At 39.5% G+C, this 141,373-nt stretch overlaps 1 protein-coding gene across 1 annotated transcript; it reads left to right on the forward strand.

The window, feature by feature from the left end:
- The first annotated feature begins 46,857 nt into the window (after positions 1 to 46,857).
- Positions 46,858 to 121,602, forward strand: LOC130912977 (transducin-like enhancer protein 1). The gene is made up of 21 exons (XM_057831190.1): positions 46,858 to 47,326; positions 47,458 to 47,780; positions 50,092 to 50,192; positions 62,299 to 62,362; positions 68,603 to 68,647; positions 78,926 to 78,988; positions 79,083 to 79,187; positions 87,452 to 87,668; positions 88,737 to 88,753; positions 99,688 to 99,801; positions 99,958 to 100,011; positions 100,204 to 100,353; positions 100,436 to 100,574; positions 103,627 to 103,829; positions 106,870 to 106,946; positions 107,063 to 107,312; positions 110,753 to 111,000; positions 115,895 to 116,042; positions 116,162 to 116,312; positions 119,050 to 119,126; positions 119,347 to 121,602. The coding sequence occupies exons 2-21, from the start codon at positions 47,757 to 47,759 to the stop codon at positions 119,452 to 119,454; spliced, it is 2,355 nt and encodes a 784-aa protein (XP_057687173.1). The 5' UTR covers positions 46,858 to 47,326; positions 47,458 to 47,756; the 3' UTR covers positions 119,455 to 121,602.
- The last annotated feature ends 19,771 nt before the right edge of the window (positions 121,603 to 141,373 follow it).

The following is a 141,373-nucleotide window of genomic DNA, read 5'->3' on the forward strand; positions in this document are numbered from 1 at the left end:
ACATAAAAGAAGCTGCTCTCCGAGTTTAGCCTAGGCTAACATTCGTCTTTGTAAGTTTTAGTTAGTTTGTATATTGAATTTGAAAGGAAAATGTGTGTTTTGTTTTTGGCGAACTTTTTAATGGAGCTACTGCTATCCTGTTGAACCTAATCACACGTGGAAAAATACAATTGTACAGCGTTTTAAATGTATTTATTTGTATATTTCACCATGATTTGAGAGCTCAATAAATTGAAGAAAAGTACGCCTTGTGTTTGGAGGATTTGTTTTTCGGTTTGCTGGCTGTTTAGTGACACTCACGGCAACAAACGGGAAGGGGTGAGCGGTGCCGCACCAAGCCACTTCGGCTGCATTTTGGCACATGAAAAATAGCGAATACCGTACTAAGGTATGACGGAAAATTTTAGTGGTTTTGAAACCGTGACGTTTTCACACCACGGTAAACCGTGAAACCGGTAACCGGCACATGTCTACTGCGAACCTACGTTCATTGTTTATGCTTTTAAAATATCTCTACAGAGGCAACGCCTGTGTGTATCATCTTTTCTGTTGTTGTTGTGTGTTTTCCACCCACGATCGTACAGCCAGTTGTGTGGTTGTTTGAACGATGTGCTAATGCTAGCGAACGCATGCCGTTTATGTCAATCCTGTCATACACCTAATTATCATTTATTTACGTTGATGCGAACCTGTTTGGTAACTAGCAAAAAAATTGATTCAGCTAATTATACGGACGTCCAACATCGTCATTTGGGAGGTCCTGGTGAGAACAGTATATTTGCATTTTGTTGTTCATGCACTGTACACTGTACATTTATTCAGCATGTTGTTCTCTATTGTATTTATATATTAAATTGCCTTTCAAGATGACATATCTGTTCTATGTGTTGGATTTTATCCCCCAAAAATGCGACTTATACTCCGGTGCAACTTATATGTTTTTTTCCTCTTCGTTCGTTTATGGCTGGTGCGACTTATACTCAGGTGCGACTTGTAGTCCGGAAAATACGGTACTTCCTTTTGATTTTAGGGTATTTTAGGGGTCACTTCCTGTTGATTTTGAGTTACAGAACACCCAAATGAATAGGAAGTGACTCAAACTCAACAGGAAATTACCTATAAATGCCCTAACGTGAACCTCGAGTGACCTGTAAATGCCCTGAAAATCGGGCAGAATGACTGTAAATGCGCTGGTTTTGAATAAACGAAAGTTCCCAGTCTAAATGGATTGGGCGTCGAGCACCGTTAATGCAGCCTTAGAGACAAAGACAGACAGGACCCAGATAGCAACGAATGTTCATTCGCTGCCACCCTCCCAGTTCAAACGGATTGGACGTCTACTAGTGATCAGTGTTGGGCACGTTACTTTAAAAAAGTAATTAGTTATAGTTACTCACTACTTCTTCCATAAAGTAACTGAGTTAGTAACTGAATTACTCTATAGTAAAAGTAACTCGTTACCAGGGAAAGCAACTATTTCCGTTACTTTGAAAAGAAGTTGTATGTCAAACAATTTGAAATTTTCTGAGCAGTATTCGAGTCAGTTGAATAGAGAAAAACAGACAGGTAGTTGTGTTATAGAACCTTGTAATATTTATTGCACCTCACCAGCAACAGATTTATCCTACACTTGAAGTGCAACAAAAATAAACAGTAAACAATATAATAAAATAACAATCAGGAGTAAACAATATAAAGTGAGTTTAATAAATTAAATCTAACTCACAACCTGAGACAACTGGTCAAGTAGACATAGCCTACTGTACTTCAAGTATTTTGTTAACAAAGGTCAATAGTAAAACAATATAAAGTGAGTTTCACTCGGTAGCATGAATCACAATCTGGTCAGACAACTGCTCAAGTAGACATATGCTATACAGTGGGGAGAACAAGTATTTCATACACTGCCAATGGGTTTTCCCATTGGCACTGTATCACATACTTGTTCTCCCCACTGTATATTTCCTCTGAATGCTCTGCCATCATATCCCTCTGCATCTGTTTTGCGTGTGTGTCTTTGCCGCACGCGCCGTTCCGGTTTGTGTGTGGAAACACTGGCTCTGATTGGCTTACCATGACACATGACTCTAACCCTCAGCTAATCACAATCACTTCCATCGCATCTATCCAGGGGGTGCATTCAGGTAATGTCGATTCGCGTTTGGGCCACATTTTGGCTAGGACATTTTTGTCTTTATTATTCAATCAAAAAAATAAGTTGCTTCAAAAAAATATTTTGAAAAAGAAAAATCACTTCAATCACAAAAAGAAAAATTTCAATCATGGAAAAAGTTTTTGAATGCGAAAAAAGATTTGAGATTGAAAAATTTGCATTCGAACACTTAATCTTAATTAATTTTTCTTTGATTGAAGCAATCCTTTTTCTGTTTGGGCCATATTATGAGTAGGACATTTGTGTCTAAATCATTTAATCCCCCCAAAAAGTTGCTTCAATCAAAAAAAAAAAAAAAATAAGGAAAAAAAAATGCAATCAAAGAAAAAAAATATTTGAAAAATAAAAATGCCCTCCCCTAATTTTTTGGGGTGTGAAAATTATATGCAAAGCAAATGACTGTCTAAGTTGCTAGTCACATATATTTTTTATAATAAAAATATATATTATATATATTTATTTAATATAAATATATTTTCATTTTTTCATGTCATTTTTGTTGCAGTTTTATTGCTTTACAACTTTTATACATATATATATATATATACATATATAGGTAAGTCAATTACATGCAATGACACTTTTTGGCCACCAAAATCCGCATATGGTAACAAGAGGTTCCCACTCCTAGCATACATATTGAAAATTGTAAGCATGATGGAAATAATACAAATCAGAAATTTTAAGAAAAATAACTACTAAACATGAATGCAAAAAAAATATATTGGGGTACTGATGATCATGTACAGTAAATGCTCAGAGGACCTGATTAAAGAGATCTATTGGTTCCCCCTGGTGCACACACATACCCCAACGCCCCATTGGCGCGCATACACACACAAACTGCAAAAATCATGAATTAGTGCATCAACTAGACAAGAAGCGAGATAATAAAAAGCACCGAGAACAAAGAGAATTCGTTTAAAACGGCCTTGTCATACTTTAAAATGCAGAAGCTACAGATGAGCAGTGACTTTTCTCACGACTTTCCCAACATAAAAGACGCTGCGAGTGCGCTTGAGAGCCGCCGCCATTTTACTTTCTGTTTCATCCTTGCCTAAATCGAGAAGAGGAGGCGCTTCAAAGAGAATAGAGTGATGGATGGAGCGAAAATACAGAGTTACAAGGCGAATGTCATCTATATTGACTCCAACATATATGGGATTTTGGACTTCTTGCATTGTAGTCTAGACGAAAATACTTAATAGTTTTAATCGTATTTTAGTCATTTCAAAATGTTTTCATCTTCGTCTAATTTTAGTCGACGAAACCTCTTACAAATGCTGTCTAGTTTTATTCCGCAGTTACTCAAAATGTTGTCTGTAAAATTCAAGTTCAAGGTTTTAGTCCAAAAAACCCAAAAAACCTAACCCTTTCCAACAATTTCGAATGAACATAAACAGTCGAGCACATATTGAAGCGTCCACAAGGACAGCGCCAACTTTGTGATGATCATACACACTCAGCAGGAAAAGCAGTACATTATTCAATTAAACCAACCTAGAAGCCCAGAAACTTTATTTAAAGAAAAAAAGTCCAGCGTTTAACATCTTCTAGACCAGGGGTGTCCAAACTTTTTGCAAAGAGGGCCAGATTTGGTGTAGTAAAAATGTGTGTGTGTGTGTGTGGGGGGGGGGGGGCTGACGTCCTTTATGTAGACAATATATTTAAGCAAATTTAGTAAGCCATTCTGTGTGTCACATTTGCTTTAATATTTAAAAAAAAATTTAATTTAAAAAATCTCGCAACTAGCCTCTGTGGCGTTCTCTTTCGACTCTCAAACTCTCGCGAAATACTGCTGCTGTGAAATTATGCGAGCTTCAGGTTGCTTCAATTTCTCGCTGCTTATCTTCCCTATAATCTTGTCGCACATGTCAGCGTCTCATGTTTGGTAATATCGCCTCACATCGAACTCTTTAAAAACAGCGACTGTCTCCTTGCAAATGAGACACACACAGTTGCGTATTTTAGTGAACAAGTAGTCCAATTTTCACCTATCCTTGAAGTGTCGACCGTCGCAGTCAACTTTTTTTGATTGTCACCATTTTAGAAAATTGAAAGTAAAGGGTCATACGGGGTAATGTTGCTTAGAGTGCTGCTGCCTTTTAGTGGGTAAATGAGGAGCAGCATTTGGTGTGTAAGCTCCTTCATATGCTGGTAACAGTACTGCTGACCAATTTATTAAGTTTGTGTGCGGGCCAGACGTTATTGATTTTATGACAGAGGCTCGGATGAAATTTGACCACGGGGTGCATTTGGCCCCCGGGCCGGACTTTGGACATGTCTGCTCTAGACTTACTGACCAGAAAAGCCTAAGTTGCTCTACTTTAAACTGGCCAGTGTTTTAAGAGGACGCTAGCCATTCTGAAGCTAATGCTAACGTGAATGCTAATGCTACGCTAACGTTAGGATTACATTTAGCGTCTGACGATCACTCAGCAATAGGGTTGGGAATCGTTTGTAATTTAACGATTCCAGTTCCGATTCCGGTTCCATGTTTCAATTCCGGTTCCGAACGATTCTCGATTCCGATTCTTATAAGAGGCATGGTCAAAAAAATGTATAGGTTAAGAATTTATTAGTTTATTGTCTTAACTTCTCGTTTTTTTTTTTTTTTTTTTAAGTATATGAATTTAAAATTTATTATTATTTTATTATTTAATATTTTTATTATTATTATTATTTATTATTAATACAATTAATATGAAATTTATGAATTATATGAACTTCTCACAGGGCTATTTTTAAATGGTATATAAATATCGGTCTTTGAACTTGAATGTGATTGACACTTTCACAAAGATGTTTGTTACCGTAATACCGTAAGCATTAATAAAAATTCCTCTGTTGATTAATATTTGATATACAGTGGGGCAAATAAGTATTTAGTCAACCACTAATTGTGCAAGTTCTCCCACTTGAAAATATTAGAGAAGCCTGTAATTGTCAACATGGTTAAGCCTCAACCATGAGAGGCAGAATGTGGGGAAAAAAACCCCAGAAAATCATATTGTTTGATTTTTAAAGAATTTATTTGCAAATCATGGTGGAAAATAAGTAGGTCAATACCAAAAGTTCATCTCAATTCTTTGTACTGTACCCTTTGTTGGCAATAACGGAGGCCAAACGTTTTCTGTAACTCTTCACGAGCAGAAATATTTTCATTCACTGCCAGACCTTCCAGTTCAAATTGTTTTAAGTATGTCACTGTCAATGACAGCCAATGAGTTTTAAAGGGAACCTCAGGCTTAAAGACTTGCAGGCTCTAATAAGCCACAATTGTTCTCTTTTACTAAAATATGTTATTAGAAACACATAAAATATTACCATTGATTTAAAAATCTATAATATTTAGTACATGTATTGACCTACAGAGGGCACCATGTTTTATGCATGCAATGGACGCTCGGGGTGATGACGTAGTTTGTCACTCAGTACAGTAGACGAATACTACTGGTCTTCTGCAATTCCTTCTACGCGGCGAGACGTCCAACACATGCGCACATTGGTTAAAGGCGGCGAGTACTTACTATTTGTCTTTTTATTGAGTCTTTTATTACCTTTTTAGCGCCTCTAAATACTTTTTGCATGTGTTTCCCTCTCATACTTTTAAGCATTGTGTTTTCTTGTGGTTGCTTTAAAGCATATTGTTGATTTGTTGACCACATTCGTCACATAGCATATTTAAACCACCCTTATTTGATATTACCCGTATTGGCCCGAATATAAGACAGTGTTTTTTACATTGAAATAAGACTGAAAAAGGGGGTCGTCTTTTATTCGCAGTCTAGACATTAAAACCCATTCACGACGCTAGATGGCGCCAGATATCATTGAAGCGATGTTCTGTCATGACAGATCTCAGCTACTCTCCCCATTCACGACGCTAGATGGCGCCAGATATCATTAAAGCGATGTTCTGTCATGACAGATCTCAGCTCAGGGGTGCACATAATTTTTTTGCCCAGGTTCTCAGAGGAGGACCTGGAGATGTGACTTGGTTCTCATTGAGCTTGAGAGCCGACCCGCCTGATGCGATAAATTTATGACAAGCTTTACTTAGAGCCAATTAACTTCAATTAATTATATTAACAATTAATGCTTGATTAACATCAACTGGCACAACAAAATTGCCATTACTTTGAAGTGAAATGTAAAGAAATAAGAAGCACCAATTCAAAATAAAGGGCATTATGCGGCTCCCACATTAACTCCAAGCCTTTTTAAAAGTGGGATATCCTCCTCATAAGACCTCATTGAACGTGCATGTTTAGCTTTGTAAAATGCGAGCAAAAACACGTTTGTCAGTGCATGTCGCTGTTCATTACCTTTATTCCGCCACTTGTCCATAGGGCGAGTGGGGTCCTGTTTGACATCGATAGTTTGCTTAATTGCCACATGCTCTCTGTTTTTTTCGTGCTTTTCAAAGTTTGGATGGCTGAAATTCTTTGACCCTACATAAAATGCGCTGCTCTTATCGGCGACATTGGGATTCTCACGGCACCTTTTGTACCGCATTTCCGTGCGAGCATCATTTGCTTCTAGCCATGGTACCTCCTGTAGGCACTTTTCAGCAAAAGTCCTTTTTTTCGGTAGCTCCGGTGACGTCTCTGTCGTCTGTCTGTCTTTTGACGGGGGTGGGGGAACACGGAAGTAATTTAGTGATGGCCAAATGAAGCCTCATGAAGCAATGAAGCTTTGCAGCCAATTGGGTTGCACATGTAGCAAAGCTTCATGGTGCTTCATTTACCCTATGGCGCCATCAAATGGTCTAGAAGCCCAAGAGGTCAACATTGTTAAGAATTCAATGGCTATTTGCTTAAGACAAAGATATGAATGTGCTCGTGTTAGTAATTTAGTATGTGAACAAAATACAACAAGTGCTAAGGGTAATTTGTTATTCATTTTTATTTAGAAATAATAGCTTTCCCACAGTGGCTGGCTTTAAACTAGGGCTGTCAAACGATTAAAATTTTTAATCGAGTTAATTACAGCTTAAAAATTAATTAATCGTAATTAATCGCAATTAATCGCAATTCAAACCATCTATAAAATATGCCATATTTTTCTGTAAATTATATATATTCTGTAAAATAAATTGTTGGAATGGAAAGATAAGACACAAGATGGATATATACAGTGGGGAGAACAAGTATTTGATACACTACCAATGGGAAAATCCATTGGCAGTGTATCAAATACTTGTTCTCCCCACTGTACATTCAACATACGGTACATAAGGACTGTAGTGGGCATTCCACTCTACTGTCATTTAAATCTGTCTATGCTGTCCTCACTCCGAAGCGTCTACTTTTTCCAAAGCTAGACAGCTAGTGAAAGACGCCTTAATAATCAGACTTCTTCCTTTTTCATCTGATTTATTAATAAAATAGCCTCAAACCATTGTCCTCTTTAGACCGTCATAAAACTACAAAAAAAAAGTACACAAGCATTGCATTAGCAACAACGTTAGCTTAGCATGCTATACAGGTTCACTAAACATAAACAAAAAGCGTCTCATACAAAAAATAGAACATTTCGCTTACTAACATAATATGTACATTCTTTACAACAACCATACTTACGGAGAAATCTTGTCCAAGGATCATATAAGCACAACATTACAACGTAGGCTTCAGCCCGAGACGTCGTGCAGCCATATGAACTGGCAAGAAAAAAAAACATGTCCCAAAGCGACCACAAGAGTTCGCTGTTGTGCTGCAGCACAAAAAGCCTTGCTGTAAAATTTACCAAACGGCAGAATACTGTCTGAGCGGGACATGTGCGTTAATTGCGTCAAATATTTTAACGTGATTAATTTAAAAAATTAATTACCGCGCGTTAACGCAATAATTTTGACAGCCCTACTTTAAACAGTTTCTTTTTTTTGGGAAAATATTTCACCAGCTTTAGAAAATATTCTTTCACAAGGCACAGATGAAGCTGGGGTGCAGAGAAATGTGAGTGACAGTTTATATAAATTTGGGTAGGTATTCTTTTGTGCCTCCCAGTACACTAATGGATTGTTCATTCTGTTGATGTTTGGTTGAGATCGGTACACACACACACTCACATTTATATTAAAGTAGTTTTTCTCCCTTACCTTATTGAAAGCAATCAAATCAAAATGTTCCCATACAGGGGAGGATCGCTCTTTTCGCGCAGGTTCCATCGCAAGCAAAGGACAAGGCTCGAAAAAAGATTGCACTGGTTGCACTGTTGCGCACAGATGTAACAAGTACAGGAGCCCGAAATCCACAAAATGTGAGATAACAGGCGATCGCCATTGCGTTTTGCAACCAATTTATACCGTAGTCTGTCCTGTTTTTGCAATGTGCGCCAAACGTTGGATCACTTCCGAAGCACTCACGAGACTCACCGGCCGCCGGCGAGGCTTCCCACGTCATCATTTCCGGGTTTTGCCAAAATGAAGCGCGCCTCGCTACAAGCTTCGTGGAAACCTCCCTCACATTACTCGACACAAGCTTCGGAACCTCGGCTCATTTCGTCCCATCACTAAAGTAATTACTCAGTGTGGCCTGCCTCTTCAAAATTTTGAGAAGTTATTTTCTCGTGTCCGCCGCAAATACAGTGGTCAGCCATCGGTACGCAAAAGCGTATGGAAGCCGTTGAGGGCCAGCGCATTTGTCTACGTCCAGTACGCATGCACTTATGTGCACCCCTGTCTCAGCTACTCTCAAGTTTAACCAGTTTGCATTATTTTATTGCAATGTTTTTCCTTATTCAGATTTGTTTCAAGACTACGGTTACAGTTAGACGTCACTTTGATGGTTAATGCAGTTATTGCAATTTTGTTGTTTTATCACAAGCGATTGGTTTATTTAGATTTCAAAAACCAAAAGCCATTCATTTACGAATGTGATTGCACTTTACATGTTTAAATGTTCAGATATTAAGATTTGAATGAGGCAAAATAACATGCTTTTTCTCTCAAATGTATTTTTATAATCATTTGTTTCAGATGTACTGTAATTATTTTCTGTATAAAAATTAATTTGGTGTTCAAAAAGTCTTTTTTCAAACTTGAGTCTTGAAAAAGAGGGGGTCGTCTTATAATCAGGGCCGTCTTATATTCGGGCCAATACGGTACTATGTTTAAGTATTTTCTTAAGGATCTTTAGTATGTTCTGTCTGTATGCCTCTAAACAAAACAAGCTGAAAGTGCACAGTAGTACTTTGGGTGTCAAATTCACCTCTTGTACAACGTTTCGCCGGTGTAGCACATTTTGGCAGAGCAACGTTTTTGTCCTTTGTACTCTCGTCTCATCCCGTCTTTCCTGTTCATTTTGCTTTTGCTTCTCGTTTTGTGAAATATCAACAGTGCTGTCATGCTCATTAATGTTCCTCTCGGGTTAAGATTGAAAGGGTTGAACAGATTACATGTTTATGCCGCTAGAGTCATACTCTGGAAGCCCAGCAGCGTAACCACGTGACGATTACCGCCCTCTGACGTCAACAACAATGGCAACCTACTCGTTAAACTCATTGTACAAATTGTATAAACACCAAAACATCAAGAGGGGTTTTAAGTTTTAACATCAAATTATTTTATCTCATAATAATGTTTCTCTTTCAAGAACTACAAGTGTTTCTATCTTTGGATTCCTTTAAAGTGCATTTGGTGTTGAAAAAGGTCACCACAGAAGAAAACAAACGATGAGGAAAAAGTGTGATGATAACCATGAAAGACAAATCGGAACCCACTAATTATCTCCATGAGTATGTTTTGCCTGCCAGTGTGTGCTGTGGCATGCTGCGAGCTGCTTTGAATATTTCGCTGACGTAGTTAGCACCAATTACTTTGTTTGTAAAAGCACAATTGCTGTTCTGTTCCATTTGTGTTGTAAAATGACAAGGGGTGCGGTCTAGTTCAAAACAATCTTATCTGTGCACATGGCGTATGAGTTCCATCTGTGGACATGATGTCTTCATTATGATGTCTTTGCATGCAATTAAAGAGATTTATTGGGTTTGGTGTATTGGTGATATGACACAGGCCTCATCCTTCTCCACACGCACACAATTCAGTCAATGCCATCATGAATTGTTTAGTTTTTTTGTCTTTCTTTTTTTTAATCTGCACGCATCTGTTGTCAATGAATATCTTCAATGGTAACTGCATGTGTGAGAATGTAGAAAGCCGATGTTTTCTGGAGTGTTCTGAATATGCCGGTTACTTAGGCCTTCAGACACAGGGGTCGACAATATACAATATCACTGGGTTATGACAGACCAGACTTACACGATTTCAACTTTATGACGCCTGAGCAGAGGTTGCGCTAGACATTTTCGTTGTCTGTTATTTTGACTGACAGGGTCATAAAAATCCGGTCATAATCTATTTTTACCCGTCACTTAAATTTTTAAAATGATAATGACGACATATTCAATAGTATTTAGTTTTCATTCATTTTTCATTAATATTGTAACGCTTGCTTGGCGGCGAAAAATTAGACACGGAAGTCGTATTTTTCTCCCTCTTTTTACCCTGCTTACCGCCTACAACTCCGCCCCCAAAGAAAAAGAGGCAACTATATAGATCCCAATCACCAACGTCACACAATGATCTTAATTGTGGTTGTCAGCCCAAAATCTTCTAAATATATATTAAATGCATCTTACCAGATATAAAATGACTACTACATAGTCTGTGGTGATCGTTTGGTGCCCAGATTTCTTGTCGAATTACAGCAGTCCATCTTGCTCTCCTCTTCGGGTCTCTCAGAATACGGTAGAACTTCAAGTCTCTCCGTCTGTCTTCTCTGTTACTGCAACCAACCGCCACACACGCCTGCACCATTTTGATTATTAATGTTAACGAGCAGAAAAACACGCCGTAATAGGAGGCATGTACGTAGCGGTAATGTGTAAACACGACGAGCTGACGGACAATATGGCGGCTCCAGTCAGGGGGGCGGAGTTGTGACGTCATGTGATTGGGGTCTATACACAGGCGGCAATCTAGTCCACCAAATATGATGACGCGCTGGCACACCGGGTGCACCAATAAGAACCTCGCGTTGATGTGTCAATCACGGTGCTGCTGTAGGTTCACTATCCTCTTCCCCTCACTATCCACTTGCTCTCGCTATATAATTGGCCGAAGAGTCGAAATGCTCTCCCGTGATTGGCCGAAGAGTCGAAATGCTCTCCCGTGAAATGCCTGTTTAAAAATGTTCCCTTTGTTACTTCTTGCGTTCGCTTAAAAGTGCTCATTTAAAAAGGAAAATCGATGGATGATACTACACACAGAACATATTGTTAACAAATGCTAAAGTTGTATATTCATATAGCGAGAATAAGGAACGTCACTGACAAGCGCAGGCCCCCGCGAGTGGATAGTGAGGGGAATAGGATAGTGCGCCTACACCGCCGCCAGACCCCGGTGACGCTGCAATATTCTGACAGAATAGCCAACGACGTCATGCATTAAGAGAGACAATAGCTAATTAATATGCTCACTCGCCACCCTGTGGTCTGGGGTGTGAATTGCAACCTGTCAAAATGACGGATGGACTTCAGTTTTTTCCGTCACCGTTTAAAAAAAACGGTCAACGACGGAAAATATTCGGTTAACGCGACCCCTGCGCCTGAGTGTCATTTTTGTTTTTTTTTTATGTTGACTTTTGTTTTGTAACACATGCTTTTATTTTGGCGCAAGAAGCGTAGAACAGGAAGCAAACGCATGTAGAGTCGCGCCTGTGAAATTTTTTTTATTCATGCTTATAAAACACATAACTGCTGTGATACTATAGTCATTTGTTAGACTGTATTCATCCATGTTTGTGTGCTGTATTTCTTTGAACATAATACAAAAGGGTTCCTGTGGACTTTCTTATCTAATTTTCACTCCCTTTGGTGCCAGCCACGGCCAGGTTCTCAAGGTTGTAAGTCACAATGTTTTTCTGTGGAAAACCACCAGAGTTGATACTTAAGTTTCACTTTAGTTTTCATAGGTATAGTTTCACAGTAAGCATCCTTGGGTAACGCCCTTTCAACGGTAAGAGTGTGACAATATCTTGATACAGCGATATATCGCGATATTTTGCAACCGGATTTGTTATCGATATGCTCCCGCCAAGTACCGATACTTTTTTTTGACATATTGGCCATACAATGGAGTATGAATGCTGTAAACTGCTCTGTTTGTTGAGCAATTCCTTGGCGACCCACTAGGGGCGCTCATGAGTGGCGGTGAAGGTAAAGTGCGCAAAAGTCATCTAGAGAAGAAGAGACGAAGCTCCAAGTGGGTTGAAAAAAATAAAAAAGCTCCGTGAGAACGGTGGAGGACAAAGTGAGAAAATATTGCTACAAATCACACATGTGGACACTAGAGATGTCCCGATCCGATATTTGGATCGGATCGGACACCGATATGGGCAAAAAAATGCGCATCGGTATCGGATCGTAACACTGGAAAAATTCCGATCCAGACTTCCGATCCATTTTTTTTAATAACCCAATTTCCAGCGCACCAATTTACATAATCCATTCCAGTTTTTGCTTCGGTTTCCCTAAAATCCGGTCCGCATTTTACGGCACACCTTCAACACACTACATTTACATTACCGTCTCCCAATTTACCGAGAGACTTTATCGGTATAAATGTCAGCTGTGTGGGATCATTTCACCTTAAAGGACGACAAAGCCAAAGAGGCAGAGAGCAACATATGCCACAATAAAGTCAAGCGTAGTGGTAAAGCTGTAAGAAGTTTTAATGCAACCAACCTAATCAAGCATTTAGCGAAATACCACCACAAACAATATGAGGAGTATGTTAAGAAAACCGAAGACAAAAACAAAGGTCCTAGGCAACTAACACTGGCAGAAACTTTTGCTATGCGTGACAAACTGGCACTCGACAGTCCCAAAGCCCAGGGAATAACAAGAGTCATTGCTGAAGAATCCATTCTGGATGACGAGCCATTATCTCACGTGAGTAAAGACGCACCATCCAACACGCGATTCGGCCACTGAAGATTCGAAAACGATTCACAAACATCCAAATTCTGATTATTGAAATATGTCAAGTAAAGCGGAACTAATACACAGCGCGGTCTTCGGGACGCAATGCGAAACTGATCGCATTGCGTCCCGAAAGTAAACATGTCCTAGACCCGGGTAATGCCAATGCTTAACTCACGGCTTTAGCTCAACTCATGCCGCTGGATAAAAAACACAAGAATACCTGACTTCTGCTGACAGCCGCAATAAACTACGTCAGCGTCGTTTTACTGGAGATAATAGATATCATATGTATATAGAACCAGATGCTACACAACAGACTCAACTGCGCTAGCAACATTGAAGTATTGAAAACCAGATGCGTTAGTAAACAGCCGCCATCTTAAAGCAGAAGACTTCCCTAGTAGGCTGTTGTGAACCTTCCAAGCGAACCTAATTAACTTTTTATCTAAAATACTCCTAAATCGGCAAAATCTTGACTTGAATCTATCTTCAAAACAGTTTTAAAACTTTCACATGTCGAAAGTAGACAGAAGGGAAGTTATGGAATAACGGGAGCAATTTTAACAACTTTAACAGTTGATTCACAAAATTAAATGAATTCAATGTAGTTTAAAACTGATACAGAATGGGGACTTGAGTATTTTATTTACTGTTTTAAAATGTTAACTTGATACTGAAATAGTCGTTTATTTAAACCTGAGAGGCTTTTTATACAATTTTTGTAACCAATGCACGAAACATTAAAAGCATCTAATAGCTTGGTGGGTTTGTGGGATTTTCCACTGAGGTTGTTGATGTGTTTTGCTTTTTTAAGACAGTTTACAATATCATTTGCACGTTTTACTGACTGACTATGCCATTTCTGTTTGTTATTTATAATGTTTTGTGTTTGTCACTGAATAAACAGGTCAGTTTCTTTTTACCAACCGTTGTGTGTTATTCAAACTCACCTAATTCAGCTGGCTAGTTGTTATCAAGGGTACTAAAACCTTTTTCAACATGAGTCTGACAACTAAGTAAGGAGGCTAAATGACTTTAAACTTTAACGCATGCTCAAATAGGTCGGTATCGGCCAGTATCGGTATCGGATCGGAAGTGCAAAACAACATCGGTATCGGATCGGAAGTGCAAAAACCTGGATTGGGACATCCCTAGTGGACACACTTTAGATTTTACACCAACAAGAAAGTTCTTCACTGCTTCGCTTTCATCACTTGAGGGAAGAAAGTTTTGCAATGTAATTGACTTTAATTTACATGTATTATTTTGATGACATTTGGTGTTGAATGATTTAAAATAAACTAGGACCCTAAACTCGATGAAAAGGAATATCGAACAAGCCTCCATGAATTTACTGATTTATTTGAGTACCACTTTCCATCTCGTTTACTACACAAACTGTTATCACTACCATTTTGATACAATAAGCTATAAAAATGGTTTGAATAGCTTCCAAGATATATAAGGTGATGTGCATGATAATTATTGTAGCCTACGTATTAAAAATAGGTAATTATTGCATTTCTAATTTCTATACATTCAATTCATATTTTTTTTTAATTTACTCAATACTTCCAACACACACACAAAAATCAGGATTTCAACTCAAAAGCTATTAAGTAGCTAATATTTTTTGTTTTATTTTGTTGTTTTTAAGATGAGGAAGAATGCGACTGACCGAGTGTGACATCTCAAATGCTGAAGCAGATTAGGGAAGTGCTCAAACCATTGCTTTTGGCAACAAAGGTCATACTGTATACGAAGAAAAGACCTACCAATTTTATCATTGCCTTTTGTTGAGTTAATTATCGAGGGTTGATTGAATATTTGCTTGATTGATTGAATATTTGCTTGTGCTCATATATACCTAATACATACATAATACATATTGCCATATTTTTTCTTATTTGATACAACCAGTAAATGATTATTGCTTGCTATACTAGGTATAATGTTTAAGTGTTACAAAGTGTTAAAAAGGGTCGAGGTGACAACTGCGTTGTTTCATGGCCGCAACATTGCGTAACTAGACCTTCTAGGACATCTTCAGCATCTTACGTCTGGACTTTCGTCTAGACTTTCGAGGACAATCTTCCATTCGAGGACATTTTCCATGGCCGCAGCGTTGCATAACTGAAGTGTCTGGGTCATTCTGACCACTTTACCTAAGTGCCCTTGCTTACACACATGTATTTAGTTAGTTCCACCTACATGCTCACACATAGCCAACCAAAATCACATGGGTGTCTCCAGCTTGCTTTCCCGCTCCCTTTAGGGCGGCACCCTTCTGTGTTAGGACAAACCCCTAATAAAAGAAAGAGCAAGGAGGTTTTTTTAGATCAATTTTGGTGACTATACAGCGTAATCTAGCATTTCTCTGTCTAGTCCCTCCTTGCTCTCCTTGGCCCAGAAAACTGAGTGTCTTCTCTCCTTATTTTTGGGTAATTTTACAAATGTCTACCTAAGGGTCTATTTTTGAACTTGACACCTTTCTCCAAGCTCAATTGCTGACAGACACCTACAGCTCTGTTAATTATTTTCTAAAAGATTTAAAACTTTAAAGAAATTAAGGGTGCCATTCATCATGATCTCTCCAAGAAATATCAGTACTTGTGGTGTGTTTCCCCTATACTCTATGTGCAGGTACACAATTTGCAGTAGATGTATAGTTTACAGCAATGTTGCACAAAAATTGTGTCACTGTTTAATAAATGACTTAAACAGTATTTTTTTCCTATTTTGAAATATCTTTTTTTCCCCCCGTTTCAACAGTTGTATCGGAGAATATCATGTATCAAATTTCTGACCAGTATATCGATAATGGCTGTATCGTGATATCGTGATTTAATCGTTATCGTGAGTCTTGTATCGCGAATTGTATCGTATCGTGAGGTGCCCTGAGTTTCCCACTCCTATTCAACAGTATAAATGTCCAGCCTCTATTGTACTTCTTTGTACTCTTTCGTGTTCACGGCTCCTTGCCGGATCACGCCATTGTATCCTTGATATATCGTTTTTATATAAAGTCTTCGAAGCAGGCAATCTTTGGTTGGTCTGATTAATTTCTCTAATTGGGCTATCGAGGTCACACTTGTCTTGGAGTTCAAACTTGAGCTTCCCTGATAGCGCCCACCCCACACATGGACACACAGAGCAGCGGAATGACAGGGGTGACAGCCTGCGCGCACATTTGTTGCTTGTGAAGCATCCAGAGGCGACGGCTGTATATAACCTTCTGTACTCATGAAAATCTCTCACCTTTCGGCGAAATTCGCCGTTTTGAAGTCAAAAAGGATGACCTACGTGAATCGTGTAGATCCGAGGAGAAACTTTTTAAGAGGGAGGGGGGGTCAGGTGTAGCCATGTTCCGGTTACCTTCACGGTTTACCATGCTATGAAAACGTCGCGGTTACAAAACCACGAAAATTTTCCGTCATACAGTAGTACGTAATCGTTATTTTTCATGTGTCAAAAATGCAGCCAGAAGTGGCTTGGCGCGGCAGCGCTCAATCCTCGGTTCAAGCTCAGTTGTTGTTGAAGGTTTTGAAAGCTTAGGTTTAAAGAAATTCTAAATATCCATCTTGCCTCCTCAGCTGTAGTTTTGGCTAAGTAAAGCAAACGGCTGTCTCTAAGGTGCTATAGTCACATGATCTGTTTGAAAAATAATTTGGACCCATTATTAAATACTTTGAATGATTCTTGTTCATTTCATTCATTTTTGTCGTTTGTTTTATTGCTCTAAAACTTTTATAAACAACATTTTAATGGCCATATTCAATGGTCTTTATTTTAAAGGGGAAGTTCAGAATTTTTTACATTAGGCTTAATCTTTGAGTTAGCCAGGGTTTAATTACTCGTTGGAGTTGATTTGAACAAATTCTGTGCAGTTTGCATGTTATTTGTTAGTTTCAGGGCTCCGGAGTGGCTAAGCTAGCTCGAGTCAATGGTGGTTGAAATCAACTCCTTCAACTAATTAAACCCCCGCTAACTTGAATAATAAGCCTTATGTGAAAAATTTAAATGTTCAAATTCGCCTCATGTAAGACGTTTTGCCGACGGAGGACATTTTGGCAGAACGCCGGAACATATTTCCTCCACACCCTACTCACCTTTTTAACCCCTGACCCATTTTCATGCCTGTGTACTGTTTATTGTGCGTTTTCAATTGTGGTCGAATACTTGGGGCGAGTTTATGTGATTTTGATGATGTGCGGACGCTAACTGATACATGCTAATCGTTTGTTATTGCTGTATCAGCAGCTACTTGTAAACACAAATTTAAAGTGCCTACGGCAGGATAAAAAGTCTTAAATGGCATTATTATGTGAATTAGAATCATATTTTAAGACAATTCGACTATATACAACAATTCGGCAAAGAGCAGAGTACAAGAAATTAGTCTTTTAATCTGCCGTTTAGCCACGCCTACCATTATAGGGCTGTAGCGTCCCCAACAGGAGGATAATGTCGGCATAGTCATTGTTTCATCTGATTTAGATTACATCCCATTGAGGGGGACTTATTCAGAACGAGGAAAATGCGATGAAGAGAGCTGCAAAATGTCATTGTTTCAGTCTCTCAACTCCAATATTTTTACAGGATATTTTTTTTATCGAAGTATATTTTTCCCCCAATTGCTAAATGAATTGTATGGTCATGACAAATAGCAGTCTTGTGCTAAATGGAATATGAAATATTAAAAATGCATTAATTCAGTACGGCATGGCAAAATTACTCCATAATGATCAAAACTGTCCACTTCTTGCAACTCCCAAACTATATTTTATGCCACCGGAGTTAGTCCGGCTTTTGTCATTTCCCTGCCCCGGCATAAACAAACCGTGCAGTGTATATCTTCCACTGTTGCTGTTTGTTTCCTTTCTGAGTGATAGCTTCAATGCAACATGGTTTCCAGATTAATTGGACCAACATGCACAACTCACTTGATCTTATTTATTCCAAGTAAAACAGACAATACAAGGGGGAAATATGTCATATCAATAGAAATAGATCAAGTATGAAAAGCGGCCAGCAGCCTCCATCTGGACTCAATGGTGTGTGCAGCGGTTCTGCTCCGCATGTTGCCTTTGATACCCTCACAGCTGGACCCGATCAAAGTCAGGTTTTGTGGTTTGTGTGCGTGTGTGTGTGAGTGATTAGATGTGTTAGGCCCATCGACTGTAAAAAAGAAGGTTAGGCCCCTTTTTATGTGTGTACTTGAGCTCAACACTGTGTCACTTCCTAGTAGGCTTCTTGCAAACCAACACGCACACATACACACGTTTCCCATTTAGCTTTTTAATTTCCCTCCTTCTCCACTCTTCCTCTTGGCTGTTTAAACAGCCGGCAAGCTGCCTCTAAAAGCCCTGATCTGTTTACACGATAGGCTGTCGGTGCGAGGCTGTTTAATACACACTCATAAATTATACAAGAACTCTCAGCATGCTGGGATTGAATGAGCAACCCCGCCGCAGCTATGACCCGCGCCAGAAAATCGGTTTCGCGTAACTGCGAGATTGTACGGACCTTAGACTACAGCCTGTTTTGTGATTGGTGTAAAATAATTTAAAAATAGATAAATAACTTTTTTAAATTCATTTCTCATTCAAATGGTTTATATGCAGTGTTGTTAATCTTACTTTAAACAAGTAATTAATTACAGTTACAAATTACTTCTCCCAAAAAGTAATTGCGTTAGTAACTCAGTTACCTGAATGTAAGAGTAATTAGTTACTTGGCAAAGAAACTGGTGATAATTTTCATGGGTTTTTTTTCTCAAAAAAAGCCAAAAAAACAACAACAACAACAAAAAAAACAAAAAAAAAAAGCAAGCCACACAATGTGAAGTTTAAAGGGTTTTTGTGACAATTGGCACTAGCCCAATTCTTGACCCTAAACCAGTGTTTCTCAATTATTTTCTGTTATGCCCCCCCCAGGAAGACATAAACGTTCCGCGCCCCCCCTAACTCTCTGCCGCCATTGTAAATATACTGTAGTATCATTTGTATATAAAACATTCCTCTGCATAACATTGTGTTCTTTTTAATATTAAAGAAAAAGGTAATATAGATTAACTTACAATTAGTTAAAAAAAAATTTTTAAAACTCATCTGTAAAAATACACTCGATTTTTTTCACCGTTTAATACTGAAAAATGCAATTTTAAAAAGTCAATAAATAATAATAAATTCAAATTGATTAGCAACATTAACTCACGAGGACAATATGCCAAACAATTAGACCGAAAAAACAAAAATTAATAGAACAAAAACGGCAGTGTCATTGGACAGAGGGACAGTTTATTTTTGCTGCTGGCAGTATCAGCTCCTTTCCTATGTTGTGGAGTTATTTTGCACTGAGCAACTTGGTATGCCACCTTATATGATTAAATGACAGTGCTCGCTAGTTTACTGATGTAACACTGACAAAGCGGGAGGATTGTTGGCACGTTTTTGCTGAAAAAAATAACTCCTGCTGTCCGCTGAGAACATTTTTAGACAAAGTAAATAGACTGGTCTTTCCTCGTCTCCCACTGTACTAAAAGTCAAAGCCAAAAGCCAAATGCTGCGTACGCTTCGTCATATTTCCTTGTCTTAGCTTTTCATATCTCCTGTGCTCTTGTTTGGTTAAAAAATATTGCGCACACGCTGAAAATGAGAGTGGCACTGCCACCCACTGAGTGGATTTGCAATTACACTTCATTCTAGTGCGGCAAAAAAGTATGTTCCCCAAGGTCACATGCGCAACCCCCAGCATTGTTCTGCGCCCCCTGGGGGGGGCCCGCCCCACTATTTGAGAAGTACTGCCCTAAACTAAACTAGACACGGGTATTGCGGATATTGTGATAACTAGATAGTAACCTTTGCTATATGTGGAAGTCATTTAATGTTGTGAATCAAACATTAAAGTTATTAAAATTGCTCCCGTTATTGCATTAGTTCCCTTCTGTTTATTTTCGACATGTGTAACTTTTAAAACTGTTTCATCATTTAAAGATAGATTTAAGTTAAGTTTTGCCGATTTAGGAGCATTTTAGATAAAAAGTTACTTAGGTTCGCTCGGAAGGTTCTCTACAACAGAGCCTTCCTGAAAAGTCTACTGCTTTAAGATGGCGGCTGTTTACTAACGCATCTAGTTTTTTATTATACATGTTGCTAATGCCGCCGTGTCTATCATTGGCATGTAGTTCTGTATATATGTGATATCTACCGAAGCATCATGTGGGCGTAGTTTGTAGGCTATCGGCTACAGTCAGGTATTATTGGACCCACCTAGCATAGTAGCATCGCGTTTGCAACGTTGTCACACTCTCTTGCCTTCTCCCCACTCCTGCTCTGCTTTCTCATCTCCGTGAGTCCGTCTTTCTCAGACTTTTCTCGCGTCAGTCAACATACATAGTAACGCATAGTAACGCACGCCTTTCCCGCCTCAGTAACGGTAACGGCGTTGCCAAGATGAGAAAAGTCATTTATTAGATTACTCACTACTGAAGAGAATAACGCCGTTATTAACAATACTGTTTATATATATGTGAATGCAGTAACACGTTTTTCAAAGCACCACATTTCTTTTTAAAATTCCGCACCTAAAAGTAATTCTAAACATAATTTTATGGTAAAAATGTATTAGAAAGTTTTATATATATATTAGGGCTGTCAAAATTATCGCGTTAACGGGCGTTAATTAATTTTTTAAATTAATCACGTTAAAATATTTGACGCAATTAACGCAGATCCCCCGCTCAGAGAGATTTAAATGACAGTACACAGTGAAACGCTCACTTGTTGTGTTTTATGGAGTTTTGCTGCCCTCTGCTGGCGCGTGATTTTATAGGCTTCAGCATCCATGAGCATTGTGTAAGTAATTATTGACTAGTAATTAGGATCCGCTACAACACAGCCTTCTAGAGAAGTCTCCTGCTTTAAGATGGCGACTGGTTACCAACGCCGGCAAGTCTGTCATTTCGCACAGGGCCGGCCCAGCCTGTACGCAGACTATGCAGCTGCTTAGGGCCCCTGACCACTAGTGGGGCCCCAATCTGGCAATTGTTTAATTTACATTCTATTTTGTTTACTGCAGTTTGCTTTATTTGACTTATGTGAGTTTTGATACTTGATTACAATTCTTCCTTAACTTCTTTCTTTCCTCTTTTAGAAAAAGGTTTGGCGCTATCTACTGTAAGTACTGACAATCATTTGGGGTGAGAAGTTTGAAGTATGCAGTGCAACAAAATCTGATTAATATACAAAATATGGACGTATGGGCTGGATTGCGTGTATGGGTTTCACAGTACACTGTGACGAAATGATGGGCCAAAAATATGGGCCCCTTTGCATTTTTTTGCTTAGGGCCCCCAAATGGCCTGGGCCGGCCCTGATTTCGCATCTAGTTTTCAATACATGTGCTGCTAACGCCTTTGAGTCTGTCATTTTGCATCTAGTTCTGTATACATATGATGTCTGTTACCTACCGTAGCATGATGTGGACGTAGTTTTTAGCGGCTGTCGGCAGCAGTCAGTTATTATTGTTTTTTTTTTATCTAGCGGCATGAGTTGAACCAGAGCCGTGAGTTAAGCATTGTCATTACGAGTGTAATGACAAGCATGATGTTTACTCTCGGGACGCGATGCAGTCCGTTCCTCATTGCGTCCTGAAGACCACGCTGTGTTTAGTTCCGCTTTACTTGACATATTTCCATAATCGGAAATTGGATGTTTGTGAATCGTTCTCGGATCTCGCACGGCCGAATCGCGAATAATCTAAGAATAGGAAATTTTGAACACCTCTAGTGACAACTGACTGTGTGTGAGCAGCTAGAGAGGATTTGAGTGGACTCACTCAATGAAGCATTTAATAATGACAAGCATTTTTCTACTTTATTCTTGTTTAAAAATGATTCGGTGGGACAGTAACATGTTTAAAACCTGTCATAATTATTACATTCGAAGTGCTTAACTCATTTGCTCCCCAAAACGTATAAATACGTTCTATTTTTAAATATTTCAGTGTCCCCCAAAACGTTTTTATACGTCTTTTACGTTTTTTTAAACAAGAGACATCTCTAGGTTCTGATGCAAGTTCGCGCCAAAGCACAACGCTCAAAATCCATTTTAAAGCAATAAAACTGGCCACTTGAGGGCAGTAGCAAATTTGGTAAGAACTCATATCGGACCATGAAAGGAAATGAATGAAGAGAAATAGTCAGGAAATGGAAGTTGGAAGAAGTAAGAAGCGTGAGAAAAATGTGGAGAACGATTTAAACACAAGGCACATGTCCCACACAAGTTCCCTACGTGAATTCTGTTATGAGGTAGTGGTCACTACAAAAGAAAAATAAAAAAAAATATCTTGATGAGACAGGCGGTGATGAGGGAAAAATTTACCCTGTCTGCCGATACAGCCGCGGCCACAACAGCGTCATCCCTCAGTTCAGTCGTTTATTTATGTGTAAATAAATTGTTACTTTGCTATCAAAAGCTCTATTTGTCTTGTTGTTTATGTTATTTTGTAGAAGGAAAACATTATTCAGATGTTTGGGATGTAACTAAAAAAATAAAAAATAGCTGTGGTAAAGTCAAAGTTTTTTTCATCAGAAATTGGAAAATTGCTCAAACTAAGCTATTTTCTAATGCTGATATCTAAAGAATGAAAAAAACATTCACTTTTTTTTCCTGCTGAAAGAAGAGAGTCTAATCTTTCTTTTGGTGGGTTCCATGTTTAGCTAGCAATGGAACAAAACTTTCTGTGGGCCTTGCAAAATCAGTCAAAATCCAGTAGAACGGCCGGGAGCGAAAGGGGTTGCACCGGTGAAAATGGCTGGGAGTGAATGAGTTAACCGTTTATTTACCGTCGACGGGTTGGTGTGCTCGTCGAGGCATTTACATCATCGATGACGTCAACGTCGACTTGTCTGGACAGCTGTACATGTTTTTGGATTGTTACTTTGAGATCTCGGGGGTATTTAGGGGTATTTATAGGGTTAATTCCAATTTACGCGGAAATTCAGATAATGTCGCCAATGTAGGAAAGTAACTCATTCGTAACCCGGGTACTACCTGTATATTAAAGGGTTTTAAAAAAATCTACATGCTAGCTACTAAAATATCAACAGGTGATGTACTGCTTTCATGTAAACCACATGATGTTTTTTCAATCATGAAAATGTGCACGGTTCACATTAGTTTACGGTAAAATGTGCCTAAGTTACCTGCCGTTGCGCCGTAGTCTTTGGAATCCCTTTTTCTGCCAGTGTTAAACTGTTGCATTTTGCTCCGCTCACATGGAAATAAGCGTAATAAAAACATGAGCTACCATCACATTCCTTGAAATACTTTTGAAGCGCCATCTCAATGGGGATGAAATTATAATTACATTAGCCAGAGCCTTAGATAAGAAAAATAAAATCAAGTGTTTAACTTGTTATTTAAGGTTACACTTTGTAAAATGTTTGGTCAGATAAGATCTGATGAAATTTGCCATGGAGTAGAGGTTGGGGAAAATAACAAATGCATTGTTGCTTTGTCAGAAACGGGTCATAAAATGGGGGACCAGGTCCGCCTTAAAATGGCTATCTCGTACAGGTACGAGGAGGTGGCGGACTAGTCCTGTTGCAGCCGGTTGGGGCGCTCGGTGGGGTCCAGACACATTACGCATTTATGCTATATGGCATTTTGTAATATTTTTTTGCGGGGAAACATGTGACATGACAGGCATGTATAATGCAAAACTGAAGCTGATGCGTGTCATTGGCATTATGTGTGAGATTGTAGAGCATGACGATGATGTCCTCTGTTGATCAACATTGCACAGTGAATTGGATACGGACATGTGACATTGCCATTTACTGATAAGATAAAGTGTAATGTGTGAAGGAGTGGCTCACATGATAGTGACTTTAGAGATATACAGTGGATCACAAAAGTCAGTACACCCCTTGCATTTCTGCAGATATTTAAGTATATCTTTTCATGGGACAACACTGACAAAATGACACTTTGACACAATTAAAAGTAGTCTGTGTGCAGCTTATATAATAGAATTTAATTTATTTTCCCCTCAAACTTTTCATAACCTAAATAAAGCCATTAATATCTAAACCCCTGGCAACAAAAGTGAGTACACCGTATGGGAACTACGTACATCCCTAAATGTCCAAATTGAGTATTGCTTGTCATTTTCCCTCCAAAATACCATGTGACTCATTACAGGATTGCTGTAGAGATTAAAGAGGTGGTGGTGGAGGGGGTGGGGGATCATTTCCAATACCAGTGTTGTCAGTAACACGTTACTGTAATCTAATTACTTTCGTTCAGTAACGAGTAATCTAACGCGTTCATTTTTCGAAGCCAGTAATCTGATTAAAGTTTGTTTCCTTAGTGTCTGTGCGTTACTATTTTGTTTTTTTCCTCATGATGTATGTAGAATAAAGAATACTGTAGGCATGTACGAAGAGAATCTGAATAGAAAATATTGCTCGAGTGTGGCAGTGACATCGGATGTCACGTTTTCTCATCGGGGGGGAAAAAACGGGTCACGTGTATTACCATGCTATGAGTGCTGTTGGCGGCCAACAAACAACTGGCTACCTCTCAGGATGCTAACAGTGGAAGACGTAGGAGAACAACAACAAACGGCTGCATTCAGCCATGACTTCACATTTCTCTCCAATAAAGATGACCAAAAATATCTCCGTGCGTCACAAACTTTGCGCTGGCTCAAAAGGGCAGTCGACCGCTAATAACATCTAATTCAAGGAACCACTTGGAATTACAGCACAATGCGCCAAAAATCGAAACAAAGCCATCAGGTAACAAGACAGCCAGCACATTTACAGTTTGTAACCAGCCTTTACGTACATTTTATAGTTATAGTTTGTAACTATAGGCGGAGTGTGACTATGTGTGTGTGGGGTGGGGGTGGGGGGGCAATAGAGCGAGTCAAAAGTTTGGACACGCCTCATCATTTCTGCTAAATTCTCACAAAAATATCAAAACTATGAATGAACATGAAGAATTATGTACTTGAAAACTGGTTTTATATTCTACATTCTTCAAAGTATCCACCCTTGAGGTGTCTCTAAACTTTTGGCCTATACTGCATGCATTATGAAATACTTAGTAGGATTCTTGTTCATTTCATTTATTTTTGTTGTTTGTTTTATTGCTTTACAACTTTTATAGACAGCATTTTAACGGTTAAGTCTTTATTTTAAAGGGGGAGTTCAAAATTTTTGACATGAGGCTTAATCTTCGAGTTAGGAGGGGTTTAATTAGTCGTTGGAGTGGTTTTGAACAAATTCCATGCAGTTTGTCAGTTATTTGTTAGTTTCAGGGCTCCAGAGTGGCTGAGCTAGCTCAAGTCAATGGTGGTTGAAATCAACTCCATTGACTAACTAAACTGCTGCTAACTCGAAGATAAAGCCTTATCTGAAAAATTCAATTACATGCGATGAAATTTTTCTGTTGAGGCAGCAACGGGAGAAAAATTGGGAAAAGTAACTGACAAATTACTTTTAAAGTAACTTAGTTACTTTGATAATAAAGTAATCAATAAAGTAACTGGGTTACTTTTTTGAGGAGTAATCAGTAATCAGTAATTAAATTACTTTTTCAAGTAATCTGTGACAACACTGTCCACCACCATGCTTGACTGTAGGCATGACACACTTATCTTTGTACTCCTCACCTGGTCGCCGCCACACATGCTTGAGACCATCGGAACCAAACAAATTAATCTTCGTCTCATCAGACCATAGGACATGGTTCCAGTAATTCATGTGCTTTGTTGACATGTCTTCAGCAAACTGTTTGCAGGCTTTCTGTTACGGCAAAGTTGGCAAAGTTGATGTGAGATTTATTGTACAAGGCAGGGGTCCCCAGACTTTTTCTTGTGAGGGCCACATAACTTTTCCCTTCTCTGATGAGGGGCCGGGGTCAGTTTGCAACAGAAAAGGTGTGACGATTGCAGGAGTGCCTAAATGTAAAAATGTATTGTTTTTCAGAAAGCCACAATCAAATAACCCTTTCTGGATTCTTCACGGAACAAAAGTAAATAAATCAAAAAAAAAAAAAATAACAATATAATACAATATAATATAATATATTGGGCTGTTAAAATTATCGCGTTAACGGGCGGTAATTAATTTTTTAAATTAATCACGTTAAAATATTTGACGCATTTAACGCACATGCCCCGCTCAAACAGATTAAAATGACAGCACAGTGTCATGTGCACTTGTTACTTGTGTTTTTGGGTGTTTTGTCGCCCTCTGCTGGCGCTTAAGGTGCAACTGATTTTATGGGTTTCAGCACCATTGTGTAATTATTGACATCAACAATGGCGAGCTACTAGTTTATTTTTTGATTGAAAGTTTTACAAATTTTGTTAAAACGAAAACATTAAGAGGGGTTTTAATATACAATTTCTATAACTACTTACTATAGTACTAACATTTATCTTTTAAGAACTACATGTCTTTCTATCCATGGATCGCTTTAACAGTTAATAATGTTATTGCTATCTTGTTGATTTATTGTTATAATAAACAAATACAGTACTTATGTACTGTATGTTGAATATATATATCCGTCTTGTGTCTTATCTTTCCATTCCAACAATAATTTACAGAAAAATATGGCATATTTTACAGATGGTTTGAATTGCGATTAATTACGATTAATTCATTTTTAAGCTGTGATTAACTCGATTAATATTTTTAATCGTTTGACAGCCCTAGTAATAAATTATAATATAATTAGGGGTGCACATAATTTTTTTGCCCAGGTTCTCAGAGGAGAACCTGGAGATGTGACTTGGTCCTCATTGAGCTTGAGAGCCGACCCGCCTGATGCGATAAATTTATGACAAGCTTTACTTAAGAGCCAGTTAACTTTAATTAATTATATTAACAATTAATGCTTGATTAACATCAACTGGCACAACAAAATTGCCATTACTTTGAAGTGAAATGTAAAGAAATAAAAAGCACCAATTCAAAATAAAGGGCATTATGCGGCTCCCACATTATCTCCAAGCCTTTGTAAAAGTGGGATGTCCTCCTCATAAGACCTCATTGAACGTGCGTGTTTAGCTTTGTAAAATGCGAGCAAAAATACGTTTGTCAGTGCATGTCGCTGTTCATTACCTTTATTCCACCCTATTCCGCCACTTGTCTGACATCGATAGTTTGCTTAATTGCCACATGCTCTGTTTTTTTTCGTGCTTTTCAAAGTTTGGATGGCTGAAATCTCTGTCGTCTGTCTGTCTTTTAACAGGGGTGGGGGAACACGGAAGTAATTACTCAGTGCGGCCTGCCTCTTCGACATTTTGAGAAGTTATTTTCTCGTGTCCGCCGCAAATACAGTGGTCAGCCATCGGTACGCAAAAGCGTATGGAAACCGTTGAGGGCCAGCGCGTTTGTCTACGTCCAGTACGCATGCGCGCATGCGGACCACTTATGTGCACCCCTGAATATAATATAATATAATATAATATAATATAATTAGGGCTGTCAAAATTATCGCGTTAACGCACGGTAATTAATTTTTTAAATTAATCACGTTAAAATATTTGACGCAATTAAGGCACATGTCCCGCTCAGACAGTATTCTGCCTTTTGGTAAGTTTTACAGCAAGGCTTTTTGTGCTGCAGCACAACAGCGAACTCTTGTGGTCGCTTTGCGACATGGTTTATTTTTTTCTTGCCAGTTCAATATGGCTGCACGACGTCTCGGGCTGACGCCTACGTTGTAATGTTGTGCTTATATGATCCTTGGACAAGATTTGTCCGTAAGTATGGTTGTTGTAAAGAATGTACATATTATGTTAGTTAGCGAAATGTTCTATTTTTTGTATGAGACGCTTTTTGTTTATGTTTAGTGAACCTGTATAGCGTGCTAAGCTAACGTTGTTGCTAATGCAATGCTTGTGTACTTTTTTTTTTGTAGTTTTATGACGGTCTAAAAAGGACAATGGTTTGAGGCTATTTTATTAATAAATCAGATGAAAAAGGAAGAAGTCTGATTATTAAGGCGTCGTTCACTAGCTGTCTAGCTTTGGAAAAAGTAGACGCTTCGGAGTGAGGACAGCATAGACAGATTTAAATGACAGTAGAGTGAAATGCCCACTACAGTCCTTATGTACCGTATGTTGAATGTACAGTGGGGAGAACAAGTATTTGATACACTGCCAATGGATTTTCCCATTGGCAGTGTATCAAATACTTGTTCTCCCCACTGTACCGTTGACAAATGAGTGGGGAGCCAAACGCTCCGGCAAAGCGGCGAAGGAACAAAGCCAAGCGACCCGTACCTAATCCTCTGGCAGACTTCCGGGGAGTTGGGGGAATCTCCCGACTCTTATAGGTATGTCTGACGCAGGGACACGGGTGGCCACTCCCTGCCCCCATGAAAACGCACCACCCGAACTCGTGAGACACCCAACAAGGGTATCAGATTCCCCCCCAGTTGAGGCTCCCAGCGGTTAAAGTAGAATGTTTACTTAAGTTATCTCGTGGGATTCTCTCCTAACTATGGGACTCAAGCACGTACTGTGGTGCAAAACAAGTTATCCCGTGAGATTCCCTCCTAACTATGGGACCCAAGGTAAAAAACAACTGAAGTTGTTCCAATCTAGGTCACAGAAGCGATCATACATCACAAAGGCATAATGTGCTAATGTTAAGGCATCACATAATATTTTCCCCCATCACACTCACTTTTCGACAGTGTACGGACACTTACCGCTGTGCCATAAGCTCGAGCCGATGGCACAGCCGCCCGCATCCCCACACAAATTCATCGGAGGGAAGGTTTTTTGCACGCACCGCTTCACACACACGGATCCGCGTGTACCCGTCACACTCACCCAAGGTCGTAGGTCTGGTCTCAAAATTGGTAGGGACGCTATAACAGCATAACCTGCATGTACACTTTTTGCTGGGGATGGGACATTAATAAAACCAAACAGATTGGGTACATTTCTCAAAAATGGCTGGTTCCTACATAAAAAAAAAAAGTTAACATTATTTTCAGAGGGAGAAAGTCGTTTTTCAAAATGCTCGCTTCATATTAAAGAAATTTAGAGTGGTTGTGCTTTTGAAGTTTTTTTTGGGGGGGGGGTAATATGTGTATAGGCTGCAAATATATATATTTTTAATGATGTAGAAAATAAATACAATTTAATTAATAAATAAATGCACAAAATGCACAGTTGAATTAACATTAGCAGTACGAAACAGACACCTTTCTAAGCATCTTCCTACTCCAATTTTCACAGGTTAGCAAATTCACACAGTTTAATGTTATGCAAACTGATGCTGTTTGGACTTTTAGTAGCAAAATTAATAGCGGTGTTCCCAACCTCCACAACATTGACATCTTTTTACTAAAGATACCGATACTAGTATCGGCAGGGGGCGCCGATCCGGCCCGAAATGGTGGTATCGGTATCGGCGAGTACCAACAAAGACGGCGCCGATACCATTTACAGGTCCATTATTATAACATTTGACCACAGCCTTTTTCTTCTCCTGGCGCTCACTACACTCTGTCTCTGTGTTGTGTGATGACACGTGAACACCAAGCAGCTAAAGCTATTGGCCTGCTCCAGACCACTGAGAGCGGGCCAATAGCCACTCCTGACCAATCAAAAGGGGGCTTTTTCATATGGACGAAAAACAAACCAGGAAATATGGCGGCGCCGTGGCGGTCGGGAAATATTTCCAAATAGAAATCCCGTCGATTAAAATCAATGGCTGCATGCAAGATTTGCGGCCTGAAAGTTTGGAGATGTGGAGTCAAATCGGCCAGTTTCAATACCTCGAACTTGATAAAACATTTGAAAACGAAACGTGAACGAACACAACGAGTTTGAGCCTGCAAGAGCAGGACTGCTATCCAGAGGAAAAAGGCCGCTGGACCGGAGCAACAATCTCTGGTCAGTTCACTTCGTCTACTTTACTTTTATTGTCTTTTACTGAAAGAAATGCCGCAGTAATTTGGGAAGTGTTTCCAAAGTATTTTTGCCACCTTTCAGAAATACAAATAAGGGACTCCCACCTCCCGAAAAAAAGGAGAGACGGGATGCTGTGGTCAATTATTATTACTTATAATTGTTAGCGTCCGCAAATGCGGAAACAAAGTTGAACCTCGAAGCAGACAACAATCGGGGGATACATAAAAGGGTTTAATGATTGCAAACAAAAAATAACATGCGATCGCGGGACAGTAGAAATAACAAAAGGAGTCCGTGACAGCAGGTCGACGGACAAACTAAGACGATAGGCAGCGGTTACAAACGAGAGCAGCACACTAACAGAAAAACCCAATGCAGGGGCATAACAAGCAAATGTAGCGAGATTATTGTGCCAGATGTCAAATAGCGATCAGCAAGGCAAATATCTCGGCAGCCTTCTCTGAGATCACCCGTGCTTAAATGCTGCGTTGATGAGCCTGAATTGGATTCAGGTGCCACGCCCCCACGCCCAGCAACAAAACACAATCTAACCAGCAGCAGAATGTGACAATAATTTCATGAAAGTTGCACTGTTTGGACTTTGAGAGGTTTAAAAAAGTTTATTCAGTTCATTCAGAGTTTATTATTATGAATTTATTTTTACTTTCTTACTGTTGGGCTAGTATTATACATGTTTTATTAATTTCACAAATTTAGCACTATTTTGGCCTTTGAGAGCGGAAGGTTTATTCGACTATTGTCTACTAGGGTTTAGTGTACTTTTTCCTATTTTGCAAAGGTAAGCAACAGCCTGACAAAGCCTTGATAGCAATGATTTCACATCCAATTATGTAGCTCATAGGGAAAAAAAAAAAAATTAAGAAAAAAAAAAATATATATATATATATATATATATATATATATATATATATATATAATCGGGGTGGTATCGGTATGGTATCGGCCGATACTGCACAGCCAGGTATCGGTATCGGGGCCAAAAAATGGTATCGGTGCAACACTACTTTTTACATTACTTACAGTGGCTGCTGCTGGCCGGACAAAAAAACCTTCTAATATCCCTCCTGTTCAAAGGAGGCGGAAGATGCGGCATATTGACATGCATTTCTGTTGGGATTGTGTGAATATGAGGTTTCTAGTCATCAGCCAATCAAATGTGCGTTTGAGGGAAAAAATGGACCGGCACTACGAAATAGCAAGTGAAAAGGGGTAAATGTAAGTCTGAACATAATGAAAGTAATTCACTTAATAATGGTAGGGTCAATTCTATCCTAACAAAATATCTACATCATATCAACAACATCATATCATATCTACAACATATCAACAAGACAATCTAAATTACCTTTACAGCTGAACTCATTGTATAATGCAAATAAGGTTGCTTAAAAGTTGGTGGGGACAATTTGAACATTCTAAAAAGTTGGTAGTGTTACAGTTGTGGTCAAAAGTTTACATACACTTGTGAAGAATATAATGTCATGGCTCTCTTGAGTTTCCAGTTATTTCTACAACTCTGATTTTTCTCCGATAGAGTGATTGGAACAGATACTTCTTTGTCACAAAAAACATTCATAAAGCTTGGTTCTTTTATGACTTTATTATGGGTTAAGAGAAAAAGTGATCAAATCTGCTGGGTCAAAAATATACATACATGGATCTGAAAAAGCGAATCATTGACTTGAACAAGTCAGGAAAGTGACTTGGAGCCATTTCAAAGCAGCTGCAGGTCCCAAGAGCAACAGTGCAAACAATTGTTTGTAAGTATAAAGTGCATGGCACTGTTTTGTCACTGCCACGATCAGGAAGAAAACGCAAGCTATCACCTGCTGCTGGGAGAAAATTGGTCAGGAGGGTGAAGATTCAACCGAGAATCACCAAAAAGCAGATCTGCCAAGAATTAGAAGCTACTGGAACACAGGTGTCAGTGTCCACAGTCAAGCGTGTTTTGCATCTCCATGGACTGAGAGGCTGCCGTGCAAGAAGGAAGCAATTTAATATAAAATACAACAGAGAACAACATGTTGAATAAATGTACAGTGTACAGTACATGAACAATGAATTGCGAATATACTGTCCTCACCAGGACGCTACGGCTCGGTCCTGGCTATACAGCGAACTCCCAAATGACGATGCTGGACATCCGTATAATTTGCTGAATCAATTTGGTCCTCGATACCAAACAGGTTCGCATCAACGTAAATAAATGATAATTAGGTTGTTTTACAGCAATGACATAAACGGTTAGCATGTGTTCGCGAGCATTAGCACATTGTTCAAACACCCACACAACTGGCTCTAAGTGTCCGATCGCGGGTGGAAAATACACAACAACAACAGAAAAGATGATACACACAGGCGTTGCCTCTGTAGAGATATTTTAAAAGCATAAACAATGAACGTAGGTTCACAGCCGTGTTTCTCTCTCGCTAACTCACCCACTCACTCAGAGCTACGTAGCTGTCCGTCTTCTTCTGCCGTGTGGGCGCTCTTCACGTGGGCTCGAAAGCACCACAAACTAAAAGCATGCATTTCATTATAAAAAAAGTCAATAATACAATTGAACACACATTGCCAAAGGCAGAACGCGAACGTGGCCATAGCTATTAAGAGTGACCGTAATTTCCCGAATATAACGCGCACTTTTTGTCCCCAAAATCAACTTGTAAAATCCTCGTGTGCATTATAAACCGGTACATGGATGGAGACAGAAATATATATACAAACTGATTTTTTTTAATTGACACGGCCACGTTGTGTTGAAGAAACGTATGCGGCGACCCGTTGCCGACCATTACGGTACGTGACGTCACCATTTCGTTTCGGTAATACTTCACTCTAATCGGCCGAATGATTTCGTCTGTGTTAAATTCTGCTTTTTTCACTCTTCATAAAGCACAGAATTTAGTTTCTTGAACTCATTCGAGTCAACGTTTATTGCAGCTCCGCAACTCGGACCATAACAAACGTAAGCACACAGACTTCCTGTGTCCGTCAACTATATCTGTCCCTCAGGAAACTCAAACCCAAATAACAATAGTTCCTATTGTTACTGTCGTGTTGACAGGGATGAGCTCTCACGGATTTCCGACTTACGTTCTCACTTTCATTTTACCGTATCAATCCATGGAAGAAACATTTATTCATCATGATGAAACGAGAAAGTTATACAGCAGCCTTTAAAAGAAAAGTCACATCTGTTTTGTTTTCTCCTAGATTCTGGTAAGCTGGAGAAGTTGTCAAATCATAATATTACTTTAAATATTGTCAGTTTATGGTAATGCTTTGAACTACCAATGTGCTATGCTTGTGCTGTGTTTCACCAGTCAGTAAAATGACTTTTCTGTATCTTTACACGAGCTCTGTTTTCTTGTATTCTTCTATTTACTGGTGCTAAAATTAGGGTGCGCGTTATAAATGGGTACAATAATTTTCCCTAGATTTTACAAGTAAATTTGGGGTGCGCATTATACACGGGTGCACCTTATATTCGGGAAATTACGGTATTCAGATAACTATAGCATAAAGAACATGCTAACAAGTTTACCAAACCATCAGTGTCTCTCCAAAACACCAAAATAACATGTGAAATGATATCATAATGTGTTAATAATTTCACACATAAGTCGCTCCTGAGTATAAGTCGCACCCCCAGCCAAAATATGAAAAAAAAACACCGCGATTTATAATCCGAAAAATACGATACAGTAATTGAATTACTGCACTTATTGGTGTCTGTCACTGGAGTTTTATTTTAGTATCAATCCCATCCAACAAAATGACGGTCATATAGTAAGCCTTATTTTTTTTCATTAAAAAAAATAAAACATAACATTGGTATGAAATTTTGTTGCTTAATTTTGCGATTAGAAATGTGGTCTTTTTTATATGTTTAAAATACTGTACGAACAAACACAACAAATGTTTACTATTGTATCGTTTTCACTCTGTATAGAACCGTATTGTTCTTAAACGGTATCGAATCGCTCGGCCTTAAAAATGTATTGTCTTTTAATCGAATCGTAACCTGTGTATCTAGATACATATCGAATCGGCTTCATGCCAGAGATTCCCAACCGTAAATTTAAAGTTCAATGTCTTGCCCAAGGACACTTCAACAGTTGAAGATAAATGGCATTGACGCAGAACTGGGCCTATGAAGCCAGCCTGATGATTTTCTACCTTGTGGAGAAGTATCACAAGCTCCTTTTAAAAACAGTCTTTTCCCACCTTTATTTCAGAGATGTTATGCCCTTGGGGATAATATCAGACTGTCAGGCTTTTCGATCTTTTTTTTCATGGTGGCTGTTATGTTTAAGCAGTGTAGACAGAGGTTCCAAAACTGATTCTACAAATTTTATGCCTCTGTGGTTGTATCACAAGCCCACTTTGATTTGTCTGTAAAATCCGATATTGTTATGCTGCTTTTTTCATGGACACTAGTTACATTGACCTGATAAACAAAGTTGAAAAGGGAAATTTTCACCCTTAGAGGAAGTAATATCAGAAGCCACTTTTCCTTTGAAAGGCCTTTTATTCCATGGCGCTGTTCTACATAAATTGCAACAACACAAAATTTTCTGCTTTGAGAAGTAATAACAGTATCCCCTTTTAGACTGTTTGTCACATACTCATACATTTTATTACATTTTTTCTGAGTGACACTGACAGAGGTAGTCAGCCTGGCAACCTTTTATCTTTAATGTTCACAAACACCTTCTAGCAGTGGCGCTTCCAGAAATTTTTCATAGGGGTGGCCAGATGGGGCCACTTAAAATCTTGGGGTGGCCAAAACTAAAAGCCATAATTTCAGGTTTTCATTATATTATTGCAGTAAAAAGGTCAGGGGGAAACTATTAGAAAGGGCTGTCAAACGATTAACATTTTTAATCGAGTTAATCACAGCTTAAAAATTAATTAATCGCAATTCAAACCATCTCTAAAATATGCCATATTTTTCTGTAAATTATTGTCAGAATGGAAAGATAAGACAAGACAGATATATACATTCAACATACTGTACATAAGTACTGTATTTGTTTATTATAACAATAAATCCACAAGATGGCATTAACATTATTAACATTCTTTCTGTGAAAGTGATCCACGGATAGAAAGACTTGTGATTCTTAAAGGACAAATGTGAGTTTGTTTTGTATATCGTGACTAAATATTGTCATCTAGTCTATTTGTTGAGCTTTCAGTAAATGATACTGTAGCGACTTAACTGTTCTGCCCAAATGCATGATGGGAAGTGGCGCAACCATGGCTGTGTGTGGTGGCTGCAAATGCTATATCTTCTCTGCGTTGGGTACAATACAGAGTGTTAAGAAAAAGATGAACTCCTGTCATACGTCCCCACGTCGCTTCCCACAATATTTATAGTTACTGTGGGAGAGATGACAAAGCTTTTGCCAATTAAAAGCACGGCCCCAATAAATGCTTGTATCTACTCCACTCACTTGACACTGCCTCTTATGTCTGTATATAAGTAAAACGGCCCAATTGTAGGCTGTTTGCAGTAAATCGTGAGTCGCACCGCGAATGCGTTAATTGCGATAAATATGTTCACGTGATTAAAAAAATGACGGCCCGTTAACGCGATAAATTTGACAGCCCTACATTTAACAAAAGAAAATAAATGCATTCATTTGGGATGAAATGCATAACTGATGCTACAACAATCTAACGATATACTGGCAAGCGGGGTGGCCAGTGGGGTGGCCAAATAATTTATAGGGGTGGCCGTGGCCACCCCCTGGTGGCGCCACTGCCTTCTAGACTTCATTTTTTATTTTTTTCAGTGACACCCGTAGAGAATAATTTATTGCATGGACATATTTTTGTGTCAGGTCAAGTGTAAACTTTATTCCGTCAGTGTTTGTACCACATGCCCCTTTTACAATGCCTGTATGGCATTGTAAAAGGGGCAGACAGAAAAGAGCGCTTCGTAAGCCCATTTGGCACGAGTTGCAGAAGTGGGTGGAGCTTAAGCTATTCAAATGACTCCCATTAAAAAACAAATACAAGAGTCACAGCATAACAAAAGCAAGGCTGAGCTTTCATGCAAATTCACTATGTGTTGACGCACACACACCTAAACACAAGCTCATGAACTCGAATACACTCGTACACACACACATTTGCATCGAAGTCCACACACAAACAGTGAGATCTCTCTGCAAAGCAGCTCGTTCAGTCATTATCTGTACGAGCCTCTTATGTCCACTCCAGGCCCGGTGAGCGGGTCAGCGCTAAAAAAGACACTTCTTCTACTCCACCTCTGTAAAAACATCACACCCTGGCGCTTGTTTTTCATCCCGATAAATCACAACGAAATGGGGGGGCATCATTTGCAAACCAAATGAGACTTGTATGGCTTCTTGTCCCTCATCCAAAGCAGGGGCTAATTGTGTGCTTCTCCTACTCGAAAACAAATGACTCCAAAACCGGAGAGTTAGACACTCCTGGAATGAATACAAGAGATGGATGAGCTATTTGTTAAGGAAATTGTGCAAGCTTGCGCCAGTTCCCTACAGTGCAGTTACGAGAAACACTCTTTTACCCCTTTCCCACTGAAACTAGTGGATCAACGTGCGTTTTTCCAAGCCGATGTATCCCACTAGCAATTGGCATTTGGCACCTTTCCCATTGACGAAAAAAGCCGTGTCTTTTTTTTTTTTTTTTCACCCGTCTAACCCCCACCCCTCCTCAGCCGTGCGTAAGGTGCGTGACGTCACCACGCTAAGATGCGCTTCGACAAGTGCGACCGAATTCATTCAGTTCAAGGAAGTTAACAATGCAAAGCAACATAGAAGCCTCCTTTCCGTTTGTGTTCTCTGTTTTCATGCTTTTCACTGCCCGCAAAATGGTCGAAATGCAGCAAAGGATCAACACTGTGCTTGTGCTGAGGCAACGTAGGCGATTTAAATTTTGGTTTGAAATTGAAAGAAGTTGTGTACGTCACAGAAGGAGGAGAAGAGCCTTTGTTTCATCTGTTATGGCTATTGCTAACGCTGCTACACCGACTGTTCGCCCTATGTGGATCCGGGCTAGAGCACATGGTTTTTGTTTTTTGTTATGACACACCACGTACTAGCCTACGTCACCACGTAGATTAGGGTGTTGACTGTTAACCCGGGGTTTTGCTTTCACACTGCATGGCGATCAGAGCCGAGGTGATTTTAACGCGGGTCGCTCGGCGGGTTGATTGACACGGGTCGAGGCGGGTCGCTGCACCTTTCCCACTGCCACCAAAAGCCGATTGTTAGCGGGTTGACACGGGGTTTTTGGCCAGTGGGAAAGGGGTATTTCTGTATAAATGATGGCTACCCAGTCTAGTGTAGCCGCCGGCTAACGGCGTAAAACTCAGCGCCAACGGAATGACACCATCGCCATTAGGGGTGTGACAAAATATCGAAATGGTGATATATCGTGATACTTGTATCCCAAGAGGTTATCGATATGCTCCTTGCCAAGAATCGAGATATTGTTTTAAAAAGGTGTCACTGTTTAAAAAAAAAAAAAAAAAAAAAGGCTGCACTGATGGTGCTCGACGCCCAATCATTTAGACTGGGAACGTTTCTTCATTCGAAACCAGAGCATTTACAGTTATTCTGTCTGATTTTCAGGGCATTTACAGGTCACTTGCTGTTCATTTTGGGGCATTTACAGGTCATTTCCTGTTGAGTTTGGGTCACTGCCTATTTATTCGGGTGATTCCCAGGGTCACTTCCTGTTCTGTAACTCAAAATGAACAGGAAGTGACCCATAGAATACCCCAAAATCAACAGGAAAATGACCTTAAAGCTGTAATGTGAAGTAATTTCATAACATGCCAAATAGGGTCACAATTAAAGTAATTAAACATTGTCCAACAAATAAAGCATGAAAAAATAATTTATATGTTGTATATTTGACAAAATAATCGCGTTTCCGAAGTTCGAGCCTGAAAAGGTACGAACCCGGAAGTGATACGTCACACCAGGAACAGCGTTGGCAGCTCCATACATAGGGCCGCCATACAAAGCCCTTCAAACAATGATTCAAACAGCGATATAAGCGATAGATCGAGCGCAAGGGACGAGATCCAAGTTTTTGAAGAGTTGGAGGAAGAAGAGGAGCTTGGAATTTTATGTTGGACTTAACATGTATTAGCCAGATGCTAATCAGGATGCAAACAATGTGCCTAGACTACCTGACATGGAATGGAGACAAGACCCATCGAGATTACAAGATTGATAAGATATAGGCTGTTATTATTTTCATGATTTGAAGATGCAGGCATTTGCACATAATTTTATGTTTTTGTCTATCTGATGACATTGTTTAAAAAAATAATAATCAGACTGCATGTTCATTTTGGCAGATCCTGCAGCTCTCGTGCATATAAAATAATAATATAAAAACGTTGGGGGGAAAGAAGGAGATGAGTCGTTGATGGCTTCCTCCACTTTATTGTGGCAACAGTAAGAAAACAAAATAATAGCGGAAGTTTTGCTTGTCGCTCATCTCCGCCTTGCCTCGTACTACCAGCTACTACTACTTCCTGGGGCTATCGGCAAGAAGTGGCGTCTAATGGCGTGAGGAAATGTAGTTTTTTCACACAAGCGAGCAGATTACAAAGCACCACTTCAGTGTTGTCCCGAGACTACATTTCCCATGATTCACTGCGGGACTTGAGCTGTCAATGTTCACATTTGACAGCATTCTGCCGCGGTCCTCCTCGCCAGCTGTTAGCTCGCCATTCACGCTCGTTTGCATTTGATCGCTAGTCTGATACACTCCCGCTTTTTCGGTGAGGTCTTTTGTGTTTATTCGTTATTGGATCGTTTTTGTTCACCGCTGTCAATAAGAGCACTGAAGCAAGAAGGGGTAAGTCGCCATTTCTGTTCAACCCGTTTTCTCCTGTTTTTTTTAGCGTAAGAAGCTAGGTTAGTGGCTGTCTTTTCGTCGTTCTTTTTCATGATCAGGGTTTAGTTAGCGATTGGGGTTCAAGTGTAGATTCCTTTTGTTTGTTGTTTTGGCCTGGGCTTACCCTGAAGCCGCGCTTCATCTACATTTTGTACATATTGCCTTGAAAGGTGGAAAAGCGCTATATAAGTATAACACCATTTACCATAGTCATTGCGAGTTTGTTGTGTAAATTTTGTGCCACTTGTGAAATTGTGTGGCTCGTTTTATGTTACGCCCTTCGCGAGCCATCCTTGGGACGTAACACTAGCGAACACAACAACAACTATGCCACGACTATTGCCACGAGTTGGCTTTCGGCTAACGTCGCTAGCTTCTACTGTACATTCCACAAGCTCTGCTTTGACAAAGTCATCAGTCATCTATCCAAAAATCACACTTACTTTTTGGCAAATCCTTGATCATAAGCAGACCGGTTAAGGAAGCAGGCATCTTCGAAGTGTTTGCAGCAGAGAACACTACTTGATGATGGCGTGAAATTCATTCGTTTCGTGCGAATGAAAGATGTCCATTTACGTGCCATGCTATCCTTTGGCCACTCATACAACTTTTCGTTTGAGTGAGAACAAAACATCGCCCCACACCGCCGTGGCATCTTACCGAGAAGCAATGCAACAAACAACACTGTTCTATGACGGACTTCCCTCGCACTTCCCGGTGTGACGTAATTTCCGAAGATTGCCGAAGAAAAGCATTTTCGTTGTCAGGGGCGTTGCTATGGGTTAAACAATCTGGAAGGGTTGCGTTAAAAAAAAAAAAAGAAAATATGCTTATAATTGTTTAGCCATTGATATTATTCAAAAACATGGTTGGTCAACCTTAGTTCACATTTCCCCTTTAAATGGCCCAAAATTACCTCATTGCCTGGCACTGGCTGCCACTACCGGCCATAGACGTTCAATCCATTTGAAGTGGGAGAGATGACGGCGAATGAACGTTCATTCGCTGCCACCCTCCCACTTCAAATGGATTGGATTTCTACAAGCGATAAACTTATTCCAATTTACAGCAGAAGTTGTTTGTAGAATATCCTAGAATGATTTCCTGACCAATGTATCGAAAATCGTTGTATCGCCATATCGTCAGCTCATCGTTATCGTAAGCTTTGTATCGCAAATCGTATCGTATCGTGAGGTACCAAAAGATTCCCACTCCTAATTGCCATTTTTGTGTGGCACTACGGCATCGTAAACAAAGGAAGCGAATGACCCGCGGGACGACTGCTCCTTTTCCTCGATTTACGCGATTATGACTTTACGATGCTGGAGTCTCGTCCGCCATTTTCGTTATTTATTTATTTAGTTAGTTTTAGTCGCATAAACAGTACCTTATTGTACCCCACAGTCTGGGGCGCTGCCAGGGATTTTGGGCCCCATGAAAAGATATCACTTTGGGCCCCACCACCAGTGCCGGGGGACACACACACATTTAGAGTATCAACTACGTAATTTCCTGCATTCTGGTGAATTTTTACACACTAATTTGTACATTTTCTGCATTAATTTAAGATGAAAATATATTTAAGTAAACATGCAGTGCGTAGAGCAATAATGAATGGACTGATATCATCTTTAAGAAATGTACTGAAGGCCGTCTTTTACAATCTAAATATATTTTTATTAGAAATATTCTCAAAGCAAATACCTTAATGAATGACTTAGAATAAATATTTTGTTTGAACTAAATATACTACAGTATACATTACAGTATACAGTATACAACTGTTTTAGTATGAAGAGATTGCTAAGGATTTGCCTGCTGTACTGATTAAATGTAAGCTAAAAGTGGAGCAAACAGTAGCTAGCAAACAATTACAGTATTTCATTATTCATATTAGTGGGCAGCCTCCTCCCGCAGCCTAGCAAAGGAGCCTTTGACTTCAACTGATTGACTGTAACGGCTGCGTTTCACTGCGTTGTTGCGGCAGCCACGTTGTCGGTCCGTAGACGTACCTGTTGTACTACCGGGGTCAGTCACACAAGGCGGCAGTCCAGCCAGACTCAGCGCTGTCACTAGAGGGCAGTGTATCCTCCATCATTAAACAAAATAGAATACTTTTGGACTTTTTGGATAGTTAGTTTGTAGTCGTGCTTGAAGGGTTAATTCCAACTTATGCGGAAATTCGGGTTACGTGGCCAGCGTAGGGAACGGAACTCATTCGTAACCCGGGGCCAACCTGTATCTGTCATTGGCACTGTTGTTCACCAGTTGAAATGAATTGCTCACCAACGACAACAATCTAATCACATGAACAATCTTTTTGAAAAGGGTCCAAATGTCACAAGTAAAAGCCGATGGTCTACCCCCCACCCAGAAAAACCACCCAAAAAAGGCCTGGTGGTTGTGCTGTAATTACCTCAGTTCAAAGATGTTAACGCATGAGAATAGCAAGAAAACAGTCCTCGAAGTGACTTTAAGTGTAAAAATAAATGCTGCTCCCAATCAAATAAAAGACCATCTTTTCCCTATCAGAAAAAAATGGGTACTATATGTACCGTAATTTTCGCACTATAAGGCGCACCTGACTATAAGCTGCCACCCACCAAATGTGACACGAAAACGGCATTTGTTCATAGATAAGCCGCACTGCACCAAAAGCCGCAGCTGTCCTAACTGTATTATGGGATATTTAGACCAAAAGATATCAACTGGTAGCACTTTATATGACAGTCAGCATCATATGACTGTCATAAGACCAAATGAACCACCATGAAGCTTTGAATCAATTGGCTGCAAAGCTTCATTGCTTCAATAAGCTTCATTTGGCCATTACTGCTCCCTTGGGGGAGACATTCAACCTCTGCTGCCACCTGCTGTCAACCCGGTTGCTGTCCAACATGCATCTTAGCATGTATTGCAGTGCTCCAGATGAAAATAATCAAAATTTATGATATGTGCTAATTATTTATAACTGTTACTGTTCCAGTTGTTTAATACATTCCTAGTTACGCTATTTAGTGACACACTATTTGACAGTGGTGCCATAAAACTGTCATTACACAATCATAATCATGACATGACACTGTCATGAGCATTAGTGAATGTTTATAACAGATGTCATTCGTATTATCCGGCAAATTATCTCACTTTTGAATGGATGCAAAAGATCCGAGATGGATATAAATGGAGTTATTAACATGTCGAATGACACTTAATGACATCTGTTATAAGCATTGATTAATGCCCATGATAGTGTCATGTCATAATTATGACAGTCTTATGACGCTGTGGCTTATGTGTTGATTTATTTGGGTTAATAGATAACACTTTATTTGGCTTTTATTTTGCAAATCATTGAAAAAAATACAATTTTGAATGAAAATCAGTTTTTGTATGTGTTATAGAAATAACTGACCAAAACAGTTTTCTTTTCATTTCAGTAGTTTTGAACCCCCCCCCCCCCCCCCCCCGAAAAAAAGAAAAACAAACAAACAAATAAATAATAAAATTTCTGGCTCTGTGGCGACCTTCACTTTGGGGAGTTCCGGCAAGAAATTCTAACCACTTTCACCCCTGGTTATTTCACATCAGAGACATTCTTGTTAACAGCGAGTTAGCCAATTTGGACAATGCCGTTAACAAAAACAGCAGCATAAACAACAACAAAAACAAATATTTTCCCCATCAGGAAAAATATATTACATTAACATCAACTAACAAATTTTTCACAGAGAGACATTCAAGAGTTGAGATCATAAAAACTCTTTCAGTGTGAGGCTAACCTATATGACTGGTATTTCTTTTCATTTCAAAGGTGAATGATGATTTGTATATGTTTTGAATTATGAGCATGACCAAACTAATAACCAAAACAAATAGTTTATAAGTAATTTTGTCTTGAATTTTAAATAGTTACCCAGTGTAACATTACAATTAAATCAGCTTGTTCCGCTTGAGGACATCCCAAATGGGATCAGGGATGCACAGCTATGCACGTTCTAGAATTAGCTTCTTTTGCAGGTCATTGCTGTGTCCAACTATTACCACCCACTGCAAAACACCTGTGTGTGTGCATGTGTGTGTGTGTTGTGAGAGCTGTGATCCAAAAGGTCACGTCTGGTCCCAGTCAGGAGTCTCTCATATGCACTGGATCAGCCGTGGCAGAGGTCAGAGGGTAAGAAGTCGAGCGCCTCTGAGCCAATCGCATGTCAGGGTCAGCCTAGAGGGCTTTTTTTTCACACACCAAACGCTTAGACGGGATGAACGCAACACTGCTTGCCTTTTTTATGACCACTATAGGCACCAATGGTGACCTGCTTGCTCTTATGATGTCTGTTGTTTGTCACTTACTTACCAGCATGAGGCCATATTGGAAAAAGAAAATATAGTTATACAGCATTAAACTTCTGAGATTTAATCATCCTCTTCTAGGGAAAAAAAACCAACATGATATAATAATTAAGTTGTATTTTTGTGGGAAATTGGTCCAATTATGTCACAAATTTTAATCTTTTTTTTTTTCCTCGAGAAAAAGTACAAGATGAAATCATGCAAAAGAATTCGTATAAAAATTTAAGATGTTCAATTGTCGCTTGAAACAAGAAAAATGAAACAATAAATCAAAAGTCATTTTCAGTTACTCTTGCAATAATAAAACAAAAAGCGCCATGTTTTATGAGCGCAATGGACGGTCGGGTTGATGACATAGTTTGTCACTGTCACAAGACAAACACTACCGGTGTTCTGCAATTCCTCCAACAAATGTGCAAATCGGTTAAAAGCGGTGAGTACTTACGATCTGTGTTTTTTATTGAGCCTTTTATAATTTTTCATTGCCTCAAAATAATTTTTGCACGTGTTTCCCTCTAATACTTTGAAGCATTGTGTTTTCTTGTGGTAGCTTTAAAGCAGATTGTTGATCTGTTGACCACATTAGTCACGTAGCGTATTTAAACCACCCTTATTTGATATTACTGCGTTTAAGTATTTTCTTAAAGCATCTTTAGTATGTTCTGTCTGTATGCATCTAAACAAAAGAAGTTCAAAGCGCGCGGTAGTAATTTGGGTGTCAAATTCGCCTCTTGTAGCATGTTTCACCGGTGTAGCACATTTTGGCAGAACACAGGCTTTGTCATACTCTCGTCTCATCCCGTCTTTCCTGTTGATTTTGCTTTTGCTGCTCGTTTTGTGAAATATCGACAGTGCTGTCATGCTCATTAATGTTCCTCTCGAGTTCAAATTGAAAGGGTTGAAACAGATGACATGTTTATGTCTCTTGAGTCATACTCTGGAAGCCCAGCAGCATAACCATGCGACGTCACTGCCCTGCGACGTCAACAACAATGACGACCTACTAGTTAAACAAAGAAAACTGTGTAAAAATAAAAAAAATCAAGATGGGTTTTGATATCAAATTATTTTAACTCATAATAACGTTTATCTTTTAAGAACTACAAGTCTTTTTATCCGTGGATCCCTTTAATTCCAATTCATTATTACGTCACTTACGTAAAGCTACACAAAGTAATTCACCATTAAGTCACTTACGCAAAACTATGTAAAGCTACTACCTAGCTGGGAGCTTACAAGATATATACCTGGATAGTAGCTTAGCCCAACATAAAGGCATCCTAGCTGTGTGTGTGTGCATGCGTGAGTGACCGCACGCGCACGTTTTTCTGTCTTAGTGGAGAAGTAGATATGGTACGCCCGGTGGTGGCTCTGTTGTAGAATTAACATCTTTAGTGGGGCAAACTGAAACTGCTCACCATTTTGGCGGTGCTCTCTGGCATTTCATGGTCCACATCTTCAATCCTTGGTTCTCGCTCAGTAGTTGTTGTCGCTTTTGAAAGCTTAGGTTTGAAAAAATTACGTATATAAATGTTGCCTCTTCTGTCCACAGGTGGTTCTTTTTGGCTAAGCAAAGCAAATGACCGTCTCTAAGGTGCTAGTCACATGATCTGATTGAAAACTAATTTTGACTCATTATAAAAATATTTATTTAGTTCATTCCATTCATTTTTGTTGTTTGTTTTATTGCTTTACAACCAATATAGAAAACATTTTACCGGCAATGTCTTAATTTTAAATTCATATATTGAAAAGTCAATTACATGCGATGACATTTTTGGCCACCAGGGTGGGGGTCGTGGGTGGTGTGGTTAATGGTGTACCGCACGCAGGCTATTTTTAGACCGTTACGTCGCATCGTAAAGCGGAAGTAAAGCCGAAGTGGGACATTATAGACCCGCCCTCGCATAAAAGTGCTACTTTTCTCCGGTAATCTTTCAAAAACGAACATGCCGATCACGCATTGCTTTTTTGGAACTTGTAGAAACGACTCTAGACATTCCGACACATGAAGGATGTTTTCTTCATACGTTTCCGGAAACCAAAAACTCGAAAGGGAAAAATGTGAAGACCGAATCAACTTGCGCGGACTTTAACACCAGCTCGGCGAATCCATTCACGTTTCATATGCAGTAAACATTATGTTGGGTTGGCATGGTCTTTCAGAGGACAAAGAGGTAAGCCATTTTTATATTTTTAACTTATTTTTTTAGCGTAACGTTGTGCCGTACTGCTTCTGTCTGACAATGAAAGACCTGAAAAGAATTACAATGGTATCTGACTGCCACTGTTACCGTTTCTGTTATATATATATATATTAAAAAAACAACTTTAGTAAGGGGGAGGTGTAAATAAATTATAGGATTAAGATGTGTTATCAACGAAAAAAATTAAAAGTGTTCGTTGGCTGTCACTGAGTAGCATTTGCGATCGCTACACAAAGCTAACTAAATCAACCCTAAGAACGGTAAGAGACGTAGGACAACCAGAGGATATATAAGAAAGACAGGGCTGATGGTGAAGGCTCGCTTGTTGAAACAGGAGAATGTCATTGTCAGTCGCGTCGATAAAAAAGCTAAAGCTATGCTTAGGTCGGCTCGTTTTTTTCCGTCTTTTTCAGCCTTCGACACTAAAGCCATCTCTTTAACTGAACATTTTTATGTTCTTCCACATCTTTGCCAGTGAATTTGACACCAGGCACATCATTTTCGGAGAGAATTGGTAGGTTTAACTCTGTAAACACTTCGTACACGATTTCACGTACACATTTCCTATTAGGGACAAACGGTGGCTTGTCCTTACTTAGCAACATTAGCTAATGTCATGAATATTAATGAGCGGAAGTGACGTGTTGCTTGCGATATGTCATTGAAAATAATAAACGGTTTTCCTGCTGAGTGTGTATTATCACCAAGTTGTCGTTGCCCTTGTAGACAATATGTGCTCATCTGTCAATGTTCGTTTGAAATAGTTGGAAACCTTTATTTACTACTACTACTTACGGAGTAAAATTGTTTTAATTTATAGACGAAAACACTTTTAGTAAACGTCGACTGAAGCTAGACGAAATTAGTCTTGAGTTTTCGTCAACAAAAACTAGCCGAAGACAAACACATTTTGACCTGACTAAAATATGACTAAATCTAATCAGTATTATCGTCCAATAGACTACGAAAATTGAAAGGGTTGCCAAAAAAAACACTGGTTGAAATGAGTTGAACGTTTAGCGCTGTTAATGTTGGGCAACGAGGTCATTTTTAGATTAATGACAAATGATAGTGCAATAGATATAGAAATAGAGGGAAGTTTATTTATCTTGACACTTAGTAAAAGACTCAATAAAGTCACAGTTTACTGTGCGTGCGGGTATGTATTTACTGTATGCGTGTGCTTGTGTGTGTTTGGCAGATTACTTGGTGGAGCCACGTTACTTTGATTGACAGCTGCGACTTCCCCCTCCCTCCCCACTCGCCTCCCGCGCCTCTCAAAGTGGCTGCGCTCTGATTGGCTACCGTCGGCGTAGCTCAACCAGGTCAACGGCCATAAAACGGCCAGTTTGCGGCGCGGCGATTGGTCCGAAGCGCAGGCCAGCCTCACAAACCCACGTGGAACGGAGCCCTCGATTGGCTGGTGTGACCACTCTGGAGGCGGTCCTCCAGTTTCGGTTAGCTTGGAGCGTGAAACCGCGTGAGAAAGTTGCCATTGAAGAGGGAAGTATAGTCGGACGGCGGACTACTGCTCCGGCCACCGCCACCACTGCCGCTTTGGAAGTAGTTGTTATCCAAACTAACATCATATTTCCTTTTTTTCTGCTTCCACACGACTGTTATGTATCCACCAGTCATCGGGGAGGTAGATATATCAAAATTACTATTTGGCGGACAGCTCGAGTGAGTCAAGTGGGGGCTCTTCAGTGCAATTTACTCGGTGAGGATTTTGTTGTGACGGATACTTTCCCCGACATTTTTCTTCTTCTCGGAATACATCGGATCAAACAAAAACAACAAAAAGCGCGGTGACTACTCCTGGTTTTTCATTGCTCACCTGGTTCTTTACAGCCTCGAGCTTAATGAGCCGCTTCCCAGTGCTTTGCTGCTTGATTTACTGCCCCTCTTCCCGCGGGAGAGTGGGGGGCTAGAACACGCCCGGAAGAGGAGCGCGTTAAACGGCTTGCTTGGCTCCCAAGTGTCGGTCCTTGCGTGGAAAGGTCGACGGATGGCTTGGTGAACCGGATCACCACCTCGTCAGCACCGACCTCACCCCCAATCCCAACCTATCCTGGTTTGGTGCTTCTCAAGGGGGGCGTCGTGACGGAAGCGGGAGGACCCCCCCTCCTCCTCCTCGTCCGGAGATAACAATGTTCCCCCAGGGGCGGCACCCGGTAAGACCCTCACAACCTCCAACCACCCCTTGAGGCTTTTGCTCTTCATCACCTACCTGTAACATCCTGACATAGATGCCAACCATATTTCATTGACGACTAATAGTAATTTAAAAAAAAAAAAAAAATCATAATTGTCTGCTCCAGCACCCCAATTTTCCTCGTGAGGATAGCTAGTATGGAAAATGTTCAGTACAATATTTAATTGCATATAACTGCTTCTACAAATACAAGAAAACTTTTATATAAATTGCTAATTGCAATGCAGCAGCAGTATTTGACAACCCATGCAAAGTTATAATATGAATAAGTTGGAAAGAAAATGCCATTTTACTCGGGCTACAGCTATCGATTATTTTAGTAGTCGATAAATCGATGAACTAGTTAGTTCGAATAATCGAGTAATCGGATAGGGAACATAAGTTGAGCCTCAAACGGTATGAAAAAACAAATAAATGAGGATGTAATTTAGGGCTGCAACTATCGATTATTTTAGTAGTCGATTAATCGATTAACTAGTTAGTTCGAATAATCGAGTAATCGGATAAGGAACATAAAAAATACCTGACCTGAGCCTCAAACGGTATAAAAAAATGAATGAGGATATATGTACAATTAAAGAACAACTGGCTAACTTACATGGCAAAAGTCAGCTAGCTTAAATGCTATAAAATGCCGGGTTTTTCTTTTCTTTTTTTTTTTTTTTTTTTTTTTTTTTTTTTTTTTTTTTTTAAACAATGGTCTCAACAAATAGTTCAAACACATATTCCCACAAAAAACGGCTAAATATACCTTTAAATTGAATTACAAATGCATTAAAAAAACATCTCAAACCAAAACTTAGCTTATGTTGGTCTAAACAGGAAGCAGCTCGATTCAGCCATATGAAATGAGGCAGACTAGAGGGCAGTGTATCCACCAAAATCAATAAAACTAAATGTGAACACTATTACAAACCATTACAACACCACTGTCATTAAACGAATACTCGAAGCAGCAAAATTTAATTCGAGTATTTTTTTCTAGTCGAATACTCGAGTTAATTGAATAATCGTTTCAGCACTAATCTAATTACAACAAACAACAATTGGCTAGCTTACATAGCCAAAGTCCGCTAGTTTAAATGCTATAAAAAGCTAACTATTTTTTTTTTTTTTACAGTGCTCTTAACAAACGGTTCAAACACACATTCCCACAATAAACGGCTAAATATACCTATAAACTAAGTTACGAACGCATTAAAAGAATTAGCTCAAACAAAAACTTGGCTTACGTTGGTCTTAACAGGGAGCAGCTGGATTCAGCCATGTGAAATGGGTTATGTCATATTCACTGTTGCCACCAGAGGGCAGTGTATCCACCCAAATTAATAAAACTAAATGCAAACACTTTCAAAAGAAACCATTACAACGACACTTTAATGAAACCAATTTCGAAGCAGCAAAATTCAATTCGAATCTTTTTCTAATCAAATTACTCGAGTTAAGTGATTCATCATTGCAGCACTACATTTTACATGACATTTTCAACTTGCTAATACAAATAGCTATCAAAGAACATACCCCACTTTTTAGACTATAAAGTGCTACCCCCACACTTTGAACCTTGTATATAGTCCAATTCAGTTTATTTACTGGTTTTCACAGCCTAATGAGCTGCATGTCTTTTCTTGTAAATATCACTTCATACCATGTGGGTGCTTGCGGCTTAAAGTCCCATTACACGTTATATGTGAACAAATATATTTTTCATGTCATAAAAAAACCTTTGGTGCGGCTTATAGTCTAGTGTACTGTCCAAAAATTTGTTTTATATTGACTGCTAATGCTAATTTCATTATGCCACAGGTGTCAAACCGGTCCTCAAAGGGCCGCAGTGGGTACTGGATTTCATTCCAACCAAAAAAGATAAATACCTTTTCACCAATCTGGTGTCTTACAAGTGTAATCAGTTGATTCTTGTCAGGTGCTGCTTATTTTAGCAGAAACCTCATTGGTTGAACGGTTATGCTGGATCTGTTGGAACAAAGACCAGGACCCACTGCGGCCCTTTGTGGAATCGGTTTGACACAACTGCATTATACAGATCTGGATTAAAAAATCTGGTGACTAATAATATTAATGTAATAGCTGTTGCATGGATCATATCAATTGTTCTCGCAGGCCTTTTATGGCCCACGTGGCCCAGGTTTGACACAATTGTCATAGCTGTAAAACCATAATGGTGGTTATTAGTGTGAATCTGGACTGGACATTTTGGTTTGCAGCGTGGCATTTATAATAATGCATTTGTGTGTGTGTGTTTATATTAGACTTCCCACCAGGCTCCAGGCCAGCCGTTTAAGTTCACCATCCCAGAATCCCTGGACCGCATCAAGGAGGAATTCCAGTTCTTGCAGGCCCAGTACCACAGGTAGATAATACTTAAGCATTTGCTTTCGTGTCTTCTATACATGTCTGAACTGATGTCATCTGTGGGTTCGAAATCAGGGTCATAAACATTAAAAAGGTATAAGTTGTATGTAAAATAGTATATGTTAATATAATACTAATAATATCCCTGTGACTCAACCTTGTAGAAGCGGAAAGTGATGGATGCAGGAAAGATATTTAGTATGTTAAATACATACAGTGGAGCAAACAAGTATTTAGTCTACCACTAATTGTGCAAGTTCTCCCACTTGAAAACATTAGAGAGGCCTGTAATTGTCAACATGGGTAAACATCAACCATGAGAAACAGAATGTGGAAAAAAAACCCCAGAAAATCACATTGTTTGATTTTTAAAGAATTTATTTGCAAATCATGGTGGAAAATAAGTATTTGGTCAATACCAAAGGTTCATCTCAATACTATGTTATGTACCCTTTGTTGGCAGTAACGGAAGCCAAACGTTTTCTGTAACTCTTCACAAGCTTTTCACACACTATTGCTGGTATTTTGGCCCATTCCTCCATGCAGATCTCCTCTAGAGCAGTGATGTTTTGGGGGCTGTCGTTGGGCAACACGGTCTTTCAACTCCCTCCACGGATTTTCTATGGGGTTGAGATCTGGAGACCGGCTAGGCCACTCCAGGACCTTGAAATGCTTCTTACGAAGCCACTCCTTTGTTGCCCTGGCTGTGTGTTTGGGATCATTGTCATGCTGAAAGACCCAGCCACGTCTCATCTTCAATGCCCTTGCTGATGGAAGGAGATTTTCACTCCAAATCTCTCGATAGACCCTACTCACCTACGTCACAAAATGACGTGTCGCTGTATCCGGTCGCCATATTGTCCGTATTTTTTAGACTTATTCTCATTGTTTTCAATTAGTCGTGCAAGTTATAGAGCAATTCATGGAAGCCCCGGTGTTATCTGACGCTGTAAACTCATTGGATGCGTTGCATAAAAGGCGGTATGTGGAAAAGCTTCAGTTTATTCATTCGCCAGATCCATATTTGATGCCTAAATCGATGTTTTTCGACCCGCTGTCTTCGCCGTCTTTGCCTGACATCTGCTAGCTACCCTGATATTTACAACTATCTTGTCCACACAAAATCAGCCTATTCTCACGAAAGTTTGAAAAACTTTAAGAGCTTGGAGGCTTATAAATACTTCGTTGCTGGTTGGGTGAAACATGTCCTCGTCCACGAAAATTCGGCAGGAATCTATCGTGTGCTCGGGAAGGTGAGTTAGGAAATTTTCAATTCAAAATCTTTTGTTCTTGCTAACATCCACTGTCAAGTCTAATGTTTTTCATGTCATTTGTCAATGGAGCTAGGGCTTTTAATGTTTATATGGTTTAGCGATAGCACTCTCACTACATACATATATAATACGTAATAAATACGAAGTGCGATAGCACTAGTCCAGATTGTCCCTAGTTGAATTTATTTTTTGGCTTTTGACCTCAATAGTGAATTTGTAAATTAATTGTATGACAACTGTCTGATTATCCCCTTATAATTATATATTTTCAGGTAGTTCATTCACAACGTCTGAGTGTATGTTGTCGGCGATTAGCCTAGCAATGATCTTAATTGTGGTTGTCAGCCCAAAACCCTCTAAATATATATTAAATGCGTCTTACCAGATATAAAATGACTACTACATAATCTGTGGTAGTCGTTTGGAGCCCAGTTTTCTCGTTGAATTGCAGCAGTCAATCTCGGTCTCCTCTCCGGGTCTCTTGGAATACGGTAAAACTTCAAGTCTCTCCATCTATCTTCTCTGTTTTTGCAACCGACCGCCACACACGACTTCACCATTTTGATTATTAATGTTAACGAGCAGAAAAACACGCCATAATAGGAGGAATTTACGAAGCGCTAATGCATTAACATGACGAGTATACGGACAACATGGCGCGGGGGCGTGGCTGTGACGTCACATGAGTAGGGTCTATACATGGCCCCATTCATTCTTTCCTTTACACAGATCAGTCATCCTGGTCCCTATGAAGAAAAACAGCCCCAAAACATGATGTTTCCACCCCCATGCTTCACAGTGGTTGTGGTGCAATTCAGTATTCTTTTTCCACCAAACACGAGAACCTGTGTTTCTACCAAAAAGTTCTATTTTGGTTTCATCTGACCAGAACACATTCTCCCAGTCCTCTTCTGGATCATCTAAATGTTCTCTAGCGAACCGCAGACAGGCCTGGACGTGTACTTTCTTCAGCAGGGGGACACGTCTGGCAGTGCAGGATTTAAGTCCCTGGCGGCGCATTGTGTTACTGATAGTTGCCTTTGTTACTGTAGTCCCAGCTCTCTGTAGGTCATTCACTAGGTGCCCCCGTGTGGTTCTGGGATTTTTGCTCATCGTTCTTGTTATCATTTTGACGCCACGGGGTGAGATCTTGCATGGATCCCCAGATCGAGGGAGATTATCAGTGGTCTTGTATGTCTTCCATTTTCTAATAATTGCTCCCACAGTTGATTTCTTTAAACCAAGTGTTTTACCTATTGCAGATTCGGTCTTCCCAGCCTGGTGCAGGTCTACAATTTTGTCTCTGGTGTCCTTCGACAGCTCTTTGGTCTTGGCCATAGTGGAGTTTGGAGTGTGACTGACTGATGTTGTGGACAGGTGTCTTTTATACCGATAATGAGTTAAAACAGGTGCCATTAATACAGGTAACGAGTTGAGCCTCGTTAGACCTTGTTAGAAGAAGTTAGACCTCTTTGACAGCCAGAAATCTTGCTTGTTTGTAGGTGACAAAATACTTATTCATTCATTCATCCACTCTAATTTGGAAATAAATTATTTAAAAATCAAACAATGTGATTTTCTGTTTGTTTTTTTCCACATTCTGTCTCTCATGGTTGAGGTTTACCCATGTTGACAATTACAGGCCTCTCTAATCTTTTCAAGTAGGAGAACTTGTACAATTGGTGGTTGACTAAATAATTATTTGCCTCACTGTACAAGCAAGGTCCTGGGTTGATTTAATTTTGTATGTAGAGGGTCCACTGTACTACTATTACTAGTAGTATTAGTAGTAAAGAAACATCAATAGATTTGTAAGACCTTTCAAAATTGTGTTTAAGACCTTTTATGAGATTTTAGGAGACTCTTAGAGGCCATAAATTCAAATGATTGGATTTAAGACTTTTTTTTTTTTCTAGACATTTTAAGACCCCGCAGATACCCTGTCTATTACTGCATCAGCAGTCATTATTACAGTAAATATTTGCGAGAAAAACAATTTTAACCAATAAACAAATACATTCAAATGAAAACAGTAAGTACAGAATAACTATAACCGAGTATTCCATGATCACAAAATCTTACATTACCGTGCAAATTAGTTAGTCGCCAAAGTTTTGTAGCATCTAAATGTTGTATGTCAGTACCATAATACGCAGGGCACCCCCCTTTCTAAATGAAACTATTTAAACTTGGAAGGGTTAGACCTCTTTGACAGCCAGAAATCTTGCTTGTTTGTAGGTGACCAAATACTTATTTTCCACTCTAATTTGGAAATGTATTCTTTAAAAATCAAAAAATGTGATTTTCTTTTTTTTTTTCCCCACATTGTCTCTCATGGTTGAGGTTTATCCATGTTGCCAATTACAGGCCTCTCTAATCTTTTCAAGTAGGAGAACTTGCACAATCGGTGGTTGACTAAATACTTATTTGCCCCACTGTATAGTATGTTTTGACGGAAAAACACAAGTTCATGTTCAATTTACAATGTATTTACAATTAATTTTAATTTACACAAATAACCAAATTAGGAATGTCTCCGATCCCATCACTTGATCGGAAATCGAGCAGATCGGGCCATTTTTCAGAGGATCGGAATCGGGCGAAAAAGATAGGGTTTTTAATTGGGAAAAAAAAATACATATTTGTTTTTGGGTTTTTTTAAGGGCTAAATAGAACCCAGAAATACAATAGCATTGCCAAAAGAAACAATAATATATACGTTTTATACTCGGCAACACTTAATAAAAAAAAAAATAAAAAAAACAACAACAACAAAAAAACAAGTGGAAGAAGAAGTATTTTAAACAACATGTTTGGAACTTCTGTTTTATATTGAAAAGACTTTCGGTTTTGATTAGGGCTCTGTTATGGTTATGGTGTTGTGTAGTATCGGCAGTTTCTCAAAATCAGGTGACTCGGACTCTGGTGGGAAAAATATGCAATCGGGACATCCCTAAACCAAGTATTTCTTAAGGCAAGGCAATTTCTTTTATATAGCACAATTCAACACAAGGCAATTCATAGTGCTTTACATCACATGAAGATCCACGAGCAGAGATGAAATGATTCGTAAAAATCGCATTACATCAAAAGAAAGTTAAAACAAAGACAGTCAAAACAGGAAATAAAATTATACATAAAAATCACATTAAATCATCAATAGAAGTAAAAAAAAAAATAATAACAGTAATTGAAATCAGAAATGGAAATAAAGCGAAAAAGGAATAAAACGCAAATGGCTTGAAATTTGAAATATATAGACAGTTATGAATATGCTGAGGTGAACAAAAGTGTTTTTAGCCCTGATTTAAAGGAGCTAACAGTTTGAGCACACTTCAGACCTTCAGGTAACTTGTTCCAGAGGTGAGGAGCATAGTAACTCAATGCTGCCTCACCCTGCTTGTTTCTTGTTCTTGGAACATACAGCAGACCGGATCCAGACGACTTTAGGGCTTTAGATGCTTCATAGGAATCCAACAAATCAAGCATGTATTTCGCTTCAAGGCCTGACGTTTTTTGTAGACTTCACACTGGAAGCCAGTGTAACGATTTCAAAACCGGTGTAATGTAGTCCAGTTTCCTTGTACTGTATTTGTGAAGACTCTGGCAGCAGCATTCTGTACTAGCTGCAGTTTCCTGACTGATTTTTTAATTAAGACCTGTAAATATACCATTGGAATAGTCTAATCAACTAAAATTGAATCCATGCATAAGTTTTTCCATGTCTTGTTTAGTCCGAAGTCCCTTAATTCTCGCTGTATTTTTTTTTAGGTGGTAACAAGCCAGTTTTAGTGATGAACTTTAGATGGCTGTCAAATTTTAGGTCTGAGTCAATAAATACACCAAGATCGTGCCACTTATATACAGTATTTGTGTGAAAAAAGTTCATTTTATAATTTTTATGATTGCACATTTTAAAATACTATGTTAAAATAAATGTAATTTTTAAATTATATTTTAAATGAATGTATAATAATCTGTTATTTGACTAAAAAAGTGGAATAAATATGTAAATATAGTATTTTTCTTCTTCTTTTCTTTCTTCTTCTTTCTTCTTTCTGCAAAGCTGTTATTTGATTAAATATTCATGAAAGTAAAAAAAAAAAAAAAAATACAAATAATTGTGTAACTAACCAATGGTGGTGGGGGAATGCTCAATTAAACCAACAAATATTCAAGGACAATTGATTATAAACATTAAGTAGTTCAGGGTGTATCTCATATAGGAATGTCCCGATCGCATATTTTTGCATCCCGAGTCACCTGATTTTGAGAATCTGGCGATACACAGTCCCGATGCGATACCGAATAAAAAAGTCTCTAAAAATATGTTGTTGTTTTTTTAAATTTGAACTTCCAAACATGTTACATTACCGTACTGTTTACACGACAGTACTTCCCCTTCCGCTTTTTCCGGGAGTGCTGCGGAGAATAAAACGTCTATTTATTTTTGTTTCGGCAATGCCATTGTATTTCTGGGTTGTTTTGTTACCTTTTAGCCCCGGGGTGTCCAAACGTTTTGCAAAGGGGGCCAGATTTGGTGTGGTAAAAATGTGAGGGGCAGACCTTGGCTGACGTCCTTTACGTAGAACAATATATTTAAGCAAATTTTAGCAAACCATTCTGTGTGTCACATTAGAGCAGGGCGGTAAACCGAAAATTTACCGTCACCGAAATTCTTAACGATGACCGACGTAATTTTGACCATGTCGGTAAATTCGGTAAATTAATAAAACAAGAAAATATAGTCTTTTCATCCCGCTTTGATTCTGTGTTGTTCGTCTATGTTCATTCCCCTTTAAGAAAGCAGTGAATGTGCTTACGTAGGGAGTCACGTGATCATCAGGAAGCCAATCAAACAAACGCCCGGTAAGCTAACGCTAGCAGCTAACGCTACAAGCAAAACGTGATGGAGTGTGGCTTAAGGGAGGTTCACCAAACTTTCAACCGACATTTAGTTGACTCTTGGTGGCATCCAGACGGGCTTTCACCCGCTGTCCTCCTTTGTTCTCACGATTTCCGGAGATGGTGCCTTCAGTGCTTTCTACTGGTAGCCAGGCTAACGCTAGCTAGCGGCTAACGCTACAAATGAACGTTATGGAGTCGGATAGCGGCTCTAACCTTGTCGAAACGGCTGAACTTAATGAGTGGATTGGGCACGGACTGCATCTAGCAATTACTATGTGGCGTTATTTTGTATCTGTCTGTGTGTGATTCCTCTGATAGCTTTTGTGATGGTAAAGCATTCAGCATAAAGTACAATCCAATGGCGAAACTTATAATGACCGAGAAATGGCCCCAGCTATTTTTATTGTACGTGCATTTATTAAAAAATGCACTGGGGGGAAAAAAAAACCTTAAACCATAAAGTAAACACTTGTATTTAATAATTATGTCACAGCAGCCATTAACAATAAGTTGTCTTTTTGAAGTGTATTGTTCAAGCTGCAAGTCATTTGTGTTACAATTACATGTTTGCACAGGCATATTGATTTTGACAATGTACATTGTTCAAGTCATACACGCTGTTATAAATGTTCATACTTGAATTCTTATTGCTTACAATACATTTTTATAAACTTAATGTTTAGACTGCATGTACAATTGTTAAATACAGTATATCAAATTGAATGCTGGTAAATAAATCAACAAGAAATAGTTAATCTGTATTTCATGCATTGATTCAGATTTTCAAATTATATAACAGTCCGCTTGGGCGAATTTATCGTCATTTATCGTTATCGAGATAAATCTGCTCAATTTATCGTGATACATGTTTAAGGCCATATCGCCCAACCCTATGTCACATTTGCTTTAATATTTTTTTTAACTAATAATTTCAACAATCTCGCAACTAGCCTCTTTTGACTCTCGGGCTCTTGCGAAATACTGCTGCTGTGAAATTAAACTAGCTTCAAGTTGCTTCAATTTCTCGCTGCGTATCTTCCCTGAAATCTTGTCATACATGTCCGCGTGCCTCACATTGAAGTCTTTAAAAACAGTGACTGTCTCTACAAATAAGGCAGACACAGTTGTTGCGTATTTTAGTGAAGAAATAGTCCAATTTCCACCTATCCTTGAAGCGTCGGCCGTCGCAGTCAACTTTTTTTGTTGATTGTCGCCATTTTAGAAAAATTGAAGTAGAGGGTCACACGGGGTAATGTTGCTTACAGTGCTGCTGCCTTTTAGTGGGTAAATGAGGAGCAGCATTTAATGTGTAAGCTACTTCATATGCTGGTAGCAGTACTGCTGACCAATTTATTAAGTCTGTGTGCAGGCCAGATGTTATCGATTTTATGACAGAGACTGGGGGCCGGATGAAATTTGACCACAGGCCGCATTTGGCCCCCGGGCCGGACTTTGGACATGTCTGTTTTAGCCCTTATAAAATGAAAGAATATATTGGGAAAAAAAAGAAAATCCGATCCTTTTCACCCGATTCTGATCCTCTGAAAAATGACGTGATCAGCCCGCTTTCCAATCACGTGATCGGATCGGGGACATCCCTAATCTCATTTGCTGCCCAAAGTCAGCTGGGAAAGCTCCAGCACCCCTGCAACCCCGGTGGATTCTTAATATAGACTCTCTCTTGGCTGGATAAAAGACTGAAACGGCTGCAAGCGGCCCGCAGGCCATACTTTGCCTATCCATGGTCGATTCCTAGCGAGCCACATGTCACCCGTTAGCATAACAAACTAGCCTCAGACTCACCCATAAACACGGATCAGGTTCATGAGAGCGTGCAACACACTCAGGCGTTTGAGTTTTTTTTTCCTTTTTTTGACACTGCGGTAGGTCCGAGTCACGGTGATGGCTGACGTGTGGGCTTCAGTAAATCACCCTTTGCTATCCTCCGTGACGCGTGTGTTTCTTTTAGGTTAACGTATTTGTGTTAAGGAGGTTTCGATAGGTGATGTGTGCTGATGTGTACATGCATAGAAACAGCCTACAGGTAAAACCACAGCGGCTGTCACGTCTCAACAGGAAGAGTCATGTTTTCCATTTCAACGGAAGATGCAAGGTTTTTCCCAGCAATTTGCAGACGCTTTAATCAGGGAGTTAACAAAACGGCGAGATTAGATGCTCGCATCCTTTGCTCATCTTATTATCTATTGTCAGGGAAAACCAACAGGGGAGCCACAAATTGCTCGTTTGTCCTGCAAAGACTTCTTTTCGAACCCACAAAAGGATTGTGAGTCTGTAGACACAACCACACTTGTATAAATGACATAAATAGACAATTATATAGTGTAAACTCTTAAGTCGCATTCCGTTCCCATACAGCTGTTGAATTCCAAGTTCTTAATCCCACCCGACCAAAAACTAGTAACGTGAATCTTGATGTAAGATTTTGTGATCATGGAATACTCGGTTATAGTTATTCTGTACTTACTGTTTTCATTTGAATGTATTTGTTTATTGGCTAAAATTGTTTTTCTCGCAAATATTTACTGTAATAATGACTGCTGATGCATTAATAGACAGGGTATCTGCGGGGTCTTAAAATGTCTAGAAAAAAAAAAGTCTTAAATCCAATCATTTGAATTCATGGCCTCTAAGAGTCTCCTAAAATCTCATAAAAGGTCTTAAACACAATTTTGAAAGGTCTTAAAAATCTATTGATGTTTCTTTACTACTAATACTACTAGTAATAGTAGTACAGTGGACCCTCTACATACAAAGTTAAATCAATCCAGGACCTTGCTTGTACAGTGAGGCAAATAATTATTTAGTCAACCACCAATTGTACAAGTTCTCCTACTTGAAAAGATTAGAGAGGCCTGTAATTGTCAACATGGGTAAACCTCAACCATGAGAGACAGAATGTGGAAAAAAACAAACAGAAAATCACATTGTTTGATTTTTAAATAATTTATTTCCAAATTAGAGTGGATGAATGAATGAATAAGTATTTTGTCACCTACAAACAAGCAAGATTTCTGGCTGTCAAAGAGGTCTAACTTCTTCTAACAAGGTCTAACGTGGCTCAACTCGTTACCTGTATTAATGGCACCTGTTTTAACTCATTATCGGTATAAAAGACACCTGTCCACAACATCAGTCAGTCACACTCCAAACTCCACTATGGCCAAGACCAAAGAGCTGTCGAAGGACACCAGAGACAAAATTGTAGACCTGCAACAGGCTGGGCAGACTGAATCTGCAATAGGTAAAATGCTTGGTGTAAAGAAATCAACTGTGGGAGCAATTATTAGAAAATGGTAGACATACAAGACCACTGCTAATCTCCCTCAATCTGGGGCTCCACGCAAGAGAAACAAAGGTTACATAACAAAGTATTGAGCTGAACTTTTGGTATTGACCAAATACTTATTTTCCACCATGATTTGCAAATAAATTCTTTAAAAATCAAACAATGTGATTTTCTTTTTTTTTTTTTCCCCCCACATTCTGTCTCTCATGGTTGAGGTTTACCCATGTCGAGAATTACAGGCCTTTCTAATATTTTCAAGTGGGAGAACTTGCACAATTAGTGGTTGACTAAATACTTATTTGCCCCACTGTATAAACACTGTCGAAATAGTCGTATGTCGAGCAGGATTTTCCCATAAGAATACATTATAATTCCATTAATTTGTTCCACAGCCCGAAAACCTACACTGAATCCTTAATAAATACCGCTTGTACTATTACAAAAGGCAATTACACATAGCAAAACAAATAAATTATAATTATAAATCATAATCATAATAATAATAATAATTCCTGTAATAATGTAACGAATCGGGTTCTAATGTGGCGGACATGTTTTGCGTGCTAGACCTGAACGCACATGACCGAGAGAAAGGTGTGGTAGAGATTTTACTTTCTTTTTTCATGTTTTGTTGTTGGCGTCAACTACGGCGGACAATAGGTGTGTTGTGGTTCTCAAGTTCTGAAATAAATGAATAAACACCTGACGAAGCTGGAGATTTCTTTGCGATGTTACCACAATAATAATTGTAACCTTAACTTATAAAGACTGGCGAACGGAGGTCGGAAGAGGACCATCGAGGGAGACATTCTACGGCCGTAATGTCGAGCCAGTTGACGGATGCGCACAGCACGCTCATATTTTTCTAGCATTTTCATCTTCATTTCAATGATTAGTCACATTTTTCTTTTTTTCACCACCGGCACTAACATTTTAGGAACCCATGTTGATTTCTCTCATAAGAAAATCTACTGTGCGTCCGTCTCGAGGCAAAACAAAGAAACTGCGGCGCTGTCATAAATCATCGTATTTTGAGCATGTCGTCGGATGTAGAAACAAATGGCTGGTCAAATTTCACGTCGCATGTCGAAAAGATCTCTTGTGTCGAAACGATCGTATGTAGAGGTTGAACTGTACTCTTTGCTTGTTATCTATGTGAAATGGGTCTTAAATTTTATTCATTTATGGTCTTAAGAAAGTCTTTAATTCATTTATGGTCTTAAGAAAGTCTTTAATAGTCTTAAGTTTGGCCTGATAGATAAGTGATAGGATGCAGCGGCATATAACTTTTGGAAAAATTTGGATTATGAAAACATTAGGTTGACAGCATCTTTAAAGAAATTATAACAATTTACAAAAATGGACCAAAAGCTGACAGTAAACTAGATATATACATGGAGTAAATACTGTATGTGAAATGTCTCACTATTTTCCCTGCAGCCGACTGAGTCATTTAATTATGTACAAGATAAAGATGTCCCGATCGATCGGGTCCGATCACGTCATTTTCAAAGTATCGGAATCGGCAAAAAAATATCGGACATGCCTTTTTTTAATATATATATATATATTTTTAAATTAAATCGTTTTCTAATTGTATTTAACGTTACAGACAAAATGTCTTACACTCATCCAGAGTTTTTAGTTTTGGCTTAAAGTAGGGCTATCAAATTTATCGCGTTAATGGCGGTAATTAATTAAAAAAAAAAAATCACATTAAAATATTTAACGCAATTAACGCATGCGCTGCACGACTCACTCACGCATTGTTGCGTTCAATCTATAATGGCGCCGTTTTACCTACATAAAGAGCTAAAAAGCAGCGTAAAATGAGTAGAGTGAATTTTGGCAGTCTTTGGAGCCTTTTTTTAGTTGGCTAAAGCCTTAAAATCCCTCTCTCAACATTTAGAAATATCGTGGGAAGCAATGTAGGGAAGGTTGTAGTTGATCTTTTTCTTAACAACCTATGTTATTTCTCAACGAGGAGAAGATATATCAATTGGTGCCACTACGCACAGTCATGGTTGCACTTCCCATCATGCATTTGGGCAGAACAGTTAAATGGCTACAGTATCATTTACTGACAGCTCAACAAATTCACTAGATGGCAATATTTAGTCACAATATACAAAGTCACATTTATCCTTTAAGAATTACAAGTCTTTCTATCCGTGGATCCCTCTCACAGAAAGAATGTTAATAATGTAAATGCCATCTTCAGGATTTATTGTCATAATAAACAAATACAGTACTTATGTACTGTATGTTGAATGTGTATATTCGTCCGAGTTTTATTAAATTTTTTTTTAATGCATTGCCAAAATGTATATGGTCGGGAAAAATTATCGGGAATGATTGGAATTGAATCGGGAGCAAAAAAAAAAAGCAATCGGATCGGGAAATATCGGGATCGGCAGATACTCAAACTAAAACGATCGGGATCGGATCGGGAGCACATGTAATAAACATAAAGTAAGTAAGACTACTCAGCCTTTTTTGGAAAATTGATTTTGGAGGTTCAAACTGGTAAAGTTGTGCTACAGTTTCAGAATCATCCAGTGGTAAGAATCCCGAGTTACCTTCCAATGACATCCTGTGACATTTGTGTGTTTCAGTCTCAAATTGGAATGTGAAAAGCTGGCTGGTGAAAAGACGGAGATGCAGAGACACTATGTCATGGTAAGACTCATTCACACTGTGTCTTTTGTTATTATTCTCCAACATAAGTGCCCTTGAGAAAGATGGCGAGCCCTCATCAGGCTTGTGTGTTCTGATCTGACTGAACTTTCTTCTCGCCTGGAGCAATGACTCTGTTTATCTGTGCGTGTCAACAGCAAAAGAAGAGGAAGCCAACGCTGTCATAAAGGCTTTCTCAGATAACTACAAGTTATTAAAGGAGACATAGCATGCATTTTTTAAAATTCTGTTTTAAACAGTTCCCAGGTGTCTTAACATGTCTGTGACATGCTGGAGTTAAAAGGATAAAACAATTTAGTAGGCTTTACACCATCTGTTTTAGACAATAACAGGGGTGTCCCAACAAATAGTGCAAACGTCGCACTAACAAATGGCACCCCTTCGGGTCCATTTTGCGGTGAATGTGGGGGCTTGAGATGTTAATTTCGAGTGATGACGTGACTTGCGGCCTTCTGTTTAGTGCAAAACGGACTCAAAAGGGGGCCGTTCGCTTGTGCTACGTTTGCAATAGTTGTTGCGACACCACTCTGTTATGGAGAGAGTTGGTACACTCCCTCAGCCACGACGGAGGGTCTGTGATTGATGTTGTCATCTAGAGGTGTGTGAAATTTCCGATTCTTAGATTATTCGCGATTCGGCCGTGGAAGATTCGAGAACGATTCACAAACATCCAAATTCTGATTATTCAATTATACCAGGTAAAGCGGAAATAAAACACAGTCAACGCGGTCTTCAGGACGCAATGAGGAACGGACCGAGAGTAAATATCATGTTCAACTCATGCCGCTAGATTAAAAAAAATAATAATAATACCTGACTGCGGCCGTCAGCCGCTACAAACAGCGCCCAGTTGCTAGTTGCTACAAACATACGGCAACATACGGCTATGGTGGATATCACATATATCTAGAACTAGATGTGAAATGACAGACGACGGCCGTGTTAGATCATATTAGGGCTGCAGCTATCGAATATTTTAGTAGTCGATTAATCGATGGACTAGTTAGTTCGATTAATCGAGTAATCGGATAAGGAACATGAAGATTTAAAATACCTCTTTAAAATACCTCAGTATGCCTCAAACGGTATATATATATACATATATATATATATTTTTTTTAATGAGGATCTACGTATGTACGACAAAACAACAGTTGGCCAATTTACACAGAAAAAGCCCGCTAGCTTAAATGCTATAAAATGCTAGTTTAAAATTTTTTTAAATTTTATTTATTTATTTATTTATTTATTTAACAATGCTCTTAACAAATGCTTCGGACACATATTCCCACAAAAAACGGATAAATATACCTATAAACTAAATTAAGAATGTATTAAAACAGGGTACCCGCAGGTTATTAAAAGTATTAAAAAGGCATTGAATTTAGTTTTCCATTATTAAAGGTATTAAAAGTATTAAATTAGCTGTCGTATGTCTGGAATTTTTTCACAGTGGTTTTAATTTTCAAGAACATCTCAGTGCAACCTAAATTATATCCGTGACGAAGTTTTTTTTTTTTTAAATCCATAACGAAGATGACGCGTAGAATTTTTACGATGCACTGCACCTCGTGCATGCGCGCCGTTAGCATCAACATTAAAACAGCAGGCAATCGCACAGTACCAGGCCCTGAGTGGCTAATCGGGAGAACCGGGATAGTTCCCGGTGGGCCGGCCTGACGTTCGGGCTGGTCGTAATACACATTGTTAACGAAGCATTCAGTTAAACTATTTACTAACGGCATCACGCAATCCCGCTTTGCGCGATAAGTTATGGCTCTTCTAGCATTCTGTAGTTTGAAATTCGACACCCCACAACTGGCTCCCTTTTTCAATGCCGCCAGCTCTGCCTCTGGGAAAGAGTATCATGATATCATCCTGTTGACTTGATTCTGGAAAAACTTAATTTTGGGTTTTAATGGCTGAAATGGGGCACGTTGAGTCAGCATGACGAGCGTGAACCCGTCTGGCTGTTGGCGCGACCCATTATCGTTGTTTTTGAGCATGTTTGGATAAAAGTGCAGCGATAAACCGTAAATGAACATGCAGAATGAAATATTTTTCATGAGAGCACCACTAAAACTTCCACCATGGAGGCTCCAGGCACTATTTTTGGGCACAAAGACGGAGGATTGGGGTGAAATCCGCGTTCTCGGGCAAAACATAAGTTGGGCATTTTAACCGAAAACATTGCACTCTGAGGTGGACTGATGAGCGTGAACTACCCTGAAATACACAGGTGTCTGAACTGTATAAGTGCATTGGGAGATAGCCGTTTTGGTGAGTTCCATTATTCTTTCATTCAATCTTTCACATTTAATTGCGGTAATTTTAAGTCATGAATAATATAAAAACACTCATATTAATTTTTTATTTATTTAAACTATATACAGTGCGCCCCCAAAATTTTGAATATCAAGTAAAAGTTGTTTTATTTTGGTAGATTAAACCAACAAAATTGAGTATGTCAATTTGCATGTACCATAAACCCCCCCCCCCCCCCCCCAAAAAAAAAATGAATATGATGAAAAGCTTCAGTTTTGTACACACTTGCCACATGTGTAATTCAAAACACCTGCAAAAGGTTCCTCGTTCTTTAAAAAGTCAGTCTAATTATAGCTAGTACCCCAAAAATAAAATGGTAACTTCACACAGAACCTGCGCTTGAGCCCTTGATCTCAGAACTGCCAGTAGACATGCTCTTCCTCTGTGCCTCCCTTTTTACAAGTTATTTGGGGAAAATTCATATTTGATTCATCTTTACAAGTGTAAAGGAAAACTCTTTTTTTTGTTTCTAATGAGGCTTAAATTTGATGAACTCCTGTGCTAATAGGTGTATTTAGAAATTGAAATATTTAATTTATGCATTTTAAAAAATCGCAAGTTTACTATTGACAGCATGCGATTGGTTGCGATTTTAAAAAATTAATCGCTTGACAGCACGATTATTATTACAATATTTTAATCAGGTAGGTCATGACATAAAGAGAGCCGGTCTGTGGCACAAAACTTTTTGTTTTAATTGTATCTTCAATAAATGTGCATTCTTTTGTCAAACACACTTAGTAATTGAGGTTAAATTTGATGCTCAGTGCTTTATTTTTTTAATATGATTAAATATTATCTAAATAATGGGTGCGAGAAAAATATTTTCAGTTGAAATGGCATTAAAAAAGGTCTTAAAAGTCTTGAATTTAGATTTATCAATCCTGGGGGGGACCCTGTAAAAAACATACACCTAGCTTACATTGGTCTTAACAGGGAGCAGTTGGATTCAGCCATGTAAAAAAAGGCAGACCAGAGGGCAGTGCATCCACCCTCATCAATAAAACTAAATGCAAACACTTTCAAAACAAACCATTACAATGCCACTTTAATTAAACGAATACTCGAAGCAACAAAATTGAATTTGAATATTTTTTTCTAATCGAATACTCGAGTTAATCAATTAATTGTTGCAGCACTACATATACCAAGAACTAGATGCAAAATGACAGACTTTCCCGTGCTAGTAAACAGGCGTCATCTTAAAGCAGTAGACTTCTCTAGAAGGCTCTGTTGTACCGGAACCTAATTACTTTTTATCCCAAAAAAAAAAAAAAATCGGCAAAATCTTGACTTGAATCTATCTTTAAATGATGAAACAGTTTTAAAACTTTCACGTCGAAAGTAGACAGAAGGGAAATCATGGAATAACGGGAGCAATTTTAACAACTTTAACGGTTGATTCACAACATTAAATTAATTGAACGTATTTTAAAGCGGCCGATACAGAATGGGGACTTGAGTATTTTATTTACTGTTTTTAACCGTTAACTTGATACTGAAATAATAGTTTAGCCTCAGAGGATTTTTTAACAATTTTGGAACTAGTGTACAAAAAATTAAAAGTAGGGGGGAGGGGGAGGTTTGTGGTGCATCAATAATTGATTTATAATCGAATCAGAGCCTCTGAATCGTAATCGAATCGTTAGGTGCCCAAAGATTCCCACCTCTATTATCAATTGAAATTAATATCTCAATATCTATGAAACGATAGCAGCACAAATAAAACTTTTTAAAGCACAAACAAGCATAAACCTCGCACAAACGAATGACACCATTGCAGTTCCGTTCCGCCGTAGATGGGGGGCTGCGTGACGTTATCACTCAAAATTAATATATGAATATCTCAAAAACGAAAGCAGCGGAAATGAACATTTTTGTAGCACAAACCAGCACAAACAAAGCATAAACGATTGACACTATTTTTAGCCATTCGTAATCAAAATTGAGGGCTGGTTGACCTCAGGTTGACCTTTAAAAGAATTCTAAATATGTTAACAATAGCAGCACAAAGGAAACCTTTTACAGCACAAAAGTAGCACAAACGATAGCCATCGTTTTTATATAAATTTGGGTCTGATGAAATTGAGGGGCCAACTTCACGGAGGTAATGAAAACATTAAAAAAAAAAAAAAAAAAGTGTAATTGCTATCCAATGTTTAGTTATTCAAAGAGAGTAGGACGAAGTTGAAAAATTAAACACTTGATCGGTGTGCAGGAAGTCATTATACCCAATTATACGGAATAAAACGTCAATTTTTCATAATTTATTCTGTTTTAGTTTCAATAAACATGATGTTTGGTAAATTGCCTCTCAACCTGCATGCCCATGTTTTCTTTTTCACATACTGACGTTCTCAGTTTTTACATGGAAAGAGTTACAGCGTCATGACTAAATCTTTGAGAATATCTTTATCAGGCTCCAAAACAATACATATTTGATATTTGGTTATCAGGTCAGATTCAACTTGTCATTTGTAAACTGCATGCTGATTGCACGTATCACTAAAGTCTTTGTTCCAGTCTGTCTTTTAATAGCTCAACAGTAGCAATTGAATCTGCTGTAGTGATCCAGTGTTTCCATTCACAGACAGAGCTCCACTTTGTTTCAGATTTAGAATGACAAACAAACTCTGATCTGGGCTGAAGTTTAATTTGTGTTGTGTTTTAGGGAAACATCTCAGTTGTGTGACTAGGGCGGCAGCTATCGAATATTTTAGTAATCGAATAATCGACTGAAAATTCTATCGATTAATCGAGTAATCGGATAGAACATATTTTTAGGTAAAGCGCAATCATAAATATACGTGAGAAAACAAGACATTTCATCTAATAATGAACCATTTTCAGTCATTCAATGTCTTTATTTTCGATGCACATTGTTGCATCTCAGATGTAACTAGAATAAAAAGACTAATTCACTGCTTTCACTCGGAAAAACTTTTAGACCATATAAAAAATATATATTTCTTCTGTTTTCCCATGTGTTTCAATTGAATTTCTATTTGTGTCAAGCTATTGTTAAGATCTAGTTAAGTTTTAAGTTAGTCTAAACTGTAAGTCCTGATAGGATTTTGACTTTGCAGTGTTCAAAATAAATGTATGATACCTGCTGTATTGGAGCACATTAGGGACCAGTCCTACTTGGTGTTTTATCCAGCAATGACTATTGAGCTAAACTTGAAAGTTAGCATTCTTAAGTTTTTATTTTACACCATCATCACTCTACAGCGCTATGTTTTCACCGATTAAATAAAGCCTGTATGTAAGACACATTAGCCACGCATTGACAGTGGTCATAATGAATAGACACCTAGCCCTCCGCAGGGCTAACGTTACGTGCGCGAGTGACAGTAACGTTAATTTTATTTATTAGCGCTTAGAAGTCTACTGCTTTAAGATGGCGGCTGTTTACTAACGCCGCTGAGTCTGTCATTTCGCATCTAGCTCAACATACATGTGATCTCTATGAGACGCATCAGACGCTACCTGCTACCACCGTAGCATCATGCGGACTATTTTTTTAGCAACGTCGGCATCGTTTGTAGCGGCTGTCGGCTGCAGTAAGTTTTTTTTTTTTTTTTGCTTCTTTCTCTACGCACGTGACGTCAGCGCATTGTCCCGCATTAAAAGTAGTAAAAGTAGTCCGGGCAAAACGTGAGGCTTAGAGCTGTCAAAGTTAAACGATTACTTGAGGTGAATAAAATTACTCTGATCAATTTTTAAACTCGAGTTGGTCGAATATTCGTTTCAGCTCTGTGTGACACAATAAACAAACAGTAAAGGATAGCCAATATTTAGTTAAAATGTGTAGTTCTTGCATATAAACCCTTTACCTAGTAGAAAGACGTTTATTTTTTTATGAAATGTAACCATTGTGTTTTCTGTCCTTTGCAGTACTATGAGATGTCTTACGGCCTCAACATTGAAATGCACAAACAGGTATAGTTGTTTAGAATGCTTTTTTTTTTTTTTTGGAGTGTGCTAATGCATCTTACAGTTTTTTTGTGTGGATGCATATGTGTGTGCGTGTGTGTGGGGGTGAGCTTGCACGTGTGTTTACCCTTGATCGATGGAGCTCTGTCTCCAATTCCCCGGTTAGGGTCGGCCGGCTGAGCCTGGAGGCAGGATGAATGGCTCTGTAGATTGATTGGTGCTGTCTAGGGGAGCGGCCTGCTTTATTACATTACAGGGGAGGGGCTTTGAAGAAGGGGGGGCAGAAGAATCGATCACAGGCGAGTTAGAGACAGCCGAGCTCTACTTTTTGCAGGCAAACAAGTGGGCTTTGACACAAACCATAGGAAGGCAGATGCTCCATATGGATGCTCCATTGTGGACATTTGTGTGCTGCCTAAAAGTTGATGAGGCAAATGAACGAACAAAGAAAAGGCTTAACTGTTATGCACGCAGACACAATCACAAAGGCGGGAGCATTTGTCCACATGGTTCCCCCAGTGGAGTGTTGGGAAGCGCGCTGCATTTAGCAGTAATTACCCTAGCTATCGATCAGTCATGCCTTTGGAAATTGGAGGTGGATTGGTCTGGGCTGCTTCACTGAAGTGTTGCCGTTCTCTTGTCTCCTCCTGCCTCTTCCATAGCCTATTCGAGGACTTTGCTCCCATTTCACATCCCAACAACTGGCCACCCTCATGCGAGCCCATGTACAGTATATCCCTTTCCACACCATAGAGACAACTCCTTTTTTGCCAGCTCTGGTTTTCTTTTAAATCAATGTGTAAATCCTGTAACTTCACTTACAAGGAGATACAGTTTTTCCACTATTAAAACACATGCACACACACGTCCGCAGGGGAGATCATTAGCTTGGGGCTTTAGTTGTTGGTGCAACAAGCTTCTGTAGGCAGGCAGTGTGGGGTTACAGACCAACAAACTACGCCCTGCTGTGTTATTAAGTGTGTGTTGTTGTTGTTGTTGTTGTAGTACCGATTGATGATTACAGCGGTACCTCGACATCCGATCGCTTCGACATACAATCTTTTCGACATCCGACGTAAAATTTGACTCGCCATTTGTTTCTACATCCGACGGCATGCTCGAAATATGACCATTTATGACAGCGCCGCAGTTTTTGTTTTTCCGCAAGACTGACGCACAGCAGATTTTCTTGTGAGAGAAATCAACATGGGTTCCAAGAATGTCAGTGCAGGTGGCGAAAAAAAGGAAAAAGGTGAGGCTTACCATTAAAATGAAGATGGAAATCATAGAAAAATATGAGCATGGTGTGCGCATCTGTGAAGTGGCTTGACAATACGGTCGTAGAATGTCTAGAATCTCCACGGTCCTCCTCCGACCTTTGTTCGCCAGTCTTTATAAGTTAAGGTGACAATTATTATGGTGGTAACATCGTCAAAAAATCGTTAGCTTCGTCAAGTTTTTAATCATTTATTTCAGAACATGTACAACACAACATTCCTACTGTCCGCCCCAGCTGAACAAAGTGAAAGGAATATGTTCTCCCTCCTTTACTCGTGTCAAGTCAGCCATGTGGTGCGTTCAGGTACACCACGCAAAACACATCCGCCACATTAGAACCCCATTTGTTACATTATTACAGGTATTATTATTATTATTATTATCATTACTTTTATTTAGGGCTGTCAAACGATTAAAATTTTTAATCGCGTTAATTACAGCTTAAAAATGAATTAATCGTAATTAATCGCAATTAATCGCAATTCAAACCATCTATAAAATATGCCATATTTTTCAGTAAATTATATATATATTCTGTAAAATAAATTGTTGGAATGGAAAGATAAGACACAAGATGGATATATACATTCAACATACGGTACAAAAGGACTGTAGTGGGCATTTCACTCTACTGTCATTTAAATCTGTCTATGCTGTCCTCACTCCGAAGCGTCTACTTTTTCCAAAGCTAGACAGCTAGTGAACGACGCCTTAATAATTAGACTTCTTCCTTTTTCATCTGATTTATTAATAAAATGGCCTCAAACCATTGTCCTCTTTAGGCTGTCGTAAAACTGCAAAAAAAAAAGTACACAAGCATTGCATTAGCAACAACGTTAGCTTAGCACGCTATACAGGTTCACTAAACATAAACAAAAAGCGTCTAATACAAAAAATATAACATTTCGCTTACTAACATAATATGTACATTCTTTACAACAACCATACTTACGGACAAATCTTGTCCAAGGATCATATAAGCACAACATTATCAGCCCGAGACGTCGTGCAGCCATAATGAACTGAAAAGAAAACAATAAACCATGTCGCAAAGCGACCACAAGAGTTCGCTGTTGGACAGCACAAAAAGTCTTGCTATAAAACTTACCAAAAGGCAGAATACTTTCTGAGCGGGACATGTGCGTTAATTGCGTCAAATATTTTAACGTGATTAATTAAAAAAATTAATTACCGCGCGTTAACGCGATAATTTTGACAGCCCTACTTTTATTATGTTATTATTCCGATTTTTTTTATTCATAATTTATTTGTTTTTCTCTGTGTAATTGCTATTTGCAATATTATCATCAGGATTTCTTAAGGATTTAGTGTAGGTTTTCAGGCTGTGGAACAAATTAATGGGATTATATTGTATTCTTATGGGAAAATCCTGCTCGACATACGACCATTTCGACTTACAAACAAGGTCCTAGGACGAATTAACTTCGTATGTAGAGGTACCACTGTACTTCAATTTAGAGGTGCAACAAGTAATCGATTACCGACAACTAATCAATACGCAAATTAATCGACAACTATTTTGATAACTAATTAATCGTTTAGGACCTTCTTCACCTTAAACTTCAGCCTTAAACTAAATTCTTATACATATAACTTCTCAGTTGTAAATATCAGATTTCTTCATGATATTTTTTTTTGTTAAGTCAAAGTAGGACATGAACCAAAATCTGCTTTTACTTTGGAAAACAACAATTTACATTTTTGCCAATTTTTGGAAATCTTACCGTCTAAACTACATTCTTAGCAAGACTGTAACAACTGATTGATTAAATCGATTAAAATCAATTAATAAATTAGTTGCCAACGCATTTGATAATCGATACAGTTGTCGACTACAGTTAAGTCAGGAAGCTGTAATAAAATGTTATTTTTGAAGGAAATATTCATTTTTTTCTTGCCTCATTTTAATTACAACATGCCTAAAACCGCTTCAGGTAAATTATGAAGGTAATTGGAAAAAAGTGACATTCATCATCATTCATCGTTTAAATAATCGTCTGATCAATCGACTGTGATAATAATCGTTAGTTGCACCCTAACTTCAATCTTAGCATATACGTGTATTAATGAGTAACAGGATGTCTGTTCAGAGTTTGTGTATTTTGGCGCTTTGCTGGTCGGATATTTCAAATCCAAATCCCTCATTGTATTGGTTGGAAGTGAAAATATTTGGCACCCTAGTGGTTGCCTTCCCATATCTGAATATCCATTCAGGCACTTTTGTGTGCTTTTGTGTGGATTCATTGAAAAATATCTCAATTATCCATGATGTGAATGTAAATGGTGGTTTGTCCATTGCGATTAAGTGGTTGCTAGTCTCGGTTGTACCCTGCACAAAGTTGGCTAGGATAGGCTCCAGCTCACCGAAGTATCACAGAAAATGGATGGATGGCTGTTCCAGTGCTCGCATGAGATGCTAACGTAGCTGTCTATATTTTCCCTCAGGTGTCTTTCTTTTCTTCAGCAGTAACAGCAGAGCAAATTGAAAGACCTGATTACAAACATTGGGCCAATGCAAGCTTAGTCTGAGTTGGTGACTTTTTAAAACTTGCTCAACACAGTTCATCCTGCGCAAATATTCTTTCACCTGAGGGCATACAAGTAACCTGGTTTGTTTGAGTCTCATTAAGTTACAGTAAGTTAACCTGATTGCCTTTGGTAAGAGTATTCTCAGACAGACTAATCAGAGGAGTTGTGATACCAGGCTAATTATAGTCCCACAGGTTTCTGAGAATGGCCATGTAGGTAGAGTCGGCCTAAAATTAGCTCTTTGTGAGCTTTCGAGACATGCTGCCAATTAGCCGTAAGACTGATTTACAGCATGCCAAGGTTAGCTTGCAAGCTGTTGCCTGGGCTAGTAGTATGTTGTTTATAACATCTTTCATGCAGAGAGCCTTCAAAATTGCTGCATCAGAACCCTAGGAAAACGTTTTTTGTTTTTGTTTTTTTACACAGAAGACAGGGAAGATGGGATGTTGACATAAACATGACCTTTCATTTAGTGATGTGGTTTCCCACAATCAGCTAAGAATCAGGTGTGACATAAAGAACTTGTTCTGCAGCGTCAACAAGGTGACATGGGGTGTTAGCCATGCTACTCCCTGCAACACAGAAAAGGTCCTATATGTAGTGTAAAAAGGGCTTCTGGAACTACAACTTTATTGCTGGTGTGATTTATACCAGACAGGCTAATGTAAAAAAGGACGGCTTTTACATGTTTTTAATGAGTTTACCAAAATACTGTCTTCTGTCTGCATGGACTTTGATTGTGTTGTTTTAGTGGGTGACTTTAACATTCATGTTGATAATCATGAAGAAGGATGTGCTAGAGAGCTTTTAAATATTTTGGATACTTTTGGTTTATCTCAGTATGTCACAGTTCCAACACATAACAGAGGGCACATACTGGATTTTTTAATATCCAAAGGCCTTAACATCTCTGAGGTTACAGTGAATTATGTTGCTCTTTCTGATCACTACTGCATTATGTTTAAAATGGCCACCCGTGTCCATCTTCTGAAAAGGGAAACAGGTGATTAGGAAGCGTTTCATAAATGATAACACTTGTGCGTTATTCACTCACGCCTATGCATCGCCATTAACCCTTACAACAGCTCCAGTGGACGAACTTGTGAATACTTTCAGTTTAAACGTGATGAAGACTGTAATTGACACTATTGCCCCAATTAAGTCAAAAACTTTGTCACGAAAGAAGAGGTCACCCCGGAGAAATGCCACACTAGCTTTAAAAGAAAAGCAAGATTGCAGACGAGCAGAACGCAGGTGGCGAAAAAACAAACTCCTGGTTTTTTATGATATCTACAAAGAGAGTCTTTGCAAATACAACCGGGAACTGAAAAATATCAATATCAAATCTGACATTCCTGGGGAAAAATTATTGAGAGGGTTGTGTTCAAACAGATCCAGGTTTTTATGATGCAAAACAATCTTTTTAACTCATTTCAGTCTGGATTTCGGCCACAAAACAGCACCGACCGTTCTTATCAAAGTCCCAAATGATATTCGCCGAAATACCGATGCAGGCAAATCATCTGTTCTGCTACTATTGGATCTCAGCGCCGCATTCGACACAGTTGATCACAACATACTACTCAGCAGATTGGAACAGCGGGTAGGGCTTACTGACACTGTTCTTCAGTGGTTCACATCTTATTTACACGATAGGGATTTCTTTGTGTCGATCGGAAACCATCAGTCAGAACGAACCAAATTCACGTGTGGAGTCCCTCAAGGGTCAACTCTTGAACCACTCTTATTTAGCATCTATATGCTTTCCCTTGCTCAGATTATGGAACAATATGACATCTCCTATCACACCTATGCAGATGACACACAACTCTACATTTCTGTGTCCCCATGTGATTATGGTCCCTTAGTCTCTCTGAGTAAATGCATTCATCAAATCAATGAATGGATGTACCAGAATTTTCTCCAATTAAATGTGGAGAAGACAGAAGTGATCATTTTTGGGCCAAAAAAAGGAAACATCAAAGATAAGCAGGCACCTTAGCACAATGTCACTTACAGCTACAAATCAAATCAGAAACCTTGGCGTAATTATTGACTCAGACTAGGCCTGAACGATATATCGTTTAAACATCGCCATCGCGATGTGCGCATGCGCAATAGTCCCATCGCAAGGACGTGCGATAGTTTTTTCATTTCATTTTTTTAAATCCACAAACGTTTGTTTTGAGCAAGGAGCGAGAAGGAGAGTGAACAGTCTCTCATTCTCTCCAGCTCGCAGTCATCGGCTCCTCCCCCTCCCCTGCTAGAGCGGAGTGGAGGGAGGAGGGGCCGAACAGCAGAGCGGAGGGAGGAGGGGCCGTTTTCAAAGTGAAAGCAAGCAATCAAGCAGCACGTTGAATAGGGAAGACTGTCTCCAAAAGGAGTTTTGGAAGTATTTTGGCTATCGACAAGAATATAAGGAACAAAAAACAGCCCTGTTGACAGTGCCTCGCCATGGTTGCCTCAACAAGAAGTAATCCGTCGAACATGTGGGACCATTTAAAACGCAGGTATCTATGCATTCCTGCTACGAGCTTCCCATCAGAGGCTTTTTAGTACAGGTGGGAACATTGTTACGTGCCAACGTTGTTGTCTCAAGCCTGCAATGGTGGATAAACTAGTAGTCTTGGCCAAAAACCTATGAGACCCAGTTGAGAATTGCTGAGCAAGGAAGGTGGACGATATGCAGACAAATACATAAATTTGGGAGTTAAAATGGTTCTGTTATTCATCAGTTATTTGCTGTTATTCAGTTCAATTATTTACAAGTTCAATTGAGTTTCTGTTTCTTTTATATTTAAATTAACTGTAAATCGTATTTTTCAAATAACTATAGTACAGCTGCACATAAAGTTTTGATACTTAATATTTTTTAAATATTTTTACAACTTTGTTGCAGTTTTGCAGTTCTATATTGTTATATTTTGTGTAAACAACTCAGGGGACTAATGCACTTGCACTTTTATTTGACAGATTTAATATTTAAGTTCAAATATGTTGACAACTTTATTGTTTTACTGAGGTTCTTATTTATTGTTATAGTTTGTGAACAACTCTTATTTGTCATATTTAATATTTTTGTTCAAATATGTTTACAACTTTGTTGTTATTTTACCGAAGTTGTTATTTATTGTTATATTTTGTCAAAAACTCAGGGGACGAATGCACCTGCTCTTTTATTTGTCATTTAATGTATTTGCTGCTGTTGAAGTGTCAAATATTGTGTTCAAGAAAGTATCTATTTTGTGCAGACATGGCTTCCTGGATCCCTTCATAATAATACAGCAATCTTAATCATTCACAAATGAAACGGTATTATATGAATACACTGTGGTCACGGTGTGTCATGCAAAGTATTTCCAAACAGCTATTCAAGTCATCTAGTGAATATTTCTTTAAAAAAAAAATTTTTTTTTTTTTTTTTTTTTTTTTTTTTACTATCGCAATATAATATCGCAATATATTGCACACCTAAAAAAAATCGCAACAATAGTTTTTTCCAATATCGTTCAGGCCTAACTCAGACCTAAAATTTGATAGCCATCTGAATTCCGTCACTAAATCTGCTTATTACCACCTAAAAATATAGCCAGAATTAAGGGGCTTCTTACTCAACACGACATGGAAAAGACCTCCAAGCCTTTCTATCCATGGATCCCTTTAAGTTGACTTGTTTCATTTGCATGGGAAGAACAAAATGCTAATACAGTTTTAGTTCCTATGTCTTATGGCACAGTATTAATATGCAAGTGTCAAATTTCCATTTCATGTCAAAAATATTGCATATATCTTCTACATCTGCGGTTCCTCAGTTTTACAACAGTTCAAGGTTACGAACTTGTTTGCGCAGTGGCGTAGGACTTAACAGTGAATTCAAAAGAGTCTTGTGGGGTTTTGTTTTGTTTTATGCACTCAAACAAGTGTAGTTTTTGCAGCTTCCCCACAACTAAGAAGGTACTATTTTAGTTCAGGGAATTATGTTTCCCATGGAGTTCTCTTCTTGTGGGAGCCAAATGCAATGTAGTTAGTCACTAACTTATGCTAAGAGTAATAAAGTTTAATGTATACAGTAAATTTTTATTATTTATCATGAAAATCATTAAACAGAGGGCCTTTATGTACTCTTTTCAATCCTTGAAAGCTAGTTTTGTCATGTTCGGTACTTTGTGACTCCACTTAAATACAGTGAGAACAACAATGTTGTCTCTTTGGAGCATTGGCAAAGTGTTTGTTGTTTTTTCTGTCAGTTTCCGACAACTCTCTTGGTGCTAATTTGGTACTGTGCAGTGGAAAAGGTGGCATGAGCTAACAAGGCCCTTAGTGTTACTTGTCACTTGTTTATGCTTCTTACGTCTAGCGATGAACCATCGCTGCATGTCACAGCCCTGACGATTCCCTCTTCACCCCGACCTCCTTCATATCGCTTTGATTGGATGACATGTAATACGAACCCACTTATCTGATTCGACGCTGCTAAGGGGATATCTGCTTTCAGGCGATTGTAGCCACCTCCGGGTGAAGGAGTGGGGGTAGAGGATCAGGACAGAGAGGGCGGATGTGTTGGCATGGATACTCTGAGCCCGACAAATGAAGTTAGGAGCTGATGAGATTATGTTTAAGTGCTGTTAGCGAAAGGGGGACAAGAGCAAAATGGACGGAGGGATGAATAAGAACGATACTGAGAAAACCCAAGCCGTCTCTTGATAATTGCAGAGAAAAGCTCTCTGGTTGGTATGCCTTTATCACCTTTAATTTGTGTCATGGATATGTGCTTATTATTAATATTATTAGAATACGTTTTTTATCGAAAGCCTTAAAGGGATTAGGACTTTCAGGATTGCAGGAGTTTAAAAAAAAAAAAAAAATTATTATAAAGGTAAGAGTTTATCGGGTCAGGCACTCTGGGTGAACACCATCCTATGCACGTCCATGTGTATCTAGCGGCAACAGTGCTGTTTCACTGATCCTCCGCCTAGTCTCAGCTTGGTATAAACACTTACTACTAACAGTAAACAATCATGTGTCTGTTGCTGATCTGATGAGCCAAATGCTCGTTGCTTTTATGTTTGTGCTCGTACAAGCCTGCGCGCCATGCACAAGCTTAACGCAGGCTGCAGTTATGCTTTAGGGTGGAGGCGGCAGTCGCGACTAAAAAAAGAGAAACTCTGTAGTGTCCCTTTAAAAAAACAGAACATTATATATCTTTTTATTTTTTTATTTTTTTTATTTTATTTTTTTTTTTGGTAAACGAAAATCCTACGGTATATTTTGCCAGTGGTGTTACTAATGATAATTGAATCATGAATCAAATGTGTATTTCTTGAAACATTAGATTCTACTCTAATAAATGCAATTTCCATATTTTTAAAGATACTAAAACAATAACACTAAAAGGGCTGAAATGATGTTCAAATTACATTTTCTTGGAGTGATTTCAAAATTTAAAAAATGGAGCAGTTTTAGGAAAAGTCATAAAAGCACGACACAATAAGTTGAACAGGCACGGAGGTTTTTATTTATTTATTTTTAAACAGAAAAGTGAGGCTTGAAATATTTTGATATGAATTAAGACCCTACAAAACAAGGTGACTCAGCAAATACAAAGGTAGATTTTTTTATTATCAATTTAAATATTGTCATAAAATATTCGAGTCCACTGTTCACTTGTAAAAGTGAAACTCCGTAGATATCGATATCATAGTATCGTAATTTATCGAAATTTAACAGTTTTCATTATTTTTAATAATAAAAAATAAGAGGCAAGGCAAATTTATTTGATTTATTTGTATAACACAAGTCATCACAAGATCATTCAAAGTGATACATGAACTTAAAAACAATGAAAACGAAATAGAAATTAAAAAAAAAAATTGAAGCAAAAGTCATATACAGATCCCTCGTTTTTTGCGGTCAATGTGTGTTCAGTATATTTATTCAGATTTAACAGCATTGGAAAGGGATACATATAAGACATGTTTTCCCCCCAAAGTATAAAAAAAGCAACTAATATGTTATATTTTAATAGTTTTTTTTTAGGCACTGCAAATGTAATTATTATGATTTAAATGAACTATATAAAAGAAAGAAATGCTTTTTACATGTATACATGCATATAAACATTTTTAAAATAGAATACTGTTTTTTATTTTTTTAAATTTTTTTTTTTTATTGAAAAAAAATCTGCGATGGACTGAAGGCGCGAAATTTATTAAGCTTAGATTTGTAGGAAGGGAATCCAATGTAAAAACTGTACCAAACAAATCATCCATGTGACTGACTGTGGTAGTCCCTGACAGGCACAGACACTTCGCATGTTGAAAAAAGGCAAAAAATTACCAGTGTTTGATATGCAAGATTAAAGTCTTCCAACATGTTGTATTGCTTTATTATTTTTGGCAAACAGCCATATCCTGATTATGTTATTAAAGTCTCATTGCGGCTCTTCCTTTCCCGCAGACTGAGATCGCCAAGAGACTCAACACCATCTGCGCACAAGTCATCCCCTTCCTCTCGCAGGAGGTAACGACGCCTCCCTTGTCTGTCTATCTATGCCTACACATCTGCTGCAACAGTCCTTGGAAGTAAACATTGAGTGTTTGCATCTGTTTTTCAGCATCAGCAGCAGGTGGTCCAAGCGGTGGAGCGGGCCAAGCAGGTGACCATGGCTGAGCTTAATGCCGTGATCGGGGTACGCGGACTGCCCGGCCTTCCACCTACGGTTTGTATTTATCCCTTTACCTATTAACTGTATTTCATATACATCTCCATTAGGAGTGGGAACCTCTTGGTACCTCACAATACGATACGATTTGCGATACAAAGCTCACGGTAACGATGATCTGAGGATACAACGATTATCGATACATTGGTCAGGAAATCATTTTAGGATATTCTACAAACAACTAATAAACAGAAATCAAGCTTCTGCTGTGAATTGGAATGAGTTTATCATTAGTAGAAGTCCAATCCGTTTGAACGTCTATGGCCGGGTAATGGCAGCCAATGCCAGGCAATGAGGTAATTTTGGGCCATTTAAGGTCATTTACCTGTTGATTTTCAGTTACTTCCTGTTGATTTTGGGGTATTTTATGGGTGTCTTCCTGTTTATTTTGAGTTACAGAACAGGAAATGACCTGGGAATCACCCAAATGAATAGGCAGTGACTCAAACTCAACAGAAAATGACCTGTAAATGCCCTAAAATGAACAGCAAGTGACCTGTAAATGCCCTAAAAATCAGACAGAATGACTGTGAATGCTCTGGTTTCGAATGAACGAACGTTCTCAGTAGGGCTGTCAAAATTATCGCGTTAACGGGCGGTAATTATTTTTTAAAAAATTAATCACGTTAAAATATTTGACGCAATTAATGCACATGCCCCGCTCAAACAGATTAAAATGACAGTGTTATGTCCATTTGTTGCTTGTTTTTTTTTGTGTTTTGTCGCCCTCTGCTGGCGCTTGGGTGCGACTGATTTTATGGCACCATCCATGAGCCAATAATTATTGACGTCAACAAAGGCGAGCTACTAATTTATTTTTTGTTTGAAAATGTTACAAATTTTATTGAAACGAAAACATTAAGAGGGGTTTTCATGTAAAATTTCTATAACTTGTACTAACATTTATCTTTTAAGAACTACAAGTCTTTCTATCCATGGATCGCTGTAACAGAATGTTAATAATGTTAATGCCATCTTTTTGATTTATTGTTATAATAAACAAATACAGTAGTTATGTACAGTATTTTGAATGTATATACCCGTCTTGTGTCTTATCTTTCATTCCAACAATAATTTACAGAAAAATATGGCATATTTTATAGATGATTTGAATTGCGATTATTCATTCATTCATTTTCCATGCCGCTTATTCCTCACGAGGGTCGTGGAGGTGCTGGAGCCTATCCCAACTAACTTCAGGCAGTAGGCAGGGGACACCCTGAATTGGTTGCCAGCCAATCGCAGTGAATTGCGATTAATTACGATTAATTAATTTTTAAGCTGTGATTAACTTGATTAAAAATTTTAATCGTTTGACAGCCCTAGTTCCCAGTCTAAATGGATTGGGCGTCGAGCACCGTCAATGCAGCCTTAGAATTAACTGAGACACTATTATGGTGGAAATTTTTGGTAGAAACTTGTTGGTTCATTTTTATTTTTTTTAGACATTGACACCTTTTCAAAATGATATCTCGATTCTAGGCAGGAGCATATCGATAACCTTTGGGGATACAAAGTATCACGATATATCACCATTTCCATATTTTGTCACACCCCTAATCCCCATTAGAGGTTGACACAGGTGGGGGGGGGGGGGGGGATTTGGACTTCTGCTCCCATTCAATCCCATGGAGATTGATCCCATTCCCTTCCTAATACTGAGCCAATAATGTACTTAATACCTCCGTTTTTCCTCCTTGATATTAAAGTCTTAAAAGTCTCCGGGTGTGTGAATTAGTGGAACCCTCATGGTTTCTACTCTCGACTACTCAGTGTGGCCTTGTTGTCATAGTTCTGTCTCCCGCCCACTACCAGTGACTTTTATGAAAAGAATTTTGATATGTTATTTTTCATTGTGTCATAAAAAGCACAATCATTTGATTTATTAATTCATCGATAGATCATTTTAAACCCTAATGAATTTATTAATTCATCGATAGATCATTTTTAACCCAATTAAAAAGACTTCTTGTCATGTATTATTAACTCATTATGCCAATCCCTAGTCGTAATGTTTATTTGGAGGAGGTGGGGGTGAAAACTAAAACCGCTTTCACGCAGAAATTTCAGCATATTTGACATTTCAGTCTTTAAACATGGCCCCTAACCATTCAGTTTCCAGCAGTTCAATAATGGACCTATTGCAAAGCCCCACCCCCTTGGAAAACTTGGACTACCCCAAGGCTCTGTCAAATTCTCTCAGTGACGGGGACTGAGTGAACGAACGATACATGGATGATGGGAGGAGTTTAAATTTCTGAATTAGCACTACCACAGCTAGGAATAGACCTGTTTTTTTTTTTCTTTAAATTAAATGTTTTTTGTTTTTCTTTAAATTAATTTCGTCTAGAAGCAGATAGAGACAGTTGCAGTATGCAGTGGAGCAGTATGTCAATGGTATCAAACTTTACAGAGGAGACCATTTTAATAATCGACATCAAATGCTACCACTTGCAACTAAAAAACGAGAACCCCCACAGGCCGAATATCCATCGAGCTATCAGTGTTAGCTACTTAGTAACGTTTTGTCATATGTTCTCTCCAGTGGTGTTAATCTTACTTCAAAAAAAAAAAAAAAAATTAATTACATTTACAGCTTACTTTTCTCAAAAAGTAATTGAGTTAGTAACTAGGTTACCTGAATGTAAGAGTAATAGTTACTTGGCAAAGTAACTGTTGTTACTTATTATGTTTTCTTTTCATTCCCCAAACAAAAAAACATAAGTCACACTATGTGAAGTTGAAAGGGTTTTGGGGACAATTGACCCAAGACCAATTCTTTACCCTAAACTTAACTATACACCTTAGTATTGCGGATATTGCGGTAACTAGATAGTAACCTTTGCTATGTTTGGAAGTCATTTAATGTTGTGAATCAACCGTTAAAGTTGTTAAAATTGCTCCCGTTATTACATTAGTTCCCTTCAGTCTACTTTCGACATGTGTAAGTTTTAAAACGGTTTCATGATTTAGTCAAGTCAAGATTTTGCTGATTTAGGAGTATTTTAGATAAAAAGTTACTTAGCTCCGTTTGGAAGGTTCTCTACAACAGAGCCTTCCTGAGAAGTCTACTGCTTTAAGATAGTGGCTGTTTACTAACGCCGGAGAATGTATCATTTCACATCTATTTCTAAAATACATGATTTCTACCGTAGCATCATGTGGGTGGGCGTAGTTTGTAGGCTATCGGCTACAGTCAGGTATGAATGGAGCCACCTAGCATCGCGTTTGCAACGGCATCACAACTCCCTTCTCTCCTCCCCACTCCCTGGTCTGCTCAGTGAGTGAGTCCACTGCCTATTCATTTGGGTGATTCCCATGTCACTTCCTGTTCTGTAACTCAAAATAAACAGGAAGTGACCTATAAAATACCCCCAAATCAACAGGAAGTAACTGAAAATCAACAGGTAAATTACCTTAAATGGCCCAAAATTACCTCATTGACTGGCCTTGGTTGCCACTGTCGGCCATAGACGTTCAATCCATTTCAAATGGATTGGACGTCTACTAGTGATAAACTCATTCCATTTCACAGCAGAAGCTTGTATTTCTCTTTATTAGTTGTTTGTAGAGTATCCTAGAATGATTTCCTGACCAATGTATCGATTATCGTTGTATCGCAATATCGTCAGATCGTCGTTATCGTGAGCGTTGTATCGCAAATCGTATCGTGAGGTAACAAGAGGTTCCCACTCCTAAGGGCAGTTTATATGGCGACTGTGCGACACAAAGACGCAATGACTGAGTTGCGGACTTGCCTCGCGTTCATATGGTGTCGGCGAAGACGAAAAATTCTGAATCCTGCCTCCAAAGTGGAAGAATCCGATTGTGGGGGGTTGAGGGGAGCTTCCTCGGCATGCATATCAAAGGCTCCTACGGCGCGAGACCACGTCGTTAACGTCAGCACTCGTACATGTCACATTGGGCGTGCGCAGCGGTGCTACTAAACAATAAACACAGCAAATATGGCGGAATGTCGGCTTTGATTTACTGTTTTTGTAATATTTTTTAAATATGTTGAACGTTTCAATTTTTGTGCCTTTTTGAACAAAAGAAAAATGACAATGCTTCAAGTAGTCGGGCATATATTTTTCCGGGCTGAGGGAGCCTGGTGGGGTTAAAGTGCATCATTCTCTGTCGCCCAGTAAATCTGCACTGCCCCCTAGGGCCTGGCATGAATACTACATCGTTTTCATGTGGAATCGCGACATTGTTCAAATGGAGACGCAAATGCAAATTTGAAATTTTTCGTATTCACGGAGAGTCGCCATGTAAACTGCCCCCTAGTTTAAACAGAGGCAAGGTGGGAAAGGTGAGAAAATACAAGCTTTTATAAGTAGAGTAGAGGAGCGCATGACTGTTTTAGGACGTTCAGCTTGATTGAGGATCTACTACAGGCAGGGGTGGGTGCTAGGAGATGTTGACATTGAGGGAATTGTGGGAAAGGGCAGGTCATCAAAGCTTTAGCTGAGCAAAAGTTTGCCTTCGAAGAATTAGGATACGTGTATTCGCTTTTTAGTTGTTGTCGACTGATGTGTGTGTGTTTGGTAAGGGGGGTGAAGTGGGCTGTAGACTGGGCATTCGCTCTTTGAGTCTTAATTGGGGGACTTTAGTGTTTGTAAAAGGGGGTGTCTAGGGGGGTTAAGAGGGTTGTCCCCCTGTGGTCCCCTTTTCCCCTTCTCCTCTTGTCTCCCACGCCAGCCTGTCATTCACCCCGTTTGTGAGTTAAATATGTGTAATGAAGCGTATTGGCTCTGCCCCCCCCCCCCCACGCACACACCTACACACACAAAGAGAGGGAGACACATACGTGCATATGCTCACGCTAACATCCGATGACAAACCACACTCTGCCAATACTTCCCCTCCATTTGCTCCCATCAGGGGTCCTATTTGTTTTCCTCCGTCACTGTGTTTTTGCATCTGCGAGTGTGCGTGTGTTTGTGAAAACAACAAGAGGGGGTGTGGGGGGCAAAGGGAGGGGATGTGTAGATGTGTGTCTGCGTTGTTTATCAAGACTCCGTGTGTGTGTGTGTGTGTGTGGACGTTTGGTTGATCAACTGTGACGCTGGTTTCCGTGGGTGTGTGAGCGTGCTTGCGTGTGTTTGGTTGTTTGGGTATGTGGGGGTGTGTGTGAGATTGTGTGGATGGGATTGGAGGCTAAAAGACCATTTAGTTGTTTAGGACACAGAATGAAGAAGTACAGCAGAGGTAGTGGTGGTGTTTGGTGGATGATTTAGTCAATTAGGTGAGATAAAAGTCAGTTTGACCTTCAGCTCTCCTTCCACCCCCGCTGAGCCACCTCCTGTGTCGTCCCTGAATCCCCCAACCCCAAAGCCTTTATACTCTTCCTCCTCCTCCCGTGGCGAATGTGAGCTTGGATTCTCGCGGCTACTGTCTGAGGAGGCAATAATGATGTTTTGGAACACAAAGGAATTTCACGCTCAGACGAGCGCCTGATTTGGTGTGAAAGAGAGAACGGCACTGCCAGCCAGGCTCTTCTCCTTCACTCCCCTCCTTCCACCGTCACTCCCTCACAAGACCTGACAGTGTAAGCAGCAGCTGCGACTCCCCCCACATCACCACCGCCACCTTTTCCCTCCTCCATCATTCCTTCCTTGCCCCCACCACATCCTCCAGCTCAGAGACTCTGATCCCAGCTGTCAGTATTGTTTAGTGTTTGACCCCAGAGGGATGACGAGTAGGAGGAGGAGGAGGAAGGGGGTTGCTGGGGGGAGAGGAGGAGGAACGAGAGGCGGTAAAGGATGTGTTCACCTCGCCGTCTACTGCAGCAGCTTGTAGAGATGCTATGAACCCAGACACACATGAAAAAGTCCAATCTGTTCAAGGCTACAAAGGTCTGTTGATTAGGTTACACAACCCCATTGGTTTTATTTGGTGGTCATTCGTTGGAACCTGACATTTTATTGTCAAGCAAGGCAATGAAACCCATGCAAATTTATGAATTTCATTTTCCTACTTTTATCACATCATGTTCTTGGTGTTGAAGCACTGTCTCACAATTAAGGTTCAAACATTTGCCTCGAAGTCCTGACACTTTCAGCACAGTACTTGCCCCTGGCCTAGGGATGGGAATCGAAATCCGATTCCAATTCCGAACCGGTTCCTAGTGTTTCGAGGCCTCGACATCACAATGAAAAAGCCTTAACGATTCCTAAAGACGCGTATTGCGTCATCACGTGACGTGACGTGACGTGTCTTGTTGTCCATACGCATCAAACTAGCATGGCGCCAAGAAACACTCGCTTCAAAGTTTGGCTACAGGTCACCAGAAAAGAGGGTGAAAATGAATTTAGCACGAGCATTGCTGCCGTAAACATAACAATGACAGCACGTAAGTTCAAACGCTCGAAAGTGTGTCTTCACTTCACGAGGAAAAATTACAATGAAGCGACTTGCAGTCATTGCAAGGTGGAGATAACTGCGTCGGGAGGGAATACAGCTGTACTGTCCTCACCGAGATGCTATGGCTCAGTCCTGGCTCTACAGCGAGCTAAACTCCCAAATGATGATGCAGAAGATGTTGGTATAATATGCTGTTGTTATGACACCATCACTTGAAGAGTGAAACTAAAAATAGAAATGAAACAAATCTATTTCGTCCCCAATAACAAACAGGTTCGTATCAACATAAATCAGTGATGATTAGCTGCTAATACAGTAATAACACAAATGGTTAGCATGCGTTCGCTAGCATTAGCGTTAGCATTATCGTTCAAACCACTACACAACTGGATTTAAGTGTCCGATCACGAGTGGAAACACACAACAATAACACAAAAGATGATACATACAGGCGTTGCCTCTGTCGATATTTTACAAACATTAACAAAGAAAGTAGGCTCGTAGCAGTGTTCCCCTCTCTCACTAACTCGCTCACTCGCTTGGATGCTTTGTAGCTGCACTTCTTCTTCGCGTGTAAGCGCGTTCTTCTTCACGTGAGCGCGTTCTTCTTCGCGTGATGAAGCGCAAGGGCGCCCCCACTTGAGCGTGAAAGCACCATAAAAACTAAAAGGTATGCATTTCATTATAATGGTAGATAATACACTTTAACATATATTGCCAAAGGCAGAACAACGCCCTATATGCCAATATATACCTTTTTTAAAAAAAAAAAATCTATTAGAAAAATGTTTCATTTAAATGTTACACATTGTTGTGTATTTGGCACTTATTTCCACAATTAACAGTGAGACTTCAGGCCTCTTTTGACCGCGTTGTGAGTTTGTAAGGTTGTGACTTCTGATTAAGCAAACTCGATGCCAATCAAAACGTTTGTTCTTCTTCTTCCCCAAATTAGAATCGATAAGAGAATCGATAAAGAATCGAATCGTAAAGCAATATCGATAAGGGAATCGGAATCGTAAAAATCGTATCAATTCCCATCCCTACCCTGGCCTTCCTGTTTTGAGCATATTTATGCATATGTGTCATTTTCCTGTAAAATGCATTAGCACGGAATTGGCTGATTAAATCAACTTGACAATTTTTTTCTTACATCCTGTGAAGTCCAACACCCCAACTCTCGGTTCCCATGACCTTTTTTGTTAAAAGCAAAAAGTACTGATTGTATAAGCCCCTTTTCGATTGAGCTGGTGCTTGTTTCTGGCTAAGGCTTTCGGCTGAAAACTAGTGCTTAGCGAGCACCAACTCATTGCTGGGCCAGACAAGGGCTAGTCAACTAGGGTAGGTTGAGTCCAACAGTATCTTGGAAATAGCCCCTGACTCCAACTCTACTTGCAGCCACCATCCGACGTCGAGTTATGACCGCGTTTGGAGACATTTGTCCAAAAAATATTCATAGAATTACATCTGCGATTCACGCGTTTTCGAGATCCACGAATATATCCGTGATTTGTGACTCCTTTAAAGCTCAAGCGCCATGCCAAATGCTCCTCGCTTCACGGAGGTGTCCTTGTTTGCAGGCAAAATCCAATCGAGTCGCTCTGGGTAAACGTGAGCGTGTACACGTGCTGTCAAGTTTTTAGACACTTTCTCATCCTACAATCACGCATCGATGGTTGTGCAAGTGTACTCTGTGATAGGCATCACATTAGAAATATCGGGTTTGGTATTGAGCTGTCAGTAGTGGCTTCTTTCTACCGATGTGGAGAAAATTTGGTTGTGGCTAAGTTACTACCAAATGAAAAAGATTTATCTGTTTTAGTCCTCAATCATGCCGACTATTTTCTCATGAATAACAATTTTGCACTCTTGTGTTTGTCTGTCTCTGCTAATAGCAACATCTTCCACACAACCACGGCGGTGCCCCAGTGCCCCTCACGCCTCACCCTGCTGGCCTGCACCCCTCACAGCTGGGCGGTTCAGCCAGCCTGCTGGCGCTTTCGGGAGCACTTGGTGCCATGCCTCCCCATCTGGCGGGCAAAGAAGGAGCTGATAAAAAGCCACACCTTTCAGGGGCTGATTCACACCCAGGAGGACCCGAGCACTTGAGAGGTCTTGATCTGTTGTTCAATTTCACTGTGGATATACAGGTAGTCCCCGGGTTACGACGTACCCAAGTTAAGTGATTTCGACTTTACGACGCCGGAGTCTCTATTGCCATTTTGTCTCTAGTGTTTTTTTTGTGTGTGTGTTTTTTTTTTAAGTCTCGTAAAAGTAGCACCTTTGCAACATATATCCCGCTAAATTTCCGTGCAATCTACCAGGAATTACCCGGGTTGTACACGTTCAGACTTAGGCCGTGTTGGCGACTTGGCGCTCTCTTTGCGGGGAGGGCAAGGGACGAGATTTTATAATCCGAACATTTCTTTTTTGATCGGCATCGGCAACAAAATAAACCACACATTTCCAAAGATGGACGGACAACTATCTCTTCCTCCTCTAAGATCCAGTAACAATTTGATTTTGTTATGTTTCCTAAGTAATTTAGCCATTTCCAGTTTGCCGTGTTGACAATTGCGATGTTTGTTTACCGCTTTTCGTCGTACTGTGAAGAGAGAGGAAATGACAATTAACCCGCCATGGTATATACGTCATTAGCCTTCGTGCTGTGACCCGGGAATTAACCGGGTGCTTTCTTACATGTCGTGTCCCGCTTAAGTCCCGGACACTATACTAGGACGTGTCAGTGGACCCGGGAAATTGCTTTCAGACATAAGGTCTAGCTGTTTAAATCCAGGGTCTTAACCGGAGTTCAGCGTATGTCTGAAAGGGGCTAGTGTCTCGTCCAGCCACCTCTCAGCATTGATGGTAAGTACAGTATGTTGTTTTTTTGTTACTTTATTTTATTAATATGACATATAATACATGTTTTGGGATAGTCAATTTGAGATTTAGGGGGTATTTAGTGGTACTGGTAGGTTTAATTCCAACTTTAGCGGAAATTCGGGTTACATTGCCACATAGGAGTGGAACTTGTCCGTAACGCGAGGACTACCTGTATATGAAAAAAAAAAATGTTTTTGTTTGTTTTTGTTTTTGTCCTCCTCACTATTATTCATAAGTCTCTTTTTTGTTTTTTTCTCTTATTACTCCATGGTATGGCATTTTGGGCTACAACAGATCGGGAACCAGGCACAGTAAGTACCCTGCTCAACCAGTGTTATTGGGTGAATCAGTTTACATTTGTCCAAATTATACATTGTTCTTTCAAAAATATGCAATCATATCAGAAATCCAATTATTGTACTTGTTTCAAAAAAAAAAAAAAAAAACATAGAAATAAATATAGCGACTTTTTGGGAAGTATTGGAAACTTACTACAGAAATGTATTTTTACTAGTGGAAGCAGCATACGGAGCATGGATGGACCAAATCACAATGTAATTGTGAACAACCTTGTTAAACATTTGTGTGTGTACCAGTTTTTAGAAAAAGTTAGCTAAAGCTACACGTTTTTTTTATTATTCCAGGTTTGCTTAACTTACTATATGGCATTATGGCACTGATGTGAAAGTCCCTCAGTGATTTTAAATACCAAGTAAACAATGGAGAAATTCCGTTTTTAAATGGTTATTATGTTAATTTACCAACATTCAGAAGGTTTTACTCATGCACTGTTTTTTAAAGAGGCATCTTACAATATTTACTTGGTTGTTTAATTTCACATTTGATGGATGGATAGAGACTCCAAGACATCCAGCTATATCTTTCTCCAATATAACCTTTTCGGGTGAAAGCAAGAACTTTCTAGCGAGAGTGCACCTGTTGCTCTTGAAGGTTTTGACTTCTTCCTCCCCCTTTTTCTACTGGTGGGATCAATGAAGCTCACCTCAACGTGACATTGAGCATGCCAATGCTACACAATTGTTTTAACTGTGTATTCACACTTTAACATAATCTGTGGCTAAACTTGACAGCCAGAATGCGCGTGCGTGTGTGTACACACGTGTGAGCGTTTATGTATTCTCTTGGGGAACGAGGAGGGGGGTGGTATGTGGAAGGAACTGTGGCTGGCTGGATGGTTCTGCCCTAGAGCCGCTCTGAGCTCCTTTCTATGCCAAATGAGCCTTTTAGCACGCTCTGTCCCCCCCCCCCCCCCCCCCCCTCGCACACACACACATAACCACTCTCATCCAACCTTGCATTGTTGTGCCTATTTAACACCTCAGTGAGCAGATTACCTCTGCCTCATAACCCGCCCCCCCCCTTCGCCCACTGCCCCTGATCCCGCGCTTAAAGACTCTCATTGTGTTTAATATCGCCACCATTCAGAGGGGAGGGGTTGGGGATGGGGGGGGGGTAGGTGCAGCAGTCATATGACACTTGAGTGTGTGTGTGTGATCATGCTAAAGAAAAACGAGACAGAGGGGGTTGGTTGCTTATGTTTTGCGGGTCAGCGCTTTGAGTTCAGCCCACCAAAACCCTTTTATAAAGGTGGAGGCGGGACGCGGAGTGGGAGGGGGACTACAGGGTTCTGTGTTAGAATGCAGATTTTCCGCCCGTCAACCCCCTCCCCTTGGGTCTCTTGTCACCCTTTCTTCTCCTCGGCATACTCACACCCTTCCTCCATCTTCTCTGTCCTATAATCTCCTCATCCACTCCCCCTGTTTTTTCTCACCCCCTTCCCCTCCTCTTCCTCTTTCATTTATCCCCCACCTCTGCACCTCGCCCCCCTCTGTCAGCGATCCCATCCTGCTGCTTGATGTGTGCATGCGCATGTGTGTTTGTGTATGCTGGATGCACATTTCATTGACAAGCTGAGACTATAATGGACTCGACATGAAGCTTTAATCCATTAACAATAGGAACCGTTGGTCAGGAGGCAGCGGTGGTGGGGGGGTGCTTAGTGTGTGCTTTTGTGTGTGTATTTGTGTGCTTTGGGAACACACGAGCGTTATGCAAGCAATACACACATAGGCTTTCACAGGCAATTACACATTGCACACACACATCTGAACACACAGAGCCAAGAGAGCTAGTGTGGATAGATTTTAAGAGCCACTTAATATAATCATCAACTTCAGAGGTGTGTATGCATGTGTGTGTGTGGTCGCTTAATTTGCACTCCTGTAAGCTCTTAACCTATTTGCTCATTGGTTCGCTCTGTTTTTCTAACCTGCTCTACACACAAGCAAATTTGTGCTGCCATTAGTGGGAAAATGCTGTTTTGTGCGATTTGTTCATGACAGATTTTAGTTAGAAATAATACAAATAGTGGTACAAATCTGGTCAGGTTTACAGGATCCTTTCAATAGACAGCCTCCAACAGTGGTAGGCTTGGTTGAATAGCAAATTGTGCAGTGCTTAAAAAAGTTGAGAGGGTGATCATCATGCGTGGTTTTGAGGGTAGGGAGGACAAGTTACTTTCATAAAAACTAGTGATGCTCGATAATACATTTTTCAACCGATATCGATAACCAATAATTTCCTGCTCCTTCCACCCGATAACCGATAATGTCACTCCGATAATTCTATTCAAATATGTGTGTGAAATTTTTAAGTATACAAAGATCAAATGTTACTGTGCAAAAATGTAATTTAGTGCTATTTTTTTCCACATCAAATCTGAACAAGTAGTAAATTCCAACAACTAAACAATGGCAATGACGTGTAATGGTAAGCTTTTGGCAACAATTACTTAGAGAGTAAACACCCAAGGTGCACAAAAATGCCTTTAAAAGTAAGCCATTCCTAACATATATCACATTACTACACTGCAAAAACACCTTCTTAAAACTAGCAGAATTGGATAAAACTGTTGATTGCGCACATTTGGAGGCTAAATCAAGAATATAATTATCGGATTGCATTATCGGTTGAATTTCGTTTTATCTGGATTATCTGTGTGACGTCATAATTGCCATTATCGGCCGATAATTATCGGTGACCGATATTATCGTGCATCTCTAATAAAAACATTAATAAAAGTCTAGTTGCTCTTTGATTACGTTTTTCTATTGGTGAGAGCAGCTACTGTAATATTTGACCTGTTTGGTCGGCGCTTTCTGGCCAGCTTCACAAGACCTTCTGCATAGTGTTACTTTAACATCACAGCAAGAGGGTTGGACTAAGGGGCAGTTTACATGGTGATGCTCCGAGAATACGACAAATTTCACATTTGCATTTATATGGTTCCGTCTCCATTGGCACAATGTCGTAATTCCGCATGAAAACGATGTAATATTCATGCCAGGCCCTAGGCGGCAGTGCAGATTTACAAGTCAGCAGCCAATGATGCATTTTGACACCAACGACCCGCCCACTCCAAGAAATGGAATTTCTCTTTTGCTCCAAAAGGCACAAAAATGGAAACATTAAACATTTTTAAAAATATTATAAAAACAGTAAATTAAAGCAGACGTTCTGCCACTTTTGCTGATTGTAATGTTTAGTAGCAACACCACGCACGCCCAGTGTGACGTGTGCCACTGCTGATGTCATCGACGCGAGAGCCTTTCATTGATATGGTTGCAGAGCAAGCCCCAGCAATCGAATCCCTCCACTTTAGAGCTCGAGTTCAAAGGTTTGCGTCTTCCCTTCCGTTTTTGCTGACACCATATAAAGGCGAGGGCATTCCACAACATAATCATTGCGTCCTTGTGTCGCAGACCCTCCATGTAAACTGCCTCTAAGTATCCAAATCCTCACTGCTTCCACTTGGTGTTTTTGGTCACTGACGGGCCCATATCACTGTTGAACAGATCTGCAGGTCCTGTCACCATTCTTAAATACCAGAGTTCCATCAACTTGTCGGCAGTACGCTAAAAGATAGAAGTCGTTGTAGGATTGTGCAAAAACCATTGCGCGGTCTCTGGGCTTTGCTCTATTATTTATTTAGGTTTTGGAGTTCTTGCCGTTTTATTCGTACATGGCAGCAATATCAACTCTACATGCAAGAATTGATAAATGCACTGTGGGGATCCACAACTTAGGCCCATTTTCCACAGAGCTGGAACTGGTGCTCGTTCCGTGCTCGAGATTGGGCAAGCACCGGTTCTTTCTGTTTCGATCACCCAAGCACAAGCCCTAGCCCCTGGAAACGGGTGCTCAGCAGGCACCAACTCATTGCTATGCCAGACAAGAGCCAGCAAAGGGCCAACTACGTCAGGGGGCTGACGGCGGGCTCATCGACGGCGCAGGGGCGTGAGGCGGGGTTATTATTACAGGGAGTAATCTTTTGGCACCTAACGATTCGATTACGATTCAGAGGCTCCGATTTGATTATAAATCGATTATTGATGCACCACAAACCCCCCACCCCACTTTTAATTTTTTGTACACTAGTTTTAAAATTGTTCAAAAATCGTCTCAGGCTAAACAAACTACTATTTCACTACCAAGTTAACCGTTAAAAACAGTAAATAAAATACTCAAGTCCCCATTCTGTATCCAAGCTTTAAACTACATTCAATTAATTTAATGTTGTGAATCAACCGTTAAAGTTGTTAAAATTGCTCCCGTTATTCCATAATTTCCCCTCTGTTTACTTTTGACGTGAAAGTTTTAAAACTGTTTCATCATTTAAAGATAGATTCAAGCAAGATTTTGACGATTTGGTGGTTTTTTTTTTTTTTTTTTTTTTTTTTAGATAAAAAGCAATTAGGTTTGCTACAACAGAGCCTTTTAGAGAAGTCTACTGCTTTAAGATGGCGCCTGTTTACTAGCGCGGGAAAGTCTGTCATTTCATATCTAGTTCTTGATATATGATCTAACATGGCCATCTGTCATTTCACATCTAGTTCTAGATATATATGATATCTACCATAACCGTATATTGCCGTATGTTTGTAGCAACTAGCAACTGGGCGCTCTTTGTAGCGGCTGACGGCCGCAGTCAGGTATTATTGTTTTTTTTTTTTTTTTTTTTTTTTTTTTCCATCTAGCGGCATGAGTTGAACATGATATTTACTCTCGGTCCGTTCCTCATTGCGTCCTGAAGACCGCGCTGTGTTTTATTTCCGCTTTACCTGGTATAATTTAGAGCTGTCCCGACTAGTCGACATAGTCGACGTCATCGATGACGTAAATCCGTCGATGAGCACAACATCCCGTCGACGGTTAATGAAGGGTTAAAAAAATATATGTGTGGAAAGTTCAGAATGTTGGATGCTCTGTATGCAAGCGGGGAAAGCGGCACAAAGCCAAAAAAAGCGCACCAGAGTGTCCAAAACATTGACTTATTTCAAAGAAACAAAGGAGGGTACACTCTTCTGTCCTGTCTCTTCAGTGCCAAGCTTGGCTGCACGTCGGCCGTGAATAAACACCAAGCGCCGCCAACCAGTTTGTAATTTTATTTTATTTTTTTTTCATTTTTTGTACACCAGAGGGTACTGTCGCCTTACTAAATAATGATGTTTCATTGACAATGGGCCTATAAGTGCTATTAGTATTGTTCTTAATGCTAATTGAAAGGTTTATTTCATGTTATGGTTTATTTTATGGTATAGAAAATTATATAAGGTTAAAAGGTCATAAATATATACAGTATATACAGTGATTGCACTCAAGGGAGAGATTGTCAATGATAAGGTAATAATTTAAGGTAAAGGCAATTCATATAGGCAATTCATTTATATATAAATAAGGTTTCAAAGGAAAAAGGTGAAAAATTTTTGTTAATTTCTAATTGTGTTGTTTTATTTGTGTGCACCGTAACTCTTACGGTGTGTTTACATCAAGGATGGAATAAAAGTTGTAAACCATCAGTTTAAGAGACCATCTTTCCAATCGGGATGCTACACTAGTTAATTCTATCAGTATTTGAACTCATTGTTTATTTGTGATTTATTATTGTCATTTACATGTTTATTTGTACTTTAATAAATAATTTAAGTGTTCCAATATATTTTTTGTGAATTGATAAGCGTCAACAAAAATTTCATTGCTAAATTAGTAAAAAAAAAAAAAAAAAAAAAAACTTTTTAAAAAATCATTAGATTAGTCGACTAATCGTAAAAATAGTCGGCTGACTAATCGGAAGAAAATTAGTCGTTTGGGACAGCCCTAGTATAATTCAATAATCGGAATTTGAATGTTTGTGAATCGTTCTCGAATCTTCCACGGCCCAATCACGAATAATCTAAGAATCGGAAATTTCGCACGCCTCTAGTTATTATGCAGGTAAAGACGGTCAAATTTATACCAAATTCAACCCTTGAACAGAATAGACGTTCAACCCAGGCAGCAATGGGGACACATGGCGTGCCCCCAATTTGCATCCTTTGCACATGGAAAGCCAACTAGTGTTAGGGAAGCACGCAAAACGAACCAACGTAGCACCAAACAAGCACTCTCATTCATACCTTTTCCACCCAAAGAATGAGACATGGTGTTTCTCAATGGGTCAAAACAACATCACTAAATAGCTCAATAAGCTGGCTGGGGACTGGCACCTGGTGCTAAATGGCAAGTGCTGGACTGCCTTTGAGACCAAGCAAGAGCTGGGTCTCAGTGAGTGTCACGTCAAGAAGCGTTCTTACTCACCATCGTCTCTGTCTCATGTCAGTGAGTTTCCTGCATTGCCAGTCAGCTGGTGTTGCTCTATAGCCGAACATTACCTTCTTACTCAAAGTAACATTGCGATCATGATTGAATCAAAATTATACAGTTTGCTTGATAAGAACATCCTCACGGGGAGGTGGAGGCAGGTTGGAACACTTGTCTAGTAAGAGCCCTAAGATGTTCTATTGCAGTGTTTTTCAACCTTTTCTAAGTCACGGCACGTTTTAACATTGCGAAAAAAATCTTGTGGCACACCATAAACTAAAAATGTTCCAAAATAACTTTTTGTACAGTATATTTAATAATAATACAGTACAATTTCTCAATATTTATACTTACTCAGTGTGGTATTTGATGGAACGTTAAACATAATGGAGTAGGTTTCGTCTCATTCCCGATGAAAGTAAATCTGAACAAAACAAAGCTTTCACCTTATGGCTTTGCCTATGAGCTCTCCGTCTTCGTTTTAAACAACTTGCTGTTCACGACAGTGGACCCCAGCACGTCTACTGTACATCATTTAAATAGACTCGTCAAGTGTCGATATACACGAACGTATCCTTTCCATTTTATCCGTACGACCGTCAATCCTCCCTCTGCGTTTCATTCCAACACGTTGTAGTGGACAGCAAGGTGGCTGATGGCAAGAAATCTGAGCAGTTCTTGAACGGGACACGAGCAATAACTCGCTCGCCTGTACCTGAGGCTGATTGTCCTTCAAAATACGGCAAATGGCTTACCCTAATAATGTTATCAATTATTTTTTTTTTTTCTTTCAAATATTTTTATTCAAATGTATATAGACAAAAGGAAAATTACAAACAAAATAGTCATGGAAATTTACAACAAAATATAAAATTAACGAAACACAAAACCAACCACCCACCCACAACCCCAACTGTCCTGTGTAGTTATATTATTTAGGCAAACCATACATAGCAATAGTGGGATACTCGCAGTGCATCACAAATCAAGGCTGTTGTATTAATGTACCTGTATGTATATGTAAATATCTTGGCCTTTACAGCGACTCGAGGGCCATCTCCGCACATCTAGGCATAGCTCATACCATAGATCTAGGCGTAGATTTAGGCTTTGTTTGAGTGTTGTGGAAATAATCCAGAAAAGGGTCCCACGTCATATGAAAACTTCTCCTTGACTTAGCCATGGAGAGGCGCAGCATTTCTAATTTGAGGCAAGACATCACGTCACGAAGCCATTGGTCAAGCGTTGGCAGGGCAGTACCCTTCCATCTTAATAAAATTGTGCGTCTGGCCAAAAGCAAGGCAAAAGTGACCAAGCGGTGTTCTTTGAGGGACAAGTGACCATTATCTTCACCAAACATACCAAACAAAGCAAGGATAGGATTGATGCTAATATTCTTATTTATTATTGTGGACAGAGTTTGGAAAACATCGTACCAGAATTTCTGCAATTTGGGGCACAGCCAGTACATGTGTATCAATGTAGCTTCCCCCAATTTGCATTTATCACAGGCAGATGTTATGTTCGGATAAAAACTGGAAAGCTTAGCTTTGGACATGTGAGCTCTATGCACCACCTTAAACTGGAGAAGGCAGTGCCTAGCACAGATTGATGATTTATGTATAGAAGACAGTATGGAATCCCACAGATTATCAGGGATGTGCCCCAAATCTTGTTCCCAAGCCACTCTTACCTTCTCAGTCGCTGAACCCACTGACAAGGATATATATTTATAGAGCTTCGACAGCGCACCTTTGGGAAGTGGATCAAAGGAAAGATAACGGTCGATAGGATTGGCGCTGGGTAGTAAAGGGAAATTGGGCACATTGGAGCTGACATAATGCCTGACTTGCAGATAACGAAAAAAGTGGGTCTTGGGCAGGTTATATTTCTCAGTCAGTTGGGCAAATGAAACAAACTGTCCCTCTTGAAACATGTCGGCAAACGACTTGATACCCTTATCATGCCATATCCTAAAGTTATAATCAGAGGAAGAGGGAATGAAAAGGTGGTTGGCGGCAATCGGACTCAGGAGAGAGAATAGTTTGTAGTTAAAGAATCTCCTAAACTGGATCCATATCCGAAGGGTATGGCGTACCACTGGATTTAATGAGTTTGTAATATGACAGTCGAGTGGTGCCGCAAGAAGTGCGGGAAGGGAGATGTTCTCACAGGAGTCTAGCTCCAAAGACGTCCAGCCCGGGCCATCCAGTTGAAGGAAAAAGTGAGTCCAGAAAGCGATGCAACGAATATTGGCCGCCCAATAGTAGTGGCGAAAGTCCGGGAGCCCCATACCGCCGTCCTTCTTGGGTCTCTGTAGTATAACTTTACTGACCCGAGGCCTTTTGCCTTGCCATATGTAAGAGGAAACAATGGCATCTAAAGAAGCAAAAAAGGATTTTGGAACCAGTACTGGAACATTCTGGAATAAATACGTAAATTTCGGAAGTATGTTCATTTTTATTGAGTTTATGCGTCCGGCAAGCGTTAATGTTAAGGGAGACCACTGTGATAATGTTGTTCTAACCTGATCTAAAAGAACAGTAAAGTTATCTTTTAGTAGATTTTTGAATTTCCGTGTAACAACCACTCCCAGATATGTAAACTGTCTCTCTTCAATTATAAACGGGGTGCTGCTATGGTCCAAATCCGAGGCTTCTCTATTAACTGGAAGTATTTGACTCTTAGATATATTGATCTTGTATCCGGACACTGAGCTAAATTGCTCAAGCAATGAGAGAGCAGCTGGAAGAGAGGTATCGGGATCTGACACATACAGAAGGAGGTCATCTGCGTACAGAGATACCTTATGCTCAGTACCCCCTCTCCAAATACCAGAAATATCCTGGTTGTTCCGAAGTGCAATTGCGAGCGGTTCAATTGCCAGGTCAAAAAGGATGGGACTTAGTGGACAGCCCTGGCGGGTTCCACGACCCAATGGAAAGGGCTGAGAGCTTATATTATTTGTTTGAACTCTTGCAATGGGAGAGACGTATAACAATTTTATCAATGCTACAAGTGTTGGACTGAGTCCGAACTTGTCCAGGACCTTAAACAGGTACTTCCACTCGACCCGATCAAACGCCTTTTCAGCATCAAGTGAGACTACACATTCAGGAATATTACTCGGGCTTGAGTATAAAATGTTAAATAGCCGGCGGGTATTAAAGAAGGAGTGTCGATTTTTAATGAAACCAGTCTGATCCTGCGCTATGACTAAGGGGGCAACTTCCTCTAACCGGTGTGCCATTGCCTTGGCAAAAATTTTTGCATCTGTATTCAACAAAGAGATTGGTCTATATGAAGCACAGAGTGTGGGATCCTTTCCTTTTTTCGCAATGAGAGTTATACGAGCCTCATACATAGACTGGGGGAGTGAGCCAAGCCTGAGAGACTCAGAGAAGACCGCGACAAGGTGCGGCGAGAGTAGTGCTGAGAATGTCTTAAAGAAGTCTGACGATAGGCCATCAGGACCCGGCGTCTTTGCAGATTGCATGGATGCAATAGCCCGGGTTATCTCCACCTGGGACACCGGACCCTCCATTTTCCCCAGTAATGTTGGTGGGATGTTTGGGATGGGTAAAGGATCAAGAAAGGCCGCAATAGTTGCATCATCATCATCACCAGCGTTCTTGTCAAATTGCGAGGTATAAAGCCGGGAGAAAATTTTTTTAAAGGTGTCATTTATTTCAGTAGGATTGAGAGTAATATCGCCATTGTCTGTTTGAATACGTGTTATCAATTATTTTTTAAAAAAAGAAAAAGAAAAAAAAGCGATATTGGATCATTTCTTGTTGCATACCTGATAATCTCTCACGGCACACTACTGTTCTATTGAAGCCACTGCAGGTGTTCATACATACAGTATGCACAACTTTTTTTATTTTTATTTTGGGGGTTCTATAACAAGGGCTTTGCACTTTACAAACCAATGCTTGTCCTCCGGGATTCTGGAAACTGTTGCCTTCCTTTTTGTGCGTGAATACGTACTCCATCATTGGGTGTACAGTCGCTCGATCAGGAGTCTCCCTGGAGCGTATATGTGCCGCTGCTTGAAAGATGACCAATGGCACATTTTTTCAAGTTGTACGATGTAAATGTCGCCACTCCCCAGCCAATGGATTTAGCCTTTGGGTCTTCAAAGGCTTGTTATTGAGGTTTGTGTCGAGAATTCCTCGTGACTATGATACAATGAGTCATTCAGCGCTTTCATTATTGCCTTCTGACTGTCAATCGGGATGCAATAAAATGTCATTTATGAGTTAAACTACAGTTTTGTCAATTCTGAATGACTGCTGGACCACTTTGTCATTCAGAAACTGTTTGTTCATGCGAAAATATTACGCTGAAACTGAACCACTGATGGCACCGGAACTTGCAGCCTTCTCAAATCATTCCAGGAAGTTAATATTTCAAGTCCAAACTTAACAGTTTAGTACAATAGTAATCTTGTGCAGGGAGTCCTCCATGTATGGTGCAGATATGACCAAAATTTATACATAAACGTTCTGTAGTCTATCACAAATCTACACTGCCAAAGCAGTTAACGACTTCACTCAGCACCGCTCTGTCTCCCACCTCACAGAGTAACTCGCTACTGCCAGAAAGCCTCCGTAACTCAGACAAACGACGGAATGGACCCGACTTTTCAAACGACAACAAGAAGCGCAAAGTAGAAGACAAGGACTCCAGCCACTATGTAAGACACACTTGTTGTTTGTGGAATATTATCACACCCTTTTCCCTCTTCATTTACAAACAACCCATTGAGAAAAATGCTTTATTTGAACTAAAATATTCATCAGTTTTCCCTTGAGTTATTTGATGAAGCGCTAATGGATTGTTATCCTCGCAGGATAGCGACGGAGAGAAAAGTGATGATAATTTAGTGGTGGATGTCTCAAATGAGGTCAGTACATTTACTACCTTTCCAAGTTGCTTAATGGAGAGTCTCATTACAAGGCTGTGTACGCATGGCTTTTGCTTGATTGAGGTTCATTATGGCCCATGTGGGACTTTTCCTTGAATGATAACAGGTTCATTGCGAAAATTCTTTGCTCTGGTAATTAATTCTGCGAATGGTTACATATCTCTTGGGTAGGAACAAGCCTCCCCTCGCAGCACGCCCATCCCCTCCCCGAGAGAGAATGGCTTGGATAAAGCACGCCTCCTCAAAAAGGACCCCTGCAGTCCTGCTTCGACTGCATCTTCGGCTAGCTCTTCCTCCCTCAAATCCAAAGAAATGGCAATGGTTTGTATCTTGTTTTCATTCTCAGTCGGTTATCGCAACACGTGTTGGATAACAGAATATTTGTGTTTTGTCTGTGTGGCAGCGAGACAAAGCGGGAACCCCTGGTCTCAAGTCAAGCACACCCACGCCAAGAGGGGATTCCACCCCAGGTCCAAGCACCACACCTGGTGTACGGCCCAGCCTGTCAAAACCACCGTCTATGGAGATCCCACATCCACCTTGTACGTCTCTACATAATACTGGAGCTGTTAGCATAAATTCAAGAGTAAATCCAAAGCAGTGTTGTTTTTGGCAGCTCTTTTAATTTTTTAGTCTTTTGGACGAAAATACTTATTAGTCTTAGTCATATTTTAGTCATTTCAAAATGTGTTAGTCTTCGTCTAGTTTTAGTCGACGAAATCTCATACAAATTTCGTCTAGTTTTTGTCGCCAATTACTTAAAATGTTTCCATCTGTAAAATTCAAAAGTTTTAGTCCAAAAATAAATAAATGTTTTCAACAATTTTGGATGAACATAAACAGACGATCACATATTGAATTGTCTACAAGGACAACGCCAACCATAGATTTAACTATCAGTTCACGGGAAACGGGGCCGTTTAAACTTTAAAATTTGAATATTTTCAAAACTAAAGCTGCTAGCGACCTAAAACCAAAACATGCACCTCTTTTATCACCTCCTTATTTATCGCATATATGAGTCTCAATGAGCAGCGGTATTGGAAAAAAAAAAAAAAAAAAGTCGTTCCCTAATAAAATCCCGCGATTTTTGTTTTTATATAAGTCACACAAAACTTTAAATGACTATAAAATTCTCAGATTTTTGGATATATGCACAAAAATGACCAAATGCAGAGATCATCTTAACATCTTTTCTCAACAAAAGCAAAATTTGGCATTTTTCTACATATACAACCACAACTTATTTTGGTTGAATTCCGATGTCACTATTGCGTCACCACGTCTTGCCGGCTATCTGGCCCTCGTCGTTTTAAGATTAATATGGTACATAAAATAAAACGCAGAAAAGCCTAATTCTTTTTTGTGTGGACGCATAAATGTCTAAATTGCTCTTTTTTTGCCCAGAAAATGGCAGTTGGCTTAAAATTACCTGATTATTTGAATGTAAAGTTTGTTATTGTGTATAGATACAAAATCCAACGTGGCCCCCACCACAAAACAAAGAACATTTTAAGTTGAAAATTCTTGTAAATGCATAAATCCCGGAATTTCTATAGGTATAAATGTAAAACAGTCTAGATTCTTGGTTAAAAGCAAAAAACTGGGCAGTTATCATCCATTTTACGTAAATACTTCAAGCTGTTATGATAATTCCCCCCCCCCCCCCCCCATTAATTTAGTTTTTTTGTTTGTTTTGTTTTTGTTTTGTTTTTACAACGTTTCAAAGTGCATGCATGGTGCTATTTTATGTATTATTACTAGGGCTGTCAAACGTTTAAAATTTTTAATCGAGTTAATTACAGCTTAAAAATTAATTAATCGTAATTAATCGCAATTAATCCCAATTCAAACCATCTCTAAAATATGCCATATTTTTCTGTAAATTATTGTTGGAATGGAAAGATAAGACAAGATGGATATATACATTCAACATACGGTACATAAGGACTGTATTTGTTTATTATAACAATAAATCAACAAGATGGCATTAACATTATTAACATTCTGTTAAAGTGATCCATGGATAGAAAGACTTGTAGTTCTTAAAAGATGAATATTAATACAAGTTATAGAAATGTTATATTAAAACGCCTCTTAATGTTTTCGTTTTAATAAAATTTGTAAAATTTTCAATCAAAAAATAAACTAGTAGCCCTATTCTGTCCTCAATGTGTGTGAGTACACAAGTTGACAGATAGCGAACATAAGTTCCAAAAAGAAATCAGACGGTGTGGCAAAGTTGCATGGGCTTTACTGAAGTCATCTCTTTTTGACAGGAGCACGTTTCTTGTATTTTTGTAAAACTGAAAATAACAAGGCAATGTGTCAATAACTTGCATAAATCACAAAATAACATAAAATGTACACACACGTGTCCATTTGAGCAGTAGCACTAGCCAATTAGCTCACAAGCATCTAACAATGTAACTGGATTTCACCATATATGTGAACAAATTCAAATACACACCATCAATAACTATCTAATGCTCATGAATATAAACAAAGGAGGAATATAACTCACAAGCGATGCATGTATTAGACACAAACAGTGTGATGGGGCTGTGAGAACTGCCACTGAATACTGGATGCGGACGTTAGCTGGTCTGAATAGCACTGTCTATTAGTGTGAGTTCGCGTCGACATATAATCACGTCAGAAAAGCGCGCCGAAACCCAAATAATCAGCTGCACTGAATCGCCAGCAGAGGGCGACATTACGCCACATAACATATGCAAGTCACACCCAAGCGCCAGCAGAGGGCGGAAAAACTATAAAACACAATTAACAAGTTAGCCTTTCACTGTACTGACATTTAAATCTGTCTGAGCGGGCCAAGTGCGTTAATTGCGTCAAATATTTTAACGTGATTAATTTAAAAAATTAATTAACGCCCGTTAACGTGATAATTTTGACAGCCCTAATTATTACCTTGAATCCTTGGCCAAATCACTCTCGAGACACTCCTTCCTGCTTGTACCCACAAAAAGTTTCGTCCTGTTTCCACCTAAAGTCGGCGTTGGAACGCAATGCATGTTTATCGCAGTGAAAGCCACCACGACGCTCTGCCTGGCCCGGGCCCCCTACGGGAAGCCATGGCACAATGTCTGTAGGAGCTGTCTTGTCAACTGATAGTGAAGTCTATGCGCCAATTTTGTGAGGATCATGCAAACTCAGCAGGAAAAGCAGTATTATTCATTGAAACCTACCGAGAAGCCACAAACTTTATGTAAACAAACAAAAAATAAATTGTCCTGCGTTTAACAACCTCTAGACTTACTGACCAGAAAGCTAAGTGGCACTGGTTTAGACTGGCCAGTGTTTTAAGATGACGATTGGCATTCTGAAGCTAATGCTAATGGTAACATAAATGCTACGCTATTGCTAGGATTATATTTGGCGAATGAAGTTTTAGGGGAAGTACTGCAAAAAATACAGTACTGTAACATGTTTGGCACTTTTGTTAAAAAAAAAAAAAAAAAAAAACAAAAAAAATCAGTATTGGCAGATTCTCAAAATCAGGTGACTCTGACTCGGGTGCAAAAATATGCAGTCAGAACATCCTTAATCAGCTCACTTTGTGTCTGCTCACAGCTGCAGGTCTCAGGACTCCCCTTGCTGTGCCTGGCCCGTACCCAGGCGCATTCAGCATGTTGCCCCATGCTGCGGGGATGAACGGCGAACTTGCGGGGGCAGCCAGCGCTGCTGCCTATGCTGCTGGACTTCACAACATTTCGCCTCAAATGAGTGCTGCTGCTGCCGCCGCTGCAGTGGCTGCATATGGGCGCTCACCAATGGTGAGTTCTCGGTTTACGTTTTCCTATTGTATGCTATAACTAAAATTTCTTGGCGAGTCACAATTGTCGCGATATGCAGTAAATCAAATTATCGTACGGTAAATAAAAATGAGGGCGGTAATTTTCCTGGCTGTGTTTTATCGCCACGTGCGTGCATACATTTGTGTGTGCATGTGTTTGTGTGTGCTGCGTGCACTCGGCACATGTACATGTTGATTGCTTATGAGACTCCAGTTCCTTTCACATATGTTTATTGGTCATCAACACTTCGTAGAATTAAAGTTCAGACATACAAAATAAGGAAACACATCTGTATTAAACATTGTAAAACGTTAGCATTGGTACATTGAGGCTAATGGAAAAAACAATGTACTAACCATTTTAGCGTACTATAAAACATTGGCAGTCTTCTCCAGAACGCAAAATTGCGGTTAAAATGTGAAACTTCAAACATGAAACCTGGCTGGTTTGAAGATTTGCAAACGATGCAAAAAATAAAAATTAATCTCTGAAACCACATGCATGAAGAGAAGTGCACTTTTTTTTTTTTTTTTTTTTTTACTGAGTGTAAAGCTTACAATTTGCAGCTTAGCGAACGTACTTCCGGTGAACATTTCAAAATATAGGCACGTCATGTTCAACATGTAAATAAAAAATTCTGGAATTAATCTCACATACTTCAGATTCTACACCAAGAAAAGGTTTAAATGACACCCATGATCATAAATCTGATTGGCAATGAACAATTTGGCGTCAAATTTGCTAACTTGTGCACTTTTCAGGAAAAGATGACAGTCATTTTGAATCAAAGACTTTTGATGGGCTCTGATTGGCAGAGGCCACCTATTTCATATGCTGAACTTAACTAGCTTTCAAATGAATTCGTCAAACCTTTGCTCGCCGAAACATGTCAGGTAAATAAAACCACCTACTATTGCCTGGGATAAAAGAAAAGGTTTGACGAATTTATAAGTGTAGGCAAAATGAACTCGATACAACTAACTTTCAAATGACTTGTTATGCATCATAAGATAATCATACATACATGATATAGTGTTATGTATTATTTAAGAATAACAATTTATTGCATTTGAATGGGTGATTTATTAGGATGCAATGCCACTAGGCATATGCCGGTATGAGATTGCGAGTGTATGATAACCTTAAGCAAAAATATCACGGTTTCATGGCATCAAGGTATTGCAGTTACAGCTCTAAAACGTGTGAGTTTGAGATATCGGATTTAAAAAAAAAAAAAAAAGAAGTTTTTCCATTGAACTGGATTTTTTTTCCCCCCCAAAACAGATTAGCAAATTGGAACATAAGTATAATGTTAAAAAAGATTTTTATTTTTAAATAAAAACATTTAATATATTCTTATTACTATTAATATGTTCTAATTAAAATATTCTAAATAAAATTAAAATAAATGCAGTCCTTTAGGTGAGCGTAAACCCACAGGCACCACTCCACATTACCATGAGAACAAAAATAACAGATTTTTTTTCCCATTAAAAAACAACAACTTGTGAATGACTCGTATCATGTTTACATTGTACAAACACTCTCTTTCTCAACACAGTGGCCAGAGAGAGAACAAAAAAACAAACATGTTTAACCACCGCCAAACACACTAAACACGCTGGAGTTGACTCTCGCAGCTGGTGGGAAACATTCATGATAATGTTTACTAACCTTTAATTTTGTACTCATGCAAAATCATATTGGAGGTATTGCCTCCTCGGTAGCCACTCTCTGCAAACATGTTTTACATGTCGGTTGGCCTTCCTCCATTTTTCCTACATTTTTGTATTTTTGTAGCCGAATTATACCTATACCAGTGATTTTGTTTTCTTCGATGGGGAAAATATTTGAGTTTGAGTTTTACCTCCTTCAGCTGCCGTGTAGCACAGCCGACTCACTGACACTGAGCAACAACCGGTGAGGGGGGGTTGAGCCTTGCAAGGGAGGGATTTCTCCATGCATTTTTGGGACATAAACATTAGCTAATACCTTAGGGACGATAGGACGGAAAAGTTTTGTGGTATGAAGCTGTGACGTTTTCATACCACGATAAACCTTGAGACCGGTAATCGGCACATGTTAAATTGTCACTACATTAGTGGTTGAATTGGTTAAAAAATTAACAATACTATAGCATATTGGCAATTATTTATGAGACAATATATCGCCTACAACAATTTATTATCGCGACAGGCCTACTCATCGCGTAAATTTCTACTGTAATTATCGTTAATATTCAATTCAAAAGGAGTTTCAAGCCATCAATTTAAAACAACATGTCATATTGTTGCTCTGACAACTTATTCTCTTTCTCCGCGACATGATGTCATGCATTGCATGAGACACCATATTGGCAAGCAAAGTGCTAGTCAAGCTACTGTCAATGAATTAGCATCTGATAGCTGTTGTGCGCCAGGGTATGAAAAATGGAAGGAAATGGTAGTGATGAGATTATTTGTCACCTTTGCGGTGAATCGGAAAGACAAATGGATTTTTGTATATGGTACTACTTTATCCATTTATTGAATCATTATTAATCCTGCTAAGGCAATTGAAAACTGATTCTCATTTGTAATCCTGATTTAGTAGCAAATTACCAAATAATGAACATTGTTCCTACTAGGTTAGTGTTTCATTGTGAAATGAGGACTTCCTGTATTTGTTCAGTTAGCATGGGGCGGTGGGGGGTATTTTCCAACAAGCTCATCACTCATTGCTGTATTTGCGTAGTGTTCATTACACTGTTTAAATAGGTTCAGTCAAGTGGCGCCTGCGTCTGAGCAACAGTTTGCTGTAACTCTGCATGTGTGTACTCAGCAGCTGTTTGTGTGTCAGGTTGGGAAGGGGCTGAAGCTTTTAGTGTCTGTGTGTTTACAGACTCTTAAGCTTGTCATTCATTTTTAGATTGTGTATGCTTGTTTGCGTTTTGCGCGCGAGATTTAGCTATTATGTGCCTAAGTACCTGTTTGTATGTTTGCACTGTGTTCATAAAGTGACTGTGCTGTGTCTCATCAAGGTCGGCTTTGATCCACACCCTCACATGCGGGTTCCTGGAATGCCTCCCAGTCTGGCAGGAATCCCTGGTGGCAAGCCGTAAGTGACTTTGCAGGAACTTGTTTGTTTGATAAGTGTGATTACGTAGTTATCACATCCCTATTGTTAAGAAATAATTAACATTCAACGTCTTTTTCTTGCGTCTTCCTCCCTAGTGCCTATTCCTTCCATGTTGCAGCAGATGGACAAATGCAGCCGGTGCCATTTCCTCCAGACGCCCTGGTAGGCCCAGGTATCCCTCGCCATGCCCGTCAGATCAACACGCTTAACCATGGCGAGGTAGTCTGCGCCGTTACCATCAGTAACCCAACGCGGCACGTCTACACGGGTGGAAAGGGCTGCGTCAAGGTGTGGGACATCAGTCACCCTGGCAACAAGAGTCCTGTGTCGCAGCTCGACTGTTTGGTGAGTAAAGGCCAACGTATACTCCCATGATGTCTATGTGACCTATACGTTGGGTCACGGAGCACCTCAGCATAGGCAATGCGACTGTTGAGCATTGACGACTCGTAGTAGTAGTAGCAGCCAATAGTAGCGGAGTAAGAGCAGCTTGAATGAATGATCATCGGCCCTCTTGTTTTTTATGTGTCCTGCTAAAGCTGCTTCAGTAGCGCTATTATTGAGTTGCTCTCAATTTATTTATCTTAAGAAGGTTATTATGTCTGGCGTGGGAAGTAGAGCTCCAACTAGGCTGCGCAAACATTACCATGCTCAATTAAAGGGTATTACAAAACCTGGGGAAATGCTAATATTCCATCATTTATCCATAAACACATGCCTTTTGGATTCATATCATGCCACTTCGTGTAATTACACACATCGCAACACCAAGAAAATGATAGAAATTTGGATCAATTGTCAAGCTAAAACGACCGGCGCCCGAGATCCCGGAAATCTAGCATATTGTGTGCGTGACGTCACAGCAAGGAAACAACCGGCTCAGTGCTTAGTACTGAATGGCGGCGATGATGGCGGACAATTTTGTTTCTAATTGCAGCGACGAATCCGACGTAACGAACGTTCTTATAATGGTGACGAGGATAGTTATGAACCTTTCTTTGGTGTTTTGGGTTATCAATTTGAGCCAAAACGAAAGCCATTGCAGCCTAATGAAAGGATCATTGAGGGGGGCAATCACACTGATGATACACCGGCAACAGATCGTGTGGGAAACGCCGAATGGTTTGTTTTGCATTTCTTTTTGTGAAACTGATACACCGTGACCGCAAAATAATGTATAGAAAAATTATCATTTATTGTGCTATCATAGGTTTTCGCTCTGCCAACAGACACAAATATGAATGGGATTAGAGGATTTGTTCTATATATTTTACGAGCCATAATTTATACATGTTTCCAGTCCTATATCCAATGCGTGATATGTCTGGATCACTCTGGCCATTTCCCTCCTTTGCTTTGACTGGGTTGGTGGAGTGGTCTCATCAGAGCTAGTCATCGTCCTCTTTCTTGATATCTCGGGACATTTAGGTGGCTGCGCGTGTATGGTGGGCACCGCATCGGCTTTCAGCAGCAAATTCTTAGCAAAACCTGATTTCATTTGTCCAAAGTTCGAATAGCTTTCAGGTGTAAAATGCGCACCACACAAAACGGTGCCGGAGGCTGGGTCTGCAAAATTAGCCCTCTTAGCACAGACAAACTTTACTCATTGTCTGCGTAGTCCAGCTCTTTTTCTCGCGTTTGGGAACTCATGGGTACTACATTGCGACAAATGGCTATTTGTACACCACATAGCATGACAGGTTTGAACCATTTTAGCGATTTTTTGATAAAAAACGAAAGCAACTCTGTCGTCGATAAACAACGATGGCACCTGCCTCGACCTTATGTTTCCTTATTGTGACGTCTCCGCCCCATTCAGCTGTTTCCGGAATACTTTCGGAAATGTTCTTAATTTTCTATCTATTTTCGATAATTGCTCATGAATGTGATTAATTTTTTTTACTTTATTAATATTTGTCATCTTGCATCATAATGGTTCTATTGATATCTCACAGCCCCTTAGCATTATAATACCCTTTAAAAGAGAGACAATTACCGTAATTTTTGGACTACAAGCTGTTACTTTTTCCCCCTAATTTTGAATCCTGCGCCTTTTAATCCATTGAGGCTTATTTGTTGATTTATTTGGATTAATAGGTAACACTTTTTTTGACAGTGGAATCATAAGACAGTCATAATTATGACATGACACTGTAATGACCATTAAGGAATGCTTATGACCGATGTTTCCTCTAAGCTGCCCGATTGCGCACTGCTTGCACATATTCTGCGCACAAGAAAATCTATGCCGCGGACGGAAAAAATTTAAACAGAAACTTATTGTATTGTCAATAGGACTACTGTCTGTCAGCACCACAGTGATGTGTCAGCGGCGCAGCGCGACACTGCTTTTGGTGCGTTCCATACGGCAACGCGACGCTCCTATTGGTGCGCTCGATATGGCAATGCGACACTCCTATTGGTGCATTTGATACGGCAAGGCGACGCTCCCATTGGCGGAGAAAAGTGAGCTTGACTCCTGTGCTGATTTACTGAAGCAACATTAATCTACCAGTCTTTGCAAGCGCTACAGTATTGTTTATTATCCGTTATCTATAATTATCTATTTACACTGAATTCAACTGGTTTTAAGGAGGTGTGTTTTTGCAGTGTAGCCGCTCAGACACGGAGAATAGGAATCTTGAGTGTCCTTATTGTCTGAACAGTTCTAATGTTTGAGTTTGATATACTGTACTGACATTGTGGTTGTTCATTATGTTTTATTCATTAAATTTCCCATGCCACAACTGGATCTTACCCAGGCCAAAGCAGGACTCTTTCTATGTTTAACGCAGGACTGTCAAATATAACATGAACATGAACAACGACATGGTCTTTTTCATTTTAACCCTTAAATACCTGCAACATGAAGCAATTATCAGAGAATCCCAAAAATTGAAAAATAAGGTCCTAATGAAACCTTTTTTTCAAGTTTTTAAAAAGAAAAGTCAAAATTAATATGTGTAATAAGCGCTCTAATATCTATAACCCTTGCTAAATCCTGTTTTTTTTCCCTCATGGAACCTACAGATGCATGTGTTGACTTCCATCTTTTTTTCTTTTTTTTTTTTAAATGTCAAAATTCTGAATTAGTCTCAAAATCATGAAATTTTAGGTGAATCAAATGTGATACATTCGGCAATAAGGGTTAAGTGGGCCAAATCAATTAAATTAAAAGTAAACAAATGAAAAATGCTGCTGTAATTTCATTCTTTAAATAAGCCACGTAACTTGCTCTGATCCAAGGTTTTGAACAGGCGTGGTACTAGTGTGTGGCCACCCTGTACACATCTGGTGTTGCTCACCGTGGTCCGCAGTGTGCTCAGGGAGCTTTTGTGTCTGCTCAGAGAAATGTAGAATTAGAGGGAACATTGCTTATGACAGATGTCATCAAGCGTCATCCGGCAAATTTTGTCACTAACTCCACTTATGGCCAGCTCGGATCTTTTACATCCATTCAAAAGTGTGTTAATGTGCTAGATGACTAAATGACATCTGTCAAAATCATTCATTAATGCTCATGACAGTGTCATGTCATAATTATGACGGTCTTATGACGGTCTTACGACTCCACTGGCAAATAAAATGTTACCGGTTAATATCTTTTGGTGTAGATATCCCATAATACAATGAGGACAGGTGTGGCTTATCTATGAACAAATGCCGTTTTCGTGTCAAAATTGGTGAGTGGTGGGTTCTAGTCAGGTGCGCCTTACAGTCAGAAAATTATGTCAAATTGCATCAAATCAATTGAACTAAACACTTTTTATTCATCTGCCGCACAGAACCGAGACAACTACATCCGCTCCTGCCGCCTCCTCCCTGATGGTCGCACGCTGATCGTGGGTGGTGAGGCGAGCACACTGTCCATCTGGGATTTGGCCACACCCACTCCTAGGATCAAGGCCGAGCTGACGTCATCAGCGCCGGCATGCTATGCTCTGGCCATCAGCCCGGATTCAAAGGTGTGCTTCTCATGCTGCAGTGATGGCAACATCGCTGTGTGGGACTTGCACAACCAAACTCTGGTCAGGTAAGACCACATACAGACACATCCACGTATGCAACATGATTTGTTTCTGTATATGAATTTATGAAAGATGTTGATATACTGTAGATAAGTGCTTAAAACAAATTGCTGAGAAATTGGCTTTTTCAGCTCTCATGCCTCCATTCCTCATTTTTTTTTAAGGTGCACCAGCACAAAATGTAGGCAAACCCACATTTTTCATTGCATCACTTTTAACGCCATACTTTTCATCACTCTCCATAATAATCATATAATTCATATGAGTAAGTCCACTGAAATTCACTCACACTTTTGACGCGCACGCTGCTGAGAACCGCCTCTAGACAACGAATTTCGAGTGATGACGTGACTCGCGCCCCCCATTTACTGCAAAATGAAACCGAATGGGTGCCATTCGTTTGTGCTACGTTTGCGCTAGTCGTCGAGAGAGTTGGTATACTTCGTCAGCCGCGACGGAGGTGCTGCGATTGACGTCATCGCTTGACATTAAGATCTCAATATCTATAAAACAATAGCAGTACAAACATTTTTTTTCCACAAACTAGCACAAACCTACCACAAACAAATGAAATATTTTTTCTATAAATTTGCGTCTGATGGTGGGCCAACGTCATGGAGGAAGAGTGAGAAACTGTTCGAGCATGAAGCAGAAAAACATGAAAATATTTTTCAAATTAAAAACCCAATCCTTTTCACCCGATTCTGATCCTCTGAAAAATGGTGAGATCGGCCTGATTTCCAATAACGTGATCGAATTGGGACATCCTCATTCCAAAAAAAGCTGGGGTATTTGTCTAAAAGGTTGGAGAAAGTTGAGAAATGTTCATCAAACACGTTATTGGTACAAACCCACTGATGAACAGGCTATTTGGGAACCACTATGTGCCATGATTGCCCAATCGCAAGCAATGATGGGGCGAGGTTCACCTCAAAGCCATTTATTAACAACACCCAGAAATACTGCCAGCTTCTCTGGGCCAGAGCTTATCTAAGATGGGCTGACGCAAAGTGGAAAAGTGTTCTGTGGTCCAACAAATCGATATTACAAATTGTTTTTGGAAATTATGAACGTCCTGTTCCCTAAACCAAAGGGAAAAAGAACCATCCGGACTGTTATGGACACAGCGTTCAAAAACCAGCACCTGTGATAGTATGGGTTTGTGTTCATGCCAATGGCATGAGTAACTTACACATTGGTGAAGGCACCTTTAATGCTGAAAAGTACATAAATGTGTAGGAGAAACATGCTACCATCCAAGCAACATATTTTTAAAGTTCGCCTCAGTTTATTTCAACATTTCAACGTTACAACAGGGCGATTCCATGGTAAAATAGTGCGGGTACTAGACTGCCCTGCCTGCAGTCCAGAACTGTTTCCCATTGAAAATTTGTGGCACATTATGAACCGTAAAGTACAGCAATGGGGACCCTGAACTGTTGAACAGCTGCACCTAAAGCAAGAATTGGAAAGAATTATACCTATGAAGCTTCAACAATTAGTGTTCTCAGTTCCCAAATGTTAATTGAATGTTGTTAAAAGAAAAAGGTGATGTAACACAGCGGTACGCTGTCCCATCTTTTTCTGGAATGTGCTGCAGCCATAAAATTTATCAGTTTGAACATTAAATATCTTTGTAGTTCAGTCAATAAAATACAGTGAAGAAAATAAGTATTTGAACACCCTGCTATTTTGCAAGTTCTCCCACTTAGAAATCATGGAGGAGTCTGAAAGAGAGAGAATCTAAGAGCAAGAATCCAGAAATCACAGTGCATGATTTTTTTTAACTTAGTGTGATACAGCTGCAAATAAGTATTTGAACACCTGAGAAAACGAAAAGTTAATATTTGGTACAGTAGCCTTTGTTTGCAATTACAGAGGTCAAACGTTTCCTGTAGTTTTTCACCAGGTTTGCACACACTGCAGGAGGGATCTTGGCCAACCCATCAGTCAGGTTTCTAGGCTGTCGCTGAGGAACAAGGAGTTTGAGCTCTCTCCAAAGGTTTTCTATTGAGTTTAGGTCTGTAGACCGGCTAGGCCATGCTAGAACCTTGTTATGCTTCTGACGAAGCCACTCCTTGTCACATGCTCTGACTGAAGGAAGGAGGTTGTTTCCCAAAATCCCATAATACAAGGCCCCAATCATCCCCTCTTTAATACAGTTCACTCATTCTGTCCCATGGGCAGAAAAACACCCCAAAGCATTATGCTATCACCCTTATGCTTTACAGTAGGGATGTTTTTTCTTTCTTTCTATTATTACCGTAATTTCCCGAATATAACGCGCAGTTTTTTCCCCCAAAATCAACTTGTAAAATCATGGTGCGCATTATAAACGGGTACATGGATGGAGACAGTAATATATATATATATATATATATATATATATATAAATAAAAAACGATTTTAAAAAAAATGTATTTATTGACACGGCCACATTGTGTTGAAGAAACGTATGCGGCGATCCGTTGCCGACCATTACGGTACGTGACCTCACCATTTTGTTTCGGTAATACTTCACTTTGATCGGCCGAATGATTTCGTCTGTGTTAAATTCTGCCTTTTTCACTCTTCATAAAGTACAGAATTTAGTTTCTTGAACTCATTTGAGTCAAGGTTTATTGCAGCTCCGCAACTCGGACCATAACAAACGTGACAACACAGACTTTCTGTGTGTGTCCATCAACTATATCTGTCCCTCTGGAAACTCAAACCCAAATAACAATAGTTCCTATTGTTACTGTTGTGTCGACAGCGATGAGCTCTCTCGGATTTCCGACTTACGTTCTCACTTTCATTTTACCGTATCAATCCATGGAAGAAACATTTATTCATCATGATGAAACGAGCAAGTTATACTGCAGCCTTTAAAAGAAAAGTTACATCTGTTTTGTTTTTTCCTAGATTCTGGTAAGTTGGAGAAGTTGTCAAATCATATTATTACTGCAAATATTGTCAGTTTATGGTAATGTTTTGAACTACCAATATGCTATGCTTGTGCTGTGTTTCACCAGTCAGTAAAATGACATTTCTGTATCTGTACACGAGCTCCGTTTTCTTGTATTCTTCTATTTATTGGTGCTAAAATTAGGGTGTACATTATAAACGGGTACAATAATTTCCCCCAGATTTTACAAGTAAATTTGGGGTGTGCGTTATACACGGGTGCGCCTTATATTCGGGAAATTACGGTATTGTTCTTCCTCCAAACACGGTTAGTGGAATTATGACCCAAAAGTTCTATTTTACTCTCATCTGACCACAAAACTTGCTTCCATGACTCCTCTGCATCATCCAAATGGTCATAGGCAAACTTAAGGCCCTTGACATGTGCTGGTTGAAGCAGGGGAACCTTCCGTGCCAAACATGATTTCAAACCATGACGCCTAGTGTATTACCAACAGTAACATTGGAAACGGTGGTTCCAGCACTTTTCAGGTCATTGACCAACTCCTGTTGTGTAGTTTTGGCTGATTCCTCACCTTTCTTAGGATCATTGAGGCCGCACGAGGTGATATCTTATATGGGGCTCCAGTCCGATTGAGATTGAACGTCATGTTTAGCTTCTTCTATCTTCTAATGATTGCCACAGTGGACCTTTTTTCACCAATCTGCTTGGCAATTGCTCCATAGCCCTTTCCAGCCTTGTGGAGGTAAACAATTTAGTCTCTGGTGTCTTTGGACAGCTTGAGTTTGAGTCTTACTGATTGTATGGGGTGGACAGGTGTATTTATGCTGCTATAGACCTCAAACAAGTGCATCTGATTCAGGATAATACATGGAGTGCAGGTGGACTTTTAATAGGCGGACTAACGGGTCTTTTAGGGTCAGAATTTTAGCTGATAGACAGGTGTCCAAATACTTATTCGCAGCTGTATCATACAAATACAGTACATTTTCTTCCCAGTATAAGTTAAACATGATTTGCAAATCAATGTATTCTGTATTTATTAAAATTTAACACAACGTCCTAGCTTCATTGGACTTGGGGTTCTCGTATTTGTTGGTTATAAACTTGGGGAGTGACAAAATATCGAAATGGTGATATATCGTGATACGTGTTATCCCAAAAGGGTATCGATATGCTCCTGCCAAGAATCGAGATATTGTTTTGAAAAGGTGTCAATGTCTAAAAAAAACAAAACAAAACAAAAATGAACCAGCAAGTTGCTACCAAAACCTTCCACCATAATAGTGTCTCAATTAACTCTAAGGCCGCATTGACGGTACTCGACGCCCAATCCATATAGACTGGGAATGTTCGTTCATTCGAAACCAGAGCATTCACAGTCATTCTGTCCAATTTTCAGGGCATTTACAGGTCACTTGCTGTTCACTTTAGGGCATTTACAGGTCATTTTCTGTTGAGTTTGAGTCACTGCCTATTCATTTGGATGATTCCCAGGTCATTTCCTGTTCTGTAACTCTAAATAAACAGGGAGAGACCCATGAAATACCTCAACATCAACAGGAAGTAACTGAAAATCAGCAGGTAAATGACCTTAAATGGTCCAAAATTACCTCATTGCCTGGCATTGGCTGCTACTACCGGTCATAGACATTCAATCCGTTTGAAGTGGGAGGGATGGCAGCGAATGAACTAATGTTGAACTAATGTTCATTCGCTGCCACCCTCCCAGTTCAAATGGATTCGACGTCTACAAGCGATAAACTCATTCCAATTCACAGCAAAAACTTGTTTTTCTGTTTATTTGTTGTTTGTAGAATATCCTAGAATGATTTCCTGACCAATGTATCGATAATCGTTGTATCGCCATATCGTCAGATCATCGTTATCGTGAGCTTTGTATCGCAATTGGTATCGTATTGTTAGGTACCAAGAATTTCCCACTCCTATTATAAACAGTGTCATTTTGTTTGTGTATACCCACTCCGCAGGCAGTTCCAGGGCCACACAGACGGAGCCAGCTGTATTGACATTTCCAATGATGGCTCCAAACTGTGGACCGGAGGACTGGATAACACTGTCCGGTCGTGGGATCTGCGAGAGGGACGCCAATTGCAGCAGCACGACTTCACGTCGCAGGTGCGCTAGGTTCGAGATAGCCACATGAACTCGAAAAACATTCAAGAACTCTTCCCCGCTTAGCCGTCACGATCATTCACATACTCGCCATTGATGAGAACTCTACCGTGTCTTTTCAGATATTCTCTCTCGGCTACTGTCCGACTGGGGAGTGGCTGGCTGTTGGAATGGAGAGCAGCAATGTGGAGGTCCTTCATGTGACCAAACCAGACAAATACCAGCTGCATCTTCACGAGAGCTGTGTGCTCTCCCTGCAGTTTGCATATTGTGGTAAGTCAGCAGCTCTTGCTTGCTTATAGGGGAAATTTCACATCATATTTCATATCCAGATATGAAAAATATGCCAAAAATATTCTATAACCCAAACCTGTTTTGAAATAATACAGTGGCATAGTTTTAAAAAAATATTAATGGGCATTTTTTTCAGTCTCACGGGCCGTCGGCGACAAATTAAAAATACAAATGGGACGATCGGGTACTCTTTGTAATTTTTGGCGATGACGTCAAATAAGGGAGACGATTTTAGAAAGTCTGCCATTTAGCATAGGCAACAAAATGTTAAACTATTGCGTTGTCGGTAGATTTAGGGATCTCAACGTATGGATTTTTACGAAAGGATGCAAATAGATGAGGGTGGTGAGATTTTTGTAGCAACCGTGGAGCAAGTTTCATGAACCCGGACCGGAGGCTGTGGTGAAGTCGAATCAGGCACAAGTGGATTCATAGTTGACTCTTTTAAAAATTGGGAACAAACAACAATTTGGCAAGTTCTCAAAAGTGCCTGTGGTGCTTGCTTTTGCTTTTTTACATAACTAACTCTCCTGACTCGGGTTAATGGCATTTTTCCAGGGTAATCCAAACATGGATTTTTTTCATTTCCGTAATTTTTGGATTATAAACCGCCACTTTTTTTCCTCTATTTTTGATTTTTTGGGGGGGTAAATGGGTACCACTTTATTTGGCAGCGGTGTCATAAGACAGTCATAATTATGACATGACACTATCATGGGCATTATTGAAGTGTCATCTGGCAAATTGTGTCACTAACTCCATATACTGTATGTCCAGCTCGGATCTTTTACATCCATTCAAAAATGAGATAATTTGCCGGATGACACAAAATGATATCTGCCATAAGCATTTATTAATGCTCATGACAGTGTCATGTCATAATTATGATTGTCTTATGAGTCTTACGGCGCTATTGTGAAAAAGTGTTACGAAATACCATAAATAGCAATTGATGAAACAACTGGAACAGTAACTGAAGAAATAATGAGCACAGAACATGAATTTTGATTGTTACTTACATCTGTCGTGCTGCAATGCATGGTAGGAGACATGTTGGATAACAACAGTGTTGACAGCAGGCGGCAGCAGAGGTTGACTGTCTCCCTCAAGGGAGCAGTGATGGCCAAATGAAGCTTTAAGCAGTGAAGCTTTGCAGCCAATTGATTCCAAGCTTCATGGTGGTTCATTTGGTGGTATGACAGACTTATGATGCCGCTGTCAAATAAAGTGTTGCCTGTTAATATCTTTTGGAGTAAATATCTCATAATGAAGTAAGGACAGCTGCGGTTTATAGTCCAGAGTGGCTTATCTATGAACAAATGCCGTTTTTGTATCAAATTTGGTGGGTGGCGGCTTATCGTCAGGTGCGCCGTAAAGTCTAAGAATTACGGTATAAGAGTAGTAATATATTCTACCTATGTCGTGAATTAACTGAAGTTTTTCGCAAGGCCTCTGAATTTTTAACCAGAAGGTAAAAATGACTTAGGGCACATGGTTTATTTTGTACAACACCCGAGTAAAAGGGGACAATTTCACCTGCCCTATATAAAAAGCACACATACGGTATTTTGTCGGACTATATGTTGCTGTTTTTTTCATAGTTTGGCTGGGGGTGCGACTTATACTCAGGAACGACTTATGTGTGAAATTATTAACACATTATGATATCATTTCACATGTTATTTTGGTGTTTGCTAGTGACACTGACGGTTTGGTAAAGTTGTTAGCATTTTCTTTATGCTATAGTTATCTGAATAACTCTTAATAGCTATGGCCACGTTCGCGTTCTGCCATTGGCAATGTGTGTTCAATTGTATTATTGACTTTTTATATTGAAATGCATGCTTTTAGTTTGTGGCGCTTTCACGCCAAAGTGGGGGCGCACTCGCACTTGTTTACGCGAAGAAGAGCGCTCACACGTCAGAAGAAGACAGACAGCTATGCAGCGTCTCTGAGCAAGTGGGCGAGAGAGAGGGAGAGAGAGAGAAACTTGGCTGCGAACCTTCGTTCATTGTTTATGCTTGTAAAATATCTCTACAGAGGCAACACCTGTGTGTATCATCTATTCTGTTGTTGTTGTGTGTTTTCCACCCGAGATGGGACACTTAGAGCCAGTTGTGTGGTTGTTTGAACGATGTGCTAATGCTAGCGAACGCATGCTAACCATTTGTGTCATTGCTGTAATACCAGCTAATTATCATTTATTTACGTTGATGCGAACCTGTTTGGTATCGAGGATGAAATTGATTCAGCAAATTATACGTCAGCATCGTCATTTGGGAGTTTAGCTCGCTGTATAGCCAGGTGCCGAGCCGTAGCGTCCTGGTGAGGACAGTATATTCGCATTTTGTTGTTCATGTATTATGTATCATACTTACACTTATTCAGCATGTTGTTCTCTATTGTATTTTATATTAATTGCCTTTCAAGATGACATATCTGTTCTATGTATTGGATTTTATCTAGTAAATTTCCCCCCAAAATGCGACTTATACTCCGATGCAACTTATATGTTTTTTCCTCTTTGTTGGGCATTTTATGGCTGGTGCGACTTATACTCAGGTGCATCTTGTAGTCCGAAAAATAAAGTATTGTTTTTCTGTATTTTAGGTAACATGAATTCTGTTTAAAAAAAAAAAAAAAAAAAAAAAAGGGGGGGGGGGGGGGGGGGGCTTTTTATGCTGTTATAAACAAGGTGGCCTTTATTGTTGTGCAGGTAAATGGTTCGTGAGCACCGGGAAGGACAACTTGCTAAACGCATGGAGAACTCCTTATGGTGCCAGCATATTCCAGGTATGCAGTGTTAACACTTGATGTGACTGAGCTAATACATTATATCAGATTAGAAATAACTCATTACATGTGACATATCCCTCACAATCTTGCGCTTCACCCACTGTGCCATTGGGAATCCCACCCGGCTCGTTCTCTTGGAAGCACAGATCCAAGCGTTCCTCCTCTGTGCTTTATGCTTTTGTTTTTCGAACACTGTGTCTTTTTCTATCATCCGCAGTCTAAAGAATCCTCTTCGGTGCTCAGCTGTGACATATCTGCAGACGACAAGTACATCGTCACCGGTTCCGGAGACAAGAAGGCTACTGTCTATGAGGTCATATACTAACGTGATGAAAGGCTCATTGCAAGCATTGGACTAAATGAAGACAACAGGCAGTTCTTGTGCTTGTAATCGTGTACACTCCCTCTTTGTTGCAACGTGGGAAAAGAAAGAAAGAGCGGACACTGTTAAACTTTACCAAGGAAAATGATACTAGAAGGTTGGAAAGTTGCCTGTTTTTATCTGGATCACTTGACAGGCTGTGGGACCATGCATTCTTATACAAACGGAGCCACTGAAGCCAACGAGCATCGCTGCAAAACGTCAATAGAGGACAGAGGAGACGAAATAGTAGATACGAGCCAAGGAGAATTTCGGAGGCGGAGGGTATTGAACTCTGAGCCTTTTGCCTCTTTGGCCTCCGAATCTCAGCTCCAGCTCGCAGACACCCACGCCGTCTCATCAAGGCCTCTGCTGTCCTTCCAGCAAGTCCACCTACACACATAGACACGTACAAGCAGATCCATTCCTGCCATCAAATGTCTTGAGGCACTCAACATTTCACCATCTAATAGCAGGGTTGGGGACCTTTTTCCACCTTCTATAAAGTCCTCCAAAAACTAGATTTATGAAAAATTTAATGGAACAAATATATATATATGAACATTTGCAAGGAGAAATCAGACATTCCTGGAGAAGTTTATTCCTTCCAAATTCCAGAACCGTGCATGTAAGTTTAATTAAAGGTTCCTAAGTTGAAGGTCTGAATGTGAGTATGAATGCTATTTGTCGTCAGTTGCCCTGAAATTGGCTTGTGACCAATTGGGGGTGTGCATCCCATCTCTCGCCCACCTGGGAAATGGTCCAGATTTTCTGCGATCAACATGACGACAAGTGCTAATTAAAAAAGGGGGAAAAAAACTGTTCTGTTGATAACCATTGTTGCGTCAAAATTTTGATCTTCTAGGTTTAAATCTTGGTTCATGGCAATGGATTTTCCCTGGAAACTTATGTCTCTCTCCCATCTTCCCAAAACTTAGTTGGTGAGTCTGAATGCTTGTTGGGTGCACCTTCCCACTCATCCAAAGTCACAAGCCCGATAGAAAATGGGTAGATGGATAGCTTTTGGGGCTTTTGAAAAGGTTCCCCTCCTCGGATCTTCTACTAAATTAAAGAGTTAAAACGAAGTAAAGCAAACCAAATACGAGACCCTAACAGACTCTTTATTTATATACAGGACCTTACCTCAACCCTTTTTTTTTGTTTTGTTTTAATTAAGGATGGACATCTAAATTAAACTCATTAATAGATTAATAATACAAATATTGAGGATGAATGAATCTTTCCTCTTCAGGCTGCCTCCCACCATTTTGGTAATCAAGTCTTCACAGTTGATGCAAGATGGATTGTTATGCTCACACTGGGTGGACAAGGATCAAACTGCATCTCCATTAAAAAAATGATGAGTATCAGTGTTGCTTATATCTGTGCATCATTTAAATCAAATCACTGTGTGCTTATGTTGTTATTAGTTGTTTTTTTTGTTTGTAAATCTATTTTTGCTCATTGAATGTTTGTATAAATGTAAATAAATGTCCTTTTTTGGAGGGATGTGGGGGTTGGGTTTGGTTTCATATGGGATGTTGCTAAGAAAGTGTTTTTGTATATCTTTTTCATGCAAATGAAAGGTGGAAGGAAAACTAAAAGGTCTTAACTACTAATTTGAAAAGTTTAGTTAATAAATGGTGTTTTTGTAATCAAAGTGGTGTTTGTGGACTTTTGTTGTCACTAGAAATGTGCTGATTACCGGTTTCAAGGTTTACCATGGTATGAAAACGTCAAGGTTTCAAAACCGCAAAAATTTCTGTCATATCGTCCCTGTGGTATTAATGATTTTTTATGTCCCAAAAATGCAGGGAGAAATCCCTCACTTGCAGCTGCAAGGATCAAACCTCTCCCACTGGTTGTTGCTCAGTGTCAGTGAGTCGGCTGTGCTACACGATGGCTGGAGGAGGTGAAACTCCTGAACTTTTTCCCACATGGAAGAAAACAAAATCACTTGTATGACAAAACTTTATGTCTAGAAAAGTTAGATGGCCGCAGCTTAGAGGAGGAGGGCCAACATACGTGAACATTTTTTGCAGAGGGTGGCTGCTGAGGAGGCAATACCTCCAATATGATTTCGCATTTATACAAAATTAAAGGTTAGTAAACACTGTTATGAACGTTTCCCACTAGCTACGAGAGTTAACTCCAGCATGTTTAGTGTGTCTAGCGGTGGTAAAATGTGTTTTTTTTTCTCCGGCAATTAATAATAATAATAATAATAATACATTTTATTTCTAGAGCGCTTTTCAGATACACAAAGACGCTTCACAAGAGGCATGGAATTACAGTACGATAAAAAGGTATTAAAAGGATTGAAAACTTAAAAGCACAATAAAAAGAGGTAAAAAAAATATGACAGCTAGGGGTTATGGTGGGTAAGATAAAGTGAACAGGTGTGTTTTCAATTGTATGTGTTGATAAAGCGAGTGTGTGTATAGTGTAAACATGATATGAGTCATATACATGTGCTTTTTATGGAAAATAAGTTATTTTTGTTCTGAGTGTAATTTTGAGCTGTGCCTGTGGGTTTACGCTCACATAAAGGACTGCATTTAAACATTTTATTTGGAATATTTCACTAATTTTTTCATTTTTAAATATATTTTAACTAATTATACTTTTGTTCCATTTGCTAATGCAGTGGTATGAAAAAGTATCTGAACCTTTTGGAATTTCTCACATTTCTGCATAAAACCATCAAGTGTGATCTGATTTTTGTCAAAATCATACAGATGAAAAAAAATAGTGCTTTAACTAAAACCACCCAAACATTTACAAGTTTTCCTATTTTAATGAGGATAGTATCCAAATGATGACAGAAGCGGGAAAAATAAGTAAGTGAACCATCATATTTAATATTTTGTCGGCCCACGCTTTGGCAGCAATAGCTTCAACCAGACGCATCCTGAAGCTGCAGATCAGTCTGGCACATCGATCAGTACTAATCTTGGCCCGTTCTTCTCAAAAAAAAAACTGCTGTAGTTCAGTCAGTTTCCTGGGATGTCTGGCATGAATCGCTGTCTTTAGGTCATGCCACAGCATTTCAATGGGGTTCAAGTCTGGACTTTGACTAGGCCACTCCAAAAGTGTAGTTTGTTCTTCTGAAACCATTCTGAAGTTGATTTACATCCGTGTTTTGGATCATTGTGTTGTTGCAGGATCCATCCTCTTTTCATAGCAACTGTCCGAGAGATTGCCTCAGGTTTTCCAGCAAAACATCCTGATGAACTTTTGAATTCATTCTTCCATTAATGATTGCTAGTTGTCCAGGCCCTGAGACAGCAAAACAGCCCCAAATCAGCTCACTCCACCATGCGTCACGGTGGGGATGAGGTATTGACATTTGTGAGCTGTTACATTTTTTCCTCTTCACATGGCATTGGTTGTTACTCCGAAACAATTCAACTTTTATTTCATCAGTCCACAAAATATTTTGTCAGAACTTCTGTGGAGTGTCCAAGTGCCTTTTTGCGAACATTAAATGAGCAAAAATGTTTTTTTTTTTTTTTGTTTTTTAGACAGCAGTGGCATCCTCCATTCGGGTCCTCCCATGAACACCATTCTTGGCCATAGTTTTACATGTAGTTGATGTGTGCACAAATATTGGACTGTGCCAGTGATTTCTGTAAGTCTTTAGCAGACTCCAGGGTTCTTTTTTTTTACCTCTCCGAGTGTTCTGCACTGAACTCTTGGCATCATCTTTGGTGGACAGCCACTCTTTGGGAGAGAAGAAACATTGCCAGACTCTTTCCATTTGTAGACAACTTCTCTAATTGTCGATTGATGAACATCCAGACTTTTAGAGATGGCTTTGCATCCTTTCCCAGCTTTATATAAATGAAAAATCATTGATCACAGGTTTTCAGACAGTTCTTTTGATTGAGCCTTGATGCACATCAGACAATGCATCCCATCAAGACAATTCTTACCAGGTGTGTGTTTTATAGTGGGCAGGGCAGCTTTAAACCACTCATCAGTGATTGGGCACACAACTGACTTACATTGTTTAGTAAAAATTGGTTTCAATTGCTCTTTAAGTCTCCTTAGGCAGAGGGGTCACTTACTTATTTTCCCCCTTATGTCATTGTTTGCATGCTATCCTCATTAAAATAACCTTGTTTGGGTGGTTTTAGTTAAAGCATCTGTGTGATTTTGACAAAGATCAGATCACATTTGATGGTGATTTTATGCAGAAATTTGAGAAATTCCAAAAGGTTCAGATATCTTTTCATTTTTAATGAATAATAATGTACAAAAATGCTTGTCTTAATTAAATGCTTCATTGAGTGAGTCCACTCAAATCGACTCGCGCTTTGATGCTTAGATGCTGAGAACAGCCTTTCATTTGCACAATGAGTTGCCACAGCACTCTTATGAGTCACTGGGCTCCAAGTTTAACGATGATTGACACATTTGTGCTTTTGATTGTAGAGCTACAAAGCTTCTCTGGCAAGATCAAAGCTACAAATTTGTCAATAATAATTAACTTTATGTATCAAACGCAAGCTGCTTTGGACAGTTTGACGGCACTGCTTAGCAGGAGGGAGGATGTGGTGCTGTACGAGCATGAAGCTCTCACCCGATTCCGATGGCACGATCGGACCGATTTCTGAGTATTCAAAGTGTTACACTGTTTTTTTATTTTTATTTTTACCAAACATTAAAGAACATTGAACAACTTATGACAATGTCTACTATTTGTATTCAAACATTCAAAGAAGAGTCACTCACCATGGCAATTTTGGACAAACTTAGAAGCCTTGTTTGCTGTTTGATGATTGAAAAAGCTGTATGACTACTTTCCCTTGTCTAGATGATGTGCCAGAGTAACATGCGTCATGCCGACCGGCTGCTGCAGACTTGTGTAAGTTATTAAATCATACTTTTGAATGGCTCTTTTTCATTTGCGTCTATCAAATTTGCTGCTATGACATGTTCAACTGTGCCCTTACTGTTTCCTTCAGTGCCATTGTTGGATCCTTCATCTTGACATGATAATCAGTTTCACCGTTCAGTAACATAAACAAAGGTGATTCATAACTACAGTGAAATATCCATTTGTTCCATTATTGTGAGGCTGAATCACCAATGTATGAAAGAAGACATTATCACCAATGTTTCCTCTACTAATGACAAATGTTTCCTCTAATTCTTTATTTGTTTGAGCAAAAACACAAACTTCCTGAGCAGTCCCGTCAACCACTGTGCACAACACTATAATAATGACAAAATGTACTTTTTAAAACGCACTTTACATTTGAATGCATATCTCAAAGTACTTTTTTTTACCGAATGACGCTTACGAAAGGACAAATCTGATTGTTGGCATAACTTTGAACTTATCCATCCTTCCATTACCTAATGCTTGATCCGGGGGCGGGTTGCGGGGGCAGCAGCTCCAGCAGAGAAGCCCAGACCTCCCTCTCTCCCCAGCCACTTCAACCAGCTCCTCCAGCGGGATCCCAAGGTGTTCCCAGGCCAGCCGAGAGACATACTCTGTCCAGCGTGTCCTTGGTTGTCCCCGGGGTCTCCCGATGGTGGGACATTTCCATAACACCACTCCGGGGAGCCGTTCAGGAGGTTTCCGAACCAGGTGCCCGAGCCACCTTGACTGGTTCCTCTCAACGTGGAGGAGTCGCTGCTGTCCCTCCCGGATGACCAAGCTTCTTACCCTATCTCTATGGGAGAGCCCGGCCACCCTGCGGAGGAAACTCATTTCGGTCGCTTGTATCCGGGATCTTGTTTTTTCGGTCACGACCCACAGCTCGTGACCACTGTTGAGGGTAGGAACGTAGATCAACTGCTAAATCGAGAGGTTCGCCTTTTGGCTCAGCTCCTTCTTCATCACCACGGACCGGTGCAGAGTCCGCATCACTGCAAACGCTGCACCGATCTGCCTGTCGATCTCCTGCTCCATTCTACACTCACTCGTGAAGAAGACCCCATGATACTTAAACTCCTCCACTTGGGCCAGGATCTCATCCCCGACCCGGAAGGGCACGCCACCCTTTTCCGACTCAGGACCATGGTCTCGGATTTGGAGGTGCTGAGCTTCATCTCAACCGCTTCACACTCTGCTGCCAACCATTCCAGTAAGAGTTGGAGGTAACGTCTTGTTGAAGCCAACAGCACCATATCGTCTACAAAAAGCAGAGATGCAATGCTAAGGCTACTAAACTGGACCCCTCAATGCTTCAGCTGCAACGAGAAATTCTGTTAAAAAAAATGATGAACTGAATTCGTGACAAAGGGCAACCTTGTCTGAGTCCAACCCTCACTGGGAACGAATTCGACTTAAAAGCCTTACCAAAGGGTCCGGTACCCCGTAGTAACGAAGCACTTCCCACAGGATTCCCCGAGGGCCACGTTCTAACGCCTTCTCCAAATCTACAAAACATGTAGACCAGGTGGGCGAACTCCCATGCACCCTCGAGGACCCTGCGGAGGGTATAGAGCTAGTCCACTGTTCCACGGGCGGAACGAAAACCATACTGCTCCTCCTGAATCCGAGATTCAACTTTCCGACGGACCCTCTTCTCCAGCAATCCTGAATATACTTTACCAGGAAGGCTGAGAAGTGTGCTCCCTCTATGATTGGAAAACACCCTCTGGTCCCCCTTCTTAAAAAGGGGGACCACCACCCCCGTCTACCAATCCAGAGACACTGTCCCCGATGTCCACACGATGTTGTAGAGGGGTGTAGGCCATGACAGCCCCACAACATCCAGAGCCATTGGGGTGTGGGTGTGAAGCAAGGGCAGACTGGCATACGAGGATACCGGGGATTTCTCCGTGGGCTGATGGCCCAGTGGGCCGGTGGACCCATGGTCAATTGAGCGAAACTTAAAATTAGCCCACCCGCATAATCCAAGCATTACGGCAAATGCAGCGAATGGCAAGGCAGTTGACCTTAGTGTGCTCGTGTTGTTCCCAACTCTTTAAAAACACTCTCTAAACACTCTAAAATCTATAACGCCACCATTGTCATGATTTAAAAATGAAATAGTCGCCTGATCTTAAAATCGTTTTAGTAAATGGTAGGTTACAGTTCTCATTTTTTTCGCTGTAAGTCCACAAATTTGAATAAGTACTGGCTAAGTATATTAGTAGTGGACATTTCTGTCCACTCCCATACTCAAAACGATGCATTTATACTGGACTAATGTTTGGAAAAATGAATGAAAGTTCTGCAAGTGAACTTTAATCAGGTTACAGTTCTCAATCGCTGTTCCTGACAAAAGTCAGGGACTGTGATTGAGAACTGTTCACTGATTGAGAACTTCACTGTTTTGCGGCTAAAGGTGGATTATTCAGATGAATCTTCCATTGAATTACACCACAGTCGCCGCAAATATTGCTGGAGACCTACTGAAGCTCTCATCGATCCGAGATTCACTCAGAAAACAGTGCAGTGTGGTGGTGGCAAAATCAGGGTCTTGGGTTACATCCAGTATGGGGGTGTGCGAGAGATCTGCAGGGTGGAAGGCAACATAATACAGTCCCTGACAAAAGTCTTGTCGCTTATCCATTTTGTAGAAAAAATTGCTAATAACCTGACTTTTAATTATTCAATTGGTTTCAGAAATGGCTCATATGAAAGCTAAGACCCTACCAAATGACGTTAAATGTACAAAAATGATAATTTATTCATTAAGTCATCCGGAACATCAAAGAAAGCAGTCTTGCATGGCTCCCAGAGTTCATCAACATTCTTGGGTTTCGTCTTCCATGCTTCATCTTTCATCCTACCCCTATCATGCTCAATGATGTTCGTGTCTGGTGACTGAGCTGGCCAGTCCTGGAGGATCCTGATCTTCTTTGCCTTGAGGAACTTTGAGGTAGAGATTGAAGTATGCAATGAAGCACCATCCTGTTGCAGAATTTGTCCCTTTTGTTGGTTAGGAATGTAAGAGGCAGCCAGGAGTTGTTGATATTTCAGACTTTTTAACTCTAATTAATGTGTGGCATTTGCCAAGGCCCACAGCCTGTCAAAAGGATGGACGCTGGAAAAGTGGCAAAAGTTGGATTTTTCAGATGAATCGTCCATTGAATTACACCGCAGTCGCTGCAAATATTGCAGGACACCCACTCGAGCCCGCATGGATAGGAGATTCACTCAGAAAACAGTGAAGTTTGGTGGCGGCAAAATCAGGGTCAGGGGTTGTATCCAGTATGGGGGTTGTGCGAGATCTGCACGGTGGAAGGCAACATAAATAGTCTGAAATATAAACAAAACTTAGCTGCCTCCTACATTCCTAACCATAAAAAAGGACACATTCTGTAGCAGGATGGTTTCTCCATCGCATACTTCAGTCTCTACCTCAAAGTTCCTCAAGGCAAAGAAGATCAAGCCCAGTCACTAGACATGAACATCATTGAGCATGTCTGGGGCAGGATGAAAGAGGAAGCATGGAAGAACCCAAGAATGTTGATGAACTCTGGGAGGCATGCAAGACTGCTTTCTTTGATGTTCTTGATTAATACTTGCATGAATCCTTGCCGAACCGCAAGCCCATGGAAGTCATTCAAAATATCAAATTTGGATCTCACAGCACCACTACTTAATTCGGTTATGTTACGTAACATATTTTTGTATTTGAAGTACCTTTTTTGTTCAATTTTCACACTACTTTCTGTAGGCGACAATACTTTTGTCTTGCCAAAATTTGACCTTTATGTCTTCATTAAATGATACATCTTTTTTCAGTGAAACAAATATATTTTTGTACATTCAACATCATTTGGGAGGGTCTTAGCTTTCATATGAGCCATTTCGGAAACCAATTGAATGATTAAAAGTCAAGTTATTAGCAATTGTTTCTACAAAATGGATAAGCGACAAGACTTTTGTCAGGGACTGTATGTGGTAGTGAAGTTCCACAATTTTGAATAAGTTTTGTTCAAGGTTGGTTAACATTAGTAGTATGACGACTCACATCCTCAAAACTATGCATTTTTACTCTACCAAAGTTTATTATTTTTTAAAATAAAAGTCCTACATGCATACTTCGGTCAGGTTACAGTTTTCATTGTCAATGAACATTTTGACTTGCGCGAGCTGTGCGCAGTTTAGAAGAACTAGTGATGACTCCCTAACACACGATTTAATGTTGATCAAATGAAATGTTTGAATGTTTTTGTCATATTATTGGATATAGATGGATTATAATCTTCCCTATATGATGTACTCATGGCACAGTTGTGTGCTACTACAAGTATATTGTGCGTTTGCATTCTGTCACTGCAACATGATAGTGGTGGTATTAAGTGGGGGTTGAAGTCGGGTTAATCTCCATTGAAAGGCCAGATTCACAGGGCTCCACATTTCATCTGAAGAGATTTTATGAAGTTGACATGAAAAATAAATGGTAGCACTTTTCAGGCCCTTATTTGCATAATTTTGCCCAATAAAACATTGCCTTCATATGAATACTGTGTTGCACTACTCACCTGTTATGTGCTATTCTATGTATTTGTATGCTGTTTTTTTTCCCCTTTATTGGCGCATGTTCACGTGGGGTGTTGATAATACCACAACGCAGCAGCTGTTCAAATCAACAGCGTGTTAAATAACACACGAGCCCAATCCACTGTTTAAAATTAACACCCACAGCAAATACTCTCAGCACCCTCTCCCTCTCGCTCTCTTCCATGTAAACTGTAAATCTGATCAATTACTGTGAATGTTTAGTTCTCCATCCCCAGTCTCACGCACACACACCCACAGGCAGTATGAGGCGATTAGGAGGCAATTACAGCAGCCGCGGTGACAAAATGAAAGCTGATCCTGGGAGGAAAAAAAGAGACAATGTCATTGCACGCTCAGAATGGGGCGCAGTGAATGACAGCGTTCTCTTTTCATCATCATCTCACTCTCTCCTTCTCTCTCACTCTCCCCCGACGCACTGACGGATTATTCCCCCTAAATCTCCCAAATCCCTAATCCTATTTATCTCGGCACCACACATAAAAAAAAAAAAAATAAAATAAAAACAAAAAAATCTTTCCTCCCACTGCTATATACAATGGGGATGTGGGTGTATTTCTCACTTTATTGCGCTATTGTAAAGATTGAAGGCTTGGAAACGTAATAGTTTAAGTGGTATTAAATGATTATAGACTATGCAGCATTATGTGGGGAAAAAAATCCTCAGATGGCTCAGTTTAGCAGTTTTTCCTCATAAAATATCACAGAAGTAGAAATTATCTGTTGCTAGTACCACTTTAACACCCTTAACTGAAGTGTATTACGAGTGTATAACTAGGCTAACCAAAGTATAATGAAATCAAATTGCAGTTAAAGTCAAGTAAAGCTTTTAAAACATAATGGAATATAAAGAGCCTAAGTTTGGTCTCAACATTGGTAGAGACGAAAGAACAACATAACCTGCATGTACATTATTACAGGGATCGAAAGACTTGTAGTTCTTAAAAGATCTATGTTATTAAAATAATGTCATAGTGAAACCCCTGTTGAGGTTTTCATTTTTATACAATTTGTAAAATTAGTTTAACTAGTAGGTCGCCATTGTTGTTGACGTCGCAGGGCGGTGACGTCACATGGTTACGCTGCCGGGCTTCCAGTGTATGATTCTTGCGACATAAACATGTCATCTGTTCAACCCTTTCAATATGAACCCGAGAGGAACGTCAATGAGCAGCAAAAGCAAAATGAACAGGAAAGACTGGATAGGACATGACGAGGGTAGGGGGGGGATGTTCTGCCAAAATGTGCTAAACTGGCGAAACGTCCGACAAGAGGTGAATTTGGCACCCAAAGTAATACCGTGTGCTTTCAGCTTGTTTTGTTTAAAAGTCTACAGCCGGAACATACTAAAGGTGCCTTAAGAATATACTCAAACGTTGTAATATCAAATAAGCATGGTTTAAATATGCTAGGTGACTAATGTGGTCAACAAATCAACAATCTGCTTTAAAGCTACCACAAGAAAACACTATGTCTAAAAGTATGAGAGCGAAACACATGCAAACACTATTTTGAGGCAACGAAAAGGTAATAAATAAAGTATATAAAAATAAAGACTCAATAAAAGCACAAATAGTAAGTACTCGTAGGCCTGTCGCGATAACAAATTTTAGTGTGCGATAATTCATCTCATAAATTATTGCGATATGCGATATTATTGCGCCCCCCCCATTTTTTTAAAAAACCAATTTACAATAACACAGTGAGAATACAGTATATATTAATAGATCAAATACACCCATTTAAACACGATAAGAAATCACAACTAAAAACAATAGACCATGCCTCTTAAGTAAAAGACAACAATGTTAATACTGCACAAAACACAGAATAAATAAAATGTGTTTTTCAAGAAAAAAAAAATACAATTGCAGTTAATAACTTAAGCATTTAGGTAAATGAAAACTTTTCCCCTCATAGCTTCTGCAATGGTGTTCCATTGGGATACAGTTAAGTCAAGGTTCGGTACGATTTTCGATGCGGGGGACACGATTTTCGATTTGATTCAATACATTTAATGCTCTGAAAAAAAGTTTTTGTTTTTTTGTTTTTTTCAAACGAGCAAAAATTAAATTGCCATCATATAAACATGCATTTTAGTGCATAATATCAATGTGCTTACTTCTTAACGATCTGAAGAAATTTAGTATAAAAGTGCTGAGAACAATCTTTCCTGTTTGTAAAGTGAGGCGGGCACACTGTTGATTGCTACAACTCTCTTAGCAGCTAGGTTTACTACATGAGCAAAACATCCTATTTGTGATCCAAATCAATCTGTGTCAAGTAATGAATTAACAATATTTGCAGCATTATCTATAGTCACTGTTATGGATTGATTTGGCCTGCTTAACTCCCATACAGTCATGGAGGTTTATAATTCATCGATGTAGTATACGGACTACATGTCCCGTAATCACTCTGGGCTCACGTAGCAGATGGCATGATACGTAGCACATCTAGTTTGTTATTTCATGATATCGAGTGAGTGCGCACATAAAAAAGTTAGCGAACGACACAGAAGTCACGTCTGCTCATTACTGCACAATGCCAGCATATGACAATCGACTTTCATAAACAGGACGAGTTTGAAGCACAGCGCTCTTAATTTGCCACTCAAATATCCGGTGTTGTGCCGAAAAAATAGCCACCCCGCGTGAAATGTCGCCCCTGACGGGAGCGCCCACACGTTAACAACAACGGCACGCCGGAGATGGTCCGCAGTCAATCCGGAGCACTGACGCGGCCGGTAAATGTTGAACAATAGGATATAATGGGAACGATTGGCTCCGGCGCTATTTTTTGCAGGACCTGGAACGAAGATGCATTTTGCGCAGTTGGTAACAAGGAATCCGAACTTTTAACAGCATGTCTGCTGCACGCACGCAAGCACGTGCACGCGAGGCGATAAATTGCAGCGGAAAAATTACCGCCTTCATTTTTATTTATCGTGCGATAAATGGAATTATTGCATATTGCGAGAGGCTTAAGTACTCGCCGCTTTTAACCGTTGAGCGCATGTGTTGGACGTCTCGGCACATGGAAGGAATTGCAGTAACCTGGTTGTATTCGTCGAGTGACAGTGACAATCTACGTCATCACCCCAAGCGTCCATAAAACATAGCGCCCTCCATAGGTTCAAAAATGTTCTGAATATTATAGATTTTTTTAAATCAATGGACATATTTTATGTGTATCCAAAAACATTATTTTTTTGTAAAAGAGCAACTGTGACTTATTAGAGCCTACAAGTCTTTGAGTCTGAGGTTCCCTCTAAAACCAAACAGATTGGGTGAATTGAGGTCAGGGCTACATTTCTCACAAATATGAACCTAATTAACTGATAGGCTAAAATGATCAATGCAAAATGAATCTGTATTGACTTATGCTAACTTTCATGTGTATTGGTTAAGGTGATACACCGTTTGATTCAAACCTTTGTTTTCAAAAACTACTGAAGAAACATTTTGAAAACTTCCAGAATAAATGTCTGGATTTTATTAGCAAATTTAATTTAAATATCTGAACATAATAATAATAATAATAATAATAATAACAATAAATTATATTAACATCCACACTAAATACAAACTTGTTAATAATGTCTTAACTATCCAGAATACAATAAATAAATAAATAAATAAACATTTGTCTTAAGACCACTCAACATTGTCAATCTAGATAAATAAATCAAATATAACTGAAAAAATCTTGTTTATGAAGGAATAACCAAAACAAATAAAAATGGAGCCTTCCTTTCTGTAAAACACTACCGAAATCTCAATCGGCATTCTTTAATAACTTTTTACCTCGATTATGATTCATGTATGATTACCTGAAAAAATGTCTGCAAAGGCAGCCAATAAAAATATTTAAAAAATAAATAATGTAGAAAATAAACACTTTTAATTAATAATTGAAATATACTAATAGGTATTTGATTTCAAAAGTGTAAATTCACAACATGCTCTAGCATTCTTTCCTTCTAATTCAGGCTGTTCAAAAGAAGAAAAGCAGCAACATGTTGTTTTTTATTTTATTTATTCATTCTTTTTTTTACTCTCAACACTTTCCTGTTAAACACAGACTGCTTTATGCAGCTTCTTGCTTGTGTTTTTCTTGTTCGATAGTTTCCTGCACAGTTCACTACATATCTCACGGTTTCATTAACAGTAGAAAACACTCAGGGGAGGACACTTCTCTCTAAACAGTTTCCTACTTGAGTTTTACAGGTTAGCAAGTTCTCACAGTTTAATGTTATGCTAACTCTGAGGCAGGTCTAACTTTCAGGAGCAAAATTAGTGTTGTGTTCCCCACCTCCACAACACTGATGTCTTTTTACATTAACCATACATAACCACAATAGTACAGCACTAAATAAAATTCAATAAACAAAATTTAGACTTGAATGTGTATAGCGTACTGACTAAAAAAATCCTTGAATACAGTGGTACCTCTAATTAGAAATTTAATTCCTTCCAAGACCTGGTTTTTAAATCGAAATGGGCTTATGTTGAGCAGGATTTTCCCATTAGAATACATTGTAATTCGATTAATTTGATCCACAGCCAAAAAAACCTATGCTAAATCCTTCATATACTGCAGGTACAATTACGAATAGCAATTACATATAGCAAAACAAATAAATTATAAATATAAATCGGAATAATAATAATGTGCTACAGGTAATAATAATAACAAATTAATGTTACCAATCGGGTTCTAATGTGGCAGTTGTGTTTTCATGCTGTTCCTGAACGCACTGTGTGACTGACGAAAGAGAGAGGTGAAGTAGAATGGGAAGTTTTTACTCTCGCTTTTCATGTTCTGTTGTTGTTGCCGTTGGCTTCGGCAGACAGTCGCCGTGTTGTGTTGCGCAAGTTGTCAAAGTCATGTGGTCATATGAGATTTAAATGAAACTTTTTAGTCTTAATTCCACTCATAGTGTTTGGAGGAAGAATGATGAGTTCCATTCCAAGAACACCTGTCGTGTTTTGAGTGTGTTCTCAGTTCTTTTTTCTTTATGCAGCACCTGATTGAGCCACACTGGCAGGGTAATGCGACACACCTGTGCTTGATTAGGAAAGCGCAATATTTAAGGAAGCCTGTCACCACCTGCAAGTGTCGAACTATTACATTCTACATGCTTGCTTACCGCTGTGTGCGTCTTCTGGAGATCTCTTGCCTGTTACGGTTGTATCTTTTGTTATCTCATTGCTAGTAGTATTTTTTGTTGGACTTTGCTGTCATTTGATTCAGCTTTTTTTGGCCATTATTGCCTTCCCCTTAGTTCTCTTGCTGACTCGGTTCGTGCCCATTTTGCGTTGCATTTTACCTCGCGTGTTTTTGCGTGCTCCCTTTGTTTCTCTCGCGTGTTTTTGCGTGCTCCCTTTGTTCTCGTTTTTGTAATAAATACTTCTAATTTCAAAGTCTGTGTTTGGATCCATATTATACGATTCCCCGTATCATAACAACACCATCCCTACTGTGACGCATTGGGGTGGTAGCATCATGCTTCGGGGTGTTTTTTTGCACAAGGGACTGGACGACCGCAATGTATTAAGGAGAAGATGAACAGGGCCATGTATTGTGAGATTTTGGGGAATAACCTCCTTCCCCCAGTTAGAGCACTGAAATGGGTCGTGACTGGGTCTTCCAACATGACAATGGCCTAAAGCAGACAGCCAGAATTACCAAAGAGTGGCTTTGTAAAAAGGTTCTGGGGGGCATCGCCATTTTCCAGACTCAAACACAATTGAACATTTTTGGAGGAAGCTCAACCTCGGTGTTTCTCAGTGACAGCCCAGAAACCTGATTGTTCTAGGGAAGATTTGTGTAAAGCAGTGGTGCAAAATCCCTGCTGCAGTCTGTGCAAACCTGGTGAAAAATACAAGAAACATTTGACCTCTGTAATTGTAATCAAAGGCTACTGTACCAAATATTAACATTGATTTTCTCAGGTGTTCAGATACTTACTTGCAGTAGTATAACACAAAGAAATTGTGAAAAAAATCATACACTATGATTTCTGGAATTTTTTTCTTTAGATTGTCTCTCACAGTGGACAAGCACCTACAATGAAAATTTCAAACCCGCCCATCATTTCTAAGTAGGAGAACTTGCAAAATTGCAGGGTGATAAATACCGTATTGGCCCGAATATATTTAAACGACCCCTTCTTTTTCAAGACTCAAGTTTGAAAAAAAGACTTTTTGAATACCAAATTAATTTTTATACTGAAAATAATTACAGTAGATCTGAAACAAATGATTATAAAAATATATTTGAGAGAAAAAGCATGTTATTTGGCCTCATTCAAATCTTAATATCTGATATATAATATCTTAATATATAATCTTAGTATTACATTTTAATATGTAAACTAAAGTGCAATCACATTCGTAAATGAATGGCTTCTGGTTTTTGAAATTTAAATATACCAATCTATTGTGATAAAACAACAAAATTGCAATAACTGCATTAACTATCAAAGTGAAGTCTGTAACTGTAGTCTTGAAACAAATCTGAATAAGGAAAAACATTGCAATAAAATAATGCAAACTGGTTAAACTTGAGAGTAGCTGAGATCTACCATGACAGAACATCGCTTCAATGATATCTGGCGCCATCTAGCGTCGTGAATGGGTATAATGTCTAGACCGCGAATATAAGACGACCCCCTTTTTCAATCTTATTTCAATGCAAATAACACAGTCGTATATTCGGGCCAATACGGTACTTACGTCGGATGTTGAAATTGTCGTACGTCAATGCGATCGTATGTCGAGGTACCGCATTACTTTTATTGCACAGTGGTGTCTACAAGTTCTTTAACATATGACTTATCTCTTTATGTAGCTTCACTTTTCCCCGTCATTTTCTTTTACCTTCACCTAGTCCACAACACGCCTCAGATAGCCTACTGTGCAAGTTTATGATTGTGCGTGTGCGTCTGTGCATGTGTGTGCTACCTAATGAGCTTTGTGTGTTGTGTTCCCCCTCCCCAAGGTGAGCTACCATGCTGAGGTGATCAAGCCCCGCTGGAGCTCCAGGTATCAACTGCAAACACCTGCCCGCTGCCGTATTAACATACAACACACACGCGCACGCACACGGGCTGCTGCACAACCCCGATAGCGCAGCTCGTCCTGTCAACACGGAGGATAATCAGCTGCTGGGGATTGTGGGTAAACTGTAATAATCCCTCACATGGAATATGGGAAGCATCACAGAGTTATTCAATAGGATGGAGATAAATGTGTGTGTGGTGGGGAGGGTGTGTGAGTCACTGAAGCTTTTCCATCTTTAACATCTTCACCTGAGGCTGACTGTCACTTAGTGAGGACATGCCACTGCTCACACAGACTCGTGGTCCGTTGAAATTGACACTTGATGCCTCGTTAAGTCGGAAATCACTTGTTTAATTACATTTCATACAGAGCAGCGGTCTGATTCCCAAACAGATTAGATGAAGCACATACCTTATGTTTTCTCAAATTGTGTCATCCATTCAAATAGACCAGACCAATTGCTACATCCGCTTGAATCAATAAACATCACACCTCAAATAGACAGGTCTTGAACGCCTGAAGTGCAGACAGTCATCTGTAATGCTGACATTTTACATCAGAATGTAAAGCAAAGGTTGAGTTATTTTTTGTTTTTGTGTTATTAATTATTTTCGTCTCTTTTTACAGTCCCTGACAAAAGTCTTGTCGCTTATCCATTTTGTAGAAACACTTGCTAATAACCTGACTTTTAATTATTCAATTGGTTTCAGAAATGGCTCATATGAAAGCTAAGACCCTCCCAAATGATGTTGAATGTGCAAAAATATATTTGTTTCACTGAAAAAAGATTTAAGGTCAAATTTTGGCAAGACAAAAGTTTTGCCGCCTACAGAAAGTAGTGTGAAAATTGAACAAAAAATGTACAGCAAATACAAAAATATGTCACATAACATAAGCGAATTAAGTAGTGGTGATCCAAATGTAATATTTTGTATGACTTCCATGGGCTTGAAGGACTGCATCCATGAGGTTTGGCAAGGATTCATCCAATTTATTAATGAAGTCATCAGGAACATCCAAGAAATCAGTCTTGCATGCCCTCCCAGAGTTTATCAACATTCTTGGGTTTCGTCTTCCATGCTTCCCCTTTCTTCCTACCCCAGATATACTCAACGATGTTCATGTCTGGTGACTGGGCTGGCCAGTCCTGGAGGATCTTGATCTTCTTTGCCTTGAGAAACTTTGAGGTAGAGATTGAAGTATGCGATGGAGCACCGTCATGCTGCAGAATTTGTCCCTTTTTATGGTTAGGAATGTCAGAGGCAGCTAAGATTTGTTGATGTTGCCTTCCACCCTGCAGATCTCTCTCACACCCCTATACTGGATGTAACCACAGACCATGATTTTGCCACCACCAAACTTCACTGTTTTCTGAGTGAATCTCGGATCCATGCGAGCTCCAGTAGGTCTCCTGTAATATTTGCCGCGACTGTGGTGTAATTCAATGGAAGATTCATCTGAAAAATCCACCTTTTGCCACTTTTCCATCCTTTTGACAGGCTGTGGGCCTTGGCAAATGCCACACGGTTTTTAATTGTCTGCACCCTGAGAGATCTGCAGGGTGGATGGCAACATACAGTGGGGCAAATAAGTATTTAGTCAATCACTAATTGTGCAAGTTCTCCCACTTGAAAATATTAGAGAGGCCTGTAATTGTCAACATGGGTAAACCTCATCCATGAAAGACAGAATGTGGAAAAAACCCCAGAAAATTACATTGTTTGATTTTTAAAGAATTTATTTGCAAATCATAGTGGAAATTAAGTATTTGGTCAATACCAAAAGTTCATCTCAATACTTTGTCATATACCCTTTGTTGGCAATAATGGAGGCCAAACGTTTTCTGTAACTCTTCACAAGCTTTTCACACACTGTTGCTGGTATTTTGGCCCATTCCTCCATGCAGATCTCCTCAAGAGCAGTGATGTTTTGGGGCTGTCGTTGGGCAACACGGACTTTCAACTCCATCCACAGATTTTCTATGGGGTTGAGATCTGGAGACTGGCTAGGCCACTCCAGGACCTTGAAATGCTTCTTACGAAGCCACTCCTTTGTTGCCCTGGTTGTGTGTTTGGCATCATTGTCATGCTGAAAGACCCAGCCACGTCTCATCTTCAATGCCCTTGCTGATGGAAGGAGATTTTCCCTCAAAATCTCTCGATACATGGCACAGTTCATTCGTTCCTTTAAACAGATCAGTCGTCCTGGTCCCTTTGCAGAAAAACAGCCCCAAAGCAAGATGTTTCCACCCCCATGCTTCACAGTGGGTATGGTGTTCTTCGGATGCAATTCAGTATTCTTTCTCCACCAAACACGAGAACCTGTGTTTCTACCAAAAAGTTTTATTTTGGCTTCATCTGACCATAACACATTCTCCCAGTCCTCTTCTGGATCATCCAAATGCTCTCCAGCGTACCGCAGACGGGCCTGGACGTGTACGTGACACGTCTGGCAGTGCAGGATTTGAGTCCCTGGCGGCGCATTGTGTTACTGATAGTAGCCTTTGTTACTGTGGTCCCAGCTCTCTGGAGGTCATTCACTAGGTCGTCCCGTGTGGTTCTGGGATTTTTGCTCACCGTTCTTGTTATCAGTTTGACGCCACGGGGTGAGATCTTGCATGGAGCCCCAGATCGAGGGAGATTATCAGTGGTCTTGTATGTATTCCATTTTCTAATAATTGCTCCCACAGTTGATTTATTTACACCAAGCATTTTACCTATTGCAGATTCAGTCTTCCCAGCCTGGTGCAGGTCACAATTTTGTGTCTGGTGTCCTTCGACAGCTCTTTGGTCTTGGCCATAGTGGAGTTTGGAGTGTGACTGACTGAGAGGGTGGACAGGTGTCTTTTATACCGATAATGAGTTAAAACAGGTGCCATTAATACAGGTAACGAGTGGAGGCTCGTTAGACCTCATTAGAAGAAGTTAGACCTCTCTGACAGCCAGAAATCTTACTTGTTTGTAGGTGACCAAATACTTATTTTCCACTCTAATTTGGAAATAAATTCTTTAAAAATCAAACAATGTGATTTTTTTTTTTTTTTTCACATTCTGTCTCTCATGGTTGAGGTTTACCCATGTTGACAATTAAAGGCCTATCAAATCTTTTCAAGTAGGAGAATTTGCACAATTGGTGGTTGACTAAATACTTATTTGCCCCACTGTAAATAGTCTAAAAAGGGAACAAGGGTCGCGATGCAGAAATCGCAGACATCAAGGAGTGCTCGAGATGTTCTTTTTCATATATTTACCCTTTTAAACTCCCCCCCCACCCCCCACCCCCCATTTTTTCTTTGTTTGGATCAATTATCTATCATCTAACATATTGGGGAAAATGCGACAGTAACAAAAAATAAATAAATAAAATTAAGCCATAGTTATGAGGTTGTTATCTGTGACTTATTTACAGACATCATTTTTTTCATAGTGATGTGATTTTTTAAAAAGTTTAAATATGCGAGTGGATAATATTTTAAAGTCGTTTTTATTTTAAATGAAATATTAGACATAAATTAATGATTTTAAGCTAAAAATGACATTTTGAATAAATATAATTCTTTTTATGGCTGGGTTGAAACAAAAGCGGTTGCGCGACATCTGTAAGCGGGGGTTTCCAGGGTAAAACGGACAAATTAAAAATAGTTCGGGGACTTAATGCGCCATGAATCTGCAATAGACATATTGTTCTATCAAACACAACAGTTCTTTTGGCTTAAAATACAGCAGTTTATTTTCATGAGGGGTGCAAGAGCAGAAACTGCTTTTTCTGTCTTGTCTGTATTTTCCGCCAGATACATTATACAGTGATTTATATTCCATTTTCCAATACAAGTTATTATTGTGCCTTGCGGCACTGAATGAAAATGTTAGTTTGCTGTAAAAACTTTGAGTTCAATTGTCTGTACCACTTGTTAAAATATATTATTGTTACACCTGCTTCAAAAACTGGGATTAAAAATGGCAATAAAGAAGGATAATAACAAGGAAATTTAAACCCTATGGGTCATCATGGTAATGTTGCTAATGTCTTTCAGACACTAAGCACACGCACGCACCTACACATTTATTACACATCCTTAACGTCTACTGTGTTCTCCCCTAGAGTGGGTATTTTATTTTTGCAGATTTATTTATTTTATTTTAAATACGAGCGTGGCTACGTGGCTAATCTGCTAGTTAATCTGGCTAACACTTTTTTTTTTTTTTTTTCATGGGTTTGTTCACTGCGGCAAGGATTACTGCCTCACAGATCACAACCTGATTTCCATAATCCATAATCCTCTGTTTGTCCCCCATATTTAATTCCATTGCTTGTGTTACAGTTGCAACTTTCTTTCACTCTGACATTTTTTTTTTGCCATTGTTGTTGATGTTTAAATCAAAGAGGAAATATATATTACTATTTGTTATCATCAGAAGAAGGCACAGATGTGCCTAATATTTTGACTTGCAAAACTTTGTATTTTTCTTCGTCTACCCCCAATACTTGCTGTCTCTCTCCACTAGCCTCTATTTTCTGCTCCAAGGGTCCGGAGAATCCCCCTCATGGGGAGGAAAGCCATGATAAAAGTTTACTGCATATGTACACCAGCAGAGGTAAAATTACCATTTTGGGGACTAAAGGGTTAAAGAAGTAGGGAAAAACAAGGACGTTGAACACAGTGGAACCTCCATAGGGAATAATGGGAACCCTTTCATTGACACCTTTTTAAACGATATATCAATTCTTGGCAGGAGCATATCGATAACCTTTTGGGATAGGAGTGGGAACTTCAGGGCACCTCACGATACGATTCGCGATACAAGCCTCACGATAACGATTATCTCGCGAAACAGCGTTTATCGATATGCTGGTCAGAAAATTGATATGATATTCGTCAATACAACTGTTGAAACGGAAAAAAAATAATTGTTTTTTCAAGATAGAAAAAATACTGTGTAAGTCATTTATTAAACAATGAAACCTTTTCCGTGCAACATTGCTGTAAAATATAAACCTGCAAATTGTGTACCTGCACATATAGACAACAAACCACAACCAATGATATCTCTTGGAGAGATCATGATGAATGGCACCCTTAATTTCTTTAAAGTTTTAAATCTTAAAAAAAAAAAAATTAACAGTGCTGTAGGTTGAGCTTGGAGTGGGGCAGTGATAAAATTGGTGGGTCTTTTCTTCGTATATGAACTTTGTTGCCAAAAGCATTGATTTGAGCACTTCCACCATCTGCTTCAGCATTTGAGATGTCTGACTCAGTCAGTCACATTCTTCCTCACCTTAAAAACAACAAAAATAAATAGGGCTGTCGAACGACAAAAATTTT

This window comes from Corythoichthys intestinalis, chromosome 3 (assembly GCF_030265065.1).
Source record: "Corythoichthys intestinalis isolate RoL2023-P3 chromosome 3, ASM3026506v1, whole genome shotgun sequence".
NCBI lineage: Eukaryota > Metazoa > Chordata > Actinopteri > Syngnathiformes > Syngnathidae > Corythoichthys > Corythoichthys intestinalis.

Bases quoted from the DNA above. Each gene is read 5' to 3' on its own strand.
- LOC130912977 (XM_057831190.1), top strand. From the start codon at position 47,757: ATGTTCCCCCAGGGGCGGCACCCG. The intron at 62,363-68,602 runs GTAAGACTCATT...TGTCCTTTGCAG, and splicing joins TGCAGAGACACTATGTCATG to TACTATGAGATGTCTTACGG. The intron at 79,188-87,451 runs GTTTGTATTTAT...CTCTGCTAATAG, and splicing joins TGCCCGGCCTTCCACCTACG to CAACATCTTCCACACAACCA.